Source organism: Rhipicephalus microplus, chromosome 4 (genome assembly GCF_043290135.1).
Source record: "Rhipicephalus microplus isolate Deutch F79 chromosome 4, USDA_Rmic, whole genome shotgun sequence".
NCBI lineage: Eukaryota > Metazoa > Arthropoda > Arachnida > Ixodida > Ixodidae > Rhipicephalus > Rhipicephalus microplus.
The window spans coordinates 101,430,989-101,553,845 of NC_134703.1; the positions used below are offsets into that span (position 1 = coordinate 101,430,989).

Genomic DNA, 122,857 nt, shown 5'->3' on the forward strand with positions numbered 1-122,857 from the left:
ATCATATATATGGTGGTGTTGGCACATTAAAGCCCACAAGTCAATCAATCAATCAATCAAATCAAAGCTGTAGTATGTGCCAGAGAACTTCTAGCTGTGTCGTAAACTGTGTGAAAAAATATTAGCAACACTGGCAGCCTGTTTATCTTAAAGGAGTGAATAGACGTGGCGTTCTGTGCGAGAAACAGCGGCATCATCTTCAGAAAAAATGCAGTGTTGATTGTGGTGTGTAGTGTGCGTTGAAAGGCATCGACAATACTGGTGCACTTTTATGGAAGGTTATACTGGGAATAATTTCGTTTGGTGTGTGCAGTGTGAACAACGACGCGTCTTCTTTGCGAAAACATTGGGACTCTCAGTGGCTGCAAACGGTTGTGGACCGAACTTCACTATTCGACATTTCAGTCAAGGTAAATATGGATTAGACGCAATCACCTGCGAGGGGGTATATCTCAGCATTTGCGCTGCGTGCAGAAACAAACCTGCAAGATGTCCCGGCTGAAAGATACGACTACGCAAGAACTATAAGCATGTTTACCATTGCCAAAGCTGCACATACGCTTCACCCCGGCGAGTACGCAAACCCAATAAAGGTATCACTGTTATTTTCGGAGGCCTCATATGTCTTCATGTAAATGACGGAGATTCTTGTTTCACATATACTTCATACCTTTACGGCTGCGTACTACAAGTTTGTGTGTCAAGTCTAAAGGAGCAACGCTAGTATGCCTTGAAGGCGTCAGATGCGGCGAGGTAACTGCGCAAAAGATTACGTATATAATTAGGTTATCGAGTTTAAAATCGCAAGAACTTTCAGTGGGCTATGGAAAACGTCTCTGGCAACTTCACTTTGATTTTCCATGAGGATTTGTTAACCTAACGCTCAGTAAAAAGTGCTTTCTTCTTTTTTTTTTCTTTTTACCATTCGTCTTCGATCAGAATTTTGCGACGTGAGTAAAAATCTTGTCAGTGACTTCGCGCATGCATGGCAGCTCAACACCATGTGGCTGCCACTGCTGTGCCTCGATCGCTTAAAACTGCAGTGCACATGTCGCTTCGAAAATTGAGTGCGTTTGCATCCACATCATGTCAGTATTTTTCAAAGCACCCGTCACCGTCAACATACAGAACATTCACTCCTACAGAGGAAAAGATCCTTTTTTTTTTTAATGGCTGCCATCTACGGGGCGAGCAAATATGTTAACCTAACAGAATCGTGCATTATAGACAATGACTTTTTCTTTTAGTGGCTTGAGAAAACCAACAATTCGCCGAAACTTATGAGGGAAAAACGCAGACACACGCAGCCCTGCTATGCAGAAATATCGCGTCGGCGGAACTTTCTTGCCAACAAGCCCCTGCGCCGAAGGAGGGAATGGTGGACGAGGTGCTCACAATGACGTCACACTGTTTAAAAACAGGGAGATGTATGTTTCTACCTTATGCGTTGCTGTTTCTTGATAAAAGTGTTGGTCTTATTGTTTATTACCCGAGTTTTAAATTTCGCTCTTTATTTCTTCCTATTTATAGCCACGCCGTCAACCAAGCATTTGCTCTTACAAACTACGTCGTTCATGCGTCGTTGCGTCGTCTACGTATCTGCGCACAAAATCGTAGACAAAAAGTTTTTTTTTGGGGGGGGGGGGGGGGGGGGGGAGGGGGGGTGAGTTTTGGAACTGGTCTGGCCTGGCAGATGCATTTTCTGCTCTCTAGGCAATGACAGAAAAAGAAATACCAAGAGGGGGGGGGGGGGTCACTGTCTGCACGTATCGTCAGCACTTTGTTTCAATGTTACGCATTTCGTACTATACTGCAGTGCAACCTCTCGACTTAAAGGAAGTTTCTTTTAGAGGCCATCGGTAATTCGGATTTGCTGTTTGCGCGGGGCCTCGTACCTCTCTTGCAGTAACGAAATTCAGAGAACACGAACCATGTTTTTTTTTTCTTTTATTACAAATTTAATGTGTCCTGTACAAATAAAATAGTGGCACGCATCGACGAAGAATGCCAGCAACGATGATACACAATCTGCAATCCAACTAGGTTCAACAACGTCGTAACCAGCAAAACTTTCACATGCGACGGGCATAGCGGGTTATATGGCTCTCTTAATAGTGCATCCATGGTCGCTGAACTGTCTCACCAACAACGCAACAATAAAGTTTTATTGGCAACGTAAACCTGAAGGAGGCACCGAAAAACTCAAAGCACACAAACATGCGACAAATATTTGACACGTGAGCAAGGCAGATTTCACATTATTCACATATTTACAATGTCTCAAGAGTGGTTCACTATAGCGCACTGGAAGTTGACTTGAGCACGCTCATTCCATATATTAGAACTCAGGCAGTACCCTCCGGCACGGTCGGCAAGAGGTAGAATTAACAGAAGCACAAACAACAGCATTCCGGCTGTATTTATATCGACGTAAGCGTTCTCTCCTAACTTCGTTTTTTTTTTTGTTGTTCCTTTCTCGACAAACGTTCTTCGTGAAAGTCATCATTCATAGAACTGAAACAAAACGCACATATTTGTTGTTCTTGAAAAGCCGGAAAAAGCTTGCTCAACAAGTAGACATCGCAAAGCAAGCATATGCAGGGCTATATGTGCGTTTCGCCCCACACTCACATGAGAAGTCATTCAGGTATATCCCGTTCTGTGAAATAAAAAAAAATATTGTTTCAAGCTTGAAAGACAGCCTTTATGTGGTCGCCCATTTTTTTTATAGCACTTAGTTATGAAAATATTGAATGCTATCAATAAACTGGAAATTAGTTTTTGACGTACTTATAGTATATACACCTTTAGAGGCAGCCAAGTGATTCTACACTCCTGATGACCCATAAGGGTATCTTTCTTGATGATTGTACAAAGGGTTTATGACGATGAAAAAAAAAAAAAGAAATGCCCTGATCAGAACACACCACGTGCGTTTCAATGCACAGATTCCTCGGTCACCTTATTTATTTCAGACGCCAGTTGAACTTCAGATATGTCGAACACCTACCTCTTGTAGCTTTCTATCCAACATTTATAGCAGCAGAAAGTACTACACTATTAATCGTTCAATTAAGAATGAACGAGAGTTAGCAGAATGCATTGAAAAATTGTTGCCAATCCACATGAAGCCACAATGTGCGCTATGATGATCGGCGCACAGGGGCTAGCATGCAATAATACCACAGTATATCTTGACTGAGTGCATTTCAGTTCCGTTCCCTTCATTCTCGTTCCTTGGCTTTGACGTTGCCTGGCCACCTTTGTCTTGAGAGTCGGTCACTATGCGATGATTCGTAAAAACAAAAAAGGGGGTTAAGAGATGAAAATGAAACTCATCTACGAAACGAGACCACTGAACTACATTCCAGCTGCTTGTCAAGTGTGCCGCATGTTACTGCAGTAGCAGGGGCTCATATCGGGTATTGAATTTTCACCTCGTCAAATACCAGTGTTCCATGTAACGGAGAGCGCCACGTCCAAGCGGCGTGAGTCTTTCAAACGCGCACATTTCCGATGTAACTTCAGGTTTCAAGCTATCCGCCGGTTTTACAATCGACACACACACACAGCAGGCACCGGAAACTTGATTTTCACGCAGCCTAACGGAACACGGAATACCTATTGGCGTCAAAGTGAGTTCAACACTTCCATTATAAAACGTACGCGGCATATGTATACGCGTGGCTTGGTTCTTAAGTAGTCTCACAGCAAACACACACACACACACACAGCAGCGCTGACGCAACGGTGTGCCATCACCGGTGGTCTACGTCGCTCTCATACGGGCCGAAGTAGGCCGTAGACCGCGACATGGTGTTGTACATGGAGGGCGGGCCCATCATCTTCGAGCCCGGATGGTACGCGAGGGGCACCGCGTACGGCGGGAAGCAGGTGCACGTGCTGGGTGGCGGCTTGAGGCACGTGCACTTCGCGGCGTGCCCATTAACGACGGGTCCCGTCGTGGACGCGTAGTGGCCGTGCGGCCGCGAGCGCCTCAATCGCACGATGCAGATCACCATGATCAGAATGCACACGAAGGCGACCACGCCCGCCACGATGCCGATAATCATCGTGTCCACTTTGGTTAGCACGCTCTGGCCGTTCGCTTGGCGGGGCCGCGCGGTCGTGGGCGCTTCAAAGACGATCTCGGGCTCCTTTCGGTGGGGAGGCGAGGTCTTGCGAACGATGTTGTTGCTCGGCGTCGTCGAGGTCCGTGTCGTTGGCACGCCCCCGGCCGTGGTTGCCTTGTGGAGTCGGTTGGACGTGGCCGACGTCTCCTCGTTCTCCTCGTCGTTGGCTTCATCGTCGCAGAAGAGGTCGTCCATCTGCAGGTTCACGATGAGGATCTTGTTCAAGTGATGGGGTTCGACGCACGCCAGGTCGATGAGCGCAGCGTTGTTGCCCTGTTCATCGTCGTCCTCGCGCGTGCTCTTGTGGTCCTGGATCCAACGCCACAGGGGAATCAAGTTGCAGTCACACGTAATGGGGTTCTCTTGGATTCCTTCTATCTGCAACGTGGCTTGCTTGCTGGACAGCGCAGTTAGCAGTTGAGGATTTATGCGATTGATCTGGTTGTAGTTTACGTTCACAATGCGTTTGGTGGACAGTGGCAGAGGCAGGAAGATTGTGGTAGGCAGGTCGGAGAGGCTCGTGTTAGAGATGGTGACCCGCAGTTCGCGGCCGCGTATACCGGCAAAGGCGCTCGAGGAAAGCCCGTTGATGGCTTTGCCAGTCACGTACAAATGGCTCAAGCGAGGGCTATACACCTTTTGCAACTGATCCTTGAACAAGTTATCCTTAATTTCTATACCTAGGCTCTCGAGGCCTTCGAAAGGTTCGAGGCACTTTCGAGTCTGCAGCGCCTGCAGGTTCCCGTATCCGTAGAGATTTAGCTTAGTAAGCCTGGACAAAGGCTGCAGCGCTTCGCACTCGATGTGGTTCAATTTCGTAAGCCTTGAGAAGTCAAACTCGTCAAGGTTCTTCAGGTCTTGAAGATCTCCGTTCACCAAATACGATATGGGATTGTCGGAAAGGTCCAATTTTTTCAGTTTTTTCAGGTTCGCCCAAGCTCCGGAAGTGGCGATGCTGAGATTTGGTATTTCGTTGCCGGACAAATCTAGAACTTCAAGGAGGGTCGTTTTCTGAAAGTTATTGGGAGATAGCGATGATATTCTGTTTCCAGACAAGTTGAGAAGCCTCAGGAAGGGGCTTTCTATCAGCGGCAAGCTACGTATGCCTGTATTTGCCAGATGCAGAGAACGCACGCTTTTGGGCTCGGCGAGCAATACGTGGTGAGCGTTTGTCGTAAGAGGGTTGTTCGACACATCAAGCTCTTTGATATTCACAAGGACATCTGCATTCGATGGGAAGTCTTCAATGTGGTTGTTGGAGAAGTTTGCCTTTTCTAAGAACGAATACTGTTTTCTCAAAGCTACAGTTGGGAAGGTGCTAAACTCGTTATGAGCCAGATTGATGCTTTCGAGCTTGAAATCTCGTAGTCGACTAAATACATCGGGGGACAGTGAGCTCATGTGATTGTAGCTTAGATCAAGGTTAAGCTGGCTGATACCTTGAAACAGCCTCTCACCGAGTTGCGGGATCTGGTTGTGTTGGAGCTCGAGATACCGTAGCTGGGTGGAATTCTGGAAAGCCCTTTCACCTACGCTACTTATTTGGTTATGCTGAAGGTCCAAATGCCTGAGCCTAGGCAAGTCAGCGAAATCAGAATCTTCAAGTGTGTGAAGTTTGTTGTATCCGAGTTTTAGAACTTCCAAAGACCAGATGGAGCGAATGATTTCGCTCGGGAAGAAAGACAGTTTGTTGTGGCTGATGTCAAGCTTGCGAAGCCTCGGATGCATAGTAAACGAATCGGGATAAAGATAAGCTATTTGATTCTGGCTTAAGTTCAGGTCTTCAATGTGCGTTTCTTTAGCGAAAAGCTCAGCCTTGAAAGAGTTCAAAACGTTGTTATTAAGCTTAAGCTTCCTAAGGGAGGGAAGCTGATCGAAAGTGCCTGTTCGTACTGCGCTCAACCTGTTGTAACTTAAGTCTAACGTCTTCAGCCGGGTGAGGTTGAGGAAGGCCATGGTGTTCATGTCCTTAATGAAATTGCTCTTGAGCGTAAGTTCTTGGAGGTCGACGAGTTTATTCAACGCGCCTATCTTTACGTCTGTCAAACTGTTGTAAGCCAGATCAAGAAACTGCAATTCGCGGAGTGCCGCAAAGGGACCTGCCGGAAGGAAGCGAATCTGGTTGTTACTGAGGTCCAGTCTCTTGAGCTTCTTGAGGGAAGAGAATGCGTTCGCAGGTATAGTAGTCAACTTGTTTTTACCGAGGCTTAATAGCTGTAAGTTTGGAAACTCGAGTTTGAGGGACTCCGAGACGATTCCATTGTCACCGAGATCCAACGCAATCATGGAGTTCTGCAGACCATCTAAACTTCCCGAAGAAATGGCGCTCAATTTGTTGCCCCGAAGGTTCAGTGTCTCAAGGAACTGCAGGTCCTTGAAGGTCCCATTGGGAATCTCTGTGATCAAATTGTAGGCCAGCGACAGCTCGCGGATGCTGACGCCGGCGCTGAGTACGCCGGGCGAAAGCACAGCTATCCTGTTGTAGTCTAAGTGCAGTTTTTGCAGTCGTGGTAGAGAACCGAGCAATGCAGACGGAAACACAAGGAGCTGGTTATCTTCCAAGTAGATGGCCTCGAGGCTGACTAGACCTCTGAACGTTGCCGCGTCAACCTTTCGAATCTGGTTGACGCCAAGCCTCAGGGCCCTGAGGCTCTTCATTCCGTCGAAGCTGCCCGGTTCGACTTGTGATATTTCATTGCGGCTCAGGTCCAGGTACTCGAGACCCTTGAGTTCAGACGGCGCAGCTCCATTGAACGAACGGATCTTGTTGGAACGCATGGTGAGCATCTTAAGAGCGGGCAACCGGCGCAGGGTCGTAGTGGGAATGTGGACCATAAAATTGTTGGACAAATCTAGCGTGGTCAAACGCTGCAGGCCGTCGAAGGCACCGGAGGGAAGGTTCTTGATTCGGTTAGATCCCAAGTAGAGGACCTGCACTCTTGGTACGCTGACAAAGGTGCCTTCTTCGATGCTGGAGATTACGTTTTTGGTCAGGTTCAACGTCTGCAGCGCTTCCAAAGGCGGGAAGGAGTCTTTGGTGAGCTCAGGTATCCGGTTCCCGTCAAGACTGAGCCACGTGAGCGCGGGAAGGTCAACCAGACTTGATGCCGGCACTTCTTCGAAGTCATTGTCGTTGATGTTCAGCACCTGCGCGAGAAGAAGAACATCAAGTCATTTAGAGAAGCGAATTCGGCGTCAATGTTGCAAAGCATTAGTGAAGATTTGATTGATTGATGTGTGAGCTTTAACGTCCCAAAACCACCATACCATACTGGAACGTTCCGTATGCGATGTCCAATAATGCCGTATGTTTCCGTAAGACTACATATGTATCAAATGTACTTTCCATATATTTCCCTAGGATTCTTACGGAAACATACAGAATTATTGGACATCGCACACGGATCGTTTTAGTGGGGATATTATTATGAGAGACGCTGTAGTGGAGGGCTCCGCAAATTTTGACCACCTGGGGTTCTTTAACATGCACCCAAATCTGAGCACATGGGCCTACAGCATTTCTGTCTTCATAGAAAATACATCCGCTGCAGCCGCAATTCGATTCGGCGACCAGCAGGTCAGCAGCCAAGTACCTTAGCCACCAGACCACCACGGCGGAGCAAAGGCATAAGTTAAGGTGCGCATAAAACATGCAAGAGTAAATTAACGCTCGCGAATGGACTACGCATTTGTGTGGAGAAAGAGAGAGAGAGTTGTTTTAATGGGAAGCTGGAGAGGTTTGCCTGGTTTTTCACCTGACAGGCTACTCCTGTTACCGGGTGATGACAGTGATATACACAATGATAAACACACAACACATACAGTTACATACACGTGTAGCAGTCACTCACATAACACATAAAGTCACTCACACGCACTGCACTATTTACAACGTTTCGTTCAAGCCTGTGGCCCGTAAGAACGTCAGTAGCGCTTTTGTAGAGTCTAACGCACTAGAGGTGTTCTGCCATGGGCCTGGAATATTTGTTAACTCCAAATTTGTGTCCTGTTGCATTTCTAAGCCCATCTTCAGAGACTGTCTCTCTGATGCGTATTTAGTACACTCACAGAAGACATGATGTCTTCAACGACGTTACATTGGGCACAAAATGCTGAGTCGGAAATAGTATGAACACCACTAACGTCTGACAATGTGCAGGAATGTGACAAAGAAGCAGCTTCCTACATATTCAAGCTAAGCAATGGCTAATGCCCGTGTGCACTTCGCGATAACAAACAATACACTTGCATACCAGCAGTGAATCATATCGCAAAACACATCCTTACACAATGTAACACTTAGTAATTTCCACATGACCGCGCGCGTAAATTAGCATTTATACGAACATGACATCTACCACAAGCATATACGCGTGTAAAATCGTATTGAAACATTGCAAATAGTAGGTAATGATCTATAAAGATTTGTCGTAGGAACAGCCAGCCAGGCACTCGAGCTGACGAGACGCAACTTGTGATATACAGCAGACCCGTAGTGCTGTATACTATAGTAGCAAATAAAATTAGCAAGCGACTTCTCTAACTCTAAACGCATTTAATGTTACAACAGTGTAGGCTTTTCCCGCGGCTGTTTTAACTGAAAATATCGAACACACGCATGCTCTTATTGGTAACATTTATAGGGGTGTAATTACGTCCGTGAGTGATTAGTTTCCTGCATTACAACTCAGAGTATAAAACTTGATACTTACCTAAAAGTAACGTGATGTGTTTGTTCTATATGGTTCTGCATGAGCGACTATATACGGGAAATAAGAACGCTCGCGCTCTTATTTTCACGATCTACAATGAAAGAATATAACTAATGTTCAGACATGCAGATATATAAACTTAGTTTGAAAAAGAAGTGCAGGCTTCACGAAAACACTGTCATATTCGATGAACACACATAGTTTGGGCCAAATTAACGTGATTACTTTCAACCACAACGTACGGAATCAACCTGTTGCAGGTAAACCAGTTTTTCTCGCCGAAACGTCGATGCTGAAGCAAGCCCACGGTAACGGAAAAGCTGCAAGGCCACCAAGTGCTCGCTCGCAAAAAGTGGATTATGCAAAGCCGGCTCGATAAAAAACCGAGCCGTGTGCATCCAAGGCATGCGCATCCCTTGCAGCGATTTGCAACGGTGAGCGATTGGGTCGCACGTACCGCGCCGAGGCCACATGTAAGGAGATCACCGAGGGATTATATGCTGTGGCGGTGAGTTTTCGAGAAGCACGTCAACGCTAAAAAAGAAAAAAAAAACTCCATGTAAGCTGAATTCACACGACTGACGTGATCTGACGTGATCGCGAACGAATTAGTGACGTGACATGTGACGTGAATCGGAACTCTCTGCCACCAGTGTTAACACGACAGGGAGAGAATTCACGCTACAAGCGAGTATGTCGGCATTGCACCCCGAGAATCCCAAATGTAATTTGGGTCTTCATGTTTCAGGCTTGCCTGGTCTGCATGGGCCGTTCTCATTGACATCTTCAAAATAAACTGTAAATTAGCAGGGCAATGAGCGTTGCGAACTGCCAGCGTGACTTTACGGTCGTTTCTAAAGCCACAAGGCCACGATATGATTATGACGGACGCCGTATACTGGAGGGGATACCCAACCGGAGAATTCCACCATAACTTCTTGCGCGAGCGATGTGAATTTGTGTGTCATCTAGACTAATTAATGGTGCAATACAAAGTATAATCTTGACATCGAACAATGAACATGATTCATAAAACGTAGGTGGAAGTATGATAACACGCGAAACCGCATCATTTGATGGGGGGAGCCTTGGACAAACCATTGCTAACTTAATGTCTTGAGCTAGTGAATAACTAGCCTGCTATATTACTCGGTCAAAACTCAACAGTGCTACAATAAGTTTACGAACACACACAGAAGCTTTTCTTTATTTATTGTTATAATTGGCAAGCCTGCATACACGCGAGCGCTTTTTCGAACCCAGCAGTACGGCTGCTTTGCGTATAGACTGATGATAGCACACTTGGCGTCGCTTTTGTCCAAACTTAATTCCGCACGAGTATCATGACAACAACAACAACAAAAAAAAAAAGAGTGAGAGAGGAAGTATTGAAAGGCCCTGGTTATACTAACGAAAAACCTTGTATTATATAGTCAATAGTTGTTTGTTCATTACGCATGCGAACGGTTTGAATAATGCGTAACCATGGGAAGGTCTGGTTTATAAATCCTAAAATGTAATATAAAACTGCCATGCCTCAATTACGAAAACAAAACAAAAATCCCGCGAATGTGCCTTCTACTGATGCTGATTTGATGCTGGTTGAACGATTCTGCCCTGTGGAGCGTTTTGAAGAGAAAACAGGGTGATGCTGAGAACGCTCTCTATGTGTCTTCTCGCCTAACTGAGAATTTTAGAAAAAAGCGGAAAAAAAATGGTGGACATTCGTCTGAAGTTTTCTCCGAAGAGCGCGTCTTTATTTTCTTTTCTAAAGTAATAACATTTGTTGGGGTCTTACGTACCGACACCATGATATGATTACGAGGGACGCTATTATGAAGGGCTTCGAAATTTTACCACCCGGTGTTCTTCAACGTGCACCCAAATCTAAGCACATAGGCCTGCAGGATTCAATCCGGTGACCTTCGGTTCAGTAGTCGAGTGCCATGTGATCATATCAATTGTCACTTCGGAAGTACAAGTTTTTCATGTTCTTCTGCAGTTCTGTCTCATCTGAGCGCCTTCGTTGTGAGAGAGGTGCGTATAAAAAAAGAAAGAAAGAAAGGAAGAAAGAAAGAAAGCGCATGGACTGTAATTGGACGACGACAATCGGACGACGACAATTCAACGAACCGCTCCCGCGCCCTTGTCAGAGCTTAAGCGATTATCCTGTCGTCGAGACAAACAGTGTACGCTTGTCAGAACGATGAGTGCAAGTGCGCGAGAACCGAGTGTTTGGACCTGTCTGCGTCATGCAAATCGATTGGAGAGTGTGAAAAAGTGGAGCAGTGCAAGCGAATGTCATCGACGAATTGATCGCGTGGACAGTGTAGGTCAGCGGGTCGGTCACCTTACTGTCGGGAGCTCGGTCCTCTTTTCGAGGAAGATAATTGCCTACGTCGCCATCCTGCCTTGCATGAGCGCTCCGCGATGTGAGGAACACAGACACGGCCTTTGTGTCTTCTCCACCAACAAATACGCTCGGCAGGTTTTTTCCCCCTCGTTCTTCATCATATTGAAGGCACGCCTAAATCGATGTACATGGGCCTGATACAGCCTCCATCAAAATACGCCACAGGCATTCGGTCTCACAACCTTTGTGCCAGAATTCATACACCACAGCTGCTGGAACACCGCGGCGGGTATCTTTGCTCTCTCACGTACATGTGTCGCACCTCAGTGCGTTGATAGCCCCAGCGAAAACGTGAACAGCCGCAGTGTTGAGACGTTCTGCAAAGCCGTCACGTGAAAGAGCTTCTGTAGTTATGCTGTGCTCTTTCGCTTAGAAAATGTGGCGAGTTCCTGTTTTAAAATGTAATTGTTCTTTGTACAACTCTCATACAGATATCTGGGGCATTCTTCGTTTCGTCTTGTTTCGTTTAGTGACAGCAGTTTTTTAGACAGTCCCAGACGCCAAGGCTTCATGAGATTGCGAATGCCGGTAGCGCTGGATCCAAACGGCGTAGGGTGGAGCTTTCTTATTTTAGTGTGTAAATCGAATATAAATGTCGAGGCCCTATACACAGCTTAAAATAATTTTACCTAACCCCTGAAAAAAATTTTTGCATTTACCCTTGAGTACGCTCCTCAGGTGAGGCAAGGGGTACCGTAAACATGCTGGCAGGTGCTACGGTCGCCTTTTGGACGAAATCGAATATTCACGAACGTAAGAAAATGTGAAGTACGCATTTCATCACCTAAGTTTTGTTTATTTTGACGCCTTTAAAGAGCAACTCCGAAAATTTTTTCGACATCTACTATGTGTACCAAGCAAAGTCGGGCAGGAATCTTGAAATTGAATTTGAAACCCTGGTTGCGTGATCCCAAGTGATACCCTTGGTCTGTGACATCTTAAGCGAAATAACGTGTGTTTGTGACGTCAGAGCCCGCGTCTGCCAGCATGGTGGCCGTTCAGAGCTGACATCTTCGCTGCATCGCAAGCACCCAAGACGTAATCCAGCTAGCTAGCTGCATCGTGAGGTTGCATCGCCCATTTCATTTCCTGTCATCACATCAACGCATAGTATACTGCACGTCACCGTGAACGGGGCTATAGGTTGTGACGTCATCGTCGACATACATAATGCAGCTAGCCCTTTCAGTTTAAGTTTCAACACATCGTATTTTTTGTCTTCAAATTATAGATGAATATCTGAACAAACTCTATCACATCACCTTCTCAGTTTTGAGTCTATCACTACCATTTGATAATCACAATATCGTAACACAGTAAAAACAGAACAACAACGAAGTTGCCCTTCAAGTATCCTTTATTTATTCACGCAGTATACCCTGCGTGAGAAGTTCCTAAACTTCAAACAAACTGGATCAATTTCCCGTACGCTCATTCTTACGCACTCGAGAGATCAGTTTCTTCAAGCAGAGTACAAAACGCAACTGCGTTCACCTACCTGGAGAGAGAGGGAGAAAGAGAGAGAGAGATTGCGGCGAAGGTATGCACCGGAGGCCAGTGCGTCGTGGTCGGAGTATTTGGGTGGACGAAACCAGGCCGGCCGCGTGAGCGAAAGAACAGAAACAATCAACCAGCGCCACGGCTACCGGCGTCGTTAACGAAGACTCGAAACGCTGCGCGTATCCCCCACGAGCAATCATCGTGGAGAAAACGAGAGCGCCCCTGGTGAAACCCGCGGGACAAATGGGATGAGAACGCACACGATAACTCTCTATACCCGTGCGGCGCTCGTTGCATTTGGAGCTCTCCGAGGTCGCGCGCTCGAACTCCACTCGCGGCGTACTCCACGCAAGCTGACCAGCCAGACCGCTCCGCACATACGTGACTCGAGCAGTTGTTTTTGTGAATAATACGGCGTGTAACGCAGTGCTGTGTTTACAAATCGCCGCAATTATCTCGCGCGGAGGAGGCCTTTCGTGGGCAAAAGCCATTTCCTTGCTCGCATTCCTTTCGTTGCTTTAAACATATCGCGATAGTTTGGTGCGAATATGATAAAGTAGCTTCTACGGCATCTAACGGCGATGCCTTAATTGAATAAATATGTCACTCGTGGAGAATATATTACGAATGTGCAATGTAGGCACCGCACACAAATTGGAGGATTCGCGTTCTCGAAACCATATGTATGACATGTATATATAGCTGTATGATCAATCCGACAATCAATCAATCAATCAATCAATCAATCAATCAATCAATCAATCAATTTAATACTTTCAGGTAATGTACGTGCGCATGTTGCTTTTCAACAAAGCGTATACCAACGCACCCTAGATGCCGAGTTAAACAAAGGAAAAATGATTCGATGTACCTAACAGTGTTATGCCAATTTTTTTTTCTGTAGAAAAAAATATGACGGCGTGCAGCAGTTGTGATGCATGGCTCAATGGCTTGCTGATATTAATTATTGGTGAAGCTTCACTGCTGCAGGTGCGGCTGCACTAAATACTGAGCTGAATTAAAGGAGAACGAATTGGAGAAAAAACCTCAACAGAGTTTTTCGTATATACACGAAACCGCAGGTTCACGATGTATTGATGTATGCCCTGCACTATTTAACGAAAAATGCGACATGTGTATTGAGAGCACACTGGTTTGTCGAAAGCACGGGAATCGCAGCCTGTGCTTCGCCGCGTAATGATCTACTTTTCGTTTGTTTACGGAGAGGTTATCTCGCTCTTGTTTACTTCCTCCTTTACTCAACGTATAGCCGGCACATGAACCAGCGTTTTATTTTCCTCCTAATGTAGTTTCTTTATATAGGATGCCGATGCCACAGGTATACGGCGTTTTCCCTTCTCAGCTGAGACCTCTTAATCTAATAACAAAAAAAAAATGCGTCTTTCTTCATTAATTCCCATTTAGCTCTCTGAACTGTTACCGCTCCCAAGCCAAACAGTTTCGCAACTTGCTCGTTATCTTCACGAGTAGACGAGTGGAGCAGATGCATGTCGCAAAATGATTTCCTTGTGCATGATACAAGTAGCGTCACGTCACGCCCTTCTCGGCGAATTAAGAAATTCAAGTCGTAGTGCCGAGCAGCTTCTACTTTATTTATTTTCTTAGCATCGGTGTATCATAGCTACTGTTTGCTTTTCTCGATCACAGTCTTGATGTGGGCGTGTTCGTGACGCGTCACAAAGGCTAAATGGAAAAACGTTTGTTACAGGGAAAAAAAAAATGAAAGAATGGTTAGAAGCAGGTGGGTGGGGCCCCTAGTCCAGGGCTCCACTGGCCTCAGCAGCCCGCCGCGCCTGGTCCAGTAGCGCCACTTGGGCCTACATTTCCTCGTTGGCGAGCAAGGTCTCACACTGCTCCGTCGTGATTTTTTTTCGCCAAACTTGTTTAACGGAAACAAGGAAAGATATCAAATATGTCTCACGCAGGAGCGGGTAAAGATTGTTCAGTGTGGCGCTGTGATAAGTGAAATTTGTCAAGTAGCACGTAAAAAACTGTTCAGCTCCTCCAAGTTGAACTCACGAATTTCGCCAAGTTCAGCCTTGAATGCCCAATCCCCTCGAACTCCTTGTTTTGTGGCGAGTATAAAGCTGTCTGCACAAACACATATGAGCACGAAGTCACGACTTGGATTCTTGGCCGCTGTGGCCCCATTCCAATCAGAACGTAATGTAATCCAAAAAGAAAAGACACACGCGTGTGGTTGTTTGTGCTGGCCACAGTTCGGGTGTGTGTGTGTGTTCAGCGACGTTGAGTGCGCTTAGTTTAGTTAATGCGCTGTTTTGTCGGAGGAGCTCTTCTTCCTCGGTGAAGAGGAATTTCTTCGGCACTGGTCTTGCCCTTTTTTGTCGGTCTGTGACGGACGAGTGAAACTTGTCTTTCGGCCGGCCTGGTATTGGTAGGCTGACCTGTCGATGCGCCGGCAGAAATGGCATGCCAACATGTAAATATGCAAAATGTACATATTTATGTTTGAAATAAATACCTTGAAAAAATACCTTGAAGTATTTTTTGTGGTTGTGTTTGTGTGAACCGTCGAATGTACACGTTCTTTCAACGTCATCTCATATCCATGTTCATGTAAATGATGTCTGTTTTGTCATCATTGTTAGAGTATGTCTAAGAAGGAACTGTTCTGTTGAGTGTTATTGATGTTTGTGGAAATAAATTTTTTCTAAACAGAAGAACACACCAGGCAAAAAAAAAAGTAATGCGAAGACTGATAATGATATGTGGGGTTTAACGTCCCAAAACCATCATATGATTATGAGAGACGCCGTAGTGGAAGGCTCCGGAAATTTCGACCACCTGGGGTTCTTTAACGTGCACCCAAATCTGAGTTCGCGGGCCTACAACACTTCTGCCTCCATCGGAAATGCAGCCGCTGCAGCCGGGATACGAACCCGCGACCTGCGGGTCAGCAGCCGAGTACCTTAGCCACTAGACTCACTCACTCACTCACTCACTCACTCACTCACTCACTCACTCAATCAATCAATCAATCAATCAATCAATCAATCAATTAAGACGATATTCAATAAACCTTACACTGTCGAATGTTCCCTCTTGAAACGGCAAAATGCCAATCGGCTGAACACGAAGAAACACAGCCTGTATTGTAACATCCGTACCTGAAACCATGACGCAGACAATTTAACGCGGAGCACTGAGCAAACAGCTGGCGCAAGCACGATTGGAAATCCGACAAGTGGACACGGAGAAACGCTTCACACCACGCGATAGCTCGTAACACGCGCCGGGAAACTGCCTGGGACGTGCCGTGACGGGGCCGATGTTGAGCGGCAAGCGCGCGCAGCCGTGCAGCGTGGCCTCATGGCCGCTGTTGAACCGATTGGCCGTGTTATTGCCTCCTGCCTCGAGAACTGCTCTTGTGACGGACGTGCCGAGAAATCGAGTGAACCGGCCACGGCACATCGACGCGCACGTAACAGCGGCCAGGGCCAGTGGGATCACTATGTGATTTTGCGTGTCGAGAGCCATTCGTGATTGCATGTACATTTCCCTCCAGAGATCCTCTATAGAGGAATGTGCATGCATGTCAAGATTTCGCGTCATGGCTGGATCGTTGTGCAAGCACAGACTTCCGACTTCCGAACGAAAGACGTAACAAAGACTGTATTTATCGGGGTAACAATTTCGGGCAGCCGCTGTAATTTCGTAACCGTTACCACTGCCTCGCTTATTGCGACCGACCACCGTTATTGCTACTGTACACTCTGATACTGAACATCTGCGTGTAAGCCCTTAGCAAGATTTAAATTGTATGTTCAATTTTCGTGATTTCGAGTCTTTTGGGAGTCATTAGTATTAGTATTACTAATAAAAACAGTTTTGGGTCAGCAATTGAATGTCACATTATTTGATCACCAGTTTATAAGAGCTGAGGGTAGAGGAACGATAAACGCTAATAAACAAAATCCATTCGTAAAGAGATGAATAGACCAAACTGCCCAAAACTGCCCCGGTTGCTCAAAATGTTTCAATCCCACTTTCCGTCGCCTCGCACGACCGTCGAAACTCATAACCGCATGACTACCCTTCTGACCACACACTCGTGTAGTAAAAACACAACGCCCCAATTCCAGAAAAATGAGTGAACCAGTCGGGCAACATTACTAACCACGATCCAGCTGGCCTTTAACTGCCCAGCGAAAGCATAACCGCCCACCGAAAGGCTCTGTAGAGGGGCGAGCGTTTCGGCTCTCTATTTCATTCATTTTATACGTATATGCGAACGCCAACGTTCCTACTGCGTGCTCCCACGAACACGCACTCCCAAGCCGCCGACATACAGGCATTTATAGCGAGGGGGCAGCCGTGGTCACCGGAGGTGTGGGTGGAGGGATAGTTATAGAAAAAAGGCCGTTCATGCGTGCAGTAAACGCAGAAACATGCAGTGCAACCGGAGGCTTTGCAAAGCGTGCTGCTAGTGTGCGCGGAATTTTTCACCGCCCCGGTAAGCGCGCAGCGTGGGGCAGTACACAGCGGCAACCTTGAGACGCTGCTGCTACGTGAGGAGGGCTCGCTACAGAAAGAGGCAGGACAGGTTGACCGGCGGCGGCAACAGCGGTGGGACACAAGGCCGCCGCTTTCAATAGGCGGATCCCGCCTTTCGTCGGCGGCAACGACGACGACAAAACGTGAACCGCGTGTGTCTCGCGCAACACAACAGCCCCAGACCCTCTCAGAATGCCGGACCACTCTTCGCCGTCGTTGTTCCCCTAATCGTCGGCGTGGACGGAAAGCGAAACGTCGTTACAACGAAGGGCCTGCCTGTCTTCTACGAGGCGCTCGAGCAAGCGATGATGAAGCGAACCCCGCGCTTCTTGAACGTGAAAGGAAACGCGATGGGCTTTCTCTGAAGTATGCGAGGGCCGAGGTCGTGTTGTAATAACGATTCTGTTTGTCTTAACCTCACTTCACTCTTACTTTCATCTTCTTCGTTGAAGCAAAACTGAAGCTATGAGTGTTGCAATACAGAAGATGTAGTGAGGTAATGCGTGCGTTTGGATTGGATAAACTTTTATTTTTATTGGATAAACTTTTATTTTTTATTGGATAAACTTTTATTCTTTATTGGATAAACTTTTATTTTTTTTATTGGATAAACTTTTATTTTTTTATTGGATAAACTTTTATTTTTTTATTGGATAAACTTTTATTAATGCGTGCGTTTGATATGGACTTAATTAACTCTATTATGGCTGTTGTCAGACTTATCCCCGTATTCACAAACGCTTTTCCACTCCACTTTCACCCTTCACTTGACAGAGTTGAACACTGCGCCACTGCTCGGCTGAAAATGACGCTGTGCTACTCAAGAATTGCAGCAGAATATCGCAGATAAGCAGTGACTTGCCGTGCCTATAGAAGGCGCTCTCATAGGCTTTCTCAAGCGAAGGTGAAGCGTTGAGTGAAGGGACGTTCTAGAATACGGGGGTTACACCCTGTTGTCTCACTCGGAAAAAAACTAAAAGTCATCTTTATAATTGTATATTTTTACCGTTAAGAGAGTGACCATATCTCCACATTTTATCTTTTCAAACCACTTAGCAGCCTTGTGTGGAAAAATCATTACTATACACTTTAGTTAAATGCGGGCCAGTGAAACATAAGTTTGCCTTTTGTGGTGACATTGAGATGGTCTATTGTTTCACTTCTATCAAAACGACTCGCGTAAAGGAGGGGATATTGTTAAACAGCGGTCATAAAAGACGAGGCAATTAAAAGTAATAAAATGTAGAGATGTTCACTTGTTGTGTGCGACGGAAGTGGCTGAAAAAAAGGCATGGTTAAACGCACCAGTAACATTGTTTGAAAGTGCTTTGCTTAACCTGTAGCTTTGCAACATCCAAGTATTTTTCAATAAACGAGTTGGAAGCTTGTTGCGTACACCATAAATCAATAAGACCACTTCTGCGTAAGAAATTTTTAGGACCCGTTTTTAGCAACCCTTTAGGGCACATAAGGGTCCGTTTATGAAGCCGAAGAAAAGGCATAGTTAAACGCATCAGTAACATCGCTTGAAAGTGCTTTGCGGAATCTATAGTTTGGCAAAACTTAAGTGAAACTCGCTCGCTGGATTCCGTGCCGACTGGCTGTGCCCTCGTGATCTCCGACGTCAGCGTAGCTCTGGCCGACTGGGCTGGCCCTACGCCATCTCCTGACGCCGATCTCCGATGACAACGTAGCTCTAACCTGCTGGACTTGCCCTACGCCATCTCCTGACGCCGACAAGAGCTCTCGCATGTGGTGCCCCGTCCCCGGACTCCTGTGACCGTGTTTCCATCTTTCCTATCTCTCCTATTCCTCATATGTCCTCGCTCACTGTCCCAGTGCATCTTTTCTCTCTATATACCTTTAATCCTATCCTTTTAATCCCTCCTCACCCCCATCCCTTGTCAGCTACTGTTGAGGTGTCGCACCCTGATGCAGATACTTAAGGGGCTCACTTTACTCTTCTTTTCCATCTTATAACCACTCCCCCCCTCCCCTCCCCCCCCCCCCCCAAAAAAAAAAAACGCGTTTTTAACGTGTTGCGCACACAGTAGATCAACGAAACCGCTTCCGCGTAAGAAAAGTTTTAGGACTCATTTTTAGCACCCCTTTAGGGCATTTCGGGACCCTTTTGGGGACATTTTTAGTGCACCTTTACGGCCCCTTTCGGACTACTTTAAGGCCCCGTTTTTAGGATCCCTTTTCGATAAAACTTGATTTGATGACTGAATGAGTTTGAAGTTCAGTGGACTGAATGACCGTCGAAAAATAACTCTGGTACAATGAGAGATGCCAGAATGAGATATTCGGGTGAATTTTCATTTCACTGTACCTCCTTGTGATTAACAGAGCGAAAACACAGACATAGACTAGAAGTGTTCGTATGTTTTGTATGTTCCTGTTTTTCAATAAAAATTGAGTTGAAAATCAGCGCTGTGTCGTGTCCACTTCAAGTACACGTCTTGGTTTTCGCGCTGTTAGCCACAATGAATCTGCATCAACTTGCCCAGTTTACCATTTTATTCATTGGGCCTACGGACGCAGCGACTAAATCGAGGTACACGATCCAATTCTGCTCTTTCCACGCAATGCAACTGTGGCCGCTATACGTCAGGGTGTCAGACTCGTGACTCCGAGCTGATCCGCATAACGTCGTAGCCATTTAACTGCGTTCGTGAAACTGTGGCGAGGAAACTTCCGTCTACGCCAATGATCCTAGAGTATCCCAGGCACAAAGAAGTCGTTACAGAGCGGGGAGTCACGATCGACCTGGCAGCATAGTCAACGCGTGGTGTGCTGAATGCTCACTGTTGTCTCCCTGGTCATAATGAACACAAACGCCCAATTAGGCCTTACATAAAGTTTCGTTAAATCGGTCCCACAACACTTTCCAAAGTAGTCATCGAATGGTTCATTAAAAGATGTCATTGCTTCAAGGAATCAGCTGCAGATATCGCCCGACACAGCGACAATGCTATGAGCGCTCTCAGCTGAGGAAATGTAAAAATTTTAAATGTTTCGAAGGAAGAAAACAGCAAGAAGAATAATAAGAAAACGAGGGAGGTATACTACGATGAATCATACACGGAGCAAGAACACTGTAAATAAGAGTCAAGATTCATATAGTTGAGGAGGAAGATTATTGCTTCATTGTGAACCACGTATCAACTTTTTGTGAGAAATACTGAAAAGCAAGTTGTTTTTAATCACATCAGTGTTTACTACAAGCAGAGACCCTAGATAGCTTCTTGCTTTACCGAGAAATATAGCCCGCTAGAAATAGAGGGTATGGCTAGCTGTCGTATAGTGTGCCAGAACAGAAAACTACAGCAAAGTAGTACTTTCTTCCCAGCTAACGACAATTTATGAGATAAACTTCACTGTGGGTCATGAAAACGTATTCATATTTGCATCATAGGCACGCCGCAGATCGATTTTACTCGAAAACGTGAAACAGGCGTGGTCTACGCCGAGTCAAGTTAAAGGCGCCCATTTTTGATCATCTGTGGTATATTATAATGGTAATAAACGTTACTGCAAGTTTCTTGTGGTGCAGGCTCGTTATTTGCTGACATCATAGCATTTATTGTCACGTTATTCATTACTCCTGTAATTTTGTTTTGTTTCCATAGTTATGACTAATTACTCATAATTGTTTTGTTGAATTTCTTTGTACTTATGGACTTTCTTTAACAGCAGCTCCGTTTTCAGTCCCGTGCAATATGACCTCCTTCTGTATAATGCCTCAATGCGCATATACGTTTGATTATGAATAAATACTATTCTTATTTCTTGTAGTATCTCTTTATTCAAATACCTTCATTTGGATGTCCTGCCAGTTTTTGGGACAGGTCAAACGTCCCACAAATAAAGTTTTTTCATTCCATTCCATTCAAACGTCCCACCTATGTGTCAGCCAAAAGTTCTTGAATCCTGCCAGCTTCCTATAGGCGCGCCGGCCAACCGAACGCAGATCTTCAAGGGCAGAGCTGTGCAAAATGCAGTGCCTCCTCGTGCGCGGAGACGATCGCTAGAGGCAGCATTCCCAGCGTTGTGTTTTATTTCTCGACATTCTAGTATGCACAGTATGTGTCACCTAGAACAACAGTCGTTGCATTAACCTGTGTTGCACAGTCTTAAACCTATTCAAGGCAGCTATAAAGTCGTATTAAGACAAGGAGATCATCTTTGACGATTACCTCTAGCTTGTCGAGCCCCTTGAAGACGGCCGAGTCGACCCCCTGTATCCGGTTGTCGGACAGGTCGAGGAGGCGCAGTTCGCGCAGTGCCCGGAATTCGTTGGTGGCGAAGACGGGACTCAGCTGGTCGCCCAGCAAGTTGGAGCCCAGGTGGAGCTCCTGCAGCGAGCCGTGCACGCCCTCGAGCAGCCGCTCGCTCAGCCGCCGCACCCGGTTGTGCGACAGGTCGAGCACGCGCAGCGGCACGCCGCTCGCCGTGAATAGCTGCGCCTCGAGGTCCTGGACGCCCGCGTGCCTCTGGGAGAACCGGTGGATCCGCTGCCGGTACGGAAGCATCGGGAAGTTGCCCTGCGACGACATCATTCGTTTTGTTTGAGCATGAACTCGAACTGAGCAGATGTGCGCCCAGTCTCCTACCATCTGGAATATTGATTGGACTCGTGCTGTTTTTAAGTGCAGGAAAGGCTTGGACCCCGGACAAATTTTTGAGACAGTAATCTAACCAGTAAGTCACACTTATTGAGCATACTCTTAGGAGACGATTCAGCACAATTTATGTCACCGCCCATCCTACTAGAGCTCGCTGCCTCACGAATCGGCTACCATGGCCTCCATCGCCTTGGTGCAACACCACTATCAGAACAGATCATTCTGGGACCTTGTACCACGGTTTCACACATGCACAAGGCTACAGAAGCCCTGTTGTACTACTTGAAAACGACCGGACTTCACAAATGCTTCTTAACCAGCAGAGCGAGTTCCTGTTCTATGTGTTATCACAAATATGGTGCATTGCCTTGTTCTCTTTCTTTTGTACTTTTTTCTCTGCCTTATTTATTATACACCTTCCCATGTGTAGGGTGGGCAATCAAGCCAAAGTGTGGCTAACCTCCTCGCCTTTGCCCTTCGTTTATTTCGCTTGACCTTGAGAGATACAGGTGTCTTGATTAGTTTCTTTCATGTTCCGGTCTGTTTTGTGCATGCTCAATGTCTGTGGCGCTAATCGCGGGTCTTATTCCATGAATGCAGGGTATTGAGCATCAATCGAATGCATGTGCTGAGCGTGCGGCCAAATAAACATCTCCAACGTTTACTAAAGTGCCTCTCTCATGATATCTGAAGAATTTCATTACCGGAAAGCATTTATTTCTCTGAAATGCGCATCTGCATGTGAAATATGGACAAATTCGGTATGGATAATAATAAGAAAGACACGAACTGTAGTCCGTAAGAATGTCGCGAGGAGGCCAAAGGCAAAAAACTTATCTAAGCAAGCTCGAGGAAAAGCTGTACCAAGCCTGCAATCACGGGCACGTGCGCGTACTCGCAAGTGATAACTGTGATCGAGAGATTTCCGCTGTCTCGAGTGTACATAGATAAGCTTTATCTGCCTTCGTCGCAACGGAAAAGCGTAAAAAAAAATATGAAGAAGGTATTGAAAGAAATGAGGAGGAAATACACAGGCATGGTGCTGTACTGCAGACAAAACGCTTGCTTTGCTGACAAGCTCGTTTTCTGAAGTATACGTGGAAGCTTGCAATCTGGACTCTCTCGCCTCATACTACAAGCCGGCCTGGGCTATACAATGACGTGACTTGCTATTATTATTATTATATACCCGATGAAATATTCCACAAAGCGCTGCTTTAGATTATATACAACACAGACATTGCAGCATACATGTGATACATACGCACCAATCATCCTGAATGTCAAGTTTCTAACGAAATTATCACCATAGCTACGATAATAAATAACAATGCATAGATTATTCTCGCATCCCCGAAGTGGTGGCGGTTTCGTAAAAGCTACGCTAAAGTACAGCATGCGTTACCTTTACCACAGCTTGCGCTATTTAGGAAGCCATCCTAATTTCTCTGGTAAGCGTTGATTTGTTGCTGCAAGTAATCTCCCGTGAATCGAAAGCGGCCCACACCTAGATTCGATTTCCGCCTTCATTCGCTTTATACTGTACGGAGTACATACGATAGGCGGAATTCATGTGGTATTTGTCACAACGCGTGTACGTGTGACGACTCGTGCCTCCCTTAAATATGAGAAAATGAAAATAATGATATACGGGGTTTCACGTGCCAAAGTCACACCTCGATTATGAGGCACGCCGGAATGTAGAGGCCCAGATTTCCAACCACGTGATGTTTTTTTTTTTACCTGGACTGGCATCGAACAAAACACATGTCTCTACACTTGGCCTCTATTGAAATGCGACGCCACGGCCGGGATCGAACATGCGACTTTCGGTTGAATGGCCGAGCACAACAGCTGAGTATTACCGAGGCAGACCTAAACATTGCATTCTACAATATCTGTTAGCGATAGCTGTACTTATTGTTGCTTGTATTGTTTGTGTATAATTATGTTCCCACTCCTGCTTGGGCACGACTAGAATCTGCAGCATTTATAAAAAAATAATCACGGCACATCTGCGAAGTGAAAGATGATGAGTGGGAAAAACAGTGGGTTCGTTTGCTGTTACCGTAAATTATTCGTGACATTGACCACTCACGCACGCAAGTGAGTGGCAAGTGGTGTACAGTTATATTCGATGTTTATTGGTCATAACTGGTATATGTTGTGTCGAGTTGTGAATTTCGTTTTGCATTCATTATTACTGCTTTGTGGTATCAAATCAAGCTTGAAGTTGGCAGACACGAGGTCTGGGCACGTTCGCCTGGTGGTTGTTGGTTGTTTCCAGGCAGACGAAATGCATCGTAGAGCACATCGAGTCGTCATCTGCCGCACAAGCCCGCCGTTGTCGTGATAATCATCGTCATCATCTTCATCATGATTATCAGTGGCGGATACTGCGCACAACCTTCGACCTTAAGGAGCTTCACCTCTAAAACATGAAAAAGTTCACTTTTACATTACAGGAAGGAAGGAAGAACAACAAGAGAGAAGGCAGGGAGGTTAACCAGGCGCATGCCCGGTTTGCTACTCTGCGCTGGAGGAATGGGAAAGGGGCGTATATAGATGACAGAGAGAGGGAAAGAGAAGAGAAAGAGAGGAGAAAACTGTCAGCACATGGGCTGACGCGTATGCAACAGTGGCACTATGCAAAAGTCAAAGTTGTTCACATAGGCCCGTAGTCCTCAGCAAGCGAAAGAGGGCTTTGACTGCCTTGTGAGCCGACGAAAGACGAGGACGGTGCTCCAGCAGCATCTGCACAGAGTGGCCGATCGTCGAATTCTCGCAACGCGTCAGAATTTTCTGTCTCTGAGAGGCAAATCAGGGGAAACGGCATAGCAGATGGTCGATGTCTTCTTCGGTGCCGCACACCCCGGCAACGCATTCCGTACTGTCTGTCACTCTAATGAGGGTTGTATATGCTTTTGTGAAGGCAACCACCAACCAAAGTCGACAAAGAAGATGTGTGCACAGCTTACCTGGAAGGCGACCCTGTCACAGTTTATTCCAGTGCCGTTGTCAGGAGGCCCGACGAAGTAGCAAGAGCACGGCTTGAGCATGGGCGCCATGGACGTGAAGAGCTTGGCGCATGGCACAGTGACAAAGCGACTCTCCTGAGCCGTCACCAGTGCACTGACCGTAAGCACGACCGCCAGAGGCCGCAACCACCGCACCGTCGAGTCGAGTCCGAGAGCCATCGAGGACCGCCTGCGCAGTGTGTAAGCCACCAATCAGCGACGAAAATCCTCATGGCAAATGAAGAATAACGAAAAGTGCTTAACAGAGCAAACGACAGGGGGAGATAGAAGAGACGAGACGGAGCGCTGGACTAACAACCAAAGTTTATTGCAAACCAACTGCAATATACAGGAAACAGTATATCTGCGCATAAGCAAGCGACACAAGCAGAATCGCACATAGATGCGCCACACGGCGTACATTCACAAGAACCGGTCGCTTATATACACATGACATGCACTGTGTATAATATGGGATATATATCGTGAAGCTTATGCCATATTAGTCTCGAAAACATTGTAAGAAATGAGAAGAAGGAGTCACATACAACAAGCCGGTAACAATGCAAACTATCCCAACTCGCATTGTGTCTTCGTGTCTCTATGTCGGTAAGTCGTGTTCTCTCGTGCGGTTTCTAGGCCATGACAGACTATAGCTCTTGCACTAAGTACACTACATAAACAGGCGCAAAAGCACCTGCAATGTGCAGTGTTAACATTATCATCGGGTCAAGCGCGACTGCAGTTTGCGAAAATACACTCACATTGCTTAAATGTCCGCCGAGAGATTTTGGCGAGGAACACAATCATAAAGCAAGATTTAGAAATGTGTCGTCCTTACCGACCGGAACCTGAAATCGCGATGTTGTTTCATTATCGTTGTTACTGCTGCTGTGTTGTCTCAGTGAAATGTTTGCTCTTTTAAAAAGAATGGTTTTTGTGCTCTAATATTACCCGCATATGTGATCGCGTACAAGCAGAATGACAGGAAAGCATGCACCTTTAGCGTGAATTGACATTGAAACCAGTGACCTTCTATAAAGCGATCTGTCAGCGTGAAACAACTATACTCTGGCGCATTCTCATACTTCCAAGGTTTCTTTGCGCAACAGTTATCATCGGCTAGATGTAGGCTCATTGACCTCTGAAATTTACAGAGGCCCATCAACTAAGCCCCAACTACGTCAGCACTTTACAACGTGCGTTTGTATGATAGTGCTATAAGCTAGGACATCATTACACGCAATGTTGCCAAACCGAAATCGATCCGAATGCAGAGTCACTGCATCGTAAATTCGTAACACCCCACTCCACGTAACAAAGGTACCTTATTATCGCCTCCAATAAAAGAGACAATTTTTTTTTCGATCAGAAACATTTTTATATGGCATATGAAGAGTCCCGCAGTGTTCGTGCAGAATAGAATATGTTTTTCTTGCTCCAGCCTAAGACAGCGAATTTCTTTCAGCTTGAATTTCATTTTATTTTACGAAAAGAAGCACTCGACAAATCTTTAGTGGTCCTTGTTAACAAACTAACCACCAATGGCATGTTAAGGCTACAGTGCATGACGCAATGAAAAAACACTTTGAAGATATCGGCAGTGACGCTCATTTTACGAAAACTTCCTGATCTTTTGTATCAGTTCAAAATAGTCTTGTACGTCGACAGCCAACAATCTGAAAAAAAAAAAAGAGCCGACACATAACGATAGGTGGGGGAAAACTGATTTTAGTGCAATATTTTTTGAATGCTCTATATTTCATCACCTCTTTAACACCCTTTCACATGCTGCTCAACGAGGAACAAGGGCAAGAAAGAACCTTGCAACTCGCAGCCTGCGGGCACGGTTGCAGTTCTTTTGAAACGGCGTTACATTCTCAAAAGTGTGCCGCGCACGCCCGCTCGGCATTGCTCACCGAGCATGCACCGCTTTCACTGCGGCGCTTCCTCGCAGTAGCACAACTGCGAGCACTCTATACAGACTCCGTGCAGCGAACACGTCCGCGTGCACCCGATACGGAGCAGCGAGAGAGAGATGTTCTGATTCCACCGAAGCTGTAAGGCACCTTATCCTGCGTGGAATACGGGGGCGTTCTAAAGGAGGAAAAACGAAAAAAAGAAACCGACTGCACATTTTTACTTTCTATGGCCGTACACGAATCCGAAACACCCCTTGTCAGAAGAAGCGTGCCATGTATGCGAGGCTTACCGAGGTGAAGGCACTTTCGATCGAGGCAAGCGGGAGCCACGAGGGACGCCTCGGGCTCTATCAAGGAGTAGCCGGCGCTCGATCCGGAGGTTATCTCACCGGTTCATCGGGCTGCTCTCGTTTTCTCTCGTGCCGGACTCGGTGGAAGATTTGGCGCCCGTTACGGTGACTTATGACGCACCGAGTGAACGCGAGTCGAGTTTGACCGCGAGCCGTGTGCCAGTTACGGCGTTAGTGCCACTTCTTGTCCCGACAAACCGCTCTATTAAGTTCAGCGACACCACTCGAAGAGGCAGGAAGCACGCGGTGTAATTCATCTCTCTCTCTCGCTGTGCCTTCATCTTTATCTTTTTGCTTTGTATTACATATCGTGTTTGATTAGAAGATGGAAGCGCAAGCGATGCGCTTGTTCCATATACCTTGCGCACTGATACCATCGTTGCATGAAGTGAAGTCCGCAGATACGAAGAATTTTATTAATTCAAACGGAAACAGTACCTTATCGGCGTCTTCGCCCATCTTGTTTTCCAACTTCCGTCTCGTCTGTCCCCATATTGAGAGGCCGTATACTACTTTTTTTTTTCATTCTGGTCATCCCGCTTTCCTTTCACCCCTCCTTTATTTCTCTCTCGCGTAGTTCTCTTCATAGTGAGATTGATAACTGCTATAGTTCTAACCCACATCGCTTCCTTCAAGCGTGTTTCCCTTACAAGGAACACGATCGAAGTAAAGGGTTCAAATGGATTAACAGAGTTCGTAGTTCGTAATAACTGCTCTTTTTTCAGTGGCAAAAGCTTTCGTGTAGTTGAGGCGTATTTTTTTTTTCAGACAGTGCTTCGGTGGCCCTGCACGAGGTGATGTTCCCTCGGTGAAATCAAGGGTCCAATGTGCTCCGAACGGATAGCGATTCCCCATAGTGCCGCTTGGCGTGGAATTCAGCCACGAGAGACGCAGTTGAGCATGACTCTAATGCTACTCAGAATGTATGTGCCTAACTAGAACGTAGAATACGCCGGAAATCCGTTTCACGCTGTTTTACGAACCATTCGTTCGTGCATAACGAGTAGGTCAATTCTGGCTACTGTGGCCGCAGATTTAAGGTCTTTGTTCGATAGTGTCGCCTCGCTTAGCACCTCCCTCGTCGCTTGAGGTCACCGTTGCTACTTTGAAACAAGTGAAGCGGGATATAACAAACAATGCACAAGACTTTGCCTCAGAATGGCGATCTTTCATTGTATTGTCGAAGGAGACTGAACCGTTATCGGCAGTTTGGCCCCGACTGAGAAATACCAAGGACAAGCGTCGCATTTTCAGGCGAGCTCGCCGCCAGTATGCGACGTGGACGCAATGCAGAATAACACCAATGTTGCGAGAATATTGATGGCTGCACGAGGCCAACACAGACATGCTTAAGCATACTTAAAAAACAAAAAGGTCCTAATTTTGTACGAATGAACTGCGCCTTTCGAATAATGTCACAGACTAACTCCCAAAAATCATGTTAAAATCGCATATTGAGAGAAAGGATGGGTATACAAGTTCATGACAAAGTGTTCTGACTTGACTGGTGCGCATCAATTGACGTTTAATAAAGGTAACTTGTAAGAACCGAGCGTTGAACCGAACCAACGAACGAGTTGTTGAACCGAACCGAGCTGGAGCCATTAGTATAAGACGTTGCTGCCTGCCTTATAATCGGTACCCGCCCATTGAATGCGGTCTTCGAATACAAAAGGGCGCAGTCTAGATTTCCCTCACGACTTGCCACTTGCGTACGCTTTCTTAACGGGCGCACTTCGCTCGGAGCCTAGCTGCGCAGCTGAATATCGTGGTTGTGCCCGCGCTCGCCCTGTTACTACAGCTCCGGTGTGCTCTTTTGTTCGCGCGCCAAACACCGTAAACTATCCGTATACACACACGACGGAATATCAGTGAGCAGCATATTCCTTGTTTGCATTCCTACCACGCCTATTACGCCGTACTATAGCCGTGATCTGCCATGAATATACTGGCATGTAGAACGCCTTTTACGGATAAATTTCGATCTTCGTGAAGGGGATATGGCGAAGATATTCCGTTAAAACATTTCTGGGTCGCCCGTCGCTCTCGTCGATACATGTCTCTTTTTCTTAACGACACCATGTCTCATTGCGGCGTCATCACGCATTTAAGCCTTGAATTGGTTAGCATTTTAGTACATTGCATCGCTATCAGGTACATAGTACATTACATCGCTATCAGGTACATTGCACGTCGGTCCATTAGCCAGTGGATACATATTACTGCTTATTGATGACGGTTGACTTGGTCGCGCTCATGGGCGTCGGGAGGAGGGTGCAACAGGGGCGCTTGCCCACCCTCAAGCAGCAAGGGCACTTGCACCCCACCCAAGAGACGCCGACGCTCCCCATTACCCTGCAACGATGCAAAACACTTACTTTCTCGCCACCCCAACACTAAATCCTGCCGACGGACGCGCTTGACCAAGTGGAACAGTCTCGCACGTGTGCGGAAATTCGCCACACGTTACCTTTCTGCCATCTCCTTCATCTTTCTATTAACCCCTTCTTTCCCCCAGCATAGGGTATAGTTAACCTCGACAAGATGCTTTTCTGGTGTGGCGGTTTGGGCTAGTTTGTATGACATGACGATAGTTACAGCGTGACAACAGAACGACGACAACGTCTCCTTCGTGTCCCTTTGTCATCGTTCTGTTCTCGCGCTATAACTATCGTCATCGCCTTTTCTAGTTTCATGGCTTAAGCAATTCTGTTTCCCTTCCGGTTTCCTCGGTAGGTTATGTTCCTGGCTCTTTTGTCTAGTGCGATGTTCACTGAATCAAATTGCAGCGTTGCCTCCTCAAAAGTTCGCGTAAATGAATAAATGTGTCCACGCCCATCAACTCTGTTAAAAAAACAACAATAAAAAACTAAGTATTACTCGCGCTGAGGCTTTTACTTCCGCCGTGATCAACCAATGACCTTTGTGAATCGTACGTCTCTTCAGTATGAATAAAAGAAAGTTGATTGCGGTCGAACAAGTAGATGCGGCATGATGCTTCAAGCTCGAGACAATACACACCGCCAAAAATTAAGACACACACCCATACTGTGACGGATGACCGATTCGCGGAGCTCCGTGTTGTGCACATGTTAACTGGCGTTTGCTCGAGCTCCTCCTGAACGGCACACAGCGCGAGTGTGTGGTCGATCTGGTTCCCACACACGCATCGCACTATACACACATAAGGCACGGCTCACTGCAGTAGTATGCAGTCCGAACGCCACGAAAGGATACACCACCACCGCCGCCCTTCGATACCTTCCTCTCAAGTACATATATAAAGTATATATAGGGGAGCACGTATGAAGTTTCTGCACGGTTGTTGCTGTTTGGTGGGCGTGCAAGCGCGAAGGACGCCTGTATGGCGGTCACCTGCCGCTCGTTCGGCCGACTCTCGCTTCGGGCAACGCGTGGCCTAGAAAGCGAAACGCGACGGAGCCCGCTACTGAGATCAGCGTGAGAAAATGGAGGGGAGGACACCCGACGAAGAGCCGAAGCAGCCGCTCCACTCAAGAAGGGCCCGAAGGCGTCTCGGTAGCGTACGAGCGAGGCGTCAATAAAGCCCGCCTGCCAGCGTGACCGATCTCTTGATAACAGGGCGCCGCTGTTACAGTGAAATTAAGAAACGGCCGCGTGGTATGGTTAAGCTGTAGGGAGGTCACGCCATTTTATGGTGTTACAGGAAGACAGGAGAATGGTGCGAGCTTGAGACGCCGCAGGTGTTACACATGGTGTCTGTAAATCGTTCACTCCGGGGTGGCGATTTTCTTTGGCGCGTAGAATAAGAGACTGGTGGCGCACGTTCATATTTTTTTTTTGCAAGTGAAGAAAATTCTGTGATTACGCTGTGCAATGTGTATTCCTTCGAATTCGAGAAAACTATCTAAAGACCATATTAATGAAACAAACGACTATTTTCATTATATTAATTTCTTATCGCCCTCTTGCAGCGACTGATACGATAACGTAGACAAGTCGTGCCAGTCAGTGTCAAAAACAAAAATAAAAAAGAATAAAGAACAATTGAAAAAATATTTTACGTACACCGGTACTACGTGTATACCTTTGTTTTCTTCCAGATTGTTAGTAACAATAATATCTCAGGTTTAACGTTCCAAAACCGCGATATGATTATGGGGGACGCCGATGGGAAGGTCTTCGCAAATTTCGACCACCTGGTGTTCTTTGACGTGCACTGACATGGCAAAGCTCACGATTCTCTATATACCATAGAGTTTCCTACAATACTTACTAGAGGGAACTCTGGCGCTAGTGTCTATGGGAGTTGCAGCGCACGGCGCTTCAACGAGCATGGGAATGATGGGTAGTACACACATTTGTCTAATCTTCGTACTTCTGGCCTGCCTTTGGCTCCGTGTGTGTTCAAGTGGCTTAGAGCTTTTTTTCTCACAAAACAAAAATCAGCAAATATTCAGCGATTTCGCTTCACCACCCCATTTTTTTCGACTTACCTTTCCAAATTGGGTCAGGAAGTTCAAAAGGGTTCAATCTTTCTTTCAAAACAAAACCGAAACACAGCAGTAAACGAAGCCGCAAGTACGATTCACCGCCCGCCAGTACGAAGACTGGGCAAATGTGTGTGCTGCCCATCATTCCCATGGTCGCTGAACGATCGCAGCGCCAGAGTGCCCTCTAGTTAATTTTGAGAAACTCTGTGCTATATACAATTTCGCCTCCAGCGAAATGCGACCGCTGCGGTCAAACCCACGACCTTCGGAAAAGCGGTTAAGCGCCGTAACTTTAGATCAACCATGACGGACATCGTCAGTAAGCGACGTTGTTGAGATGCGTTGGCATTCGCAACTATTTTGGGGAATGCTATGTACGTTGTACCTATAGTTGCCTCACATGACAACACATTACAATTTCAGTTACACGTTTGCTGAGGAGGTAATTGACTGCGACTGCCGATCCCCGGGACCAAAGAAGATACCATGTTCGTCGAATGTGCGGCATTCATTCGCAGACTCGCGCAAACGGAAACGAGCCTTAAATAACGGTAATTTTGACCGGAAACGATGCTTGACTCAAAGTAAAGCCGCGCACACTGTCATGGACAGCCTTGGAGTATAACACGAGACGACGGTGATTAGCCGTACTGTACTTACGAACCGGCATCTGCAAAACAAAACATGACCCCTGTACGTTGCGGAGTATATAGCCAACTTCCGGCCTCAGCCGTTGCGTGTTACCGCATGCGTCCTCACATATACAGCGAAAGAAAGACTCCTGGAGTCTGTCCAGCAGAGAAACTCACTATATACCACCTCTGAATGCAGTCACTGCGGTGCCTCAAATTTTGCGCAAGGTCAGTTTAGTATATATGCGATCTTCCACGTCCTTGAGTGGCCCGGTTGTATGATATAGTGTCTTGGCACGCTCGTAAGGATGTCTCGCTGTCTATTCATCAGAGGACCGCGGGGAGATGCATGCTTGGCCACACCTACCTCTCTTCCATCTCTGTTATACACAACGACGGACATCGAATGAACCACACTTTGTGAACATGCTACGTCGAGGCGCGACAAGCGTGACGGCGATGCGAAAGCAATAACACGACGGCGTGAAGCTTGTCTCAGGAAGCAAGATTGCTATTGGTATAACAACAAGAATCGTGTTCCAGGCGTACTGCAGGTCTTTTACTGTTTATTTATTTATTTATTTTTGTTACCCTCAATTGCCGAAGCATTAAAGAGGGTAGCGGGTGACAAAATAAAAAGATACGAAACAACAAAACAAAACGTGCTATATGTGAACAAGACTAAAGCAAAATAACATCTCTATTCAGTGAAACGAAACAAAAGTGACATTTGTAAAAAAATAGTATCAAGAGAATCACAGAGAGAAAATAGTGAATGTGGTAAAGTTCTACAATACTAGCAAAAAATTTAAAATAAAAAATTGGCTCAAAAATACAAAAAATCAAGAACCTGCTGGAAAACGATGGCATCTTGACACGCGTAGACAGAAAGTCATGGAAAGGGGAAATAGATGGGATGACAAGGGAGAGCAATCTGGGAGTAGGTGAGCTGATTAAGAATGACGAAAGGCGAAATCAGAGAGGGAAACGATGTCACCTGGTAGATGATTCCAATCGTTTGATGTGACCGGTATAATGAAGGAGCAATAAAATGTGTTTTAGCAGAAAGTATACCTTTAACCTTATGTTTGTGGTCAATGCGAGAGGAATGATATGTGGGAGGCATAATGAGCTCACTACGCAGTACTGGATGATGGTAGACCTTATGGAAAAGGCAAAGGCGGAAGTACTTCCGACGTAGTGATAAAGGTGGCAGTGACAAATGGTGTTTCATTGCTGTAACGCATGATTTACGGTGATAGTCCGATAGAATAAAACGTGCAGCGTTATTTTGAATCAGCTCAAGATACCTGCACAGGTGCCGAAGCGGTGGACAGAAGGTATTACACACCGTGGTTGATATGTATCTCAGTCCTTTTATATTTTTGGCACCATTATTACGAAGTGACCCATAATGTCAATCGATTCGCTATGCGCTTAGGGTATGCTTTCTAACGGGGACATCAGGCGGCTTATAAAGTGAGGAGATATCGTTACACGCCATAACTCCGAGACGAGAGAAATAACATGGTTGCGTGTTACATGCAATTTTAAATCATGCATGTTGCTACATCCAAAACTGCTCTCATTTTAAAGGAGTGTAGTAATTAAATTGTAAGGCAATTAGGGGAAGTGTTTTGACGCAATATCTGGATCGCATGAATGAAAGAATCAAATGGTTGCAGATGATGTTGGTAAAGCGCTGTCTGGGTCGCGAAACACTTGTCACTGAATGCGATCACGCGAGTATAGTTATGGAGTCATCAATAACGACAATGACAACACCACCAACAACAACGCCGACGATGATTACAACGACAACAGCAACAAAGATTTTTCCGTAGCGACAGGCAAGTTCTATTCGCGAAGGAAAGGTGGACCGGATGTACAATTTATCCGATTGAGGCTGTCACGTTTTTTTTTTTCGTAAATAAGAGTTTGATTGCCTTTGTGCGTGCCAAGATGGCAGCAGCTCAAGTGGCTTGCCCATACCATAAAATTGCAAATTAGGACCATGCGTGTCTAAGAAAGCCAGCACATTAGGACCGGAAATGGACTTTCGGCCTGTAATTACTTTGTGCTGGGTATATTTTGTGCATTTTTTATTCTTGGAGGTGGGAGGTCCGATGGACTTCGGATAAGACGAATACATTGAGAAACCATAGGGCTTGGAATTTCAACAGCGACAAAAAGGGAAAAAAAGCAAGACATTGATTTGCTGTCATTAAGGAACACAACAAGCGCTCAAGCATTGTTGGTAGTTGATTGTGTCTACGTGAACGCCTTTGACTATTGTGCAGTGCCACCACTACATACACGTCAGCACATTTACTGACAATGCTTTCTCGTCTCTTTCTCTTATCTCTATTCTCTCTCTCGTCTGTATACTCACTTTTCTCATTCCCCCAGCGTAAAGTAGTCAACCGGCCACGCGTCTGGTTAACCTCCGTGTATCCTCTCTTGTACTTCGTTCTGCTACCATAGTACTCTTCATATGTAGGCGTATGTGGGCTAACCCAACGTGGTAGTTTGGAAGCTAAGGTTTCACGCTGCTAAACTTGAGGGCACAGGTTCGACATCCGTTCGCCGCGCCTTTATTTCGGTAAAACTGAAATGCAAGAACGTCCCATGCGAGTTCTTATGTTTAGGTGTATTTTAGGGCCAGAGCAACCAAGCCGATGAAAAAAAAAAAAACTCTGCAGTCCTTCACTACAGTGCTCCTCGTATTAATATTCCAGTGCTGACACGTAAGACACCAGAATTTATTTTGGATTATTTTTTTTTCTTTTTGCTTCAGTATACTCATGTGTAGTGAAACAGAAAGTTTCAACTCAAATATGCGCTTCCCTCTGGAACAGAATGATCCGCTACTATATGTCCAATGATTACGGACGACCCATTATACTTCGAAACATTTCTCACATAATCAGGTAACTCATTAAAACATTACGAAAAAACCAGCTCTTAACAATGAAGTAAGAACTATGGTTTACCGGTTAGCACTGATTTCGGACTTATTTCGCTATAGTTGAATGGGCGGTACTCCTAGACACTCTTAATTAACTGCATGTGCACATCCTAGACGCTCCTAATTATCCGCATGTGCATTTCCTTATTCGCTAAAGTAATGGTGACACCTGTTGTGCTTCAAGTGGGGAGGTCCTAGTTGCACGTGCGGGGGCTTGTTTATTACGCGTGTTTATGTCGAGAGAATCAAGTTTGAATTTTCCACATCACGGCGAAAGCAAACTGAGTCTGAACACGCAGCTTACAGTAAGCGGCTATCCACCACTAATTGTTCCAAACTGCATTGCAGGAAAGCAAGTTTTACTATTATGACAATGGTCTATCGCAAAAGTGCGCGTTTTGAATGCATCTATCATCGTCGGATTATTCTTCATAAGCGTGAGTGCATGTCACTTGCTGACGACGCACTTGTGTATAAGTTTGTATAAGTTTTGCTGGTAAGTTTCTTTTTCCTTTTGAATAGCGAGATTATCAAGCTATTCCTTGCCATTACAGATGAGTCAGACCGTGTTATACAGTGGAAAGCATACACGTAATAACAACACTCTTGTTGACCTTCAGTGTGCAAGCTACAAATGGCTGCTTGAGGAAAACGTTACTCAAGACGTATGCAGATTTTGTAGGAGTTCACGTCGTACAGAAAATATTGATCGCAACGCAATCAAGTTAAGTTATGTGCCGAAAACGAGGTAGAAAAGACACAAAGTACGAAGTAAAAAGAATTTCTCGTAAATGCGCACATTTTATAGTTATTGTCGTGCTGAGAAACTGTACGACTGTCTTGTCTCACTGAGGTTTTACGTCTGAAAGCCACAATATCGTTGGTGGACGCCGTCGTGGACGGCTCCAAAAATTTGAACCAACGGATGTTTTTAACGTGCAACCAAACTTAAGTACACAGCCCTTTATAGCGTTTTCCCACAATAGATGAAAATCGATTCCGCGATCTTCGGATTAGCAGTAGATATAATATATGGAAGCAATACAAGCAGTAAGAGAGGAGAGAAAACGGATTACCTTCTACTGGAACTGCTACAGCTCAAAACATGCTGATAGTTTGGAATCTTTCATTGCTTAAAACATGTTTGTTCAGAACAAGCTAAGCATGAAAGAAAAATCTTTACCTTGGGGGCACTGTGCTTAAAGACAAACACTCCGAAAGGGCATTTGAGATTATCGGACATTGTGGTTTTATATTGAATATAAATAAATACAGCCCAGTTCATTCTTAAATTAAACGCAGAAGTGAAGTAATGATGCCAGGTATAACTCAAACAGTTCTTATTTACTGAAGAAAAGGAGCTGATAAAGGACCTTACGTGGACATCTTTAAAACAAAAAGCAGTCCGCTTGCCTTCAGTCGTGTTTTGGTTGAAGCCGGTAGCCGCATCCCAAATGGATATTTTTTTATAAAAGATAAACCCCTCCGTATATTTCCTCCTGGTTACACGCTGCAGTGATGGAATTCAGGAAAACGTTCGGTACCAACAGGCCAAGAGATCTGGTGCATTTAAGCTGAAGCCTGCTTCATAATCTTCTAAATCAACTTGCTCTCGCATTTTTATTTGTGTTCTTACTTTTCATGTCCTGCTCTGCGAACATTTTTTTCCCTTCTCGATCTACTGAAAGATGTGTCATGCACCGGGAACGTTGGCGTGAGTGTGAATGTAAGCCACCCAGTGAGTTTCGGCCTCTTCTGCGCCCAGTGGGGGATTATCCTCGCTTGAGGCTAGAAGACGAAGGCATTCGGGAAGAAGTATCAGGGCTTCGTTAACGCTTACGAGATATGCGTCACGGTGGATTAACTTTCTTTTCTCACTCGCTGTGCGAAGCTGCGACTGAACAACGGCAGGAGCAACGGCAGAAATATCGAATTTCGTGTACTTTTTAAATTATTTTTTTTGGGTCCCGGAAACGCTAAAGCGTTTCAGCAAGGCAGTCCTACAGGAGCGGATTACCAGTTTGAACCTTCATAATCAGCTCATCTCTAGGAAGAGCTTCATCGTTTCCTGTTTGTGGACTGAACGGAACTATTAATGCGAGCCGCTGGTTGCACCTTTTGTTGAAAAATACTAATGAAAGAAATGCGAGACTTACGCAAGTCTCTGCAACTCGGGGAGGGCACTGAAGCTATAAGTGTATAACATTCGCTTCCGGTCTGTGTGTTACGTGCTATACAAACAGCTGCGTGGAGGGTATTGAGCCTCTCTTTGTTAGGTAGATACGAAAACCAAGATAAGCTTTGTTCAAAGCGCGACGAAGCACCCGATGACTTGTGCGTGATGAACCCTCATGTAAAGCATGGACGATACGAGTGTGTGAACATATAGGATGTGTTAAATTTACTGTTGCGTGGAGGGTGACAATATGGTACACAGTTCAAGTATGTGAATGTCAATTCATGTGTAAGTAAATTTTATAGTACAAAGATTAGGTTTGTGGACGTCCATTTACGTGTCAATCTTGGACTTGCAGTGGCGTAGAGAAAAATATTTTTCGGTGTGGTTCAATCAAACTTCTTGTGTGTTCGTGCGTGTATTTGTTTGTGCATATGCATATGTACACATGCAAAAAGAAAAATCGGAAGGTAAAGATACTGAACCCCTCCAACCTCACCCTCCTACCCCACTCTCATGCCTATGCCAATACTGTTTTGTGGTTACTGAAAACTTCAAGATGAAAAGTATCATGTAGGTGAAACGAAGTAGCCAGAGCCCTCCTTAGGCGCCAAACTTTCATTAGGTATGCATTTAATTAAATAAATAAAGTTTTGCTCCATGTTAGTATGTGTCTAGAAAAAGTGGTTAACGATTCAGAGTACTAGGTACTCTACTATGGGAGAGCATGAAGCCGTTCCGGAACGAAGTCTGGACATTAGCACCACTTGAAGTGTCGTTCTTTTGTACTGAATACCACCGCCGTGTCACATTTATCAGGCAACAAATCAGTAAAAATGGTCCATGGTATCTGAACCAGTTAAATCGTTACAAAAGCAAGCGTTATCCTGAAAATTATTGCCTAAGTAAAATCATGATGCACACTGAGAGGACACTGTGTTATCACAAATAATTGATGACTTCCGCCCTGTAGGTAAAAAAAACCATATAAAGATATGGGTTTTTACTTATTGGGCCCTTGTTGTTTCTGATATATGTCAATGATATCGCAGATATAGCAAAACCTCATGTTAAGCTCGATTGATATGTGGGGTTTAACGTCTCAAAACCACCATATCATTATGAGAGACGCCGTAGTGGAGGGCTCCGGAAATTTTGACCACCTGGGGTCATGTTAAGCTCAAACTGTTTGTTGATGATTGTTTAATTTACGCGCGAGTGACTGGTAGGAAGGACCAACTGAACATTGTCGACTGTCTAAAGGAATTACACTCATGGATGAAGCTTCGGGAATGGAAATCAATTATTCGAAATCTACCCACATTTCTAGGAAAAAAGAAAACGATAATTCCATTTGAGTACTGTATCGGGAATCACACCTTGTTGACAGTTAATGCGCTTAAGTACCTAGGTCTCACAATAACGCATAACCTAAAGTGGCACACACATATTGATAATGTTTGCTCTAGGGCCTCACAAAAATTGTACATATTAAGAAAAAAACTGCAGGGTGCTAGTATGTACGTAAAACTTCTTGCTTTTAAAACTTTCAAACGGCCGATACTGGAATATGCCAGTATTGTCTGGAGTCCACACCAAAAAGTGCTTGTAAATAAACTTGAACGCATACAACGGCTTGCCGCTCGCTTTATATGCTCGAGATATAAGCAGAACGATTCAGTCATAAAAATGCTACAACTATGTGATCTGGAGACGCTCCACAAGCGCAGACGCCAAGATAGATTAAAGTTTCTTTTTCAATTATTAGAAGGTGAGTTTAAAATTAACAGAAATGAATACATAGAACAACCTGGGAAACGAAGCGAGAGGGCAAACCATACACGAGTACTGCAACCTTATTTTGCACGAACGAAGGCGTACCGTCATACTTTCTTCCCCGATGTCATTGAAGATTGGAATGGGTTACCGAGTAACATAGTCGATGCGGGTGATGTTAATGAATTTGTGCATTTACTTGATTTACATTTATGTGATTTATTGTAAATATTATTATGATTGTTATTCGTTGCATTGTGAATCAGGGTGTGCGTTTTTCGTTTTTAGTTTTTTAGTTTGGAATGCAGAGCTTTCACGGATTTGTATATATGTATACCTGGTTTATTATTGGGAGATGTATAGTTATATCCCCAATTTGTTTGTACAGTGTGTCGTACCTTTCCTGTAATGATACTAAATAGAGGGTTGACAGTATTTCTAAATAAAAATAAAAATAAAGATCAATGTTTCGGGTCATGCCCTGAAGGAAGAAAGAAACATACAACCTACTGTTCTGTTTTCTTCACAACGTCATGTTCGTTTGGAGCAGTCACCGCCAGCTCCGCAAAGAAGTCATGTCCATCTTTCAATTCGAGGGTATTACAAACACGAATCAAGTTTTTTAGTTTATGATTTAGTATACGCAGCCACTAAATGTTGAAACAGTTGCGGACGCGCGAAGACGACGGTGGCGCCTTAATAACGAACGGAACGAAGCGGTCGAAACAGCTCAGGTGCGTTTCATGTTTTCCTCCGCGTCGTCTAATCAACTTTCACGAACTCATCATAATCCGTTCACCAAGTAACCAGAATTACTTCGTTGCTGCTTAACTCTTTCCGCAACATTGTTCGCAAAAACGCCGAATAGCGACACTGTCCCACGTTCGACAAGACTGCGACCTTGCGCCCCAGTTCAGACAGACCTCCGCTTCCTCCAATCTAGCTCCATGGAATGCAAACAAGCCCATGCTTGTGCCTAAGTCGATCAGGAACAATAGCCGCCAGAAAATATAAAAACAATGGCGTTGCCCTACGTTCGTCCAGATTGCACCCTTCTGCCAGTTGATAAGAGCGTTTGTTCCCTTTCTTTTCCGTCCCCGTCAAAAAAATGTGAACAAGGCTCGCACGCTGGTGCGGGCAAAACTGCTCCTTTTCCCGGAAAGGTGAAAGCCTTCCTAGTAATTCGCGCGTGCCCTCGCCAAGGCACGCCACGAGCTGACAACGTCGTCTACGGTGAACATTTGTCCACACGGCAACCGGACGCGCTCTCTTGCCACATGCACGACAAGCCGGATTTCCTCGTCTTCACTGCGGCAGCGTCTCTCCGCCTGCATCCGTGCCCGTTGTTCCGTGAGCCGACGAGTCGGCGGACGACAGCACCATCCGGCGAATGCCACGCCAGCCATGCGCCACAATACGAACCACGCCGCCAATGTATAGCTATTACGGACACGCAAGGAAGCGCAGTGCACGCGACGGTGGACTACCGCCGCCCAATTTCCAGTTAATTATGTCCGGTCCTTTCCCGCGCCTCCTCTCGGTCATCTCTCTATCTCGAAAAATTGAGGGAAAGAAGGAGCAAAGACATAAATTGGGAGAGACTGAGGGAAGCCCCAACCCTGCGCGGTGTGTTCAAGTCGACGGCAGCGCGCACGCACGCCGCATCTACCGTGGCTCGTTAGCGCGGAAAAGAGAATGCGGAAGACCTCCGCTAAAGACAGATCAACACCCCCACCCGACGAGCCTCAAGTCCTTTACCCCCAGACTGCGTTGGGCTGGCGTAGCGTGCGCAGTAGAGTCTGGAAGTCCCGCTGTCGGGCGTGCGGGAAACACACACACTCGTGTGTCATCTCCAGGGTGGCACTCTCACCCCCCCCCTCCCCCCCACAAACACATACACCGCGAGTTCGTGCAGCGGTGAAGCGTTGAGGCACCGCTACTTCCAGCCAGTGAATGTTGTCTGCGAGCGCTTCAGGGAGCTCCCCGTTTTGCCGTGACTTACCGCTTGGAGTGAACAAGAAATATATAAAGACAGAAATCAGATACGAAAGGAACATGCGGATAGGCTGTGCAGCGAAGCGTGCTGTCATAGGGGCTACCTTTGGCCCTTTCTTTCTTTTTTTTTCGTACAGCTAAAAGGCCGTTCAAGGCGTGCAGAGAACTTCTGTGGGATCTCGACTGAATGAGGATAGAGCGTGTACAGAAAAATGTACCCAGTAATAGTCATACATCACGTTAATGAAGAAGGCAGAGGGGCTGCCTGCAAGAAACTGTGATTGACAAGCCAGCCGGATATATTGGCAATCTAGAATATAAAAGTTGGGCGAAGAGCAAGAAAGAACAACGCGAAATGAACTGCACCTCAGTGTGATGCCCATTTAGCAAAGTTGGCCGCCTTAAACAACCAACTCTGGTTACTGCTTTGTATTTTGCATTTGTGCCATGGTGTCTTGTTTTCTGCTGCCGCTCACAGCAAGCCGCAAGTTAATTCGAGGTTTCGTAGGTTTCGCTCTCTCTATGCGCGCCTGCTTAGCGTCGATAGTCTCCCTCCAACGGTGGCAAATTAGCACACGATATAACTTGTATTATGCTTCTCACGGGAAAGCGCATTTCCACGGCTAAGAAAGAGTAGCAGCAGGTGCCTCGCTTTAACTAGACCCACCCGGTTATTTCGAGGTAGACACGTGCTTGAATGACTGAGAAGGAAGTTTTCCTGTAACACCGCCTCGCAGTTGCACCGTCTCCTGTTGTCACGCGTGGCCGCTGATGCTGACAATTTGCATGCTAGCCACTGGAAACCCAATTTAGTAACTAGGTCTAAACGCAAAGTGCTCGCCGGTACACAAAGACACCGAGGGAAAATTTGTGAAAGAAAAAAGAGGTAAGAAGAGAGAGCGAGAAAGTGGGGTGTTATCGACTCCACTGAATTGCTCTCATGGGAACCACTGCAGGCAGCGATGCATTTTGTAAAAGGCCACACTTTTTCACTTTGCATGTGGTAGGTCAGTGCTTTTAGGTTTAATGGCACTCTTAACTCAAATATTGAGTGATAGATTCGAGCACGTGCGAACGGATCAATAATCACCTGCGATAGTATATTGACAGATTGGTCCCGTCGGATGAGCGGGCTTAAGGCCCCAAGAAGCGGCTTAGGAAGCCCTGTAGGGGGTAAATTGCGGTTTAGGCTAGGTCACAAAAAGATTGACGACTTCGAAACTTTGCACTTGGGTGAGTTAGAAAGAGAGCGGCACCGGAGGCAGGACAAGAATTTATGAATCGGTGCATTTCATTTCATCGTTCCTAGCCTCGTGTTTTATGTCTGAGACTGCTTTCTTTTGAAACCACTCTGATCACACGCGGGAACTGCAACTCTAAATACACCAATGTATGTCGCATACTGCTTCCATATAAATGTGAGCACTGTAGCAAATTATTTGGTGAAGAACGTCGTCATGTCAGCGCAGAGTGAAGCACTCCCACATCCTCTATGTCGTGTGATACGTTTGAGAATCGACTTTCGTCACAATACACTTACTATAGCTCGATACAATCGTCGAAAAGATAGCACCTTTCCCTTTACATGATATATCCTTCTCCTCCCAGCTTTCATTCGCAGTTCACCCCAGGAGACTATTCAGCACACCAGCATCAAGAGCAAAAACATGTCACCAATAAAGAAGGTCTGCGAGAACAGACCTTTCGAATTGCCCGGTACTTAAATGATACGGAATAATCAAGATGGTGCAACACCTTCATAATGGAGACTGGATGTCATTGTATTCCCTTTCATTTGCATATGTCGCTGTTTCCTTGTAGGATGCTTTCGCATCATGTCAACTTTACATGTCTGAACCCAGCATGGATGCACCTGTCTCAGATTGCCTGCAATCAAGACGGAGCGCATGAAGCTTTTGACTTCTTGAAGTTAAAAAACTGGAAGTATTTTCACACAGAAATAGACTAGAGGTACGTCGCATCAACCTTTGTGACGATAAAAGTACAAAGGCTGTAAATGAATCCACAGTTTGGAAACAAGCTTTTCGCATACAATAATTGTTGAAGTGAGGCTACTCAGAAATTAACCACTGGCAAACAACTGCGTTTGTTATATTTGTGCGAAGCTTTGAGAAAAAGGTTATAAAATGGCGGATGTTAACAAAATCGTGAACATATCAATAAATGGGAATTCAATTCAATTTATTTATATCTTCAAAATTTAGTCGTACCTTCCCAACGCAGTGGCTGAGAATACAGCTGTTGATTTCATTGGCTAAGCCTCAGGTCGGGGACGCGAATCTCAGTTGCGGCGCGCGGCCTTGTTTCAACGTTGATGAAATAAAAAAGAAAAATTCTTCTGCTGCGCAATGGGGGACTCGTTAAAGAAGCCTTCATGGTCAAAATCAAATCGGAACTGCCTACTAATTGGGTGTTTCGTAATTACACTGCATATTTCCGACACACGAGAGTTCGTCACCTTGTTTGCTCCCCACAGGGACTATATGACGAAAAAAGAAATACTCGTGAACACTTCGCGTAATATCGCTAAATTAAATAAGCGAATGAATGAATGAATGAATGGTCCGCCACCCATGGCAAGCACGCCGCGAATAGTACTGGTTATAGGTGCTGCAAAGACTGTGCAGACAGTGCAGACAATCGCAAAAGAGATTTAAGTGATTTATATATATATATATATATATATATATATATATATATATATATATATATATATATATATATATATATATATATATATATATATATATATATATATATATATATATATATATGCGGGACAAACGCACAAGAAGATTGTAGACAAGCACGCGTTCTATCTCAGTTTTTTTTTTTTTTGTTTCGTGCGGCCCTTTTTTTTTCAAGCGGAGGTATTGTATTTTTCGCACCACCGCAAGCGAGTACGCACACCCCAAGGTTGCACCGCAGACGTCGGACGTCCGGACACACGCCTTTGCCGTTTCCGGGATGGCACGCGACACCACGGCCGGGGTCAAGTGCCCTTGAGGAAGCGAGCCACCCGAGGGTCGCCATTGTTTCGGGTTCAGCGACGGGTCGATCTTTCCAGTTCAGCGCGCCCGAGTCTTTTTCGCGGCGCACCATCGCACACCGCACGGTGACCGGCCGTGCCGCAGTTCTTTATGCACAGGGCCTGCGGAAGGTGCTTTTAGGACACCGAGCTACAATGTTGCCGTAAAATTGTGCGCTTTTTTTTTCTAGTTCAGAGCGGAGTTATGTTACGAGTACGTACTACTTTAATGCCTAAATCGCAAATTTCCTTATATACGGGACATGCTAAATAAAAGCAAGAACAAAGAAATAATAATAATAATAATAATAATAATAATAATAATAATAATAATAATAATAATAATAATAATAATAATAATAATAATAATAATAATAAATGATATGACAATATAATGATAATAATAATAATACCAGACCTGAGTGGAACGTGCAGCACAGTCAAAGCGATGGCTGGAAGACCAACCTTCTTTAAAACTCTTTGGGTTACTATTACAAGCACACTTTCAGAGTACCCACTACGCCATTAATCATCCTAATTTTTGGATAGGTTTATTCACTATGCCATTCTTCGTAAAAGCGTGGTACCCGTTACACACTTGCCATGAATTTTAAGCAATTTCTTTCATGCTGTGGCTGACGAAGATGAATTATTCTGGCTGAAGGTTTTGTGATGAATTTTAATATATTTCATATTATAATATAATAAATTATTTTATAAAAACATCTATATTATTGGCTAATCTCCTGCAGTGGGTATGAGCCACAGGTGAAGGCCAAGAAGAAAAAGAAAAAGAAAAAGGAAAAAGAAGAAAAAGAAAAAGAAAAAAGAAGAAAAAGAGAAAGTGAAAGAAAAAGGAAAAGAATAAAAGAAAAAAGAAAAAAAGAAGGAAAAGAAAGAAGAAGAAAAAGAAAAAAAAAGAGAAAAAGAAGAAAGAAAAGAAGAAGTAAGAAAAGAAGAAGAAAAAGAAGAAGAAGATTTCACGACCCACTTGTAACCACGTTTCTACTATTACTTGTATTTCTTCTACACATGACAAGCATGGACAAAGACAAACTCTTGGGATCGCAGAAGAGGCACACCATTTAATTAAGAAAGGACGCGGGTGTATACGCATTCCGCATAAAGATGGCCGACGCCGCAGAACATTGCTACTGCGGCAGTGATGAAACTATTCAACACATTTTGTTTGAGTGCCCACGGTACTGTTAGAGACACATTCGCTTTATACCGCGCTTGATAAACTGAACGATCGAACTTTTCCGGACGAACAAATAATGCGCAATTGGCCGGACCTATCGTCCCAGAAGAAGGCTGTGCAAGCGATATGCACTTTTTGCGTTCAAGTGATCTCTCAGAACGGCTCTGATTAGGACGTTTTGCTTGTGTGTGCGTGCGCGCGCGCGTGTGTGTTTTGTTTTTATTTTATCTCTCTATTTGTCCGCTTTACAACCCCCCTTTACACACCACTGTGCAGGGTGGCAAACTGGTGACTTGTACCTGGTACAAGTCACCAAGTACAAGTCACCTGGCGGAAATGCAGCCGCCACAGCCGGGATCAAATCTCGGCTGTGGCGGCTGCATTTCCGATGGAGGCGGAAATGTCGTAGGCCCGTGTACTCAGATTTGGGTGCACGTTAAAGAAGCCCAGGTGGTCAAAAATTTCCGGAGCCCTCCACTACGGCGTCTCTCATAATCATATGGTGGTTTTGAGACGTTAAACCCCAGAAATCAAAATCAACCTCCCTGCGTTTTCCTTTTCATCTATTTTTTCCTCTCTCTTGAACAAAGGCTGTTTCGAGTACTGTAGCTGACCGCATGTAAGTTGTTACTTTCTTGCTTGCATTGTTCATCGTCGTTCTTCTCGCTACTGCTGCTGTTGTGCGTCATATGTAAGACGTGCTGAGACCTTTGTGGCGAAAGACTATATAATTTACTCTTACATCATTTCATTTCTCGCTGTATTTCTTTGAAATGCGCTAAACAGAAACACACACAGAAATGACTAGGATGCATTTGCATTAACTTTTCCATAAAAGTCGGTTTATTATGAAATATTAAACAATAAAGTATAATTATTATGCACTGATCTCGTTAGCAGCAGCCAGACACCATATCCAGTAATTTTGAGCACGACGACAAAACAAAATCAAGGTAGATGGCCATAGTTGTATGCATTGAAATAGCCGTGTGACCGCTAGAGTGCATCACTGAACAAAATTATTTGAAGAAGGTGTGTAAGTAACCGTGTCCAATCACTGCGACCTCGGTACTTGCGGCACGTTTACCTGAAGCTCTCAGTATATCACCCACGCTCAATGTGGCGTGTAAGTACTTCCTTGCAGGGCTTTCCTATATAGTGGCAGGTCAAGTGGGGATAACTGCATTTCCAAGGACGGCAGCATCGGATGCGCGTGGTATGCGCCAAGGCGATTAAACGCTTGGCTTCATTTAGTTGAGTTTTGTCTTCTTTTTTCCACCTTAAGGAAAAATTCGCCACTAAAGTATATACTTTTATGTACTTGCAATATGAACACGCGTCCACGTATAGAACGTCGTAGCAAAAGACTGCAGCGGTTCAGCGCAAGCTTAAACCTCGGAAGTGGTTCTCTGCTGCGTTCAGGAAGTACGCAAAGAAAGCGATATGCTTGAGGGCTTAATCTTTGCAGGAAGTTTACCGTACGATTTTTCGATTTTGTCCTTTCTTTCTCACCATGTAAGCTGTGCTTCCTGTTTGTAACTTCTCTGAGATGTTCTTCGACCTTTTTTTTTCAATTCATTAAAAATGTATTTGAGAGTGTTGTCACTATTGATGCAACAGCAGTGCGAGTAAGTGTGCGAAACATTTAAGCTTTCTTGCTTGAACTGCGTGGAACAGCCGTACGTGCAGATGTCTCACGCAGCGCAAGTAAGATGAAATCTGGGAGCAACTAAATCATACGGCAGCGTGTGACCAAGCGTATGTATATAATGAAACAATCACGATGGTACATAAATTTAAGCTCATAGTATAAGAGAAAAAAATGGAAGAAAACAAAGGTAAGTTTCTTACAATTTAAGGGCGAACACAATAGCACACATAAATTAAAGTGGCGAATTGAGACGGTTGAGTGCATTACATTCTGTCGTAACACGCCGTTTCGCACTTCCCACGTATACATTCCAATAAAGCAGCATTGTTCTTAATCGCCAATTATTATCAACGTCTGGGTGAAGCGTAATGAGAAAAAAAACGTAAGATGCTTTTGTTTCTTAATGCGCAGATTAGGACATAAAATTCGCATTTTACGCAAAAACAAGCCTTACACGCAGTGACCCCTCCACTGACAGTTGCCAGCGTTTGATTTGTCATTTAAATGCCAACAAAACTGCGACTACAATTTGATAAAATCAAGACTAATTTTCTAATGTTTCCCCCCTGATGTTCCACATCAAAAGAACAAAAAAAGGGGGGGGGGGGACGGAGAGGAGCTCTAAGGGCGAAATATATGTATTCTTGTGCTTTGTATACTGCCACTCTAAGTAGAAACAAAGGTGCAAGCTTATTCTAAGATGCTAACAGCTCGCACCACCAAGAAGCTGTCAGTACCGATGCAGGGTGGAAACACTCGTTTGGTTATCACATGCTAAAAAAAGAGAATGAGAGAGAAAGGTTTCAGCCAGCTGCAACTTCATAGTACTGTATCAAATGCACCAGTATACTTATACAAAGTTTTTTCTGCGGCATTGCTAACGTCAAAAATGCGTCACAAACAAGGTCAAACACATTTGTCAAGTACCTAGCCGAACGAATGCCATCAAGGATACCCGAAACTATACCAATGCCTGGGTGCGGCCTTTCATGTCAGAATCGTTAACATATATAGTAACTGCCGCTGGCACTGAACATATGTTTCCGTACGGCCACCTACGCTATGCAGTCGTCAGGGTTGAAAAACACCTGATCAACGACTCGCGAAGGATGAAGCACGCGACCAAACGTCGAACAAATAAGGCAATATATGTAAATGCAGTGCTAAAACCATCTCGACTGATACGGCGAGCCGGAATACGGCACCCATATATCACGCATTGAAACGCTATGCCGACATTTCTGACGAGCCTAGACACCTGGATTAGCACGAGGCCGCGTGCATCACCTGTCCAGGCTACAAGCCAGTGCGATCGATTGCGGAGGCTCGTGCAAGGAGCGCTTTAACCTTGCCGATTCGAGCGTATGATCGAAAGCAATAAATCTTTTGTTGATCATTGGCCGATCGCTCATTCACACGAGTGTACATACGTTCAAGGAACAACATGTCTTTTGGCGTGGCAAGCTGGCTTGTTCAGTACTGACAACTCTGGTCAAGAAGGCACGCCCATATTTTCTATTACTTTTCGAATGCCTGAGTGTAGATAAGACAATGTTCACTGTTACTACAAGCCTTAGTAATAGCGTCACTCGTGCGTGACTTCTCATTTCCTCGTAAGTTCCCCAAAAAAGAAACAGTATCGGTGAAAATGAGTAGCCAGCGCTACATAAAAGTATCAACATTCACTAAACAACTCGTAATAACGATAACAAATAAATATTCCTGCAATGTACGATACAGGGCATATATTGAGATCAAGTTTGCGTGAACGAAAACCCCTTTAATTGAATACGAAAGTATTCAGTGGTTCTTGTTGAATGAGAGCATGGCACACTGTGGCGTATCCTTCCTCCGATACTACCGAACTGTGACCCGCGTTCACGGGGACTCACTTAGGCTACAGAGAACAGTTTGTTAGATAGCCGATAATGACGGCGAACAGGTAGCGATAAAGAACGCACTCGTGTAACAAACTTCTTTAACATTGTCCCCTTTTATTTAAATACATGGAATAAAGACTAGCGAACACGAAAGCTGGGTACTAGGGATTCGCAGAAAAGAGGCGCATAGGTGTGATCACCTCATGGTTGCTGCGGCATCGGCTCGCATACCAAAGCTCCCGCTCCCTAAATAAACACATAAAGCACGCGCTCGGTTCGCGGCGTGACCTTGACTGTCTTGTAGGTCACAAGCCCTACGTGGGGGTGCGGTCAGGAAAAATATGCCGAAGGTCTTTCCTGCAGATGATCTACAGCCGCGCACGAGAAGAATGTTTACGGCATATGGGTCACGTATCCCCCCTCCCCATTTTTATATACAGGGATTACACGTGTGCACGTGTGCGCTCATGTACTTTTGTGTGTTAGTACGTATGTTGCGTTGCATGCCAAAGAAGAAAGTTGTCCAGCGAAACGGCCGACTCATGCATTTCTTTTTGCGATCAAAAAACATAATAATAAACTTCAGCTTGCCCGTTCGTCCCATCATGCGAACCCCAGAGCATTTTTAATTAATAGACAAGACTGCAGATCTTCGTTTAACAAGTGTTCGTGAGATAAGTTGCAATTGTTTAGTGGTTTTATATTTAGGTGCATGAATATTCATTCTATCAATCTTATTTTATTGAAAAGCGATTTATTCGGGACAGCGCACTTTTTATTCGTAGTTTTAAATTGATGTTATAAAATTCAGTTCAAATGTACCGTAAGGGACCTTCACAAACTTGGAATTATTCATATGCAATGTCTTGGCTTTAAGAAAAGTATTAAATTAACTCTCTACGATGTATAGATGAACTACGCGTTCCAACTATTCTTTTTCATATTTATTTATTTACTGCGCACTGAATCGGGAGCTATTTACTGTTTTGGGACACATGATTGAACAACATAATTCGATAATAGTTTCGAAATCATGTTTCGCATCCTCGACCGCATAGCTTCGAAGTCTTCCGGCATGTAAAAACCCCTCCCCCCTCTCTTTTTTATATATAGCTGCCTTCGAGAATTTGGCCGAACCTTGCAAATCCCAGCTCAAACGCACGAACAACGCTCCTCCATGCTTCTCTCAGATGCGGCACACTGTTTCCGTGCTTGGTATGAAACATGTGTTTACAGAGTCATTTTTTCCCCTCTTTAGTTCTCGCAAAGAATCGGGCCACCAAGACCACGGCTTTGCCTTGACCTAGCCAGCGTCTTTCACGACGTGATCTCAGGAGTGTCCGTGATACGCCGCGAACACTTCCGTGCAGTGCATCGGAAGGCTAAGCATATATGGCGTTACCCGCTTTAGAGGAAATGAACATAAACATGCACTGCCCACCATCTCTTCAAAGTGTCACATAACATTTCACATTTATGGATTTATGGATGAAGCTTTAGAAGAATCGTGCCTGTAATTTGTCCTTTCAGAACTTTTAGTTTTTACAAACTTGTTTTGCTTAGTAAGTAGTCACAACGACGCAGATGTGTTACAGTGAAGATTGTCGAAAAGAATATGCAGAGATTTTTTTTTCTCTCGCAAATATGAGGACTTGCGAGAACTGCATAGAGAAAGAACCAGTATCCAACACAAAGTCAACTCCTATACTACAAACTAAAGAAATCTAGGCAATTTCAAATATGAAACGCCAAAGTATGCGCACAAGTAAAAGACTGTTGTGCCACTCCGCTGCAGAGACTCAATGTTGAGAAAGAATAACGGCGCAGAATGCTCGGTATAGAGAGGCAGGACAACCGCTGCGCTTCAACTCCGTTGTTATTTGTGATTGATATGTGAGGTTTAACGTTTCAAAACCACCATATGATTATGAGAGATGCCGTAGTGGAGGGCTCAGAAAATTTCCACCACCTGTGGTTCTTTAACGTGCACCCAAATCTGAGCACACGGGCCTACAACATTTCCGCCTCCATTGGAAATGCAGCCGCCGCAGCCGGGATTCGATCACGCGACCTGCGGGTTTGCAGCCGAGTACCTTAGCCACTAGACCAACGCGGCGCGGGCGTTGCTCTGTTTAGACTGATAGTTCGCATAGTGTGGGATTTCACCTTTAGGGGTGTAAACTCGTCTTGCATCGCGGTTGGGGAGAAGTGGTAATGCTCTTTGGGTGGGACAATGGCTGGTGTAGCTTGAGGTGGGCAAGCGCTTCTTTTGACCCCCCCGGCTAACGCCCAATAGCACTGGCTAGAATTACGAATTCATGTAGTCAGTTTCAACTAGCCCAGCTGTAAGCAATAACGAGCTTATTGATGCATTAAGAAACGGGCTGTACTGCATGCGGTGCGGTTTCTATACAACCGTAAGTGTAGGGCCTCGCCCCGTTCCCAAATGTACGCCAATCATGAAAATTCTGCATCCTGACGGCGTTGTCATGGGCTTAGCTGATCTGGCCCATTGTTGCTCGAAAGAACTAGCAGTCACAGGTGGGCCAGACAAACGCGGCCATAAGGGACTTTCCGAAGACCTGCGTATGTAGCGCAATATCTACTGCCATCGGATCATTCCGCGCCGCTGCACTGAACTTCATTCTGCCCAGCATAGCGTCGTTTTGCCTGGATGTTATGCCCGCTGCGCTTGCACAATGGACGAGTCGCCTCCTGAAAGCTACCCGCCGTAGCATTTCCCAGATCGGAGGCGCCGGCGAGGCGGAAATAAGTGGCGCGGTTCGCGAGTGCCTTGCACACACATGCACGTACTTGCTCGAAGAATTCCACGCTTCTTGCTTCGAGACGAGCGACCAGTGCCAGACACTGCGATGTGCTGCATGAACCAGATGGAAGACGGCTACCGAACATCGCTTGTACGCGTCCACGGACTTTTTGTGACGTGGTTGGCAAGCCCGGTAAACACGAAAACAGGTCGAAGACAGTGAACGAGGCATTGCTAAATGATTATGAGTTATTGTTACCAACTGTGAATGAATATAAAAAAAATTCTTTCTAGCATAACATCAGTCAGTTGGAAATTTCTTCATAGCAGAACAAGCTCGTTTCACAAGGGCCGATGATGACAGAGGTTCCTTTGCAGAGTAGAGAGAGAGAGAGAGAGAGATAGATAGACAGAAAGGCAAAAGTTGAATTATATGCAGAGAGGTTAACCGTAGGGTAAATGTCAGGTTTGATATCTTGCACTGATACCAGGGTAAAGGAAACAGAAAGGTAAGAAAGAAAAGAATGAAATGGTTAAAGATGCTTCGATGTGAAAAGGATGATAATTTCAGCTATCAGACCCGAAGTACTTCCATCCATGGCCAAGCAAAGATGCGTCTTCGTATGCTCACGAGGTTTTTTTGTTGTAATTTATTTATTTTTATCAGCAAACTTAATTAATTCTTCGCGTGCTGTGCGTACGACGTAAGAAACATTACAAAAACGGCAATCATGTGGTTTGCGTTTTAAACCTGTGGATATTCATGAATTTTAATGCCTGTGCTTTTCCTTGTTGCGTCTCCTTCTTGCGTTCTTTTTGTCGAGTTTATGTGTTTCTTGTTCATATTTCTAAGGAAATAGCTTTTTTATTTTTACTTATTTGCTGGTTCTGACAATGCGAGCCTGTACTTAAGAATAAATTGATGGAAGCTCTTTGACTACGCATTGTGGTAGCCGGCTTTAACGTAACCTGCTTTCTTATATGTGTGCAATAACAAATGGTGATAAAGACCTTCATATGGTTTTTACGAATATATGAGGATGCCTTGCAGCATTCCGTGGAACGCCCGAGTGCGATATCATTGTTTCTGAGTGTATACCGTGACAACTTACGCGGCGGCATGCTTGTTCGCTGTATGAAACTTGTTTTCTGAATCATGTTGCTTGTTGCTCGGGTAACTGAAAGCTCCGGGAACTAGACAGCACTCGTCATGAATAATACATCGTTTCCAATATTGCACAGCAGAGTGGATGAATGGTATAGCGCGGAGAATGTATGTGACTCACACACTCACTTCAGCCGCACTGGATATAGGTAGTGGTGAGTTACAGGTCTCTGGCTGCTCTGTTACGGGCCTGACCTAGCTATTGTTCAAGCTAAGCATGCATAAGACACTGATCCCAGACTGCAGCTAGGGGAGGTGAAGCTAAAATAAGTTGAAACTAAATAACAACGACATATGAATCTCCGTACATAGAGAAATTCGCTAAGGAGTAAAATGTTTGTCATTTTCATTCGTCGGACATTTGGTATTGAGGCCACAGTGTCTTCAATTTGACTTTTTTCTTTTATGGCAATGCATGAAAATATCTATATATTCACACACTTTCATATATTCCTCCCAAATACACAGCTCCAAAATTAAAATGAAACACATCGCTCACCTGCGCCTAAGTGTTAGCTACTTTCTTTGAGGAGAGAAGTGCTATTATATATGTTTGAGGTCACCAGCACGATCGTCATCATAATCCTTACAGTCAAGTTTTTAACCAAATTAGAGCAATTATTAGGCATGTGCCGCTACTTTCCAAGATATGCTTCTAATTCGCACAGCTGGCGTCGCAGCATCATTTTACTTGCTCAGGAACGACCGTGAGAATACATTCTGAATGCCTGCCGCCTTTTGTTTTTTCAGGAATTTTAGACATGAACAAAGCACAGTCACATGGACGGACAGCTCTTTTTATTTAGCGATGACGTAATTCCACGTAACAAGGCGTACAAGCGGAAACAGCTGTCGAGCAACGCGTGAACTCATATCTGTCAAGCAGCGTGTGACCAGCCCGCATCACAGTGTCTGCAAGTGCCAAAGTGACGGACAGTCTGCCCAGTAGGGGACGTAACGGCACGTGGTCTGATTACAGGCTTGCTCTGTGACGGGGCTCGACCTGACGCTTTCTGAGTCGCCCATTTGCGTCCAGATGCACATAACCGTGTAAGCTCATCGCTTGGTCGAACGTGCCATGCCCTGTCTTCGACAGGCTAATGCTGACAGGTCCTGGCGCGCTTAACGCTTGCCCTGACCAATTCCTCGCCTCGCATACTGTCGTCATGGGTACGACGAGTACGCTGCGTCAGCTGTCGGGTTCGAACGATGCTGCTGCATGTGGTGCACCGTCCATTTTGTGGGCATCTGCTTACTGAAGCCGTGCCCTTTTGTAGAAACGGAAGACGCGCTGCAAACAAATAGCTCATTCCCCGACGTTCCACTCATTCGCACTAATAGGACTCGAAACCAGTTCTACCGAAACCAGTTCTGCATACGTAGCGTTGGCCTCAAGTGTGACTGTGGTATCAGTTGTAGAGGTTTATAGGAAATGTGGGAACGCGATGACACATACAAGAAGCCCGGTATACGTGTAACGCCTAGTGGATGGCTCATACACGTCAATGAGTTTTATGTGTAGCATTGTGAACAGGCTTAAAAAGTAGACTTCAGATAGACTTACGAACTATGTGTATCTGTCATTTATCTGCCGAGTTGATTACACAAATAATGTGACGCACTTAATCGACTAAACAGGCGCGGATTGATAAAGTGCTCTGTGCGGGCTTAGAATGTTTAAGTGCCCCTTCAATTTTTCCCGGGCATTTTAATAATGTTATTAATACAATTTTACTTACCAAAACCACGATATTATTATGAGGGACGCCGTGGTAGAGGGCTGCAAAAGATTTGATCACCCGGTGTTCTTTGACCAGCACCTCAATCTAAATACACGGTCTCTGCCTCCATTGAATTGTGGGCATCAAGGCCGGAATTGCATCCCGCGACCTCTCTGGTCAGCAGTCGAGCCCCACACCGAGTCGACCACCATGGCGGGTTCGTCCCCTCGTGTTCTAGTACAGCATGACGTCCAAAAGGTTCCCACGGGAAATTTCATTTTTATTCGTTTTTTCCTACAGTTCCGTATAAGGGTCACCTACACTGCAAACACGCGTAATATCTCAAACAACGACACCTCACCATATTTTACAAGCCGACGGGGGAGACCAGAAACGCTTTGTGTGGGCAGGCAATGACCCCGTCACGCAGCCAGTGCATACGCTTGTACGGCGTGTATGACTGCAGTAAGACATTACGTCTCCGCGGGTGATTCGGGACACTGCTCACGAACCCTGCAGTACATCGATCGTCCTTCGCTTCTTTCGTTATTTCACGGGAAGGTATAGGCTCTCGACGCCACGGAACTTATATAGACGTGGACAAGGAGAAATGAAAGAGACACGCTTGCGACGGCAGGTGAAATGAATGACCCTAATTTGTCATCGTACACAATCCATCACTCCTTTCGCAGTGAACGCGCGAGCAGCTCGCTCATCACGTCATCTCCGCAAAGTCTCGGGCGTTTATAATAACACAGGGCCGAGCCCGCCAGCCAGAAAGAGAACGCGCATGTGAGCGCGCGTAGCGCCGTGGCGTAGCGTATACAACGGCGTTTCGCAAGGGCAGCGTCGGCCGTCGCGTGTCACTTCTCTATCGAGTTTCACAAGATGACCTCGCGAGCCGACTCTCTCGAACGGCGAGGCACAGGGACGAGGGGTGGATCGGAATGGGGCGCAGGGGTCAGAGAAGCCGTAGCGGCGGGGTTAATACGGCGCTCGCATGCCTAATCACACGTCGGCGCGAACAGTAGTTAACTTCACCACATGCGCACTGAGTGCCTCGTTCGCCACGCTTCCGCGCATTCGACTACCGGTTTTCCCGTTTGTTGTCCAGCGGACTCTAGAGGAAATAGTGATTTTATGCCGTAGTATAAAGCACCTGGAAGTCTAACTGGGCCGTCCTCGCTGGTAGCTGCTTGCCCAACGAACGATAACTGGGCAAATATCCATTTTCTTAGCTGCCGACTCCGGTGCATAAACATGATGAATATATCAGCGATAAAATGGGTCTGTCTGCGTTATCATTGCTTATGAAGCGTTTAAGGGGCGAAGCTCCATGTTCACCATGTCCCTCAATGCCAATCACGATCACGATGAAGAACATGCGTGTTCCAGACCGCACATTCTTATTCTGCTATCACGGCACAACCCATGACAGGTACCAACTATACGTTACGACGATGCCGATGACGAAGAAGCACGCACTATGACATCATGCACTTCATCACTCTGCTGATAAGCGAGGTACCCCTTACAAATCTGTAAGGCATTATGTGCACTCTGCGGCCGATGACGACGAAGAATAGGCGGGTTCCATACAGTACGTTCTCTTTCTGCCATGGATGAAAATGAACGGGAACGCTCTCTTGGCCGCTCCTCAATACCATGTACGACCAATAAAACAACATTTTACATGCTGTACACACGTGCTGTCCCTCATTCGCATGTTCGAGTGGGCGACGTACGGGGGATTCACGGTTCCCCGAATGATCCCCCCCCGTAGCTTCAGCCACTCATCATCATTCACTGCGTGGATATGATGCGGTTTTTTTTTTCTATTAAGCAGAGTGCAACGCGAACGCTGCCAAGACACTTGTTTCACGATTGAAACATCATCGCATGAGCATGGCAAGGTAGGGTGCTAGTTCGAAACGTTGTTCTATTGTCTTGAATTTTAGGCCAATTCAGCTTATACTCTAAATCTGTAGAAACCTTGCACTCTCTTGTCCTAGTGAGTGAACCGGCTAAAGTACATATAGTGACCCCTTGCAGCTAAATAATTAGCGATCACGCTTAAGAAAGTAAGCGTTCTGGTCATGACGGTCCGTGTGCGTTCATTCAACTCCCAAGGACTGGCGCTTCAAGAAAGCTGTTCAAGCAAGCTAAACGTAATTTGGATCACTGGCTTAGCTTGGCACAAGAGGCTCAAGTACGCTGCACGGATTTACGTGTTTATTTACTAAAACTGCTGCGGCTAGGATCAACCATCGTGTGGCCTCAACGACTCGGCACGGAATGCACGAAGGTCACTGTGTCGACTCATTGGCATTAAAGATTACAGCCTTTTTGTTAGATGTCAAACGTGTAGTCATTTAGAAACTGTACTTACCACCCTGTGTGCAGTTTTTCTGGAAATATATATAGGCACCCTTGCGCAAGCATAAACCCCCGCTCTCCACTGCATGTGTAATGTGCTAGATCTGTCCATGTGATGTGCTGACCATGCTTTACTTATGCAGATTTTGACAAGACATTTCGAAAAGTGCTCCAAATCTCTTGTGTAATTTTTTTAGACCACAGCTTAAACCAAAAACAACTTACCAAACGAAAGCATGCCTTATATATATATATATATATATATATATATATATATATATATATATATATATATATATATATATGCATATCTTCTCATCCGGACAGTCCACATTTACAGAGAGATAGATTTGTGAACATTGAATTGTACTTACTACGTCTCATCTGCGTTACCTGAAGAGTGTCAATTTCCCACGGCTGTGCCTTATGAACGCACATAACTGGTGCTCTAATTTTCGTTGTAGTTACAACTGATTATCACATCTTTTTGATAGCTACTGCCCAGATAGTCGGCTAAGTGAACTACGTATATATAAACCGCGGAAAGTAATAGTTATCAAACCACCATTTGCTGTGAAAACCGCTAGCTTTTTTTTCGGACGTTTCTAAACAAAAGGAAATATAGAACTTTAAGCTCGTCTAGTTACAAGGCCAGACAAGAGAGAGAGAAGAACAGCTTTCACGACTGTGCAAACACGGCAATTCGGACCTCACGTCAGTATATTTCAAGATCCCCTCGTGGAATACGGTGCGGCACCTCTCACGGGGGTCGCGAATTGAGATTTCGAAACGCGAGATTGCCGCTAGGCTCTGTTATACGTGTTTACTTTTTAGCTCTTTCGCTCTCACATCTGGCAGCATCATTTATCACGCTACGTCTCTTCGCGTAATAGCTTAACCCCAACTGCTGGGCGCTACGTGGGCCACGCATTATGCAACTGTAATTGCGCCATTACTTTTCTTTTGCCTCTCCAAGCGCCTGAGAACGGGCGAAGCCCAGTTTTTCAGGTCCAGTCTCGGGCCCGGAGACACTATATACGAAGTAGGCACTCGTTGTATCTGCTATGCATAATGCATTGACGCCCACCTCTCGTCCGCTAATTCTACTTCACGCTCATCGCTTGCTCGGGCACATATATCACGAAGCCATGTCATATATCGTTTGCAATGAACCCGCCGCTTTCTTTTCTTCGCGAGCCGCATTCAGGCACGCGCCGCGTGCGGGCACAGAATGCGAAATACAGCCGTATAGTAAGCGTGCCATTTTCCTTGTTTCAGAGGGCGTTCTGACCACCCTTATCCAGGTCAGTGTTCGTGTGTGTTTGTGTGCACGAACGTACGTGCTACGGCACTCCGGCGCTCCGGTTAAAAGGAGCGACCAGTGACCTACGTATAAAGAGGCCCCGCCTCCTAAATCGTTCCGCCAAAATGTCCGCAATAACCGACGTGTACTCCGTGTAGTACGAACCAAGTGTGCGCGGGCTTCGTTTAATAGAAGTAGCGAGCCACTGCGACTGCTTCTCGTTGTAATCGTACCGAGGGATGGGGACACCAATAACCAGCGAATGCCGTCAACCATAACAGCGATGGATGATAACCGAGATTATTTCACATAATAAAAAAGAAGGATGGTCACGTGGTGCCTCGGTTATGCTGAGCACGATGCGACCCCAGCTGCTTCATTTTGTGCAAAGGCGATGATAACCGATGAAATCCACCCATACTGGACAGCCAACGACCGTCCAGGTCGTCATTCAGAATCTTCCTACTGGTTGCGCCATCGTTTCAGTGGCCTGCGCGTCCCAAATCGAAAAGTGTCACCACTGATAACGCGCACGTACGCCGAATAAGAAAGAGTGAGGGAAACAGAGAGGAAGAGTGAAATCAAGACGAAGAAAGTGGATTTTCTGTATAGAAGCGAAAGCGTCCGCGCGGGGTGAAGTAGGGAGGCGGCGCCGGCATTCCAAGGCGGACAATCGTCGCCTAAATCACTGTTTGTTCATCGGCATGGAACGCCCGCGATTGCGTACGTGCGTTTGCGTAGTTTCACGTTTGTTATTTCTCTTGGATGACACTTCTCGCTTTGCACGAACGGCGCACAAAGAAAGGCCCACCACACACGCTCTGTGGAGTAGGCGTTCGCGCAGCGCTTATAAAGTCACGCTGGTCGCGCAGTGACGAAAGGTTACGATTTACCAATCCACATTCTTCTGCAGTTTCTTTCTTACTCTAGTCTCACCTTGCGTTTCCCTCACATCATTGACAAAGGGATCGAAAGTAGAGAAAGCGCTCGACTGCTGTCACTTCCTTTGTTTCACAAATACAAAAACTTCGGTTTTTCTTCAACGACCAATGCGAAGCCTTGTTCGCGGAATGCACGTATGCGTGTAGGCAGTGAGCATATAGCACGCGCACTGTGTTCTCCGTAAGGAGATAAGGGGAGTACATAAAGCAGTGACGTCATAGTTCCGGCATAATTGATGGCGTCACAGCACTTTTCTATACTCTGTCCCATTTTTCCTATGTGAAATTCATCATTAAAAAAGAGAGGATTAAAGCAGTACCACCCCCCCCCCCCTTTCCAAGTGGTCACGTCTAAACGTAAAGAATTGATTGATATATTTGTGGGGTTTAACGTCCCAAAACCACCATTTGATTATGAGAGACGCCGTAGTGGAGGGCTCCGGAAATTTTGACCACCTGGGGTTCTTTAACGTGCACCCAAATCTGAGTACACGGGCCTCCAACATTTCCGCCTCCATCGGAAATGCAGCCGCCGTAAACGTAAAGAAGCTTCGAAACGGGCATAAAAATGAAAATTAGGCGAGGACGTGCTCCTGACAACTACCTGCCTATAAGCCCACCCTTTTGAAGTTTTTTCGAGAGGGGAAGTAGACATAGCGGAGCCATCGACAGCCATTATCAACAATTCGTGCTTATTAGTAAATCACAATTTCGCGACACCAATAACACCGCGCTTGCTGCGAGAAGACACTTGGTAGGCGAGAAAACACACGAAGAGGAAATGCAGCTGGCGACGCCATCTTGATATTCGCGCACCAAACGCCGTGAGTTGATAGATTTCGATAACCCTAGAAGGTCGTACGTGTGTTATGACCGGCAAAAATGAAGTACATTGTTCTCTAAGAGGGCCACAGACTTAAGATGCCCAGTTTCAAATAATTTCGGCAGATCCCACATACCTGGGAATCGACGTTATGCGAAGCATGCGGAGGGAAGGTGGCCATGTTACAATTTTTTATTGAGCGACACGCCACGAAATTACACTAAATATATATACAAACGATGCACGCACAGACGTATGTTGAAGAGTTGCAGATGTTTATATAACCAGTTGTTTGCACTTGCGCAACAATGCCAACTCGAACATGCGTACTAGCAACACCAGAAGCTGATATGAAGCGCTGATGCTCGCGAGGATGCTGGCCCTGAACACTGCTACATAAATCAATTTCAGTGCATGGCAACTAACCACAATTGGCGTTAACCCGACGTGACGGCTGTATCAAAGGAATGCATATGTAATTTTTATAAAATTTGGTAGGCAGCACTGCCGCCACAATTGACGTTTCACGAAGATTAGCGTCCATTGCAAAAGTAGTCCGAGACCTGGCGTAGAATGCTTGAATGCCATGCAGAATGCTTGGGTTCGATTCCTGCGGGGACCCTGAAATTCATTATTTGCATTCATTGGGGGTCAACGCTGCTGAGGTAAGGTATTTCTTAACGCTCGCATGCTATATTTGCCCATGTGTGTTCTCGTTGTTCCTGGGTAGATACTAAGTGTCAATCACCTGTGGCGCATACCCGCATACCAGCAACACCTACCCGCCTGTGGGTGTGTGCCACTGTCTGGCAGAAAGTGTTTGACAATGTACGCGACGAGATTGTGACATTATTCATGTCTTGACCAGCGCGTCATATTCGTCAAACTATCTTACCCTTCCATGCTAATTTTGGTTCACGCCAAGTTAAGGGGGTATCCATGAGAGCGCCGAAACGTAAGCGGCTAGTAGATAGATAGATAGATGCGCTAAAAGTCACCGAGGTTCGCTAAGAAATGCTTCGCATTTAAAACTGCATTGAGGCGATGTCGCCAAAGCACGAAAAATACACTTTGAAATCTGTGGCGCCCCACTCGGAGATTTTCGCACGATATTGGAAAACGAAACTTTGACCTTGATTTCTTTCGTCCATTAGTGAACATCGAGTAAATGCTGAAATTAATGGCATTAGGGCTTTCGGACTGCAGCCTATCAATCTAAACTGATTCATTATTCACTTTAGTGTCCCTTTAAACAGTGACGAATATGACGTCACTGAGTAAAATAATTGGGCACAGCTGGTGTCCCCTTTGAGTAATTAAAAAGACGGACGCCCCCCCCCCCATTCTTACTCCCCCATCCCCCGCGTACGCTTATGGTTATAAATGAGTGGTAACGTTGGCTACTGGTTGACCACTCGGCCGAAGAGCCGGGACCACACTCGAGACACTCGATGCGTGTCAGGTCATCGGTGACTGGAGATGTTTCCAAACTTCATTTCAATGCCGACCAAGGGGTCGTGCTTGGAAGGAGGCGGTGGGTGCGTGCATCGCGTGCTTCGGCCACAAGCGGCGACGTGACAGTGGCAGTATAATCAATGACGTAACGCTCGCGAAGGGCCATTAGGCACCTCGAGCGTAATTACTGCGTAAGCTCCGCAAGGAGAACGAGAGAAAGAAGGAAGGCGCAACGGCTCTGCTGGCGGTCGGTGGCGAGGCGTGAAAACGGGGAAAGCTTTGAAGCAATGTCGGCGAGAATGAGGTCGGTCGCACCCTTGTTTCGTGCTTGGATGGAAAACCTACTCTATGTATTTTCCCGCCTCGCATTCGAGTCGACATACACCGCGCTAAGTTGTGGGTCTGCTCGTCTAATACAGGTAAAGATTGTGAGTGGCTGGCGCTATAAACAGAGGAAACTTGCATAGATACAGAGTTTTTTTGTTTTAGAGGTTGGCCCTGAGCTAGTGCTCCTCTACTTTACAACTCTTCTCGCCTGTTTTTGCCTATGTACACAATGTATACAAATACGTGGGTAGTCTAATGTACCAAAACAGAACACCATGGCACGAAGTTGTAGTGGGGCTTCCTTTTGCGCTTTAAGAAAACAGCATGCATTATTCTTTTCGGTGAGCCCTGACTTGCCACGTAAATGACTCCCTTTTAAGAAACACGTTAACCACCTTTAGGGTGTCACGAGTCTCCGATGAGAGTATAATATCTCCATAGAGAGTTCATGTATCTATTTAAGGAGACTCGTACAATTAGCAAATAAGGGCTCACACGGTAGAGTCAATGATTCTGTTTTTCGTTAAAGTGTACAGAATGTAAAAAAAATTGAGAAGAATGAGACACACTTTAAAATAACACTACAGTATTACGTATGCTTTGAATATATCAACAACGCAATACACAGTTATTCAGGTAACAATTAACCTCAGGAGTTTCTGGATAGCAGTGAGAAGACGAATAAAACAATGAATCAGTTGGTTGAATAGTAAATGGGAATATAAATAATCTCATTGTCGTGTTCAGTAAAAGGCAGTAATCCTAAGAATGATTTCTTTATGCCACGGGGAGTCACCTTGCTGGGCCGCAGACAACGTCATAACGAAAGAATTCAGCCTAAGTTTGGCAACGTTCAGAGCTTTAACAAAAACGAAAATTCCAGCACGGTGTATCTCAGCATGCCATGAACAAGAACGGCGCTGGGAGTTTGCAAACCGTGCGGCGGAAGGTCCACCAGTTCAATGTTTTTTATCACAGGAGAAGAAATTCCATTGTGCCTAATGGGCACATAAGTTCGCACTGCGAAGGGGTATGATGAAGGCTTTTAGCAAGACGCTTCGTAGGTGGCCTTATCGCTTACAAGAGGAACATCAAGGTAAGCATGAACTATTAGTAGCTAAATGTAAGGTATGAAATGTATACGCAAATGACGCGTCAGTCAGGGCCAATATTCGCGCGATGTACTTCTTATACTTTGGTGTTTGTGCATTGGGAACTTGCTCTTACGGATGAACAAGAAGTTCCGTAAGGTCACCAAGTTCTTCTTGCCAGTTTCCTAACCCCTGGTAACATACCTATTTAAGCACTGACATATCTCTTGGTTTGAATCTCAAGTAGCTGACGCTCTGCAACGCCTAAAGATCGTGAGATTGTCTCCACCAGCTGGCCTCGGGAGATCACCCATGCACCACACAGTGTGACAACGCTGCTGTACTTTCTGTAAACGACGGACTGTGCAGCTTACTCAAATTCACGATGAATATTCAAGTAGTGGGTGGTGGTTAGAAGAAGCCACCTAACTTCTGCAGCCCGGTAGCGAGCACGGCGCATTCAAGTGCCCAGATATCCGTGCATCCATTGTCTTCCGTTCCTTCTTGCCTACTCTGCCCGCCTTCACAACCCCTCCTTCACACTGCGCTGTAGCATTGCGGATACAATTCTGGTTGACCTCCCAGTCCTTCCTCGTCACTTTTAGTGCCTCGACCGGACGAGGCACGTGCGAAGACCTGCCGCTTTCCGAGGGAATGGGAAGTCCGGAAGACGCATTCAGGGAGCGCGAAGAGTCTATCAAGTTGTCATCGAACGAGAGAGTATTAGTGAAAGGAGGTGGCGATAATGATCAATAAAGCCGGAAGTGGAACCCGCCGTATAGACGTGACGAACGGGCTGAGACAACGACTGTTATAGAATATATAAAGCACTGTTGTGCGTCACTTGCTTCGTTGCGTAACGACAATACCTGCATGCACAAAAAAAACAAAACAACATCGATATAGAAGTCCGATAGACGCACAACAAGCGACGAATAACTTCAGTGGTCAAACCGAAACTATTAACAACTTTACTATAAAAAGGTGTATCATATTGCCTCGCTCCTTTCTCAAGTTTCCTTATCGCCGACTCACACGTATTTGAGCCGCCTAGACAACCATGCCCATTCACAAAAGAACCATTGAGATAATCGTAGAACCTCCCAATGAGATTACTCCAACAACGGGAGCATTACAAATTCTTCTGTAACTTACGTCGCCGCTAGCGATAGCGCTGGAATATTCGACGGCACATGTATAAATGTCAACGAGCATCATCGCTTGATAGTTGATCGATGGCCAACGCTCTGTTCACCGCTATCAGTGCGGGTGTCTTCCTATAATTTGACTTTTCCTTTACGTGTCCACAAGTTTGTCCCAATAAACAGTTTAACCTGAACACCCAGCCTGCTCTTTTCGTCCGCCCCACCACGGTGGTCTAGTGGCTAAGGTACTCGGCTGCTGACCCGCAAATCGCGGGATCGAATCCCGGCTGCGGCAGCTGCATTTCCGATGGAGCCGGATGTTGTAGGCCCGTGTGCTCAGATTTAGGTGCACATTAAAGAACCCCAGGTGGTCGAAATTTCCGGAGCCCTCCACTACGGCATCTCTCATAATTATATGGTGGTTTTGGGACGTTAAACCCCACATATCAATCAATCAATGCTCTTTTCGTCCGCATCACGGCCTCGTGAAATATATATGTTATGTTAATCTAAGTCGATGGTCGGATTGTTATCATACAGTTCGGACAATGGTGGATGGGTCAGAAGTATAACTGAATAAAATATAAATAAACTTTATTACACCTGGTGGAACAAGACTGGCTCGCGCACCCGACTCAGTCCCACGTAAGGACCTGCAAGCGAAGCCTGCCGGCCACCTCGTGGAGGGGGCGGGGCGAGGCAGACAGACAGACAGACAGATCAAAACGTCATCTTACATTTCATTTTCAAAAGGTGCGCCGTAGTAGGCTCAGGCAAAGACCATCATGAAGCTTTTACAATATGTCTGCACGGAGTCTGGTCTTCGGCTTCCCCAAAGTCTCCGCAGCAAATCAAGACAAAAGGAGATATCCTATTATCTCAAGAAGGAGTGGTAGGAGAAATACTGCTTTCACTGTGCGGGGGTGCTCGAAAGGTGTGGCGAAAGCAGTAGCACGCGTGCATTGCTATGTCAAAGTGAAACGGACGCGACCCGTGACAGACGTGCGAAGACAGTAGCAAAACGAAATGCCGAGAGGAGCTCGAACACACGTCCAGCGGAGTAGCCTGTTTCTTTTTCGGGAACTAGCAGTCAGGTCAAGCGTCTCTCATACGGAGCACACGGGGCAGCAGCGCCGAGCTGCAGGAGTACGCTCCACGGGGCCGCGTTGTTCGTGATGCTGCCCGATTTCACGCTCCAGAAGGCAACAGCGTGCGCTCTGGTTTCTGGACTTTTGTATGCGCTCACGATACGCGAAGAAAGCGTGTGGATGATGCCATCTGACGGGACTACCGAAGTGCCGAATTAGACAGTTAAGACGTGTCGAGGAATGGGAATCAGTTTCATAACAAGCCTCGCGCCCGACAACACGACAACCTCATGACGTGAAAGATGAATGCGCCACCACGCCACCTGTTCCTCAAGCAAAGAAATATGAGATACACTTGAGGTTACTCGCGCGTTGAGCGGCGTGTACTTGCGTATCGCCTATGGTTGTTGTGCGAGTGTGTGAATGCATATAAGGTTATTTTAAAAGAAATAAACAGAAGGGACTGAAAGCTCCGTGTACTATCCTCGCTCTCCTCTTGTATTATGTGCTGTAATGCGTTTGTAATCGTGGCATGCCAACACGCCTGATCCAAGAATTTCATGACAGTCACAAACAAGCAAAAGAAAGGGTTTTCGTATAGTGCACTGCTCTAAGTTTTCTGTTTGCAGGTGCCATAGATTGCCGGTCCTGACGGTCACATTCAAGTGCCGTTGAAGTACAAAACATGAATTATGTCAGGTGATCACTATTAAATTGGGGTTTCCACTACAATGTTCCCGAAGCGGGTATAGTATAACTTCCATATCTAGAAGGGGCGCAGCTACAGACATAGTTTGTGCACTCATCACTACACGGTACATCATGTATATAACCTTAACTTTGCCGTTTAAGATATATGATGAAACATATTGGGTAGTCTTGGATGTAATTTCTAAAGCGACGTTTTAAAACGCCGTCACCACTTTCCCTTTTTTTTCTTCTTCTTTACAGCCTTCGTCACTTACAGCGGAGTTCCTCGCCGCCATTACAGACCTGAGATCATCAACTCGGCTCGCTCAGTCGTCAGACAAAGATGAGAAAATAGGAAGATAGAGTATAGTCCACAACCTTTGTATCAGCAGCCGAAAACTATAACCAATAATCCATCACGGCTAGTTTTGTCCCTTAGAAAGCAAACGAACGCAGCAAAAAGAGGTAGTACAGGTTGAAGCCAATTGAAGAAAGTTGATGATTTGTAAAGTTTAACGTCCCAAAACCACCATATGATTATGAGAGACGCCGTAGTGGAGGGCTCCGGAAATTTTGACCACCTGGGGTTTTTTAACCTGCACCCAAATCTGAGCACACGGGCCTACGACATTTCCGCCTCCATCGGAAATGCAGCCGCCGCAGCCGGGATTCGAACCCGCGACCTGCGGGTCAGCAGCCGAGTACCTAGCCACTAGACCACCGCGGCGGGACAATTGAAGAAAGTTGAATGAAGAGGGGGCGTCTCCCAATGTATCATTTCGAAGAAAAGTAATTTGTTTAGGAACTGAGTGAGTGAAACAATTTATTTTGGTCCACAGTACACGCGAGTGAACTCAACGCCACCTGGGATAAATAACGTGAAAGTAGTCGTCCTCCATGGTGGACAAAATGCCGCCCTGTACATGCATCTTTATCCATTGAAAGATTGACAAAACAGTACAAAAGCCCACTCTTTTGCAAGGCCGGCCTTTTATCGGTGCCCGTAACTGCACCTGAGATGAAGTTGCAGAGTACTTGAAGCATTTCGTCAAACGCCACCAAACGAAAGGCGAACATGCTCTGTTTGAAGTCGATTCACCTGCTTGAAGAGAGTGACGGATATGCGCTTGTGATAGTCAACTTGGCTTCCACTTATTTCCGATTGTTGGTGTATTTTCTTGCGTTTTCTTCATTCAACATATTGTGACATGCCGAGCGGAACATGGGCATTAATCTCAACTAGTGTCCATGCCACTGCTAAAAAAATGATTAGCCGCTGTTAGTGCACCTGTATACTGGTACTGTCAAAGTGAACGATTACGCAATGCACAGAAACACTACGAACGTTTTACAAATATAGGCTACGTGTAAACTATACATGCATGGTGACTTCGCGGTATGATTGTATACGCCTTCGCCCCGCCCTCACTAGATGAAACGTCGCCTATACGCCAACTGCTTCTCACACATGCGGTAATACATGCGATCGACAATGTCTAATATCTTGTGATGCAAAATTTGCTCCGTCCTTTGTGTTTATTCTTGGGATTACTGGGCCTAATAGTGGCCTCGAAAGCTACTTCAAATATGCTTGACAGCTTTTTGAAGCTGAAATCCTCGTGGACCTTATCCGCCATGGCCGTCTAGCGGTTATGGTGCACGGGTGCATACCCGAAGGTTGCGGCATCGAATCTTGGCCGTGGCAGTCGTATTTTGATGGAAGAAAAATGCTATAGAGGTCCATGTGCTTTGATTTAGGTGATGACTTGGGGTCTAAATTTTCGGTGCCTTCCGCTTCGTTGTGTAATAATCGTATGGTGATCTTGGGATGTAAAACACAACTATTTGTGGACCTGAATGCATGGCGTACTAGGAATGCGCACTTCGTTTACATTCCAAACGTTACCTTGAAAGATGTGCTCTAAAATTTTTATGTTGTTTACTGATACACCTGCACTAGTTGCATGTGTATATCTGCGAGTGTGTTGCATCTGCGCATGAGTGAAAAGTTTTATTAACGCGAGACTTTAGATCAGTCATACATGTGCAACACACTCCGCCTTGCCATTTTCATTTATATATAAATTTTCCGCTTGATGCTTATGATGCATTCTTTTTATGTATGGTTCAACACAAATATGAACTTGACTTTCCGCGTGTCTTCGCATTTTTTGCTTATCGCAAATATGCAGTCAACTTCTAGATGTTGAGGACTTGCAAGATATCAGAAAGCTCTTCATTTTTGGAGATTTGTGAATGCAGGGTGTCGAAGCGTACGTCAAGACCTTGTTTGATAATACTGGTATAGGTTTGAAATATACAAATATCAGCTGCATGCAAAGTTTGTAAGTATTAAGGTCTGCTTTCTTAGATTCAACTGTCTGTAAGCTTTTCCCGCTCCTCTTTACGTCGAGGGTAAGACTTAAAGAAAAAAAAAAGACCAATAAGGACTTATGGTACCGAAGAATTCTTGGCTCATAATTTTCGCCAGCAGCGGCTGGCGATTTTTCTGTGGTAGGTTTTGACTGATCGCAACAAGCGTATAAATAATTCATAGCCACCCAATTGTTTTAGCTACATCTCTATAGGCAGCCCGTTTTACTGGTATCTCACATCGCAGGATTAAAGGTGATATGTAAGAGATGCATTTTATTCCGCATCCAGTCTTCTGCTTTTCGTTACCGCGCGTCGGCAACGCTACTATGCAAAATGTAACAGTGCAACTCCAATGAAAGAACTCGCAGATTGATCGTTTTCCAACCCATCGCATCGCTGCTGTCGCAACGTATGTAACAGCAAGCTTCAAGCAGTGAGAAAGGACGCGCGAAATACCTCAGCCACTTTGCCGCTTAAATAATTAGTCATCCCAGTTGGCTGGGAGCTTATAAGTGCCATAGGAGGAAAATACTGGCTCATGTACAACATTCCGCAAATACCGTTAGTAAATTATTCAGGAAATCGCGGCACCTCGAACGGAAAATGTTCTTTCGCGAAGTAAGTGAGAGCGACGTTCTCCGCGATCCATCTATAGCATTTTACTGCATGCGAATACTGAGCTTGGGCAGAACTTACTGCACTTGGCACCCACCTACATCCGCTTTCCCGGCTGCTACATTTATGTAGCGACAGCTCTCAAGGATGTAAGCTCTCTTCCCTTCGAAAGACATTAATTCTCACAGAGTGGCATCTATTATGTGCATTCGTTACTGCGGGACGTAACTGCCGAGGTAGAATCGCCAACCAGCAAGTCTTACATCAAAATTGAAGCGTTTGTATGATATATATATATATATATATATATATATATATATATATATATATATATATATATATATATATATATATATATATATATATATATATATATATATTCATGAAATATGGTGAATGCAGCTATTCTTTAATTACACGTTTTCACATTTTTAGCAGTAAGAAAAAGTACACACGTTATCGTCAATTTTTAGTAAGTGCTCAAATTTACGGCATGCTAACTTTACCGTGCGTGGAACAATAATGTCTGAGCCGTTGACATTTCGATAAAACGACTTGTCTTCATCAGAGAAAAAGCATGTGTCAACGTGACCAAAAACATCTATGCTTGTTCAAAATGCTGCATTTAGTGACATAAGCTTCTGTATCCTTCCCTGTTCTATGCTCTATCCCTAGAAAACTGATGTCTTGTTTGGAAGGAGATGATACGAACGACATCAAGTAGTTTCAAAGTAGTCGTCGTAACCATAAGGGTCTTGTAGACGTCGTTCGAAGAGGTATCTGCTATCGTCTGGCCTAGAAATATCCGCATTATGGTTGCCTATAGTAATGGGTGGGACACAAGGTGATGTGGGGATCGACCATCATAATACTTATCAGATGCAGAGGGCGCACCAAAAGGTGGCGGAAATGGATTGCACCGTGCAAGAAGGCGCATTAGTGCGGTTTAGCAACCATCGGGTGAATCGCCGCTCCTGTTATTCGAATTCATTCCAAGTCCACGATGCACTTGCACTCTTCCCGAGCTGCAATGAATCATTGTTCTATCGTGCTCCGTAGATTCACGGTCACTGGCGCACGGCGCTGGGCCAGGAGGTGCAAGCCGGACAAAAGGGTATACACTACATCGGTTTGGAAACGACGTGGCTTTTTCATTATCGTTGCCTTTGGCATTTATGACTTTTGTTTCTTTTGCTTCGCAGTGGTGGTATGCGCATCTACTCCTCACGAATTCAGTTCAGCACTCGGCACGGCACGCCGAAAACCGGGCCGCCAAAGGGAAACGATGGACGTTCCTCCAGAAAAACGTCTAACGTGACTCACGAGAAGGTCTCGCGCGAACCGGCATGCGCATCTTATGTAAGGAGGCCACAAAACGCGCTGCAGTCCTTCCTCCAAAGGAACACAATAGAAACACGAAACAGAAATTGGATCCGCGTCTCCATACCACATTGCGAGAAACGGTCACCAATGTGTTCCAAGAGGGGCAAGAAGAAAAGGCACTCACCGATTTGTAAGAACGGTGCTCGTTGAGAGGTTACTACTCCTTTTGAAAGGAGCGGCCCTGAGATTCCGCGGGAATCCAACGAGCTGCCTTGGAGACGTCCGCAAAGCGACTCGTGCCTCACAGTCTTCACCGCTGGCCTTGACGGTTTACAGACACCGTTGTTCCTCTCGGTATGGTCCGTTGCTGCATCCTGTCAGCAAGGCATGACTGAGCCAAGTTTTCAGTCAGCAGCGCCCGGGATAAAACGAGAATCCGCGATACCGTTAGCGACGGGTGGACTCGACGGCTGGTAGTAGGGAATTGACGCGTACAAATCAGCGTTTGGCCAACGCCGCGCAGGTTCTTGCTCCGAGAAGACGAGTGCACGCACCCTGGAGCTGCGGAGAGGTCAACAGGGTCTGGAGCAGTTCAACAACCAATAGATCGAAATCCGCCGCTTCTCACTGTACGGCAGGCGTGCGGTCACCGCACCGATTTCTCTAGAAAAACCTCACTCTCTTCGATCAGGACGAGGTGGGCGTCGGAGCGGTTAAAAAGGTCGAAAAAGAACCACTGCGATGACTGAAGTCACTTTCCTCACAAATACGTTCCTGGCCCACAGAACCGATGACATGCACGCACGGACGAAGAACAGAGCAGCCAGTCACAGGCACGTCGTCTCTCGCCGAGCCGCTCGCTTGCTCCCGCTGTTCGCCAGTGGTCGTCCACGCGTAACCTGTTGGCTGCCGCCGCTTCAGTTCTGGAGCAGACGCTGGCCGAAGAACTCGGCAGTGTGGTGATGCTGAGGATACGGCTGGGGCGAGGAGGATCGGCTCAAGCAGGGGGAGTGCCGGCACCGCGGCGGCTTGCAGCAAAAGAAACGCGTACTAAAGAAAAAAAAATGAAATTACGAAAGGTGTCTGGAGAGGGTCCAGGAGAGGGCGATAGAAAACCAGTTTTTGTTTCCCGGTTTTAGAGGCGGCAAGGTCGCTCACCGGCCGCTCGGTGGAGAGAGATCTCGCAGCTCGGCGGGATTTCGGGGTGTACTGCGCGAGCGATGCTGGTCTGTGCTGCGGCTGGAAAGACGTGCAGATGAACCCTTCTCGTTTAGCCGGAGAGCGCTAGAGCAGCTGTGGAATCTCGATGACTGCACGCGATGCTGGAGATGCAAGAAGGCGAGGAGACCTTTTGCGGAGACGTTGTGTATTTTGTCATCGGAGGAGTCGGCCGGACAGAGAAAGGGTTCCTTCTCGCAAGGACAGTGGCAGGAGAGGAGGATCTCGCCTTGACCGCGTCCTCGGTATTCTCTTTCCTTCCTTCACGCCGTCGTTTAATGAACGCGGACCCGGGATGCGGCGCGAAGCGAGTTTATTTAATGGCGCATAACTTCCGATTTGAGGACGGCGCGAAGGAGTAGGGTTACCCCGGCTTCGTTCTTCGCCGAATGACATTAAGGTCGCCGCTGGTGTGTGGAGGATGTAAATACTGGGGCACCCTTGCCGACACCTCAACTACTGAAGTCTCGCGCCATAGCTGGCCAGTGGTTATAAGGAACCTCCCAACGTTGTTTTAAGGACTGAACAGGTGACCATGCCTTGACTCCAGTTTTGCACGCTCAAAACCACAAAATCACTCATTTTGTTTGCTTTCACAAAAAACCCAGGTAGAGTGAGAGAAAGACATGAATATTTACTAGTGTAAAATTATTCATTAAAAACATATTTTGCCATGCATACCCGTATCAATTGTACATCATGCTATAGGTGTTTAAAAATATCTATTTGTTTGCTTTTTTTTCGTACATGATGACAAACAGCCACTCTTGACAGGAGAGAAAATTAAAAGGAGGAAGAAGAAATAACCGGAAAGACAGACAGAGTAGTAAGTTAATCATGATGCCCCCAATAAACCTTTAAACGCTCCCACTGACATCTTTCGGTGGTCATTTTTTTCCGGATGCCATGGAACAATGGAATCGTTTACCCCATCATGTTGTTTGTAGTATTGATGTGCAATCTTTTGACAGAGAAATCGATGCTTATTTTGGTCATGGTTGAATTGAACTACTGCCAATTTAGGTTTCTTGTGTGCATTGCTATTTGAGTGCTAGTTGTTTTGGTTTTCTGTTTGTACAAACTAATGTACTCCCTCTCTGTTAGGACCCTCAAGCGATGGTTGACAATATTATTAAATAAATAAAAAAAGTTCTCAGACCGTGTGGATACCCTTTGCTGGTGCCATTTAGCTACTTGAGGTGGGCACAAGGGCTGTCAATAAAATAACCGGCCTCATTCGTGGTTTTTTATTACGAATATTTTATTGGCTCACGTTAGCACAATAAGCCGAATATGAAAAGGCAACCATTGATTATAGTCATTTTCAGTTGTTTGCGTTTCTGGTGGCACTGAGGGTACCCATTTACAAATTTTACAATGTAATTTCTGGGTATACTGCAGTCATAAAAGAAATAGACACGTGTGATATGAATACATGCATTTGCATACTTCTGTTTCGGCACCGTGTTGTTTTTGTTCTAAATGAGGTCCTGCAATTTTTTTTTTCTAAATCGTCATCAGAAAACGCTGCCGATCGGTAGTCGAGGCTCCTGCAGACTACGTGAGCCACGTAATAAATGTGCAGCATGCAGCCTAGAACCAACAAATAATTCTCAAAGTTAGATAAAAATCTGTCCCTCTTCTTTCTACAAGTGACGCCATATACACAAACTCCCGGCCATTGGCTGATTTGAGCATCGTGTGTTGCACAGTTACCGAAGCTACCGCGGAAAGACATGCCCGCACGCGTGCTGGCGATCACACTGCACGTAAGTCGCGTGTTCGAAGTAAACGAAAGAGAGAGAGAGAGAGAGAGAGAGTGAAAGGTGAAAGAAAAGATGCTCAAAGTAATAACGCTTGCGTGACATAACTTCTTTCCCCCGTGCCATCTCTCTCTGCTTGGCTTCCAGTATGCGCGTAGGGACGAAAGAAGAGAAAGAGCATTTACATCACCCAACAAATCCCTCTATATATAATTCAGCTCATGCCCGACGGAATCTAGAAATTTTTGTGGCAGTCGGTTTGTGAGGCAATAGTTTTATATAATGAAGCAATCATATGGTTACATGTAGCAGTGCTCATTTGTGGCAGTCGGTTTGTGAGGCAATAGTTTTATATAATGAAGCAATCATATGGTTACATGTAGCAGTGCTCATTTCCATATTTAAATAATTTTTTTCCACAGGTAATTACGGGCCTCGCAACTCGATGAATGAAAGTGAAAGGCTTTCTTGATCGAAGTCTGTCTGAGGCTTTCATCTTGTATGTGCTACATTTGTACGCTGTTCTGAACAGTAATCACTTCAGCAACAGTAAAGAGAGGCAGAGAGCATTCGCATGCTTGCCTTCGTAGTCTGCGTTCCTCAAGTCCTCAAGTTCCCGCTGAGCTTTACTAAACGACACGATGTGGCGGCACCCGCACGCCACCGAGCGGCGAATCGAGGTCACAACAAACGAATAAGTGGCTGCCACATTCGTACACATCGTTATGCAAGATAATAGGCAAGAAAGAAAGACAAATGCGGTATATGAAACGCGCAATCAAGTCAGATGAAATGGTCGTGGCGGGGTCTCCGTGACTCTACGTCAACAAACGAGCCATTGTCCGACTCTGAGTGCCAACTGCAGCTTCATAAGAGAGTGGCGAAACGACCACATGAATGCTGAAAGCATCCCTGATTAATTAACAAAATGTTTTATTTTATCTGCGGTTGTTATGGAACACCGAGTGCTAAAAACAGAAGAGAACAATGCCATTAGAATGCTTTATAGAAATTCTTCATCGATTGATGGCTAGCTTTGCTTAATTAGGTGTGTACGAAACCTCAAATTCTCAAGTGGTACGCAACAAATGGCCAATCCTGTTTGTCACGCATTAGTGCCATTGTCTAACATCTAATGCGTCCGAACGCACGCTTTTGATTGGCCAGGACGAAACATGTTAATAAAATTAAAGAGGCAGAAACTAACCTTATCTGCCGGAGTCATCGAATTCACATCGCGAGAGGAGAATCTGGACATTGTGAGGAATCTTTAACAAGAGCTTTTGGCACCATTCCAACGCCCATCTAATTGTGGTGTGTACGTTGGCTCATAAAGCAAAGCGTTACCAAAATATGTGTTGGGAGATTATAAAGACGACCCTTTTTGGTGCCTTTGTTGTCCACCGCCCCCGTCGCTGCGGTCCGTAACTACTATTGGGCGATATAGGAAAAAAAAAGTATCAAGTAAGGCAAGGGGTTCGAGCCTTGGCCCTATTCTTGGCAGCCATATATCGTACCACAGAGCTATGCCGGTGCTTGAACCTCCTTCGAAAAAAAAATCTCTATAAAGGCTCATGTTGGAAAGGAAGGACGTTAACATATGTGATTGTACAGAAGATATTAACGTAGCATACTGGCTGTGTTGTTAAATGGTAGTGACAATAACTTGGTGACTAATTATAGACCTATAACTATTATTCCTATGTTTTCTAAGGGATTAGGAGAACAATCTATGCACGTATATCTGCCTTCTGCTCCAGAAATAAATTAACTGTCTATCACTTTAGTTTTAGGAAAGGGAGGTCAACGAAGACATCCCTATTAACACCTAAGGAAATAACACCACTAAATTCTGAACGCAACCTTTTCACGTTTGCTATTTGTCTTCATTTCAGCAAATATTTCGATAGCAAATCACAGCATCTAGCTACATGAGCCAGAATAATACAGAACACGTGTCATGTCATTTCAATTGACAAAGTCATACTTGCCAAAGAGAAAGCAACGCGTTCCGTTAATTAAGTAGACATGCATTGCCACATTCCTAATAATAATAATAATAATAATAATAATAATAATAATAATAATAATAATAATAATAATAATAATAATAATAATAATAATAATAATAATAATAATAATAATAATAATAATAATAGGATGAAGTCATGAAGTATGGGTTTGATGTGCTCAGGAACAACACTGTCTTTGTGCAGGTGCACGCAAAAATAGAACAATAAAAATAAACAATACAATAATCTACAAAAATCAACTAAAGACAACGGAAACACACAGACAAAAAGAAATTAGCTCAAAATGGCAGGAATAAAAGAAAAGATGAGAATCTTGATGACAGTGAAATATAAAAGGGAATATACGCAAAACTACAAGGAAGGCTTCTTGAAAAACGTAAAATGAAAGAATCTGTAGATTGTGACAAACTATATTAAGACGTACAAAGCTGAGATAAAAACCATGACAATGGAGTGTGAAAAACATCAAAATCATGAAAGTTCACATTATATAGATTTTGTACTTTGTGAGCAGTAGAGAGGAAGAAACAAGAAGAGGAAAGGCAGGGAGGCTAACCAGATGAGCGTCCGGTTTCCTACCTTGCACTGGGGATAGGGGGATGATGATTAAAGAGAGAAAGAGAAGAGAGAAAAAGAGCACTTCTCACTCAAAGATGTACAGTCAGTCAATCACTGAGGCCGGGAATTTTTCTGAGCAACACGACTTCAGCATTGAGACATGCGACAGGCAAATTGCGGCCTTGGAAAGGGTCGTGGACAATCGGTGGGAAGTATAGTGAAGCGCTGAAAACACCGGATTGAGAACCTCCAGCAATATCAGGGCCGTTTGGACTGACGGAGTAATTAGCTTTTTCAAAAGCATAAATATGGTGTCCACGAGAGATCGTAGCGTCGCAGGGACGTCCTAGTCTTTTCGAGGCATGTCATGGTTAAACAGCGCTGTCGTTGACTTGGTCAATGTTGACTCGGTCTGCTGCGACCGCTCTATTCGTTGTGGATAACGCTGTGGCTTTGACTGTGGTTGTGACTCTGACTGTGGTTGTGGCACAGGCTGTGGCTCTGGCTGCAGCTTTCATAATGCCGGCCAATTATCGGTGTCTACACGCTCTGGTGTGGTCCTGTCCTCAGAAATTGACGTGGACACGTATGGTCTAGGAATCAAAGGAGGTCATGTCACCCGTGAACTACGTGTCACAGAGTCCCCTGAACCACTACGGCGTCGGGAGCTCCGCATTCTGACGACAGCAACAGCTTCCCGACAAGACGACCGGTCTCGCATCGTCTGCTTAAGAATGTCCTTTTCTTTCTGTTTCTCGGGGCAGTCCTTTGACGAAGTGTCGTGGGACCCGAGGCGATTGCGGCACTTGAGTACCGTGGCGGCGCACGGAGTTTGTAGCGTGTGATTCGGTGCGGCGCGAGCAAATTATGGTGCTCTGACACACGGCACTCACGTGTCCAAACCTCAAAAATTTGCGGCATTGAAGTGGCCTTGGAATGAATGGTCCCACAAGATGCCGAAAGTTGCCCACTTTGACATGCGAGGGCAGAGATTCTCTCTTGAATGTTAGTTTTATACAGCGAGATGTGCCCATGTGAGACACATGTATGATTTCGATGCCATCAACCAGTGATTTCACAAGAATGGTCAAGTCTGTGTTGAAACAGAGATGTCGACAATGTATATGACACCAGTACTGGTACCAGTGCTCAATGGGATGTACGAGTGAACTATTATGCCGTCCAATGCCGTAACTTTGCTCAGTGTGCAGAGTGCAGTCTCGCGTGTAACGTCGATAGCAAGAACATTTCTTTCGTGAGTTGAGTCTCATGTTCCTTACTTTGTTTGCCACCGCCGCCTCGAGAATCATCGAGACCGATTGTACGTTGAGTCGTCTCAAGTTATCGGTAGCAAGCACTGGTACAAAAATAATCCTACTAACTGCTCTTCTGAGTAGTTATCACGATATACTTGCCTGAAGTGAGGGAGGAGCCGGTGTTTCTGTGCTTCGCCTTACGTCTTTGTGCGAGTTTAAAGTCGTCCTCAGACCGTTCCTCACTGCTGAGCGAGTAGACACTGGTTTCGTCGCTGTCCGTGGCGCTGCGAACTCCATAGCACTCTCTGAAGTGACGATAGTTATAGCGCAAAAACAAAACGGCGACACAGAGACAAGAAGGACACGAAAGACACGTGTCGTCGTGTCTTTCGTGGCCTTCTTGTCTCTGTGTCGTCGTTTTGTTTTCGCGCTAAAACTATCGTCGTGCCATACCAACTAGCCCAAGCTGCCACACGCTCTCTGGAGAATGCCGCCACGGCCACCGCCATTCACGGCGAGGGCGCGGGAACGTTTATACTTGCATTGGTTCCAGAACGAGGCAGATATCTAGTGGTACAGACAAAAATAGTAAGGAATTGGCAGATCGGTAGTCGCAAGCATTTTGCCAAGCAGACAAAGGAATGAAGGAAAATAGAGGGAAAAGAAAGGCAAGGAGGTTAACCGGCCTATAGGCAGCCGGTTTGCTACCCTGCGCATGGGGGAGGGATGGGAGAGATGAAAGAGAGCAGAGAGGGAGGATAGAAACAGCACATTTGGCAGCACATGCGCGCACACTCAGTCATAGTCCAGTCTTGTCTTTCGCGGTGTGTGACATTGCTGTTACAGTCGCTTGTTCAAGTCGGTGTCGCGTAGGAATTTCAACAGAGCTTTCGTCGCCTTCTGTTGCAGTGTCTTCTCTCGGGCACTCCACAGAATAGTGTCCACAGTCATTTGGCTGTTGTCGATGCGCGCAAAAGCAGACGCCAGTGACTGTCTCTGGATTTCATACAATGGACAGTCACACAGGATGTGGTGTAGCGTCTCTTCGCAATGACAGGCATCGCAGAGAGAAGCAGACAAAAGCGTTAAAAGAAGTTGGGAGGTACATGAAATGGTCGATTCTTTCTGGTTAACTGACGCGGAATCCGAAAATTCACACAACTGAGAAGCAAAGGGCGGGATATCATACCGGAAACTATAGTTTGTAAATAAATAAGAGGTCAACGAGATTTCATCAGCAGTGAAGGGATGTGAATGATAATAAATTGGCAGTGTTAGAACGAGATCCAGAGTCATTTCTAGCGAAAGGATGGTAGTAAATGCTTATGAATTTTTTCTGGACTGACTCAATGGCGTCACTGCCAGGTTGAGCGATGCCATTCCGGATCACAGATGCATATTCAAGTTGAGAAACTATTACTTACTATTAGTTGAGCTTACTATTACTGGAAGGCTGTAGGAGAACTGAATTCTTGAGAGATTCTGCAAATACAGCCAAAAGAACGAAGGCCTCTCGTGACAATACGTTTAGTGTAAGCTGAAAAAAATTAGCATCGTAATAAAAAAGAACACCAACTCATGGCACTGAACTCAAAAACCTTACATACCGACACGGTACTGCCAGAGTATAGTGACACGATGAATGTTTTGCGAGATATACTGATGAACTTTGTCTTTGAGGTACTCAGGAAAATGTTATTGTTATGACTCCATTCAGAGAAAGAACGCAGATCTCACTGCAGCAAGCGACAGCCGTTATATACTACCATAACCATTTAGTATGGCGGAGGAGATGCCATCTGGTCTATACGATAAGGGCAGTTTTAAGCACCTAATTCATGAACAGATGAGCTTTTCACCCAGCAATAGACAATTAGATTAGCTTATTGCCTTGTGCTGTTGTCCTATTTGAGTCCTAAAATGAGATGTCTTATACAACGGATAAATAATGGGTGGCGAAACAGTCAACAACGGCAAAGTCCAGTAGCCTGAAAGGCTCCCCAGTGTTGCTAGTCCGTCTGCGTACATGCTTACAAAAAGTAAGCTGGCCAGTCAGAAAGATTTATTTCTAATAATGCAAAATATTAACCGTGGTCCCATCTATATAGGCGTTTAGAGAGACTTCTGAAAGACTCTTCCTTCCACTCGCTTAATGGAGAGTATTTAGCCTTCCTGTGCGCGCAATCTTCATACTTCAGTGATTTCAAAAGTTCAGAGGAGAACCAGTGGGGACATTGACGATGTTTAAGTGTATATTCGGAATAAACTTACGCATGCTACTTAACACAAGCTCCGTAAACTCCTGAAATTGTCCATCAACATTTGGTTTGTCAGTCCCCGGTGACTAGTCAATTGCTGACAAGTATATGATAAAATCACGTGTAGTCGCCTCTCTTAGAAGAGAATTTCGGTGATGGGTTAAAATGACTACTGGAGCTCGTTGTTTGAGCACATACAGATAGTCTTACACTTAGCGGTGCATGGAATTTGTGAGGACGAAGAAGAAAGATGTCAGAGCGTGAAAGTTCAGCAGGTTGATTGTTTAACAGACAGAGGTCAAAGACATTGTCTTGAAATCGACCACTGTGCTAGTAATATTTGAAATAACAAAATGAATTATTATATTATTATTATTATTATTATTATTATTATTATTATTATTATTATTATTATTATTATTATTATTATTATTATTATTATTATTATTATTATTATTATTATTATAACTTTGACTTATGGCAACGATCGCGGCATAGCATTTAGTGTTACGAAAGCGTGAGCAACTTCACGCTGCTTTCTCAATACGTCTTTCAAGCTGACGGGCAAACTCCGCTTTCGCTGTACTGTATGTTTGGTTCGAATGAGGGAGCGGTGAAATCACAATAAAATAACAGGGTTGGGGGGCGGCTAAAGGAATTTTCGATGCCGCATTTTCCCCCTTTGATTCCCATCTGTTCTCTCTTCACGCTTAGCGCGCACGGCACGTGCCTACTGTGTGCACGCTAAGCGTGGAAAAGCAAGAACAAAAAAAGTAGACGTTGTCGACGTTGGAGCTCATTTTGTATAGAGGGTGAAAGTTGCCTATCTTCCATTTATTTACTTGTTTGAAGTGAGTACCCAGGAAAACACGCGATAAGCGATATAGATCCGTGTTTACCGATTCCCTAAGCGGCAAAGAGGTCGACTGGAAACGACGATCACGACGTCCAGACAGAACAGCGTGCGAGAGCGCACTTCGAAGGTACGGATTCGTGTGCCCAGGCACGCATTGGAAACTGGGATCAGAAACACTCCCCCTATATACTCCCCCTTCGCTCTTCTGTCTGCTTGTATACACCGATGCACATACATTCGCTCCGGCACATCTGTGCACAAGTGAAGTGGCAGGTAAAGCATAGTCATCAATAGAAGCCCGATGTATAGCCGACAGAGGGTGGGCCAATTTAGAGGATCCGAAAATAGTGTCATGGTAGAGTGTAGATGCGATGACGACAAAATTGCTGGCTTGAGAGGCCGACGTACTCGAAATCGCTGATCGTCGACATTACGGGCTGCTGTGCCCCATTGCGTTAGCAAACGACGAGTGAGCCCTCGATCTAAAATACATGTGGGCCGCCCAAAGCTTTGTCGTGGTGCAGGAAGGCTCGATATTGGTCAGTGAAAATATGTCCACGTTCCGTAACGTGGCTGAAAAAGTCGAGAGCTATGGGAGAGACTGAAATCACAGTGCGACAAGTTGGACCTACATTTACTTTGTTGATTTACTTATTAGTGGCTCGCCCCACCGCGGTGGTCTAGTGGCTAATGTACTCGGCTGCTGACCCGCAGGGCGCGGGTTCGTATCCCGGCGGCGGCGGCTGCATTTCCGATGGAGGCGGAAATGTTGTAGGCCCGTGTGCTCAGATTTGGGTGCACGTTAAGGAACCCCAGGTGGTCAAAATTTCCGGAGCCCTCCACTACGGCGTCTATCATAATCATATGGTGGTTTTGGGACGTTAAACCCCACATATCAATCAATTATTAGTGGCTCAATTCTGTTGGGCCGGAGTAAAATGGACATCAGAGAAAAAACATGTTGTCCACTAAAAAAAAATGGTCTACTCCGGAAAGCTAATTTTTGCTTATGACGACATGACATGGTTCCCAGTATACTTTCGTACTGCGACCTTCGAATAATGCTATTCCTTATTCGAAGGTCACAGGTTAAAATCCTGCCCACGGCAAGGTATCTTTTCAATCACTTTTCTTTCTTGACCTTTACATTACAATTGGCGTAGTAACTAATAACTTCCCCTATACTTTCCTTGGCATTGTCAGTTAAATCTTATATATATATATATATATATATATATATATATATATATATATATATATATATATATATATATATATATATATATATATATATAGTAAAGAAGTGTATACTCAAGGGCATGTTTTTTCCGTGTTTTGACACAGTAATATTGAAATCTAACAGAAAATAATACCAAGGAAAGTTTAGGGGAGGTTATTAGACCGAATTGTAAGGTAAATGTGAAGAAATAAAAGTGGGTAAAAAAATAACTTGCCGTGAGCACGAACCGAACCTGCGACCTTCGAGTAACGCGTTTGATATATATATATATATATATATATATATATATATATATATATATATATATATATATATATATATATATATATATATACCCGCTTCAGAGACAACCCTCGTTGAAGTACTCGAGGGCACTTGGAAACGATTGGGAAAATGAAGAACGACAGAATAACGCATACATATGTTCCGGCGATAAAAATCACAGTACGGCAGGTGGGTGACAAGAAGAGATTGATGTTCAGGTGACAGCCATTTGTTATTACGCCTGCGCCGCCGTTTTCTCGAGGGCACCGTCACAACGCAAAAAAAAAAATAGAAAGGCGTAGTAATACAAACGACCGTTTGCACGCGCACGTCCGATTCCGCGAAGCCGCGTTCGTTCCGGGTTTTTGTGTGGGCTTGAAGCAGCCTGTAGAACGCCGCTGAGGTCACGGGCGGTGTCCGGAACTGACGGCGCGTGAAACTAGGGAGCTTCTTTCCATTTATCAGGGAGAACATGTCGTCGTCGGCCTCTCTACGCGTGTTTGTATGCTACCTTCGAGAACGCTTGCGTGCCTGTGAAAGTGATTTCTAGCACAAACACTTTGCTTTATGGCGAAGCTATCTTTGACTACCCTACGCCGTCACGCAGACCACGTGACCGGGAGGGCGGGGGCCTGAATAAAGAAATATAGATAAACAAAATGGTGATGGTGATGATTGTGAAAACTTTGCGAACACTTAGGAGTACTGTGCAGTTCATGACAAAAGTAGTGACGTCTAATGAAACAGAAAGAAAACGGAGAGAGAGAGAGAGAGAGAGAGAGTAAACATACAGGCTCTTCTTCAGTGTTATGTGGTTCTTTGTTTCCAGCGGGCGGTGAATGTCTGGCGTTGAGCGAAAATATATATACGCAGGGACGCGCACCTAGCAGGTTCCTTTATACGGTTGTGGGTTGCCAACTCAACCAATCGGTATTGAACCATATTGAAGCTCTATTCCTAATATTCAATTTGAAGTCACGTACGTACTTGTGCTATGCGTAAGTACGTACCTCTTCATACCTCTTCATACCACTCGTCAAAAAAATGCCAAATGTTGAAAGAGTGCTTAACAGACATCAAGAAGTAACACAAATGGTGCTGAAGTATGTCACTGGTTAATTTGGTTCCTTTGCCCAACGTGTTAAGTGCTCTTTCATAACTCATACCAACTGACTCTCCCAGTCTGCATATATTCTTCAATTTACATCTACTTTGACCGTAATTAACATCTTGAGTGAAGTGCTGTTTCAAGATTTTGAAAATAAAATACCATGAAGAAAGCATTTGATAAACTATCCAGGTTTCGTACTATTGTATAAGCATCTTCTATATCTGCAAAGACACATCCTCACTGCATTGAAATATTTCTTAGATATTGCAAACAATTCGTACGAGCTAACAAATGCTGATCCGCATCTTTCGCGGTCTTTTCTGACATGTCCTAGTGTACAGTCGTTGGCCTTGCGCTTTTGATACGACATTACCGACATTTACCTTCGTGTTATGTCTAAAATTCGCCTTTTGCAGATAAAATGTTGCGTAATTTACGGACCAACGTGTCAGATTGCTTACGTTTCCTCTTTACAGGATGACCTCTCGGGTGTTCGTCACTGGTGTATCACCTGGCCAATTTCACCAAATGCGAACAAAACATTATTACCCAATTCTTTCATAGTCACCAGAATTACACATCTTCTAAGTTGATTAGAGATAAGCCTATTGGCCTGGTGTGCGACCGATGGCGGCGCTGCGAACTGCGCTTGTATGACGTCAGTTCAACGATTCGCGCGCTTTCGAGGCACGGCGCCGTATAGAAACCACCCGGTTATGGCGAAATTGAGCAAATAAGCGGTTGAAGTGGTTATTTTGTGTGTGGTGGCTACCGACACTGTTCTAACAACCGTGAATGTCCGCTTTTGACGCTCATTTTAAAACTGCAGCCGCTTGTCTCCGCGGTCAGTGTTGCGATATGGTGCATGGAGTACTTCTCGTTGCATGCCTCTATATGATCCCCCACCCGGGAAAAGGGCGTTAGTTTTCACAACTATCCTAAAGACCCGAAGCTGAGGAAGAAGTGGATAGTCAAACTAAGAGAGGGAAAAATTAAGCGCCCCACGCCTCCATCGACTGTGTGCGCCAAGCACTTCGCTGACAGCCACTTTTACTACACCAGCCCAACGCCCCACTTTTTGGAAAGCTTGCAACTGTGTTTCAGCGTCTCGCCAGTACTTCAGCCATTCATTGCGTGTAGCCTACAGGCGTAGGTGACTCACACCAGGTGAGGTGCCGTCCCAAAACCTTCCGCGACGGCCTTTAGACAGGGAGCCGACAACGCGGTCTCCGAATCGCCTCGGGTAAGCGTGACTCGTGAGCGCAGCTGGGCGGCGCAGGACATCAGAAACTACGCCTTTATTTGGTTGGTGTACGTACATGTATACATACGTAGTTTACTGATTAAGATAAGCGTGCGCCTACCGCACTGCTTACCATAAATTCATGAGCAAAACTTTCTGTCGCTCTTTACTGCACATCCACTAAACGTTGTCACAATCTTTGGGACCCTGTGCGCAGTATATACCATCAGCGATAAATACTTGTTATATTTTAATACCTGAGTGACGGCCCTGTTCGGTTTCAATATGAACCATTTCATGATGTTGTCGCTCTCAGTGAACCAACATTACTGAGACAAACCGCTGTCATTTGCATCGGTCTGGGAATTTGACCCTTCCCGATTCACACCAGCACCTACCCCTCAAGAATCCTCTTATCCTATACAACACGGGCTTGCGCCCTGCCGACGCCCATAACTGCAATCCTAGCACGATTATTTGAAATTTGGTAATTTTATGTTGCCTTGAATTTCTAGTAGGTGTCACGAACAGTCGATTGACTGCCGAAGCAGCAATTTAAACAGCTTCTCTGCAGTAATTGTCTCATGTGTTGTTTGAGAATGCCAAGAGTGGCCGAAATCAAATTCTCCCACATATATCTTATTGTTCAGTGTCACTTATTGTTGCACTGCAGAAGAAATATAAGGAAAAGGGCAGGCGTGCCCTTCTCGTTAGGATTGTCGTGGCAGGTAACGTCCTTTTCACAGGCGGACGAAGTATACCGAGGCGTAGAGCAGTACTTCACCATTGCGCAGCACTCGATCGCCGCGGGGACATTATGTGGCGGATTCGCAATTCACGGGTTCGCAGGACCAGGACCACGACGGTGACGTGATTTCTACTGACGGCATCGGCTGCGCACATTCAACAACGTGACCTGCATTGTACACCTACGCGCCATTGATGAGACACCACGGTGTTTCGCTAGCGCTATCTGCACGCTTGTAAATGGTGGAGAAAGGAAGGCTTATTGGAATTTCAAAACACCCGATCTAATAGTATCGCACGGAGGAAAGAGCAGATGACGAGCGATAACATTCACATATATTTTCACTTTCTTACCAGCAGTGCGGTCGGCGGCATCGGCGTGCTCATCGGTCATCCGAGAGGTTTCTTGGCCCTGTCGATTGACCGAAACTGAAAAAAAACCTAATTGCACTCGAAAATATTCGTTGTGGGTGTTAGTTGACCCTAGCGAGGCTTTTTGTTGGACAAAGTTAGTGTATAGTAGTGTATAGTGTATAGTGTAATGGTGGTGTATAGGTGTTCTGTGGTTCCCACAAAAAGCAGACAATCCGCGCACAGGAGCAACAGCTGCTGCAGCGCGGAATCCACAAACTGTTTTGTCATACGCGAGATGGCGTCACTCCAACATCTCGAGGCCAATAGTGGCTACAAGTTTGATTAGAAGCCTTAGTGTCCAATTTAAAATGACCAGGCAAATCTTCATTAATCAGTGCAGACGAGTACAGATTAACCGGATGGAACACGGCGAATAAATAGACACGCCTGTTTCACTCGATCACTTTTTTTCTTATTTTCGTGTTGCTGATTATTCATACGGTATTTCTTTATGCTGTAGAATATTCCTTTTTCTTTTATTAGTATGTATGATGTAGCACCCTCCCTGTAATAATGTTAAGCACGGAGTTGAGAGTATCAAATAAATAAATAAATAAATAAATAAATAAATAAATAAATAAATAAATAAATAAATAAATAAATAAATAGGCTATACGACAATGATCACGGAAGCTACTACACCATGAGGACCGTTGTGAAAACTTAAACACCCGTCTCTTTCCCAGTGAAGTGCTCGTCCACTGTTCTTGCTTTTCGCTCACGTTTTCACTAAGAAACCTGGAATAAGTGACGACTTCCTCGTAAGCCAATACAACCAGGACAAAAAAAAAAAAAACTTCAGTGACGTATTTCACTCGTCCCTAATTGGTTACTGTACGCTAAAATAACGGCCGTGATGAGCGCTTTAAACAACGTTCACACGAGAATGCCAAGCAGGCTTCACAGTGCAATTACTTCCCTGTCGTGACAGAACAAAGGCAGAGGCCAGTATCCATTTCTGGCAGACATCGTCTTGTCCATTGTGGTCGAAGTATAATGGGACACTCAACGTTCTACGAAGGGCTCGGGTTCCAACTGGCCACGTATACCAGGTATAGCAGCGCGACTAATCGGGCAACTCTCCTTAAAGGCAACGTTGGCACGCTACCGCGATCTTGGCGATCGATACGGGGCGCTGCCACCGCCGCCTCCAGCGGAGGCCAGCCAATTAGGCGAAAGCGCTATCGTATCGCCGATGCCACGTAGCGTCTACAACAGACGCAAAGCGGCGTCGCGGTTTGGTCTCGAGGACGTATATATGGGAGTTAAGTTGTTTTCTTTCTTCCACTGAGAGAACGTTTAGGAACGGCGTATGGTGGATGCGTGGTCTCCAATTTGCAGTCTGTGCGGTCTCTTCAAGTACGATCTTAACGACAGCCTCTGAGATAAAGTATGAAGCTCATTGTCCACTTTAGAGCCGCACAACGTCAAAAGCAATCAAGAGAATCAGCAGAGAGTCGTGCGGGGAACAGAAAGAGTTCCTTCTCAAGTCCGTGTTTTCGAAGCCTCTGCTTGTTTAAGACTGGGCTGTTTAGAGCGTATATGTAGTCTAAGAACAACGCCACGCCTACGAGCGGAGTATAGGCAAACGAATGTTTATTCAGCTGCGCTTTCGTAGGCATCGCCAGTAATAGAAGCACTATAGAGGAGACATAAATAGCCGCACAATGTACACGCAAATCAGCGTATCACTATACACGTCCGATGGGGAACGACATCGTGCAGTGATGACCCTAGCAGCGAAAAACAATTAGGCCATATCCAGAGCATTGACTCCGCTCTGTAACGTTGACGGTTTCCAATGTCCCAAGCCAGCAATCTGATAGTCGTGCACGGTGCCATATATAATGTGGGTGTGTCGCTGTGTGTTAACGGCAAGCAGGCTACTGTTCAGCGCGAGAGAACAGCAGCGAAAATTATATTCCATCAGACGTGATTCATAGTATGGCCCCATGGTAGGGAGTCAAGCTCGCGACCTCAGGACCCCACGGAAACAAGCCATGTAATATTGTAGTCTCAGCGCATATAGCGCTTGTGGAACACCTATCCCCCGTATTCTAGAACGTCCTTTCACTCAACGCTTCACCTTCACTTGAGAAAGCCGATGGGAGCACCCTCTCTAGGCACGGCAAGTCGTTGCATATCAGCAATAATTTGCTGCAATTATTAAGTAGCGTAGCGTCATTTTCATCCGAGTGGTGGCGCAGTGCTCAACTCTGTCAAGTGAAGGGTGGAAGTCGAGTCGAGGATCGTTTGTGAATACAGGGGTATGTCTGTGAGAACACGTATGTCTGTGCGTGCATTTGTACATATCTTTAGCGCAACTTCGTAATGTTTTGCTCAATAAAAAATTACAACACAGTCAGCTCGCGTGCGCAAGCTTCGCATAACATCGATTCCCAAGGTACAGTGCATGGGATCTGCCAAATTCTTCATCCTCCGAGGATGAGTCACGACTTAGCTTTCTCATTCCAACACGTGCCGCAACTCTTCGGGGCAGCGGCCGCGAAACGTAAGCAAAGCGCCACGCGAACCGCGCACGATGTGCCATAATGTGAACGAGGTTCGCTGGCCGAATCTTCGCTGACCTTCACTGGCCGAATCTGCTGTAGCCGTGAAACGAGGCTCAGTAACTTATTCCCTTATTATAGCACACTTTGCGCTAGTCGTCACGAACGCGCGTTTCGCAGACTCGTAGTCTATTGTCTTTACTTCTTACTATGTGTGTGTACGATAAACGATGATTGCGGGGACGTAAAAGCGTTGATAATGTGCGAGATCTCAATTTGTAACCATGCGTCCTCTGTCCCTTGACAAAAAACGATTTCATATGAAAAAAATAAGGAAGAAAGCATACGGCACCTGTCACGTTGCATCGCACGCTTATAAAATATACCGATAGTCACTCGCAATACCACTCTGTAACTTGAAAATTGGTTACAGACACTGCGGTGATGTGTTTGCGACAGCCTTTAGTACTGTCATTGCCGATCTTTTTGACTGTTTTTCTTTATTGTGTGGTCTATATAGAGCATCTGGCCATCGAACGAAAATTGTCAACTGATACGTAGCGCCTTCAGTGTGCTAATGTTCACGCGTGCAAAAATGCAGGATAATTGACCCTAGAATGACCTATAGGGCAATTGAAGAGCACAGCAAGCGTAACGAGGAAGATGCGAGTTCACCTCCCTTTCTGCGACAAGTGTTTTTTTTTTCGTCCATAACCACTAGCATTTTTCTTACTACATGAACGTTTCACTAAAATGGCAACAATACTTTTTTTTATATTACGGTTTCTCAAAGTAGTGTTCTCACTCTCTTCTTGCAGTTTCGACTCGGCGTGGACGCGATCTGACCATAATCGGGCTTCTCGATTTGCCTTATTCTATTCTACAGCATCTCAATGGAAGCCACTTGCCAAAGTGCCTTCAAAGCCAAATTCCCTTCGCAAAATATACGAAAGTTATTCACTTCAGTTCAGGCCTTCCTGGTTCTATTAGTGTTGTCGGTATGTCTCGTAGCATCAATTCTTTTTTTTTTTTGCACAGCAAACACTGCGTTCTTTACGGGAACTCTGCAATTTCTCCTTCGGGAGGTAAACACTACAGCAAACGGTGCAATGCGCTCCCTACACAATAAGTTTTTACACAGTGACACTTTTTGTTCGTTCTCTGTTTCTGTATAACATTCCACGTCACGCCGCACAGATAGAAAAAAGTAAACACAATCGGCAAAACCAAGAAGCACAATGTTTTGTTATGGACATCTGTACGGAGCCTATTGGTTCACGACCATGCTTCTCAATAAAAATAAGTTTACTAAGTTTAAAAAAAGAAGATGAGACGAACCGACAAAGAGGACCTTCAAACTAGCCCGAGATGGCAGCTGACGATATATCGCAAAAAGAGACACGCCTCTCTCCTTACTGGTAGCTGACTGGCATCCCCAAAGTAGTGAGTAATGTTGGCTAAATATGTGGCTAAGTGAGTGCAAATCTTGGTCTGCTATCGGCAAATGATGGCTGGTATAGTGACATGTTAACGGAATTGTAATCAGTGTGGTCTACTATTGGTCAGTGTAGGCTATCAACTATTTTAACAGCAGCACTGTGCTCATTCGATTTCAATCTAATGATGCGTTATTGTAAACATACACAGCGACCCGAGTTCTGGTTAAATATTGTTCCCAATGCAGTGCCCTAACAGTTACGTCACATTGAAAGGATCGCACGAGGAACGTCAGCAAGATAGAAGATGTAAGGATGCCGAACTTTACTTGAAAATAGGTGCGTAGCGCATGCAGTGCGCCTAGTAAAGAATAATATTTCGTAAAAAGGGGGAAGACGTGGAGATGCGTTATTATCGCCACCATGTCTGCAGCTGGCGCACGAAAGCTTTCGTTGGGTAAGAAAAAGGCATGATGAATGAGAGTGAATTTGTCTCCGAAATCGCCTGGTCGTTCAGGAACGGTGCGCGGGATCATCGAGGCGTGAAACAACGCGGCCTCCGGTTGACGAGGCTGCCGCCGCATGCAGCAAAGGACCACAGCCTATTACGTCTTGTTTGTTAGTTCACGCAAGACGTGCCGAACCGAGGTTGTTTTAACGGGACATAGCGCGAGCGTGCTTCACGTAGAGCGTCAGCAAACAACGCACGATCGTTCACTCTCGCGCTCTCTCTAAACAACAGCAGCAGGACAACGAAGAGAAAACAGCTGGAGGCAACGCAAAAAAAAGACCACCAGCATAGCTAGCAAGCGGGCCAGAGACAGTGGCACACTTTGCGAGACGCCGGCGCTGATTGGAGAAAGCAACTCGGCGTGGCGTCTTCGACTTCGGCCAGTTTAGCAATCGCATGAATCAGCTAGCCGTGCTGGCCCGCTGCGGCGAGAACCGGGTCCCCGATGAGCAACGGCCGTGACTAGTGGACGGTGGGCGCTCCTTCACGACGACCTTGGGGCCGCCGAGAACACGTGTTTGTTGGGACAACATCTGAACTGAGGAATATTTGTATGCTAGCTTGTGGAAAGATCGTGAGGCGTGTTGAAGAAGGAAGAAATATGCCGCTGTTCCCAGAACAACGAATTTTAAGGAGTGCATATAGTTTCACTTATCGACATCACAATTCAAAAGTAGGGATAGCTGCCGTGAAATATCATGCCAAATACATATTTGAATCAAAGAACATTATCTAAGCTGGACGTTTTGTCATGGCCTTCATATAGCAGCATTCAGGTACCTTGTGATTAGGCTATTAAGTTCTTGCACCAAACTACCAACTATGTTAGCCGAAAGAGATTGCATGCGTCTCAGGGAACGTGAAAGAGACAGCGGAGCTGTTCGCTGTACCATACCTTGGTTTATAGAAGCCAAAGTGGATAAGGAAACTATGTGCTTGCTTGAAAGAAGCTGATCCAGAGGAGCATTCTTGGTCTATCTGAAGAAGGCATCGCTAATTCTAAGAGGGACAAAAATATCCCACGAGGACTAGGCGTTGTCCTCGTCCGTGTTAGCGCTGATTTGTACAGTGGGATCCATACCAGCGACTTCGCATCCATTCGCTTCTAAGAGCATTCTCGGTTCTCTCTGAACGAATTCTTACAGAATGGTTCCTTCCATTTCGCATGCGGTCACTTTCTGCGAAGAACACATATCGTAATAGTAACGGATGTGAGAATAGTTGACTGCTGACCCGCATGTCGCGGGATCAAGGCCCGGCTGCGGCGGCTGCATTTGCGACGTAGGCGAAAATACTGTAGGCCCATGTACTCAGATTTGGGTGCACGTTAAAGAACCCATGTTGGTCAAAATTTTCGGAGCCCTCCACTACGGCGTTTCTCATAATCATATGGTGGTTTTGGGACGTTAAACACCACATATCAATCATTAAGAGATGTGAGAAGGTATGCGCTGTGATACCTTATGAACATCTACACGAAACAAATAACGTTCAGTTTGATAAATAGCGAAATGCAATAGAAAGATGAAAATAGCGCATTGCCACTCACTGAGGATACACAGCTACGGTAATGTTAGCCGGTTCGTTCTGTTTAGCTAAGAGGCAATCCTCTAATGAAATCACGGCGTCGACTGCACGATGTAAGCAGTGCTCGAATATAATAAATTCAAACGAAGTGGTTTGTCCAAGTTGTTCAAGCTGTAATCACCGCACAGCAATGTACGAATGCTAATCTCCCGTACACTGCATGCCAACAGAGCTCCACCGTAGCACGCAGTGCGCGCACCGCAATCGGTGACCCTCTTTCGCAACCACTTTCCTTTGCGGCGATGACGCAGGTCCCTGGTGCTCTCACTCGGAAAACAAAACTGCGCCGTCCACACACGACGAGACGCCCGACACGGGAACACACGCGTAGTCACTCTCCCGTAGCGATCTGTATGGTTGCGCGCCGATTCAGCGCATCGCGGTGCGCCTGCCGTGCGCCTGCCACCGTTCCTGCCGCCCGCGCATCTTATCGCGATGCGGCCAATTTAGCCAACCGTGCTACGGCGGGGAAGTTGCACGCGGGAACAGTCCTTACGTCAGCGACGGTTTCGTTTTTGTGTCCAGCCGCGCCAGCGGCTCGTGACGGAAGTGGCACCCGCGCCCACCTGTCCAAACATAGAATCGTGCAATACCGACGTACAACACGCCGGGTCACGAGGCGGAAGAGCACGCGAGGAAGCTGGGCAAGTTCCTGAAAGATACGCGAGTCGGCGTGAGGCTTGTGTTGACTGTGCGTGCGTGCGTGTCAGTGGGAGACCGCTGGTACGTTCCGAGAGATGCGGTAGGAAATTACTCGGTATTGAGTCACGATTATTATGTCGTAAAGCGTGTATAAAAATGAGACTTTCCTCAGCGTATATGAGTGTATATATGTGATATATGTTGCGCACACGGGATACGAACGCAAGTATAGGGGAAAAATCACGTTGGCTGCGCGGTAAAAGTACTGACGAACTACAGAAGGAGAGGATCTTGCAATTTTTTTTTTTTACTACTGTTGATACATGGGGAAGTTATTCCAAAATAGATGCATCCAGTTAGCTTCGCCTTTTGCACAGATGACTTCAGAAGTACCTGGCCACAAGATATCAAAAAAAGAAAAAAAATCCAAGAATCAAAAGGATGCGCGGGAGCTCTGTTTCTCGCACGTAAAAATCTCAAACCGTAGGAAATTACTTTACCTAGTATACACCACAAGAAACTTAGGAGCACCTATAAAACAAAAAAATGCGCTTTAGCTGATATACTCACTCTTTCGCCAAAACGTGCACTTAATAAAACAGACCTTATGTTTCGCCCTAATCATTTTCTTACGTTTCAGGACGGGAGCCATAGCTGCGTGTAAAAAAATATTTTTTAAAAGACGATAGCCTGCCCCGTCGTGGTGGTCTATTGCTAATGTACTTGGCTGCTGACCCGCAAGTCACAGGATCAGAACCCGGCTGCGGCGGCAGCATTTTAGATGAAACTGAAAATGATGTAGGCCCGTGTGCTCAGATTTGGGTACTATTTCCATAACCCAGGTGGTCGAAATTTCCGGAGCCCTCCACTACGGTGTCTCTCATAATCATACGGTGGTTTTGGGACGTTAAATCCCACATATCCATCGATCAATCAATCAATCAATAAATCAATCAATCAATAAAAATTGATCAGTCAATCAAAAGACAATAGGCTTTGTTGGGATTATTGAAGGCAAAAGTTTTAGTCGGTCTTTCTGATCATCTGTCTGTCGAAAAAAAAAAAACAACAATTCAGCCACCCGGCCTAAGTTGAAGCACTGGCTTAACATCCAGGCATCTTGAACTCATTCCCGCATTGACACTTGTGAACATAGTCGATCAAAAAGCAATTATTACGCATATCTGAGGCGCAACGTGAACACGTAAGTATTAGGTGATGTGTTACTTTACTATGATATATATATATATATATATATATATATATATATATATATATATATATATATATATATATATATATATATATATATATATATATATATATATATATATATATATATATATATATATATATATATATATACATATATATATATACGTAACTCGAACAACCTTATAGCGTTTCTTTGGCTGGCCTAAAAATACGACGCTATGCACGAAAGATGGCTGGCAACAGACTGTCGTCTTTCGACCTTTGCAGTGTGACACAGACAGATACGCGGCCAATTTTTTTTCTAGCTTTCATGCTTGCATTTATTTCCGTATACTTGACATGGTGCCAGGTTTGCAGTCGCACAACACAGTGATGTACACGAAGCCATGTGGTTTTCAACATAAAGTGTGCAGATATGACTCGAAGAGTATGTCCAGAAAGAATACAAATAAGCTGGATCATTAATCACTGCAGAATTCCAACTGCCAATATATGTGCTACCACGCCTTTCCCCTGCTTCACTCATTGCCACAGAAACAGATGCTTCGCGAAAACAACAGTTGAACTTGCACTAGTTGGCTTCACTACACGACTGAACGGCACCGCTTCCACGATCAGGCACAAAGCGGTTTTCTCGAAGCGAGAACCACGAAACAACTATCCCATGAAATAAGTGCGAAATTGAGCAGTTTTCTGCGAATGTCTGTTTCAGTATTCCGAATTTGCACATATCGCCACTTTTGTTTTCCTTCTTCGTTCATAGCGATAATTATCAAGCTGATTTATCTCACTCAGCAATATTCAAGGTTTCGCCACGAAGCCTTCCCACAAAGCTTGCGTCTTTCTTGTCCAATTCACTCCGTTTTCCACCTAAGAATTTCTCTGCTATCTAAAACATGCATCTTCAGCCGTGATTCCACTAGACGGCCGATGAACGAACTTAGAAACGCTTAATTATGGGTCTAAAGATATGATTTAAGAACTCAAAATTGACACAACGAGACCAACAACACTTACATGCATCGATGCTTGCCGCACAAATCTGGTGAAACATCTCGGCTAAGTCGACTTTCTGAGGTACGCTTTCACCGCGCAGTGAACAACGCGCAGCGATGCGAGAAAAAGATAAGAAGGGAGCGCAAGTGGCGACCTCGAAGCCCACCGCTGTAGCTTACATTCATATTTCTTGATAGCGCACGAAGGTCACGTGGCTCCGTCGCCTTTCACAGTATAGTCGATCGCAAGACATTCTCCGTTGGCAGCCGAGTTCTTTAGTTTTGTATTCAATCGTCATGATCTCATGTGAGATTTTGGCTGGAGACATCCCTTTCGAACACGCCAATAAGGCCACGTGAACGATCACAGTTTCAGCGCACGCGCAGTACGTAATACAATACGTTGCGCTTCCGAACCCTTCATTACCATGGCGACAAAAGCGGAGAAGGGACGCCATTTTTACCCGTATACGGTCGTCCTTGCGTTAGTTAAACACGCTCCTTGCTTCGTACAATTATCATTCCGTGCATGTGGATGTAAGCCTCGGCATTTTATTGAACACCGTCGCGTATCCATTGTTGTCGCTCCATGCTAGTCCCACTTTCTCCGCTCTCTCGGTAGGCATGTGAGATGACAAACACGGCAATGGAATTCAATAAAAAAAGAGCGTCACTTCCTTGCACTTAACACGGGGCGAGAGAAAACAGTGACCCTCGCAAGGAAGACACCATTACGCAATGCGAAGTCCACACGTTCCTAAGGGGCCCTCACCGGCCTATGAAGATACAATAGTGCTTTATTGTCTCTTAGCGCTTTTCGCCTTTCTAGAGCACGTCGTAACACAGGAACAGCGATTCTCGTGACGTCTAAAGTGAGCATACCTTCGAATGTTTCGAATACGCGAAATTTCGGATGTGGATTGTCTCCCGCCCTGCTTTGCTATGGAGCCGCCTACCCGTTATTCTTTGCTATCATGCGCAATGAACTGATTTAAATTCATCATGTGTGTTTGTGACTGCTAGAGTTGTCATAACATCGTGTAACTGACAAGTGCGAACTCTTGATAGGCCCAGCACTCGGTACTGACATTCTTCACGTGCTTTAAGGAATTAAGTGGAGAGGAGGAGATTATAACTCGTATTAAGCTTAGCAAAAGCGACGAGGAAACCATTCTCTAGTCTTCCAATGCAGGGAGGGGTAGATTGAGCGGACCTTTAACATGAAAGTGTTTTATGCCGGTGCTCAGTAAGATGTCACTGACGCCGTTGCCGCCACGGATGTGACGTCGGTAAAAAAAGACACGAGCGAAAGATGTGGCTGTCATAAAAATGGTGCACTTCGTCGGTATTCGACAGACCGAAACTCCGAGGTACATGGGTATAAACTGCCTGCTTCTAAACGAAATAATGCGGTACGACAATTCACAAGATTATTTCTAGCAAAATTGAAACGAACGTTTACCGCATTGAAGTATTGTTTACAGTGTTCAGCTGCTGACCGAAGGTACCGGGTTCGATGCCGGCTGCGGCCGTCGCATTTTAAGGGAGACGAAATGCTGGAGGCCCATCTACTGTGCCATTTCAGTGCATGATAAAGAACGCCAGACGGTAGAAATTTCCGAAGCCCTCTACTATACGGCGTGTCACATAATCACATTGTGGTTTTTGAACAAAAAAAAAACAGGTACTAAACTTAAACGTAAACGAAGAATATTAAAAATGTGTCTGTTACAAAAGTGGTGCGCTTCGCTTGCACTTCGCATATCAAAACACTGCGTTAGATAGCTCTGCACTGCCTCGTCGTAGAAGAAACAGTTGAGTGAGAGAAATTTTAAGATCATTTGTGACATGACTGAACTGAACGCCGGTAAACAAAGGTGGAACCCGAAAGTTACAATGTAGCCGTTTTTAAACCAGACTGCAAGAATCAATGATAGTTAAGCCACTTACAATTTGTGCCCACTTCTGTGTCATTCCGACTAGCTCACTATCTATTAGTACGATTACGTGATAAGTTAAGGTCAACATCAAGGCTCGTAGAAGTTATCTTGACCGTTATTTATTATTGACGATAGCGACAACTCTTAATGATGGGCATTACCATTACCCGCTAGTGACCTAACAATTAGCATCACTCTTCCGTTGCCCCGCCGCGGTGGTCTAGTGGCTAAGGTACTCGGCTGCTGACCCGCAGGTCACGGGTTCGAATCCCGGCTGCGGCGGCTGCATTTCCGATAGAGGCGGAAATGTTGTAGGTCCGTGTGCTCAGATTTGGGTGCACGTTAAAGAACCCCAGGTGGTCGAAATTTCCGGAGCCCTTCACTACGGCGTCTCTCATAATCATATGGTGGTTTTGGGACGTTAAACCCCACATATCAAATCACTCTTCCGTTCACAGGCAGGAAACATAGGCAAGAGCGAGGAAGTGCGTGCGTACCAGTGTTTACGCATGCGCGTTTGTCCGCACGTGCACGCGACCATTACCGCATGCCAAGTGTCACGGTGTCGTGAACAACGATGTGTTGCAATATACAGATTTAGCATATTAATTCCGAGCCTGCAGAAAGTGACCATCGACACTCCATTCGGACATCGAGTTCGTGTTTTTTTTTTCCAATTCAAAGCGCGAGAATTCGCTCACAGCTAGTCCATTCTGACTATTATAGAGTTACTTCTGAAAGTACTAGCTGCACTCGTCTTGTAGCATCTGTATTACAGTTTTAAGGTCGCACCACGAACAGGGCAAATACGTGGGTTGTCCTCTTTATCTGAGTCAGCGTGCCCGTGCGCCTACTAACGTAGTCTTACCCCTGCCCAAGGTGGTTCCGATCAAACAGGTTGCTAAAAACTGGATCGCAACACCACGCCGCCCCCTCAGGCAAGGCATCGCACGTCGACCGTAGCTTTGGTACATCAACGGCTGTTCGTGTGAAACTTTGTCGACTCGACTGCTGAAGTGCGTTTCAGATAGTTTGGTGAAGGCGTGAATCGCATCCTCTCAGAATGTAGTGACGTCGCGTTGAAAACCGTCTAACCTTGCGGAAATGCGTTTGCAGTGTTGGTGAAACTAGCAATCACTGAGCCCGAACAACGCGGTCGGATGCACGCAGAAAATTGGGACTTACGTGAGAGTAGAAATACCAATATGGGAGAGGGGTGAGGATGCGTCAAAAGGAATCCAGAGAGCTACATCTGCAGAATGATGAATGTTTCAACAATGCTGCCGACCATGAAAGAGCTCTGGTTTCCTCGCGAGGCTGTCGGTGCGTCAATAACACTGAACGGAGAACTATTCAGCCCGTGAAATCATTGCCTGGTGCCTTTCGCAGCCAGAATGATTGGCGTCGACAGAACGATGAAAGAGAAAACAAACAGCGGATGAAAACGGCATCATCTGCACCAACTTCCTCCGCTACACTCCCCCTTCCATACACATACAGAGCACTGACACATCCTTTCTCTGCTTATACATAACTTGTGCGCGTGACCCTTCAGCGTTGAGTATCACACCATCGCGGCCTAATCAGTTTCTGGAGGGGATAGGTTAAGCTATCGCTGCCGTGTTAAACCACCAGTGCTCTAGACACAAGCAGATTAGAACACTGGCGTAGCTGTGCGATATAATATTTTATTGTCATGCAGATTGCCTGGGTTCAAATCCGGTGCGAAAAGTGGTTTTCATTGTTTTGTGTGCACGTCCCACCAGGCCACCTTGAAGTGATATCTATCTATCTATCTATCTATCTATCTATCTATCTATCTATCTATCTATCTATCTATCTATCTATCTATCTATCTATCTATCTATCTATCTATCTATCTATCTATCTATCTATCTATCTATCTATCTATCTATCTATCTATCTATCTATCTATCTATCTATCTATCTATCTATCTATCTATCTATCTATCTATCTATCTATCTATCTATCTATCTATCTATCTATCTATCTATCTATCTATCTATCTATCTATCTATCTATCTATCTATCTATCTATCTATCTATCTATCTATCTATCTATCTATCTATCTATCTATCTATCTATCTATCTATCTATCTATCTATCTATCTATCTATCTATCTATCTATCTGTCTGTCTGTCTGTCTGTCTGTCTGTCTGTCTGCAAATTAATCAATGTGAATTTATCGCTCACCGACAACGCCGTTCACTACAGTACTAGAACTTCCGTGGCACAGTCCAAAATGCTATCGCGGTTTAATCCCCAGTGGCACACACACGTAAGCCATGAGCCGCATTATGCGGGTTCTCATACAAAGCATGGGTTTCATGAAGGACGCAACGGACAAGTGTCGTTGTTCAGGCTATGACCTCTCTATAGCGTTTCCCCTTCACTGATATCCAAATGAGCCAGTTCTCGTGCATTGATTTTAATGCGATTGCGTTAAGAGCTCGTTTAGCGAAGATTCCGGCACTGGAGTTGGCGTCGTTGGCTGTGAGCGAAAATTCATGTTGACCATGAACGAAAAAGTGAGAAAGGTGCAAATAAAATGAATAATAATTTCCGGCTCCGACTGAGGACTGAACCGAGGCCGTCTACCTGGCGAGCACATGTTCTACCACAGAGTCACGATAGTTGTTCAAACTGCTTTGAAACAAAAATGCCAGGCCTGCGCGTAACGTTCAGCACTGTCACAACGAAAGCTGGAAGAGCGGTCTTTCAGAGCCTTTTTTAACACTCTTTGGTAGCTGCTGCGAGCACACTTGCAGGGTACCCACTACGCCATAAATAATTGTGTGGAAGACAGGTATTAACTATGCCATAACCCGCTGCGCACTTGCAAGGGTCTTTGTCCAAATTTTTTAGGGGTGAAGTTCCTTAAGGCGTGAGTCGTGCGTCTCCTGTATGTAGTAGCCACCTTTAGTTTCAGTCCTTTGAATGTCCACTGGATGGTGGTACGTGTATACGATGAATATACGATGAAAAGATGCGAGATTGTGGTACTTAGAGTGTTCAATAGAAGGACGGTCGGACGGACAGACTTACATACAGACAGACGGACGGACGGACGCGGTCACCGGATGATTTACAATATCCCGATAAAACTCTTCGAAGCTTCGCCCCACTCATCATCATTCACTACGAGGATATGCTGCGATTTTTTTTCGTCTTGTGACTGAAGAGAATTGTGCCAGAAGCCTTTGTAATCCCTGCAAACCCCCACAGTGGGTATGCGCCACAGTTAATAGGTGAACAAGATCAAGCCTTTGTAGAGGGTTAGAGCATTCGATAACCCACTCGTTGCGCACTTCGCATTGCTTGACACCTGGTTGTTATTTCGCTGTTCTAAAACGCTTTATAACTCATAATAAGAAAATATTGATATACGAGTGGGTGTTTTAAAGTGTCACATATTTTATCATCATCAATCACAGTAATAAACAACGTGAACAGCTGCATAGGTTTGCGTGTTGCTTTATAAATGCGTTATTAAAAATAACAATTATTGCGTAGTGGGCACTAAAAATATGGGCTTGCAAAATGCATTCAATGATACACCGAAGTGATCAATGTTACGCGCATAGCCGTTCGTGTCTTCACGGCACAGTTGAGGCCTGCGCTGAGAACCGAAGTAGACTATAGCAGTTTATAATGGGATGCATACGTGGTCCAATTACACTATCGCGATTCGCTCTTGAAGGTGAAGCTCAAGTGACCTCCAATTTTCCTTTTTAACCCACGAAAGATGCCCAGCTAAGGAGACGACTACGAGAGTTACAAGACGTGCATGGGTAGGTAGACAGACAAAAACAGAGTGACTTCAGTTTGTTATGCTTCACATTTACTAGAAAAAGTTAGACCTATTAAAACGTAAATATAACTCATTATCGATGACATGTGCATGATGGCACGTCATATTTTACAAGTCTTTTGATAGCATGAAACTTGAAAGTTACACCTACAATAGTTAATCGATCATTAAATGAAATCCAAAACAACGCTCACAACTCAGTTTACCAGTTTCGGCTGTTAAAAGCCTTCCTATCTATAGTGAGCTATTGAAGGGCCTCAAGAAGTTGCCGTAATTTTTACTTTTCAGCCTGTGGAGGCACGTGCAGGCTAGCAAAATCCGCGTGCTAATTCATTCGTCATATGTTTATTCGCAGCACCAATCTACGTAACTCGCTATTTAGAGCTAGGACTCGGAGATGACCACACTTCAGTGACATTATCTACCTTCCTACGTTTCGTTTTCTCAGTGATCTCGAAGAGTTCCGGGTGAACTTTCTTCTTCGCTGTTCGAAGAACGTCGATCATTTTCCGAGCACGTTGGTTGTCGTCCGGTTCAAGAAACGTGTGCGCGACAGCAGGCTCGCTTGTCGAGAGCGAGACGTGGCTGATTCTTTGCGAGTATGCCTCGGTGCTTCTCGGGCAGTCGTGATTGACAACGTAATCCACGTTCTCCGAGGAGAGTCGCCACGTGGCCACGTCGGTCGCCACCAGTATGGGCGTACTGGCTTCCCGTAATGCAGTCAGAGCCTGATTTTGGGCGAGATCCGTGGTCCCACCGTGGAGGCCGACGGCGGACCAGCCACGACGTCGAAGGTTGAATACCAGGCCGTCAACCCGCTTCCTCGTTTGGGCAAACACAATGGCCTTTCTGGATCCTCCGTTTTCCTGCTCGCTAAGAATGTCCTCCAAAAGAGTCACTAGTCTGGCTTCTTTCTCAGACTCGGCAGAGACAGGGACCACGTGCTCAACACTCTGGTTTGGTAACGGCTGACGTTCATTAAAGTGAACTTTCACGTAATCCTTCAGCAGTGTGTCAATGAGCCTGTACAGCTCCTTCGGCCTTCTCGACGTCAACATCAGGGTCTGCCGATCTGGCCTGACGTACTTTGCGATGGCGATGAGGTGCTGTTCGAACCCTATGTCAACCATGCGGTCCGCTTCGTCCAGCACGAGGTACGTGCACCTGCAGATGTTCAATTTGCCCTCTTTCAGGAATGCGTAGAGGCGCCCGGACGTTGCGACGCATATCTCGAAGCCTCGACTGAGAGCCTCTAGTTGCCGGTCTTTCGAGTCGCAGGAGCAGACGCATGCTGCCCGGACGCCAGAGTGGGTTTCGAGTTCTCCCACCATTTGCTGAATCTTGCGGGCATCTTCGGTTGTTGGAGCTAGCACGAGTGCCAGAAAACCTTGGTGCGGCTTTATGGTTGGCTGGTGCATGACGTGGACTATGGCAGGGAGAATGTAAGCCATTGTCTTGCCATCACTGGTTCTGAGAACAGCAAGTAGGTCTCTTCTCTTGAGCAGTATGGACCAGCACTGTGCTTCGATGGGTGTGGGATCAGAAGTGCAGTTGTTGGCCTCGAGAGCCTCAACTAAGCATGCGGGGAAGTTGGCTTCGTAAACGCGCAGAACTGGCTTTGAGAGCCTGCCCCTTTCACAATCGTAATGCTGTTCTCCTGGCGATATTCCTCCGCCTGCTCGAGAGAACGCCTCGCCACCGTGAAATGCTCCCTGTAGAAATTCTTCAGGAGGGGCTGCAGCTGCGTTTCTCGCCAATTCGGAGGTCCATGTCCATGAAAGTTGCCGACGCCACTGGTGCTGCGCATACTACCGACGTAATAGCGAAGATCATAACTGTCCCCCTTCGAAAGACACATATTCTTTACGGATTCGGGTGCGGCAATAAAGATAGGGCCGATGAAGCCAGGTTCCACAGGCTGGTTGGGTGGCAGCGGCTCGTTGGGGCCGTTGGGAAAACCAAGTTGCACTCCAACGTTCAGACCAAAGGGCAAGTTTGCCATCTCCGCACACTCCTGCTCTTCGCACTGCTATATTTTCACCGGTACCAACAATTTGCAATCGCTTAGGGCAACACCATACTCGGTCAGAACCTTGTTCTTGTTCGGCTGGTATGCGTGACTCACAGCTGGATCCCTTCCAGCATGAGGGACTTACGAGCCATCGACCGAAGAAGCCGTGCCGTTGTGCCGTGGCGAGGCAAAATGTGGAAGCGGAGGGTGGCGGCAGCGGCGTCCAACCCGGCTGAGAACGTGGGCGTTCTCTCTGGCTCGCGCATCTAGCTTTGCGCCATGAGCTCCACGAGAGGCGCGTCGGGGTGTTGACTAATGATGATGATGATAATGGTGGTAAGTGCAGATTATAAAGCTACACCATCCTTGTTTTTGTTGTCCTCATAACATTGTCTGCGATACCGCCCTCGGACGAGTCGACGTCATAAAATAGGCAATATAGTACAATTAAAAAAATGTGGGACCGCAGCATTTGTATGGGGCAGATTACCAGTGAATCTGCAGAGGCCTGCCCATACGTTTCTACAGCGTTAGCGATTGCAGACGGTGGCGTTATTTTTTGGCAAACATAATTTTCACTCCTGGAATAGCGAACCCGCTACGGTGGTCTAGTGGCTAACACACTCGGATGCTGACCTGCAGGTAACAAGATCGAATCCCGGCCGTGGCGGCTGCATTTTTGATGGAGGCCTATATTTATGTGCACGTTAAAGAACCCCTGGTGGCCGAAATTTCTGGAGCCCTCCACTACAGCGTCACTCATAATCATATAGTGGTTTTGGCACGTTAAAAGCCATCAATTGATATTACTCCTGGAACGTTGTGGTTATCGCTAACCTTTGAGTGTTACTTTGTAGACGACTTGAGATCACCTTGGAATAAGACATCTGCGAGTCTGATAGACAGAGATTGACCGTATTATTTGCGCCGTACTATATTCGTGTAAGAAGAGAGCAGAGTGTATCAGGAAACAAACGGGTGTTGAGGACCTCATAATCGAAATCAAGAAGAAATTGTCATGGGGAGGGAACGTAGCGCGAAGGCAAGATAACCGTTGGTCATTAAGGATCACAGACTATATTCTAAGAGAAGGCAAGCGGGTGAGGGAAAGACAGAAAGCTAGGTGGGCAGATGAGATTAGGAAGCCTGCGGGTGTAAAGCGGCAGCATCAAGCACATGACTGAGATGACTGGCAGAACATGGGAGAGGCTTTTGTCCAACAGCAGGCGTGGTCAGGCTGCTGCTGCTGCTGATGATGATGATGATTATGATGATGATGATTACGATGATTTTCCTACATATCGCAACCTCCTACCCAGTTAACCCTGGACGTCTGCGCCAGGCTTAGCCCGGCAGCACAGGGTTTTCATTCTGTGGCCACCAAAAAGAGCGAAGCCCTTGACAGATGCGTCGATAAACACACACATCCTTGGTTCGGCCAACGTTCGCTTGGAAACGCTTCAGTAGAGGAACGCGAGCGCGTGTCTATTACGAAAAAAATTGCGTGTTTCGAGAGCTTTCGTTTTAGGGGCGAAGCTCCTTATGGCGTGGCTTGTGCGTCCCTCGTAGTACGTAACCACCAGTGGCACATACCCGAAATAGCGGTCCTTACAATGTCTGCTGGATGGGGGCACTTGTATATGATGAATACATGATGAAAAGATGTGAGATGGCTGTGCTTGGAGTTTTCTCTAGACATATGGACGGACGAATGGACTGACACACGCACGGACGGACAGACAGAGGGGCACACGGACGGATGGACAGACAAAGGGATGGCCGCAAAAAGAGATGGACAGACAGACAGACAAATGAACAAACGGACGGATGCACCAAGGATCACACAGATAGGCGGACGCAAGAACGAATGGACAGACAGACTGAAGAACGCTGCGCCCCACCAATCATCATTCACTCTGTGGATATGCTGTGAATTTTTCTTCGAAAGACAAGCAGATTTCCGCATGGGCTCAATGCTCTATTCCGAGGTTATTTGAACCGACCTGCTACCTAAAATGAAACTTTCACGCTTTGAGCAGTAAAGCCTTTGGCCAATTCCACGCGCTGGGAATGAGTTTCATGTGAACCAGACAGCTGGTAGCAGCCTATTTCAAATTTGAGCCAAGCATTGCAGGGTGGACCAACACGTTTGTGTAAGCGTAATATTTGTGCGCACATCATGGGCTTGCCAGGCACGGTGACTACTACACTGGCCAGTAAAGAGTTGCTCGTGGTCCGACGTAAAGCCAGAACTCACGCTACAGCAGAGATGGAAGGTATATCGCAACGAAGTGTACGGCCCGACGATGCGCATATTCTAAATAGCATTCGTTTGCGTATTCGAGCAACGTTTGACGACAGCCTGTGCATGATGTCAGTTTTACTACATTGTTTTAAAAGTGAATAGCCGACACTGTAGCCGCAATAAGCGTTGCCTGGACACTGCGGGTAACGGTCTAACAAAATAGATAGTATTTGGGAACAAATACTGCAATGCAATTACAATGAACATCTACCTCACGCTCGTTTCTCGCCTTTCCGGCCATGAACGGCGAGCACGCTATAAACGCTATTCGCATTCCCGAACGAAAATGGGTGAGAACCGAGTATTCAATAAAGGAAGTGCTAGCAAGCCAGAAGAATTCGAATACTAAGTTATGGTAGAAGTAGTCTTCAAATATTTGATTCCATTACCTGTTGTGCAGGGTACTTCTCCTCGGAAGTTCCAAGCAGTGGCATGGCTCCTGGAGGCCACGCAGAAGGCTTTGGATCGATTCTAGCTCGAGCTGTGATCTGTATTGTTTGCTTTCACCGGGATCTTTCTGTCATCGATATTGCCGTCAAGGCTGGTGCCGAATGTTATGCGCCACAAGCTCAAAGATACCCAATGTCAGTTCTCGCTGTGCCTCGATTGCTATATATTGTGTGAATGATACAATGGCATGTGGTGCATGCCCGTATACCGTGGGCCTTGTTATGCAGGTATGTGCCACTCGTGACTGGCGTGAAATGTTTCATGATGGGCGTTACAGGCAACTGACGTTATTCATGTCCTGACCTCTGAATCGTGTTCATCGCGAGCTTGTCCCCCGTATTCGCAAACGCTCCTCGACTCGAATATCACCCTTCACTTGACAGAGTTGAACACTACGCCGCCGCTCGGCTGAAAATGGTGCTGCGCTACTCAAAAATCGCAGCAGATTATCCCTGATGTGCAGTGACTTGTCATGACTAGAGACGGCGCTCCCATCGCCTTTCTTAAGTGAAGGTGGAGTGTTGAGGGAAGGGACGTTCTAGAATACGGGGGTATGTCTTCCTAAGGCGATTTTGAGGCATGCCATATTAAGGAGAGGATCATACGATCACTTAGTTGAGGGTGACTAGATAGATAGATAGATAGATAGATAGATAGATAGATAGATAGATAGATAGATAGATAGATAGATAGATAGATTAAAGTACGTCTGATTTACCAAGAAGTGCTTCAAATGTATTGTGGTGAGTAAGTATATAACATGTATACGTGCATGTATACACACACACACACACACACACACACACACACACACACACACACACACACACACACACACACACACACACACACACACACACACACACACAAAATCTTAGATCATTCGGTAATACACGGAAAAGAGTGCATGGTTTTGTAGACAAATTGAACGTGCGTGCGCGATCATAACTACACAGAGCTAGCTGCTTGACAACGTGACCAGTTACAGGGTTGCAAACCGGCTGCCTATAGGCTGGTTAACCTCCTTGCCTTTCTTTTCCCTCTATTTTCCTTTTCCTACATAATGGAACTCCCATTGAGAACAAGCTAAAATTTGACGCACATTTCACACATTCGCATGTTTTGAGGATTCTTAAAACGTTCAAGACGCTTGTCTCTTATGCCCTATTAGTCATACTTGATGTTATTTATACTCGTGTATATGGACAACAATTCCAGTCTTTTATTCTGCTGACCGAGTTAGTCAATGTATTTTGCTCGCTGAACATTGATTAACAAATATATTTCAGCTGGCTCACGAACACAGCGTAGGAGCTCAGATATATGTGTGAAGCTTAAATAACAAACAAGAGAGATTAGTTTCCTATCCTGGACTCATCATATAGAAAACAACAACAACAACAACAACAAACACAACAACAACAACAAACGCGCGACTGCTTTGTGGATATACTGAAATGAAGACGAGGACACTTCTTTCACGCATCGGCCGTGAAGCGAGCATGACTGCAGACATTTCCCCGGCAATGCGTTTCTTTGACTGCGCAGCATCGATGTACGTAATTACGGTAATCCGGAACAGAGAGAAGACGTTATGCCCGGAACCACCCCACTCTCTTGACTCACCAGCAGACTGTGTGAGAAATAACACCCATAGCCTTGAAGTACACTGCTTGTCAGTCAAGAATAACGGCGATGATGCTGCTGCTACCAGCCGTGGAAGAGTTTTCGGGGTTGAGCAATTTACTCCCTCTAGTGCACGGCGGTATCCGTGCGCTTGGTTCAGCTATAACCGTGACCATAAAGACGACGCGTAGTATATGCTTCCCGCGTGAGCAGGTGCGAACAGATGAGCGCCGCACGCTCGACAGGTCTACATCAGCGTATATATAGTGTAGGCTGTTGGGCCAGTATGTATGTATGTATGTATGTATGTATGTATGTATGTATGTATGTATGTATGTATGTATGTATGTATGTATGCATGCATGCATGCATGCATGTATGTATGTATGTATGTATGTGTGTGTGTATGTATGTATGTATGTATGTATGTATGTATGTATGTATGTATGTATGTATGTATGCATGCATGTATGTATGTATGTATGTATGTATGCACGCATGCATGCATGCATGCATGTATGTATGTATGCATGCATGTATGTATGTATGTATGTATGTATGTATGTATGTATGTATGTATGTATGCATGCATGCATGCATGCATGTATGTATGTATGTATGTATGTATGTATGTATGTATGTATGTATGTATGTATGTATGTATGTATGTATGTATGTATGCATGCATGCATGAATGTATGTATGTATGTATGTATGTATGTATGTATGTATGTATGTATGTATTATGTATGTATGTATGTATGCATGCATGCATGCATGCATGTCTGTATGTATGTATGTATGTATGTATGTATGTATGTATGTATGTATGTATGTATGTATGTATGTATGTAGCAAACCATAGTCAGCCATTTGAAAGTAGCGATCAGCGTGCCCTGTTTATATGGGTACAGGTACACAGTGAGTGGATGGAGCAGCGGGACGTCGGGCGCCAGCTGGAGACATCCAAGGGCATATTGAGAGGTTCTGTGTAAATCCCTGTACCGGCTGACTCCGGTGGCAGGACATAACGACTGCCTCCGCAGATGTGCACAAGCATTTTCACAACAACGACTCATCTCACCATTGGATTCATGCTGATGCCCTAGTAGCCGGGACCAATGAATTAATGTTGCCCGGGACGGCATGGGCGTTTTCCTCCGAGTAGCGCGTTCGTACACTCAGGGAAAAAAAAAGAGATCAATGGCTTGAATTTTGAGTCACAGCTCAAACTTCTCCTTATAAACCAGAGGCTGATCTGATTCAAATAGAAACATAAACATGTTAATCAATCGACCTGACAGTGTTTCCGGTGCTGTGACAAGTTTGTTATCCTCGTAGTGCGAGGAAACTTTTACGGTCGTCTACTTAGTGAAGTCCGGTCCCAGGGCACGCGAACACCCACGACAACGTTAGCATCGCCGGAAGTGGACGTCCGGAAATGTCGCCCTTGAGTAAAGCTCTGCATTTTCTCGCCAAGGTTCACCGATTATTACGAACAAATTGTGGGATGCATACGTCTTGAAAAATTGCGACGAGTTCCTTATTGTGATGCCATGGTGATGCACTTGGATGTGTCGACAGCCTAAGTTCATACATGAAAGAAATTAACAAAAGATGGCTTTTCTTTACAAAGCGTCTTATTGCAACGAATCGAGCTTTATAGTGTGCTTACCACAAGTCCTGGCAATAATATGTAAAGCTTGGTTTCAGCTCACTAATATGCATTATGACCAGGAACGAACTGGTGTAGCTTTCCTTCTCATAAGCAGACACGTTCGATAGCGCGCTGAAACACGTGCATATGCATGGGATGTAACTTTCAAGTATGTAATCCAGTGTGGCTATTCTTGTGCAACATGAAAGAGGTGAAGAGTGTTATGACCGCCTGAAAACTATTTTGCTTAAGAAGTTACTTGCGACTACTTATGGATGATATTACGCTGGCTCATGTGCGTGTTCTTCAGAGTGCATTTTTCGCTCAGCAAGGTTCTAAGTTTGCCGCAAAAACCTTAAACATATCCACTGCAACGTAAGGGCCACGAGAACATCATGTTAATTAGATGCAAAGAAATCAGACACAATTCTCCTTACGAGGTGTGTGCCATAACCATACGTATTGCTAGACCGTGCTTTGTAGTTTCCAGCTGACTGTTCATCCATCTCTTTCCTACTCTTGTTTCTATTTTGGGGCTAAGCTCCTTAAGCCGGGGGTTTGTCCCTCCCAGCTTGTCGTGGTTCGTGACCGCCTAGTTGAATGGCTCACTCAGCTGGTGTGAACGGTCGGACGGCTGGACAGACAGACAGACAGACAGACAGACAGACAGACAGACAGACAGACAGACAGACAGACAGACAGACAGACAGACAGACAGACAGACAGACAGACAGACAGACAGACAGACAGACGGACGGACGGACGGACGGACGGATGGACGAATGGATGAACGGACGGATGGATGGTGGACTCATTTGCCAATAAAACCCTCCGACGCTTCGCCCCTCTCATCATCATTCACTCCCTGGATATGCTGTGCTTTTTTCTCTGTCTTTTTCCTTTTTATTACTCTCCCTTTGTGCCACCCCAAGTGTAGGTTAGTCAACAGAGAAAAGTTTGGTTAACCTCCTTGCCTTTCCCCTCTATATCTTTCTGCCCCGCCACGGTGGTCTAGTGGCTAAGGTACTCGGCTGCTGACCCGCAGGTCGCGGGATCAGATCCTGGCTGCAGCAGCTGCATTTCCAATGGAGGCGGAAATGCTGTAGGCCCGTGTGCTCAGATCAGCGTGCACGACCACACCAGGCGGTCGAAATTTCCGGAGCCCTCCACTGAGGTGTCTCTCATAATCATATTGTGGTTTTGGAACGTTAAACACCACATATTGAAATTGAAATTTCTACAGCTGGAATTTCTCACCCTCCTCTCAACTTGCTACGCTAGGTCTGCAAACCCTGTCCGAGCGCCGTGAGCTCGAATGCCTAAAGTTGATGCATATTCTTGTTAATACCCCACGCTACGCATTAACTAACGAATATCGGTCTCCCGATAAACTGAAACCCACAAGGAATAGCCACAAACTCAACCTGACACCATTCCATCCACGTAGTAACCTATTTAAATTCAGCTTTTTTCCGCACACTATAGAAAAATGGAATGTATTGCCTGGGTCAACTAGATCATGCCTTTAGAAGATTTCTTGCATGATTGTATTGATTCTCGATTTGTTTATTAAAAGTTGTAATTTTTTGCATGAAAGTATCGATTCGGAATTTGTTTCTTAAGAGTTCTATTCATGTTTGTTAAGAGTTGTATTCTTATGTGTGCTGATGTATAGCAAACCCACTCCTGCGATAGCCCAATTCAGGCTGCAGTATGTAAAAATAAACAAAATAAATAAATAAATAAATAAATATCATTTATTTCTCTCTCTCTCGCTTTGTTTCTTTGCAAAAGCGCACAGTGCCATACTTATCGAACATAACGCAACGTTGAAGTCTTCAGTGGAGTATAAGTACTGTCATACTCCTTTGTCAAGTTTTGTTAACATCTCATTAGACGTGGGAGTGCTGCCTTGTACAAACCGCGCCGATGGACTTAAAAACCACCGAGATATTCTAAGCACCTGCCGTTGTGATTACGTGCACAGCGCGAACACTACAGATTGTCCTGGAACATACGTGGCCACTAGCGATAACGCTGGAACGTTCGATGACACATGTATAAATGCCGACGTGCATCACCACTTGTCGGTTAATCGATGGCCGATGCTCCGTTCGCCGCTGTTCGGCAAACTTTCCGTTCAGCTGCCGCAAGTTTGGCCAAATTAACAGTGTTATCTTGGACCTAGTCTACTTCTTTCATCTGCGTCACGACTCCATGACAATACTTACGATGATGGTATGCAGAGAATAAGGTGCCGTATGCGTAAAAGAATGCAGTTTCGTTTATCATACACCATTGTGACACGTTGTACGTATATACGTAGGGGAAGCCATTTATAAAAAAGAAACGAGAAACATTCACTACGCCTTATTGTAGAAGACTGCAGTAAGGAGATATCTACCATTAGCCCAAGTTAAAATACCAAAAGAAATTAGCTGTCGAAAACGACTTTCTCGCATGTATACACAAAAGTGTTGCGAGTAAACACTCTGAAGCCTGTTTCTAAATTCTGGATTGTCACAAATGCAGGTTTCGGAGTCTGGTTTGATTGGAGGCCTACGCCAAAGCGGGACAGAATATGTAATGACAGTTTTCTTGTTCTTTCGAGTTTGAATTTAAGGTGAAAGTGCAACTAATGAATATGTCTTGCTGGCACGACAGCTGCGCTTTCCAAATATTGTGCGGATGATTTTCAGTGTAGTAATTTTGGGCTGTAGCCTCAAAGTTTATTGTGCTAAACAACTAGACCGACAAAACTAGGCTGGACGCAAAAACATGAATTACAGTTGTGTCTGTGCATTGAAGATTTCATAAATTCACGTCTCAATATCCAAAGTTGAAAACAAAAACAAAAAACAATCGCTTAACAGCACAAGGTGGCGGCGCCCATGCGTCTAATAACCTAAAGTGTATAAAACGTTCCAGTGACCTATATTTGTTTTACAAATTGATTTTTCGAGTCTTTATTAAGACTGCCTTCTCTTTTCAAGAACTTCTACAGCTGTAAAGCCGAGAGAATGCCTGCTTCCCAGCTGTTTTGCTTGAGCCAAACGTTTCGTATACGCGATAAACAGCTTACAGGAAATAGATGTTTTGAGCTCACATGAATGAGCCCTCATTCTTTCAGAATCTTCGCGGGTGCACTTCCAGACTTTTCAGAATCCAGCCCAACTGCATATGCGCTGCGGCGGCACCAACAATTAGAAATCTATTTCCTCGAAAGCTTGGCTCAATGCACGACACGGCAGAGGATCACGCATCAATGTACACGGGCTGTCTTGAAGCCAACTCATAGATGACAGTGAGTGATTTCTTTTGTGTTGCACGTGCAGCTAAGTAGCATTCACTCTTATTTTCGTTGAATCCCGTAACGACCACTTAAAGACCCCGCGTGACAATACGGAAACACGAGTGGGTCTAGGCGGTGCCCTTTCAATAGCCGCGATGCTGTTGTTCAGCGCGCGAACAGGGTTAATCACGTCCTAAACGATTTCGAAGTCTCCATTCAAACGGCGAACGCAATTGTCAGTACTCAACGTTGGTGGCAGACGGAGCAAGGTTTGAAGCTAAGCCCGCACGCGGAACTTGTCTGTGATGTCGACATGCTGTAATGAGGTACTGACAGCCAGTGCGAAACGTGATTTAAAAAAGAGTGAAAGAGAAGTGTTCTCCACGTCGTCAGAACAATCATTGATGTATCTGAATCTGTGTAGGAGTAGAAGTGCGCAAAAGCCTAGAGTGAATGACGCAAGTCACTCGTGGCCCACGTCACTCAAATACGGTTTAAGGACGGCGTAGCGTGCCATCTTTCTCAACAGGGGTGACTTGAACTTTCATATCTGATCTAGAAGATTAAACTGTACGGGGACAGCCCACGGAAATGGCAGGTTAAGTCTTCGGGACAAGTCGTTCCAGGCGGGCCTTTGCGAGTGAACACACTCTGACCTCGAGGGATAAGCAGAAGGTCCCACAGGCGGTCATGTCGGAAGCTTTTCGACGTGGCGACCTCCTTTTCGGTTCTTCCTCGGCGAAGACGCGCGCCTGCTGTTCCGCTAGATATTTCCTACGTCGGTTACGTCAGCGAAGCGAACGCGAACACGTAGTTGAATGCGTTGTAGCAGCTGAGTCGGTGCAGTGTAACGACGAAAGTGACGTCATGGCTTCGAATACACAAGTGGACGTGGCAGAAGACGTACGCGGTTTAAGAGGCTCGTAGATTATTCTGATTGGAGTCACGAACGCATTTTTTGTTTACTGATGCGGCCGCGAGGCTTCTCGTCGCGATGAGTCACTATGTTGTAGAGTCATCGACAAAGAAAGAAACGCAAGAGTACAGGGGAAATTTATAGACGCGCCAGTGAGTTGCAGAGGCTGATTTGCAGTATGTCGACAGATTTTGCTCGTTTGGCGATTCAGTTTTCTCTGGAGACTTTTCTTTATTTTTTCGGTGTTGGTTCGAGATTCGAATGCCGTAGCGAATTTACTCATGAGTGATCACAAAATAAGCTATCATGCAAAGGTAACACTTTTGCTCGAAACGACGGGCGTCTTTGTGAAAATTTTAGAGGACGAGGTGGACACTTCCGCTGTGGTTGAATTGTAGCTGACAGGGTTTTCACAGAGATATATGCTTTGTAAGGCCACGTTAAGGACGCTGAGACTGAGCACCACAATTTGGTCCAGTAATGATATGTATGAACAAATGAGTAGATGGAGCCCACGAACGGTGCTCGCAACCTATAGGCCTGAACGCACCCCTTTTTATGTGTGAGTGAATCACGTGCGGAAATATTGCGCCATGTGATATATGCAATCAGTGTGGGTGCATGTATTATATGAAGAGGAGATGTGAGAGCGAGTTGATGTAATGGAGGAAAGATACGCTAGATGCCAGAAAATTGACTGTCATGTGTGTTGTACTGAAATGTAGTAACGAGCAAGCGAATTCCCAACTGCATGCGTATGTCTAACGCTCCGATTCTTTTAGCCGTGCGGTATTATTGGACAGAAAATCTTCGAATGATAGACAAGAAATATCGTTCGTTAAAAAAATGATGTTTGCAATTGCTAGCTGTGGAAACTGGCCTACGTGTTCACGAGCTACAATTTTTTGGGTTCGATCGTTTCAAAAAGAATGACTTGTGTGTATGTTCGCCAACGCTTGGTGATCAGTGTTGCTGCACACCCTCACGTGATCGTGCTTTGACCACAAGGAAGACATTTTCGCTTGCAGATGTGCGGAAGGGTGTTCTGCGGAGTCGTCCTGGTGATGTTCATGGCACTCACGATGTCCAGGGGTTGCTTAGAGAACAGGAGATTCTACAACTTTTGTCAGAAGCAGGAAATGAGGGTAGAGTATTACGGCCGGCGCCTCGAGAATTCACCGTGATGTGAGGCGAAAGGCTACACTTTACGTAGTGCAAGGAAAACTACACACTCAATGCTCGAGGGATACGAACAGGGATATAAAGAGTGAATCGATTATAACGATGTAAGTGAAGAACAACTCTGTCATAGATAAACTGTTACGAATACACGTTTATGACTGATTTTCAAAAACAAGCGAGGTATTTCAGTGGCAGGTGTGACTTTTTTAAAATAAGGTTTGCATATAGCTAGCCATGCCTGAAATTTCCCTAAAATTTTCTAGCTGTATACATTTTCTGCCTTAAAGAGGATTTTGGATCGATGGTGTCCGAGTGCCGATGTGTGTGAGGACGCATAGAAAACGATAGCATTTATGACTGCCTGATTTCTGCCGAAGTGGCTCTAACCGTATGGCCAGTGCAACCCGGAAAGATTCGAAACTATTTTGGGGTCGTATATGCAAACCCAGAATTCACTTGCCTTGATGTGTATAATTGAGCGATTGCAATGAACTTTACGGCAATGAACTTTACGGCGCTCAATCTAAACCAAAAAGAAAGAGTAGTGCCATAAAATGTTGGTGGAACACAGATGGCTATGAAAGGACAATAACTTTGTTTTTGCATTATCAATGGTGATAATTAGTGTTCTTTTTTTTTTTGTCACTTTCGCGACTCGAAAAGTAAAGACGTAATGTCCTCGTCGGCCTCCATGTTTGGTTCCATATCTCAGCAGGTATACTCACCTTAGGAGGCCGTGAGTTTTCGTGTCATCGAAAAAACAACTGTGTAGTTTATGTGCAAGTTGACTATTTTCGTTAACGTATACACGTACAACTTCGAAGTGTACATATTTCTTAAAGGCTTTTAATGTTGAATGCATTAATTTTCTTTACAGTGCGAGAACAACGCGGACTGCTGTGAAGGTCGGTGCAGACCTTCGCCCATTCCTCCGTACAAGATGAGGTGTTTCTAGTGGCAATGCGTTACACTGCTTGAAACACTATTGTCCGTTCCGTTATGATTGTCACAATAAATAAAGATATCTTGAAAAAAAATTCGACAGATCCCACGTACCTTGGGAGTCAATATCATGCCAAGCAGGCGCATGTGACTGTGTTGTAATTTCTTTTATTGAGCAAGAGGTTTCGTCACCCGTTTCGATTTTCGCCATTCTTTGGTAGACAAAAACTGTCAGTCACCTGTGACATCTACAGCGTGCCTGTGGCACATAACTGCATTCGGTGGTAGTGGCCTATTGTATAGGCTATAGCACCCCAGCTCACGTTTTCCTAAAGATGATAGTCTTTCTTGGGGACCTTCAACGCAAAAATTTCAGTCTGTCTGTCTGTTTGTTTGGCTGTCTGCCTGTATGTACATTTGTCTGTTTGTCCACCCTTAACGTTACCCTAAACGGCACTAAAGTTACCAAACGATACCCCAAACGGCCGACCCCATCCGCAGCACCCACTAATATTGCTCAAGGTTCCACGTTCATTCTTGTGTGATTGTCAATTAAAAAGCAATTATTGTGCATATCTGATGCACCATAACAACACGTCAATATTATGTATGTGTATTTTTTACTAGAAAAGGCATACATGAGTAGTTTCAAGGATCGTAGCCTTTATAACGCTGCGCTGGCCATGCAACACTTGCACGAAACGGCAAGTGTTTTCAACGCTTTGCTAAGACGACACGGTGGTGGCACCTACCCGTCGCCTTACGTTATACACCTTATCACCTCTGAGACGGGTGCGCACGCCTGTCTCAGAGCCACACGCTTCGTTTTCCAAGAAAACTGCCAGATAGCGCTCATGTCTCACGTGTGACGTGACTTGATTTGCTCATTCGCCTCCGCTGCATGCTCGAGGCACTCTAAAGCAGCTCCTCCAGAACACCATACAGCGATTTTCTTGTGCAGAACATCAAATAAACGTTTTGTTCACTCTCTCCAGACGCAAGGCTATCGTCTTTCGACGACATTTGCAGTGTAACATGCAGATACAGGGCCATTTTTTTTTTCGCGTGTCTATTTCGCCTTTCGCTTTCTTTCCCATCTTTCTTCCCTATTCCTCCTTCCCTTAGTGCAGGGTAGCAAACTGGATGCTCCAATTTCTGGTTTATCTCCCTGCCTTTCCCTCATTTTATCCTCTCTCTCTCTTTTTGTCTTCGGTATACGAGTATGCGCCACTCGTGCCTAGAGCAAAAGTTTGACAACGTACGCAATGCGACTTTCATATTACTGTTCTCATGACAAGTGAGTCATATTCGTCAAACCATCTTATAATCTCAAACTAATTGTGGTTTAGCCCAAGTTAAGAGGGTGATCATAATAGCACGCAGACGTGGGCGGCTGGACAGATAAATAGACACGTTGATAAACGCTAAATGTGCCTGCAGTACGCAATGAAATGCATTGCATAATATCCGTAACTTCAGGGCATGTCGGTATTCCATCACAACATCTAGCGCACCGACTTATTTGCACAGCACAAAATTAATGGGGCTGGACGATAGTCCTCTCATCGGTATTGAGCTGTGTGTTTATGATAAATCACCATCACCAGATACCTTTCTATTTAGCGCTAAATACAAGGCGGAGACAGAATGAAAGCCAACAAAGACGGGTGCTAACTCTTACAGGGTTGTTTTTTGCTGGAAGTCATCGCCTGTATTCGTCGAATAAATACACTGGGTCGTGTACTTGTTTGGTTATATCGATGACATTTGTATATGGAGCAGTGGTCGCAACAGACGTGTTCTACGAGCAAGATTGCAGAAAGCTCTAAACTCCATCAGAAAATTCTTGCTCGAACGAGGTCTAACGATGTCACCAGAAAAGTGTGCCGCTATTGCTTTTACGATTTAAATTACGATTTAATTTTACACATTAAAGGTAGATAATTCTCCCATTCGGTTCATGACAAATAATAAGTCTCTGGGAGTGACAATTGACCGGCTAATGACGTGGACTTCCCACGCTCGGATATTAAAGGAAAAAGTTGCGTCATACGCGAGCATCTTTCGCTTGCTATCAGGCAATGCTGGTGGCTGTTCCGTTAATGCCATGTTACGAATGTATGTCACTCTCTGCGAAGGTCTTCTACGTTACAGCATTGCTGCGTTACATGAAATTTCTCGAACGAACATACACGCACTGACTGGAGTCCAGGCACAAGCCCGGAGAGTGTGCCTTGACCTGCCAAAGAAAACATGAAGTATCGGAACCCTTGCTGAAAGTTGGCGCATTTCAGCTCCTGTTCTTCTGCAGCAGGAGTTTCCTCGAGTCCACTTGCGTTATGCCACCAGAGCGCCGGATCATCCGCTTGCTTCAGACAGTAGTCCTGTGTGGAGCTTCCTCCCGCTACACTATATATCATAGAGCATCAATGAATGCAGAACAATCGTGAAAAACTACTTCGTGGACCATAGTCGCCTTTGTGCCTGGGTTCAAGAGCAAAAGACGCACACCCGGACCAGCACTCAAACATTTCACTCTAAAGCATTTGGAAAACTGCAACAGAGCTCATCGTCATATTTACACTGACGGCTCTGTTACGTCTACGTCATCTGCCATTGGCGTCTGGATTCCATCTGCCAATGTCACCATCTCTGCCACGCTCAGTCACTGCACTTCATCCACAGCCACTGAACAGGCTGCACTGCCGGCTGCCATTAATTACGTCGTGGACTAGACAGCCGAGTCATCGGTCATCTTCAATGACTCAAGAGAAGCGCTGCAGTAGCTGAGGTCTCCATGCACACAGGACCAACTCGTCACGGACATCAAACGCCTATACAAGACACTTCAGTAGAAATCGTCGAGAGACCTTTCTCGAGGCAAGACGCAGCAAGGCTAGTGTCGGCACGCGCCTGGCGCCTCCAGTGATACCTCTGGACAGACCCTAGCCAACAGTATGGGCCTCTGTAGAAGATCAATTCATTGGGTGACTTCAGGACGACGCGAAATCTCAACAAGAGAGATGAAACGTGTTTACACCACATCCGATGAAACATTGCATATACGAACTACTTCAGGAACGAAATTGGACTGTCCGTCTCAGCATTTTGTGCCCAATGTAACGTCGTTGAAGACATCAATCATGAGTGTACGAAATACGAATCAGAGAGACAGTCTCTGAAAATGGCCTTAAAAAGTACAACAGGACACAAACTTGGAGTTGAAAAATATTCTAGGCCCATGGCAGAACACCTCCAGTGCGTTAGACTCTACAAAAGCGCTACTGAAATTCTTACGGGCCACAGACATAGTGCAGTGCGTGTGAGTTACTTTATGCGTTATGTGACTGCTATGCGTGTATGTAACTGTATGTGTTGTGTGTTTATCCTTGTATATATCATTGTCATCACCCGGAAACTGGAGTAGCCTGTCAAGTGAAAAACCAGGCAAACCTCTCCAGCTCCCCATTGAAATAATTCTCTCTCTCTCTCCAAATAGGTGTGTATGAATTACTCATAAGATGCACAGTGTGTAGCTCTCATGTTGGACTTGCTGCTGGTGTGCAAGGGTCTAACGAAAGCAGACACAGTTGAAGGAAAATTTGAATGAAGTTTCGATCAACCACAGATATTCCTTTAAGTAGAAAAGTAGACATAATAAAACGAGAAAGGTTCGCTGAATAATAATTAGATATACACGAAACAAATTTTTCGAAGCACTTTAGGAAGAAGGAGGAGGAGGAGGAAGGGAAGAAATGAAAGGCAGGGAGGTCAACCAGACGCACGTCTGGTTTGCTACCCTGCACTGGGGGAAGCGGTGAGGGAATTAAAAGAGAAGAGAGAGAGAAGTGAAGGGCAACGTGTGTGTTGATGTGACCTTGTCCATTGCACGCTTATAAGCGATTGCGTAGTCCGGTCGTTTTTAGAAAACTTAGCAATGCCCGCGTCGCTTTGCTGGCCTGCGACGCGTAGAGCCATGAACCAAGGATCTTCTCTTCGGAAAAAGGTCTACTGTCTAGTGTCTCTAACGTTTCGCGTAGCAAGTTGCGTTCGCTCGCAAAACGTTCACATGAACACAGTAGATGTTCTATTGTCTCATCAGTGTCACACGATTCACATCGGGAGCTATCCGCTTTAGGAAAAAATACATAAAAGCTGCAATCTGCACGTATTGCCCTCGAATTCCTACTGTCATCTCAATTTAGTTTTGCCAGGCTATGACTGTCCATCACAGCAGCAAATTTGATGCAACGAACTTATTTACCGATAGGTCTCGGCCGTCGTGCATCAAGTCCTGCTGAAGACGTCAGTGATTTTCAGGCTTCAGCTAACTGCAGGCACATTTTGCCAGTCAGCCAGAATCAATAGGTTTGCTGTAATTGAGGGCAATCAAAGCACCAATTAGCGACGTACGTAATTCCGGAAGGCTCAGACGTCATCACACATCGGTGATTCCCTTAGGCTTTATCTGCTTTGTTTTATTGATGATCTAGAACAGTTCTGGCTAAACTTTCTTCTTTGCTCGAAAAATATGGATCAGTTCTAGGGCACATCGGCTGTCGTCCTGCTGAAGAAACGTTAACGCAACACCAGACTCACCCTTCGAGTGCGAAGCGTGGCTGATTCGTTGTGAGTACTCCTCGGCGATGCTCGGAAAACCATAATTCACTAGGTAACGCACACCATCTAAAGACAGCGGCCGCGTAGCGACATTTGTCGCCACCAGGATGGGTGTCTCACTAAGGCGAAATCGTGAATGTGCCACATCCAGTGCACGCTCTGTAGTGACACCACGGATGCCCACGACCGGCCACCCACAACGCCGAAAATTGTAGATAAGGTCGGCAGCGCATTTTCTGGTGTCGGCAAACACAATTACTTTTCTGGCTGAAGCTTCTCGCCTGCTTATAATGACTTCTAAGAATGCGGAGAGTCTGGTCTCTTTCTCAGACTCGGCATACACGTAGAACACGCACTCACAGCTTCGATATGTCAAAGACTGCAATTCCCCGACATGAACTTTATCGTAGACTTTGAGAAGTGTGTCAACATGTTGGTACAGCTCCTTTGGTTTTCTTTACTTCGGACCAAATTGTCAGAAACTGATGTTGACGTTCTTTTTTATGGCGATGATCAGCAGTTCGAATACCATGTCGACCATGCGGTCCACTGTGTCCACCACGAGGTATGTCAGCGGCCGATGTTCAATTTACTCTCCTCCAGGAATGGGTCGAGGTGACTAGGAGTTGCGATGCATATCTCTAAGCCGAGACTCAGAGCCCTCAATTGCCAGTCTTTCGAGTCGCCGGAGCAGAGGCATGTGGCGCAAGCGCCAGTGAGGGTTTTGAGCTCTCCCACCATTTGCTGAATATTGCGGACATCTTAGGGTGTTGGAGAAATCACGAGTGCCTGAAAAATTTGGTGTGCGCCCTTATGGGTGGTTGGTGCATGACGCTGACGATGGTCAGGAGGATGGAAGTCATGGTGTTGCCTTTGGCTCCATCACTCGGCTTGGATGGCTGTGGGAGAAGAGGTGCACCTGTTCGCTTCAAGGGCTTCGACCAGGCATATGGAAGGTTGGCTTCGCAGAGGTGTTTCAGCGGCTTCTGAGCGCCGCGCCCCTTCACAATTCTCGTGCGTTTTTTTTTTTTTTTGCAATTCTCCTTCACCTCCTCGGTGGAACGCTACACTGTTCTGAAGTGCTCGCGGTGGAAGTTCTCCTCAAAAGGCCCCATTACGTGAAAGTTTAAAAGTTCAGTTTTGTGGGCACTGTCGACGCTGTCGTCTGAATCCAAACCATCGATATCATTGAAATCGTCGAAAATGTCGATCACGGCGGGATTCGGCGGCATAGGCTCATTGCGCCCGCTAACAGGACTTAGTATCACTTCATGGTTGAAACCGAAGAGCTGTATCACCATATCTACGTTCTCTTCATCTTCAGACTGGAACTACGTTCTTTCAAGTTCCAGGAAATTCGCAGCCGCTTAAGATCAGGTCACTCACAGTCGAACCATTGTCCTTGTTCGCTTAATCACCACAGCCCACACACACTCTTTGTTTGTTAGTTAGTTTTTCTTCAATCTAAAACACGTACCCACTCTATCTCATCATTTTCTTCATCACCCGATAACGTTGTTACATGATGATGATGATGATGATGGCAAATACAGATGATTGAAAATCAGAAAACGGGCACTACAGAACGATAAATAAGGAAAATGGCAATGTGGTGAATGTTCAATCAAAATGACAAAAATTTGACAGTCCGATAGCTGGAGAGAGATATCGGAACGTCCAGAAAGATGGATAAGGTGACAACCATCTTTGCTAGACCGGAGAGCTTGACCCACCGGAAAGGACTCATTTAGTCACCCACTGCGCCATTCTCTTAAAGAATTGATCACAAATATTATCTACGTAAATGCCTGCCTGAAGATTTTGAGTCCGAAATTTCAACTCATGACTCATATGGACAAAATGGTTGTTTCCTCTCAAAATCTAGAAAATACACGTCCAGAGAGCATGGTCATAGACGAATTGTTAGTTCCTTTGGCTGATGTTTGATACCAAAGACCCCAACGTATGGAAATCACTCTACCGTAAAATTTAAAATAAACAAAACAATAAAAATTGGCAGATCTCATGTACAGTGGGAATCGATGATATGCGGAGCACGAATGAGAACGGTCGATATGTCATTTTAAAATCACCCCAACTTTACGAGGCGCACGAATGTAATACACAGCAAACAAGTATAAATGTTACGCGCACTCGGGCATCTGGATAGATCCAAGTATGTTGTTTACAGTCGCGTAATGACGGCGCCACTAACGCTTTCCATACCAGCACCAGCAGTGGAAGGCATGTAAATTATGTCGTACATGACTTCCATGTCATGATTATCATGTTTGCACCTGGCATGTGTGTTCGTCGTTCCTTCACGTCACGTTATACCCAATTTGGTATATGCAAATCTAACGAAACAGCAGCGCGCGCGCTATGAGTGTAGCATGTGGCCGTGTTTTACATGGCACACATAAGATGATTATCAAGTTTCGATGTGTCACTTACCTTTGTCATCCGTTCACATCACGTAATACTAAATTTGGTGTATGTGAAGCTAGCCAAACGATCGCGAGCGCATCATGAGCGTGGCATATAGTCATGTTCTTACATGACACGTATGTCATAATCGTCATGTTTGCACCAGTCATATATACCTTCGTCATTCATTCACGTCACATAATACCAAACTTGTATATGTGAAGCTAGCGAAACAGCCACGAGCGCATCATCAGTGTGGCATGTAGTCATGTTGTTACATGACACGCATGTCATGATTATCATGTTTGGACGTGTCATTTACCTTCGTTGTCCGTTCGCGTCACGTAAAACCGAATTTGATGTATGTGAAGCTAGCGAAACGGCCGCGAGCACATCATGAGCGTGGCACGTAGTCATGTTCTTACATGACACGCATATCATGATTATCGTGTTAGCACCAGTCATATACCTTTGTCATTCACTCAGGTTACGTAATACGAAGTTTGGTATATGCTAAGCGACCGAAACGGCCACGAGCGCACCATCGCGTATGACATCTAGTCATACTTTTATGACATGCAAGTCGTAATTTCCACGTTCAGGCTTGTGTTTACCATGCAGTCAAGTCATACCATACAAGTTTTGCAATATGTCATCTGAACGAAACCACCGAAAGAGCAGCAAGACCATGACATGCAAATCATGACATTCTTGACATATATGTCATGATTTTGACGTTATGACTAGCCACTTATGCTTGTCATGAAGTTACTTTATGCCATAAAAATTTTGGTATAGATCCTATTATCGAAACAGCCAGGACAGCTAAATGTTGTAGGCGTCCGGATAAATAGATACGCTCAAAGTCGCCGAAGTTCGCTAAGAAATTGTTCGCATTTAATACTGTCAAAACGTCATCTGTTGCCTTCCGAGAATTTATAACACGTTACACTTAGGAGCAAATACCTATTGTAGTCGAAACATTTTGCTGTAGTAAAAGTTTTGCCTCGTCAGACACTTCATGAATCCTTCATCTTACCAGTGGCAAAATGAAATGTAAACGTGCAGCGAAGAAAAAGCAGATTTTCCCTCACAGGCAACACCAGTTTAATATGGGTAATATCTTCGGTAGTGCTCGACTCGGAAAAAGGCGGTTATTCGTATGTAAACACTTATGCCACATGGTGTTAGCAGTGCCCTAAACACCCTTATTATTGAAACAACGTGAAACATTAGATCTACAGTCAAGGGACATGCAATCACAGATGACATCAGCTTAGCCAGTTGACGCACACGTCAACTGTTCACACAACAAAGAGTATTGTAAAAACCCTCATGGACGCAACGCCCACACTAGACAACCTTACACAGACCGTCTGGTATAAATAGCTATAATATCGTGAGCCACAGTTCAGTGTCAGTGAGAAAATGTCTTTTCCGTATAAATTAACATTAAGGATTAAGGGTAGGCGCAAATGCATGGCACGCTTGTAGACAGCCCTAAAAGAGACACATTTTAATCTAAACTCGCCTAAGGTAAAAAGCCTTTTTAATCAGCGAGTCCTAGTTATCATCTAGCA

At 45.4% G+C, this 122,857-nt stretch overlaps 2 protein-coding genes across 2 annotated transcripts; both read right to left on the bottom strand.

Moving 5' to 3' along the window:
• Window positions 1-1,930: 1,930 nt before the first annotated feature.
• On the bottom strand, window positions 1,931-71,187 carry LOC142814517 (uncharacterized). Its single transcript, XM_075893358.1, has 4 exons — window positions 70,402-71,187; window positions 24,901-25,129; window positions 21,494-21,841; window positions 1,931-7,280 (listed from the first exon to the last, which is right to left on the bottom strand). Exons 2-4 carry the CDS (start codon window positions 25,117-25,119, stop codon window positions 3,759-3,761), a joined length of 4,089 nt encoding a protein of 1,362 aa, XP_075749473.1. The 5' UTR covers window positions 25,120-25,129; window positions 70,402-71,187; the 3' UTR covers window positions 1,931-3,758.
• A 28,961-nt stretch (window positions 71,188-100,148) lies between these two features.
• Window positions 100,149-101,851, bottom strand: LOC142814396 (putative ATP-dependent RNA helicase DDX5). Its single transcript, XM_075893136.1, has 2 exons — window positions 101,717-101,851; window positions 100,149-101,657 (listed from the first exon to the last, which is right to left on the bottom strand). The coding sequence occupies exons 1-2, from the start codon at window positions 101,849-101,851 to the stop codon at window positions 100,224-100,226; spliced, it is 1,569 nt and encodes a 522-aa protein (XP_075749251.1). The 3' UTR covers window positions 100,149-100,223.
• Between the last annotated feature and the right edge of the window lie 21,006 nt (window positions 101,852-122,857).

What these genes read in the sequence shown, in the direction of transcription:
- LOC142814517 (XM_075893358.1), bottom strand. Translation starts at nt 25,119, where the DNA reads ATGGCTCTCGGACTCGACTCGACGGTGCGGTGGTTGCGGCCTCTGGCG. An exon ending in GTGACAGGGTCGCCTTCCAG is followed by an intron (nt 21,842 to 24,900) that starts GTAAGCTGTGCA and finishes ATGTCGTCGCAG; the next exon opens with GGCAACTTCCCGATGCTTCC. An exon ending in AGGGGCTCGACAAGCTAGAG is followed by an intron (nt 7,281 to 21,493) that starts GTAATCGTCAAA and finishes CTTCTCGCGCAG; the next exon opens with GTGCTGAACATCAACGACAA.
- LOC142814396 (XM_075893136.1), bottom strand. Translation starts at nt 101,851, where the DNA reads ATGGCAAACTTGCCCTTTGGTCTGAACGTTGGAGTGCAACTTGGTTTT. An exon ending in TTATTGCCGCACCCGAATCC is followed by an intron (nt 101,658 to 101,716) that starts GTAAAGAATATG and finishes TTACGTCGGTAG; the next exon opens with TATGCGCAGCACCAGTGGCG.